The sequence below is a fragment of the Cervus elaphus genome, chromosome 7, assembly GCF_910594005.1.
Source record: "Cervus elaphus chromosome 7, mCerEla1.1, whole genome shotgun sequence".
Lineage (NCBI taxonomy): Eukaryota > Metazoa > Chordata > Mammalia > Artiodactyla > Cervidae > Cervus > Cervus elaphus.
The window spans coordinates 20,971,698-21,115,876 of NC_057821.1; the positions used below are offsets into that span (position 1 = coordinate 20,971,698).

The 144,179-nt window shown below is 43.1% G+C and overlaps 1 protein-coding gene across 4 annotated transcripts; it reads right to left on the reverse strand.

Annotated features, from left to right (window-relative positions):
- Positions 1 to 5,713: 5,713 nt before the first annotated feature.
- On the reverse strand, positions 5,714 to 113,873 carry ADGRF5 (adhesion G protein-coupled receptor F5). 4 transcript variants are annotated; one of them, XM_043907668.1, is made up of 23 exons: positions 77,818 to 78,232; positions 61,529 to 61,654; positions 54,242 to 54,296; positions 42,421 to 42,591; positions 39,972 to 40,148; positions 39,734 to 39,840; positions 37,165 to 37,223; positions 35,759 to 35,904; positions 32,569 to 32,790; positions 31,334 to 31,537; positions 27,080 to 27,250; positions 25,835 to 25,954; positions 25,474 to 25,683; positions 22,308 to 22,520; positions 20,087 to 20,239; positions 17,923 to 18,131; positions 16,937 to 17,116; positions 12,372 to 13,757; positions 10,925 to 10,966; positions 9,980 to 10,039; positions 9,075 to 9,159; positions 7,614 to 7,677; positions 5,714 to 6,991 (listed from the first exon to the last, which is right to left on the reverse strand). In XM_043907668.1, exons 2-22 carry the CDS (start codon positions 61,628 to 61,630, stop codon positions 7,616 to 7,618), a joined length of 4,134 nt encoding a protein of 1,377 aa, XP_043763603.1. In that variant the 5' UTR covers positions 61,631 to 61,654; positions 77,818 to 78,232; the 3' UTR covers positions 5,714 to 6,991; positions 7,614 to 7,615. The 4 variants fall into 4 exon arrangements, with proteins under 4 accessions (XP_043763603.1, XP_043763602.1, XP_043763600.1 ...); XM_043907667.1 differs by lacking the exons at positions 7,614 to 7,677; positions 77,818 to 78,232 and adding an exon at positions 113,414 to 113,873; XM_043907665.1 differs by lacking the exon at positions 7,614 to 7,677.
- Between the last annotated feature and the right edge of the window lie 30,306 nt (positions 113,874 to 144,179).

Consider the following 144,179-nt stretch of genomic DNA (forward strand, 5'->3'; position numbering starts at 1 on the left):
AGTCCATTCTGACGGAGATCAGTCCTGGGTGTGCACTGGAGGGACTGGTATTGAAGCTGAAACTCCAATACTTTGGGCACCTGATGTGAAGAGCTGACTCACTGGAAAAGACCCTGATGCTGGGAAAGATTGAGGGCAGGAGGAGAAGGGGACAACAGAGGATGAGATGGCTGGATGGCATCACTGACACAATGGACATGGGTTTGTGTGGACTCCGGGAGTTGGTGATGGACAGGGAGGCCTGGCGTGCTGCGGTTCATGGCGTTGCAGAGTCGGACACGACTGAGCGACTGAACTGAACTGAGCTGAACTGAAGTGTTGGGGGTGGCCCAAAATGTCGTCCGGGTTTCTCTATAAGCTGTTACGAATGAACATGAATGAACATGAACACCAATGAGCTTCATGGCCACCCTCAATATTTGGAGCCTTATGGATTTCTGGTCCTTCTACCTCCCATATGTGTAGCGTCTCTGCAAAGACTGGCCCAAATGATGTGGCAAGGCCTGTTTTAAATTTATTTTCCTACCCTGTATTCCTACAGAGAGAGGAAACAGAATAGCAGAAGCATTTGTCCCTGATTTATGCTCTAAGCCATGTTCCCTGGTGTAGCAGCTTCTAGCTACATGTGGGTCCTTAGCGCTGGAAATCTGCTGGGCACCTGTGGTGTAAAGAACACTTGGGTGAACACTTGGTGTTGAAACAAAAAGAAATATAAAATAGCTAAATAAGAAGTTTACATAAATTATACCCTGAAATGCCAAAATTTTGGATCTATTGGGTTAAATCAAAAGTATTACTGCAATTCACTTTTCCTCCTGATTTTTTGTAAAGTGGCTCCTAAAATATTTAAAATACACATGGAAATTCCCTGGTGGCCCAGTGGTTAAAACTCTATGCTTCCAAGGCAGGGGGCTCAGGTTTGATCCTTGGTTGGGGCACTAAAATCCCACATGCTGTGAGGTTCCGCCAATTAAAAAAAAAAAACACATGACTCACCTCACAGTTCAACCAGACCATTCTGCCCTCCCCGCGTTCCTCAGTAGTTCAAAATGCGTTCCTTTTCACATAATGGATTTGTAGGAAGCATGCTTTTCTTCCTACTTATATGAATAAAGTATACACTTCATCAAGTCGGGGTGGGGGAGGAAGTCTTCAAAATACAAAACTAAATGTCTTCCTTTCTGAATGGTGTGTATATTATTTTACAAAGAAAAACATCAGGACAGGGACTTCCCTATGGTCCAGTGATTATGGCTCCAAGCATCCACTGCAGGGGGCACAGGTTCCATCCCTTGTTGGGGAACTAAGATCTTACCTGCCATGTAGTGCAGCCAAAGGGAAAAAAAAAAAGAAGTAAAAATATTCACACACACACACACACAAAGTAAAAAAAGACATCAGGGCAAATGACCAGAAAATTCCAAAGTCCTGTGACCCATGTAGGCACGTGATGGCAGCTTACCCCTTGAGAGATCGATGAATCTTTTTTCAGAACATTTATTTATTTACTTGACTGTTCCGGGCCTTAGTTGCAGCATGCAACTAACTAAACTCTCAGTTGCAGCACATGGGATCTAGTTCCCTGACCAGAGATCAAACCTGGGACCCCTGCATTGGGAACTCAGTCCCTCCATGAGCCTAAGGTATGAAAATGTTTGCAGTCCCAAACATGACCTGCAGGTGGCAGTACTTCACTGGTGGTGGGGGAATTAAAGGAGACGTTCCTAGCATGGGGGGAGAGGACAGGCCAGCATCTGTGTGTTCAGATCTCTGCCCTGTTGGCCTAAATGTCAATGATATATTAGTGCCTGGGCTCACTCTACCTGCCACACCAGACACACGCAGTGTGGGAAAGGTTGTCAGCTGCAGAGCTGTGAGCCTCTTTTCATCTGGACAAATCAAGCTTTCCCACATGACACCCTTTCCCTGAATTGTCCACACACCTGGAAGCCATGCCTTTGGGAAAGGTGACTTTGGTTGTATTTGCATATTCAGCAGACAGAATTGCATGGACATATTTGCAGCACGCAAGCCGTATCACTGATGCTGTCCAGAGAGACCCTCCTCAGCGTGACTACTCCTAGGGATAAAGGAAGTCTGCAGGTCACCGTGTCTCCAGCTCAGACCTCATACAGATTCTACAGAGCAGTGTGGGGTCCTTAACTTCTTTTTTAAAAATAATCTGAAGATAGAACTTGTGTTATCTTCTCCCCTGGACAGTGAGCAGGACCTGTGTCTCTGATGAGATTACATTATAGGGCAAAGCTGAAGGGATCTTGCAGGTGTAAAGAAGGTCCCTAATCATCTGGCTTTCAGTTAATCTCAAGGAAGATTATCCTAGGTGGGCCTGACCTAATCAGGCGAGTCCTTTAAAAACATGTCTGGAGATCAGAGACTGGAGAAGTACCAGAGATTCAAAGGGGCCACAGAAGTTCCTCTGCTGACTTTGAAGAAGCCAACTACCCTGCTGGGAGAAGACCACAGGACAGGGGATGGTAAGACACCTCCAGGAGCTAAAGATGACCTCAGTCCTGTAACTAAAGAGTAGAATTCTGCCAAGCAACCGCTGAGCTTGGAGGAGGACCCTAGCTTTCAGATGAGACTGCAGCCCTAACCAACAACTTGAGTTCAGCCTGGTAAAAGTCTGAGCAGAAGGTGAAGTCAACCATGCCCAGAAACTGTGTGATAACTAACGGGTATGGTTTTCAGCCTCTAACTTTGTGGTAATATGTCACACAGCCATATAAAACTAATATGGGAAATACTGGACCTGTTGCAGAAATATCTGTTGCTAATAGAACCCACAGTGCTCTGTTTTCGGCTGTCCATGAAAATGCCAACCAAGCCACATCCAAATGTCAGAACAGACTTTTTTTTTTATTTGATTCCCCAACAGTCGGGTACTGAAAACTTTACCTCCAGGTCTCCTGCTTAAAGCCTCTTAAGTTTCTGGGCTCCATATGCTGAGTGGGAATGTGAATTGTGTGAGGAAAGATGTCAGCCCTCAGCTTGTGAGCTTCAGAGACCCCCCCACCCATGTCCCCATGCCTGGAGAAGAGAAGTGACCATTCGCTGGAGAAGGAGTTAAATTCTGGTGGACGTGGAGAAGTCTGAAACAGCGGGAATAGCCTATTGCAAAAGTGGAGACAATTTATATTAACAAAAGCTTCACACCATCTTTTTAGATATTTTAGTATTATAAGCAGGGAAAAGACATAGAGCTATATGTTGTTGAGTCACTAAGTCATGTCCTACTCTTTGCGACCCCATGGACTGCAGAATGCCAGGTTTCCCTGTCCTTCACTATCTCCCAAAGTTTGCTCAGATTCATATCCACTGAGTCAAGAACCTCATGAACAGAGCTGTATGCTGGAATGCTATTAAGACATGATTGAAAATCCCAAGTCATAATTTTAGAAACCTATACCATCTCACTTCAAAACTAATACCTCTGAAATGATTAGACATTGTTTTCAAGGATGTTCAAAAAATACAAAGCCCCTCCTTTATTTTGGACACTTGGGGAATCAGACTTCTGCTGGCCTGAGTCACTGACTTTCTCTAGGGGATGTAGAACCCCATTTGACAGCACCTTCCCCTGCCACAAATGAAATGTGTTCTGCCTACAGGGCACTTCTATGACCTCACTTGCTTCCTTTGTCTTCTAAAATGGTTGTGACATGTGACTCAGAATAATGTCTTCTGCCACCTCTGTGCTTGCTGGTTGCTATAACCTTTCTCATCCCCACAAAACTTTTTTAAAGACTTCTAACCTCTCTGAAGTTCCCTACACAAACCACAAAGGACTATGTCTTCCCACGGTGTTTCTTAATTTCTGGCCTTAGCAACCTAGATCCTGAAATCCCCAAGGACTTGTATTTACCTCTTTCTCCAAGTAAACAGTATGACTCGGAGGCGAGCGTGGCAGACGTATGACTCATCCAGGAGAGGATGTGTCGCACTGGACTCAGAACGTTATTCTGGGCTGAGACTACCTCTGCAGTTTGTATCCGCTGCTCACTGCTGGATGCTCTAACCTCTAACCTCACCCCCTCTGGAGCATCAGTACAGACTCCACTGCAGGAAACGGACTTATCAGAGGGTCCCTTAATGCAGGAAGGTTTGGCCCGGTGGAACCGGCTTTATACACTGAGAGACTTCAGGGACGTGGGAAAGTAGTGGACACTTTCCCGGTGAAGTAGGCGCCACATCCCACTTTGTGCCAACACCAGAGTTCCCGTTCTTCCTTCCCTCGGAAATCTGCTGCCCAGAGCCTTGAAATCATTGCTGACTGAAAACCGGTGACCCCAGGGCCAAGCATAGCTCCTGCTGTAATTAACAGATTCACAGACCACTCTTTTTTACAATGCTGAATTCTGTTGCTTATTTCAGGGTATTCTTGGAAAAGAGCAGTGACGGAACTGTGTCTCTTGCAGTTGAGCAGAAAACCAGCATGTACTGTACTTCTCCGGTGTTTGTACGGCTTTTCTGGAAATGTGGATCCAGCACTGTGACTGGAAAGGGGGGAGGTGCATGCACACCTTGAGCGTGTGTGTTTGTGCATGTGTGTGCACATGTGTGTGTGTGTGTGTGCGCACAGGCGTGCATGCCTTGGGGATGAGGGAACAGGCCTCCGTTAATGAATGTGGGCAGAGAACCAGATCCCCATCCTGGGGAGCCCCACTGGAGGTTTCTGTTATTACAGAGGTCCCCTTCACAAAGTTCTGGACAACAATTCCCAGAGGATCCCTAAGAAATGGGTGGAAGGTCAGTGTTTCTTATAGTTTTATGATTTCAAACAGGAGAACCACAGCCTTCTGAATGCAATGCTTTCCCTGGCTAATCACATCAATACTGTCTAACCCTGTCTCAGTTCTCATGGATAGAACCCCAGAAACCAAATCACTAAAGCCATTCTTTTCCTGATGTCTAAATCAAATTCAGCTGATCATCCAGCCTAACCTCTGACTCTTGTCTTCTCAGTACCAGCTTCTGCCCAAAGTTGATCATTCCCTGGAGAATTCTGAGCTTTATAATCATTTCCTTCAGGGACTTTAAATAATGAACTCTTCAATTGGGATAATGATGTGGCAATTTGCTGGCAAATGTGGGCGTAGATATGTATGTCACTTGTGAGTATGTAGAAAAAGGGGGAAAAAAAGAGTTCATTTCCTTGAAATGTGATTGGGACTTCTGTCTGTCCTATCTCCCCCTTCTCCTAAAGAAAAGAGAGACAGAGGTAGAATTTAAAATTAAAAATAAAAGGAAGTTATTTTAAACAGTAAAATTATTAAAAGAAAACTCTTTCAAACCTCAGTGAATAAATGATACTTGAATCTCAGCCTGTTTGTTCCTTTCTTCCTGATGGTTGGACCTGTTAGATCTGTCCTTATGAAGACCACACTGCTCATATTTTCAGAGAAGTCCCACATTTTTTATTCTATTTCATGATGGCCCTAGGATCAGACTTTGATTTGGAATATTTGGTTGCTGTAGCTACAGCACATGGTAAACTTTGCTATGGATATGATTTTAATAAATATTTATATTATATTTTTATGAAATGCACACACACAGGTGAAACATACACGCACATAGTTCACAATCTCCACCATCTGTTCATCAAGGTAAAGTGTCATTAGGAGCACAGACTAGCCAGCTGGAGAGCTTTTTCCAGAAGATTTCTAAGTAGTTAGAATAAATACCAATTAAACAGTAGAAAACTCTGAATGTATATTGGTCCGGGAACTTAGGAACGGAAAGAATTAACACAGAGAGAGCTATACAGCACATCCAGGGCCTCTAAATCCACAGTAACTACAAAAATAATAATATACAATGCTGTAAGATCATTAAAATCTTTTCTAGCATGCACAGAAAAGTACCTGGTTAAAGCTGTTAAATATAATTCATGACAGTTGGGAGGGTCTGTTTTCAGTGCAATATATCACATTTGGAAATGAATGGATAGACAAATATATATATTTTTGCTTACAAAAAGTGGAACAAACCAAAACCTAAGACTGTTCTGCTAAACTATTAATAATAAAAATGCAATCAGCAATTGGTCAGCTGGGATCTAATCATCTAATCATACTTCCTCTGTCCATTCATTCCTCTTAACTCCAACCGTAACACACAGTAACACATATGTGTGTGTTTAGCATCAGGAGAGTCATGTCTTCTGTGAAATTCTTGGAAATATCATCATTCACTTAAAAGCATCTTGATGATATAATTTCCTCCCTATTTTTTCATTGCCTTTTTTCTTTTCCTTTTTTGGTCTCTCTTAGCTAAGAAAACACCAGGGAAATATTGAACTTTATCCATGGCTAATTTTCAGTTTTCATTTTGGAGTCATTTTTTAATTTTCAGTGTTGCATTATCTGAGTGGTAAAAGTATTGGGTCATTAACATAGGAATCTTAACATGTGGTCCTTATGTTAGTCTTCTCTATATTTTTTCCTCGTCGTTTCCTCCATCCCTTTCTTCTTTCTTTCTTTCTCTCTTCCATCCTTCCTCCCTAGAATTCATTGAAGAGTTTCCTAAGTCCTGGCCTTTTACTTATTATTTTAATCAAAGCTTATCTCTGGGCCCAGGGTGTGAAAAGGAAAAATGTCCCTGAAATTCTATTTTACAATATAGACAGAGAAGTTGGCTTGAGTTTCACTTAAATACTATACACATTTGGTATCACACAAGAGACAGGGGTGGGGCAGCAACATAAATGCAACCATTTCCTTTGGTCTGTCTTTACAAAAGAAAGCCTCTTCCCTCATGAAAAAGTCTCTTCAGCATCTGCTCCCAGAGGCCTGCGGAAAAAACATGTTACCCGTGGCTTGGAAAGGATCTCTTTTTCAGAGCACATCCACTGTTTCCCAAGAGGTCCCATGGGCTGGATTTTCCTGTCATTAGTTGAGCAATGAATAAGCACTGGATGTGTTTTCCAGGGATGAGCTGGTTGTTTCAGGGGTGGAAACATTGTATGTTCCTGAAAAACAGAACAGCAGCTTAGCTGAAGGTCACGTCTTCATGATCACTGGGGTGTGAATCTCTGCTGATCGCCCAGGGGGCGCTCTACTCCAGGGGCCAGGCAAGCCACGCCTGGAAATGAACCCCTGCCTGCCCTCCTCCCCAGACCCAGAGGTCCTGGAGAACAAACCAAGCTGTTGTCAAGCATGCGTGGCAGCCGATAAGACAAGCACTAACTACTTCACATCACACCAGCAGCCAGATTGCTACAGAAGACAGGGAGATCTTGACACACCGGCAGCCCTCCGCATGCTGCCTCATGCAACAGCCTGGGGGCATCCATACGAAGGAACATCCCTGGGCCCCTTGGGTTGCTGTGACCTGGGGAAGCTCTCAGGAGGGGTCTGAGCCGGGGAAAGGGAGGAAAGTAAAGAAAGGAGGAAATTGCGGGGGAAGAAGAGGCAGGACCAGGAAAGCAGCAGGAGTCAGGGGATGACAACAGAAGTGCTGAGGGTGAGGGCAGCAGGGAGAACGGCCCTGGGGCAACTGCATAGACTGATGCCGGCGTGGGGCGGGGACACAGCAGGGGAGCAGTGTGGGCGGTGTGTTGGGCAGGGGAAGTGACACAGTGCCCACCCTACCATCAGATGGGCAGACTGCCACGGCTAACGTTTCCGTCATTGCCTGGGGGAGCCCTTGGGGCTGCTGACAACATAAACCAAAGTTACGGTGATTATGGAGCCCTCAAGTAGGCCACCTTGGATCAGCATGAATGACCCTGAAAGGCTGAGTGGCCGCGGCCCGGATTCTCAGGCCCTAGGACCTTGGGATCTGGGCCCCAGCTCTTGATCTGACTGGTTCAGAAACAGGGAACACACGTCACTGGCCTTACATAGTGTGTAACTCAGATTCTGTGGAATCATTTCATAGAGTTTTCACTGTTCTCACTTTAATGCAAATGCTAAACACCATCCAGGGCTTCCCAGGTGGCACGAATGGAAAAGAACCTGCCTGCCAATGCAGGAGACATAAGAGATGCCAGTTTGATCCCTGGGTCAGGAAGATCCCTTGGGGAGGAAATGGCAACCCACTCCAGTACTCTTGCCTGGAGAATCCCATGGACAGAGAAGCCTGGTGGGCTACAGTCCATGCTGTCCCAAAGAGTCGGACACAATTAAGCGACTTAACATGATCCAGGGGTAGTGCTGGCCAAGAGGAAAAGTTCTGATATACCCTGGATCTCGGATGATTTCACAACAGATCCAACCAAAAGGGAAGGTCCTGAAGTTTCATGAGTAATACATCAAGCTGAAGCCCCAAATGCCAAGTTCTGAGCTTTAATAACTAATAGGCATTCCCAGAATTCACTGGAGAACCATAGTCTGGAAGACTTTCGACACATTTCATATATTTCTTCATTTGTGAGATCTGTTTAGTTTGGAGGAGCTAGAAGGAATTCTAGTGCCTGTTTTCCCTGGCAGGAGGTGAGGGGTTGGGGGGAGAAGGGACAGGGGTTTCAGCTTTCCAGAACAGCCGAGACCCACTGCCCAAAGTCATTCACATCCTTCATCTTAGATCTAAAAGGAGAAAATGTTCATCGCACATGCCCCTAATAGAATAGCTAACTTGGGTGATCTCTCATACGTATGCAAGGTTTTAAAAATGCCCGTGTGTAAAACAAGAACACTTCAAAAATAGAAAAAGGAAAAAAAAAATAAAAAGAAATGAAACTTACAGCATGGGATGCTATGGTAGGATTCTCTAAATATATCCTTCGCTGCACCATAACCCAGAACTATGACCTACCTATTCTTATATAACATGAATAGAAGTTTGTGTTTGACCAGCAATTAACATTCAATTCCCATTTTTATGGTGGATATGGTTTTGATGGAGAGTTCTCTGCAGGCTGAAGGCAGTTGCCCTCTGTACCAACATCCTGGTAGTTTGGGAAAATATAAGCAAGTATTTAACCTCTGCCCCAAATAAGGCCATTGTGGGTCAATGTTATGAAGTGGACAGTTGGACACTAGGGGTGAGATTTCCCCCCAGGGCAAATGCGTTTAGGTCAACCCAGGAAAGATCTAGAGGACACTACGTACCTGTTTTACCAAACAAATTGTTGAATCTTCTTGATATCGGAGAGCTCATAGAAAATACAGGGGTAGATGAACCTATGGATGTTGACTAGAGAAGAAAAGAATTAAAAGTACACATGTTAGTCCAAGGTCCTGTTTGAATCTGTAGAATGGTTTGTTTGCTGCCCTCTTGTGGTCACTGCCTGCATCTTTCATCTCACCTAAGGAGAGGGCCTGGATGAACCTGAACTTCACTTTCAAATTAAGCAGGAAAGCCTTCTGGTGGCTCAGACCACTAAGAATCTGCCTGCAATGCAGGAGACCTGGCTTCAGTCCCTGGGTCAAGAAGATCCCCTGGATAAAGGAATGGCAACCCCCTCCAGTGTTCTTGCCTGAAGAATTCCATGGACAGAGGGGCCTGGTGGGCTTAAGTCCTTGGGTGGCAAAGAGTTGGACATGACTGAGTGAATAACACTTTCACTTTAAGCAGGAAAGCCACCTTTTGAAACACTGGAATCTTGTCATAGGTATTAGGCTTCCAAATACATATTTTACTGTTTGATAAGGTTTATTATCTTCTGACATGTGAAAACAATATTTTCCAAGAAGAACTACACAAAATTCATCATTATTCTTCAAACTGTGTTCTCAAGGCTCATAAATGGCCTTGAGTTTCCCCAGAAGATTGCTTCTCATTGAAATTTGGTCTTAACTTCCAGTTGATACTATCTGTGCTATTGGCCCCTATAATCCCTATTTTAAGATGTGGGGACAGCATCTTAATGCCAGTTCATTGCTGTGGTTTTGATTAAAAGGCAGAATCAGGTACAAAGCAAGCACGGTGGAATAATCTATAATTATTCCACTACACTACAATTGGTAGTGGAGAGAGAGGGGTTTTTCAAAGTCTCTACAAAGAAACTATTTACCTTTGAGTGTTGTGAAGACCATTTTGACCGTGAATACTTATTCAGCAAGGCTTCCTGCACCTGCAGAGTTTAAGAGAAGCCATTGTCAAATGCTGAAGACGGTATGGAGAGAAGGGAAGCCTTCTATACTGTTGGTGGGAATGTAAAGTGGTAATAGCCACTATGGGGACCAGTGTGGAGGTCCCTTAAAAAACTAAACTAAGAACAGAGCTACTATGTGACCTTGCAATCCCACTCCTGGGCATATACCCAGACAGCAACATGGTCCAAAAGGGTACATGCACCCCAGTGCTCATTGCAGCACTATTTACCATAGCCAAGACGTGGAAGCAACCTAAATGTCCATTGATAGATAGAGGAATGGATAAAGAAGATGTGGTACATATATACAATGGAGTATTACTCAGCTGTTAGAAATAATGAAATAATGCCATTTCCAGCAACATGAATGGAACTAGAGATTGTCATACTGAGTGAAGTAAGTCAGAGAAGGAGAAATATTGTGTGACATTTCTTGTATGTGGAATCTAAAGAGAAATGATAAAGTGAAATTATTCACAAAATAGAAACAGACTCACAGATTTAAAAAATGAACTTATGGTTGTCAGGAGGGGAGAGTGGGGGGAAGGGATGGTTAGGAAGTTTGGGATCAACATGGATACACTGCTGTGTTTAAAATGGATAACTGAAAGGTCCTACTCTACAGCACAGGAAACTCTGCTCAATGTTATGTAGCAGCCTGGATGGGAGGGGAGTTTGGGGGAGAATGGATACATGCATATGTATGGCTGAGTCCCTTCATTGTTCCCCTGAAACTATCACAAAACTGTTAATCAGCTCTATTCCAATATAAAATGAAAAGGTTAAAAAAAAAGAGGCCATTGTCAGCCTAACATGTTATGGCTCTTTACACTTTTCTAGGAGCATGACTATCATCGTTCTTACCTTCTGATCCCAGAGGCATCCAAAGAGTAAAATGAATAATCCCTGAAAAAAAATCAGAAAGAAGTGCATTTTAATCATATTATTTACTAATCATATTCTTGTCTAGCAAAATAGGAAGTATTATTCACGTAGCATAGGATTTGTAAGCTACTTTTTTCTACAGCTGCATTTATGGTTAAGTAGATGACAATGATGTAGCAGGTCCACACCAAGGGACCTTCAATGTTACAGTGTTATAAGGATATTTTCAATTTCCCTATTTCCACCCAATTGCAAGCTGGAGGTCCTGTTGGTTATGTTATTAAACATGCCTCTTATGTCTACAGCAGCCCTCACAGTTGTAATGGGGACGTAGGGCATGAGGTAGAAAAATCAGTCCCTCCTAGTCAAGACATCATTAGACATGAACCTTAGAGTTTGGAGTAGCAGGATTTGCGTGGTCTTGGCATGAGCATCTAGGATGATGTCTCAGCGTCACCCCAAGATGCCCTGCCTTCTCACCAATGCGTGGGAGCCTAGGGTTACCATTCATCTATTGGCTGAATCACAATCAAGCATCCCCCCCTTGTGCTCCAAAGGCTTGTTGTCTGTACCTCTGCTAAAGCCCTCCTAACAATGTGACTTGTATTAGAATTAGTTTTGCACTGCTGGAGAGCAAAGGGAACATCTTTTTCGTTTTCGTATAATGAAAGTGAAGTCGTTCAGTCGTATCCAACTCTTTGCGACCCCAAGGGCTGTAGCCTACCAGGATCCTCTGCCCATGGGATTGTTCCGGCAAGAATATTGGAGTGAGTTGCCATTTCCTTTTCGGGGGATCTTCCCGACCCAGGGATTGCACTGCAGGCAGACTCTTTACCATCTGAGCCACCAAGGAAGCCCATTCATATAATGAATGGAGCAGAATTCTTTCAGCCTTCAGCAAATGTTACCTGAGAACCTTCTATGTGGTACCGAGCATTTACTTCATTTGTCAAATGGTTACCCAGCTCCTAGCCTGTTCCAAGGTCTTTGCTGGAACTAGGGATATACTGATAAGAAAGACAGGTGCTTCCACCTCACCAAGGCAGAGCTCATTTAATGCTTGTGAAAATCAACTGGAGAAGCTGTTTGGTTTAATGGTGGTATTTGCATTTAGGATATAATAGACAGCATCAAGATAACATTGGATAAATAGCAAAATCCAGTGTAGGGGAGGAACTTTCCTCCTATTTGCATCAAGGCATTTAGCAGGGAGGCACATATGCAACTAAATTATAAAGCAGGTGATAAGAGGTATGAGGTTCCATGGGAGCAGAGGAATGTGCCTTTTCTCTTTCATTGAGTTCTTGTCATTACTGTTCTTTAGGGCCAGGGCCTCCCCTGAACTCAAACCCTTCCCCATTCCTACCTTTATTTGTGTTTCTATCATTACAGATCTTCGCTGAGAGCGTTGCCCTGCAGAACATACCTGGAAGGCATTGAGGAGGGTAAACACAATGTGGAACACAGCATTGCTCCCCTGGAACACGGTGGCCAGACCGAAACCCCAGGTGAGCCCCAAGAGCGGCGTGAGGACCCCAATGCTCTTGGTGATCTGGAACAGGCTGCTCTTCTCCTGCTTGCTCGGCTTGTCCCCGATGGAAGGCCTCAGGATCTTGGTGACGACCACGACCGTGATGGTCATGTTCACCACCACGATGACCAGGGCCGGGATGACGAAGGCCAGCAGGGCCTTGGTGTCCTCCCAGTTGAGCCAACACGCGTTCTTCCTAGTGTAGACCTCCCGGGGCTGGGTGGCCCCCACCGTGATAACTGAGATGAGCAGCGGGCAGCCATACCCCAGGGAAAAGGCGATCGTCTTCTGAATGGACTTGCTTGTGTCATGCAGGATGAAAACCAGGCGGTAGAAGAGCATGAGGCCCAGGGTCAGCATCCAGAAGAAGACGCTGAGGTAGAAGAAGTGGACAAAGAAGGTGGCGGCCACACAGGCCGTCTCGTTGAGTGGGAAGCGATGGTCGTGGATGGCAGCGGCCACGATGAACCAGACGTCGGCGACCAGGAGGGAAGCGGTAATGTTGACGATGCAGATGTGGCGCATGGAGGAGGTCCGGTTCTTGGTCACCGACTTCCACACCACGGCCTCCACGACGAGGCAGGCTGCTAAGCTCAAGATGGAAAAGCACAGCCCAATGTAGGAAATGATATCCAGCAGGATTTTCAGGAGAGAATCGGGGTCTGGGGAGTCGGGCGACATGAGGATGGAGAAGGAGGTGAGGTGCTCACAGCTGCAGGACACGCTGTCCTCGGTGACTGCTTTCACGTAGCACCCGCTGCTGTCCCACCCCCCGGTGTGGTTGGCGAGGTCGAAGTTCCAGAATACACACTGCGGCATCCCGCCCGAAGGGTGGTTGTTTTTGAAAGTCATCAGAATCCTGAATGGCGTGGCTATGCTGCGGCTGACGGTGGTGGTCATCACCAAGCTGTTGGCAAAATTCTCTCCCGGAACATCCTGGTCGAGGATGGTTTTGAGAGTTGGGAAAGCCACGGTGACGACAAATGAATCTGGCTGCAGGTGTTCCAGCTGGCATCCATTGATGGTCACGTTGCCCCAGAGGTCAGAGTCTAAGAAAACAAAGCTCTGCCTGTAGGATTGGGGGTGGCCGGGTTTTATGACCATGCTCTTCATCTGCACATTAGGTTGGGAGATGCTGCTGTCTTCTGCCCGTAAAACTCGGGAAAATCTTTCCACTGAATCCAATAGCTGTGAGCTATAATTGGTTTTTTGTTCCTGTGACATCTTCCAGGTATTCAAGGCAGACTTGCCAAGGATGATGTTGACCGTGGAGAGGACGTGCTGTAATTGACAAGGCATGGGATCAAACCAACTGAATGTTTTCAATCATAAAGGAGAGAGAGAAAAGAACATCTCCTTGGAAACTGGTCAAGCGGGTACATGCATGCGTGCATGCTCATTTGCTAAGTCATGTCAGACTCTTTTGCAACCTCATGGACTGCAGGCCACCAGGCTCCTCTGTCCATGGGATTTCCCAGACAAGAGTACTGGAGTGGGTTGCCATTTCCTCCTCCAGAGGGTCTTTCCGACCCAGGGATGGAATCCAAGTCTTCGGTGTCTCCTGCATTGGCAGGTGGGTTCTTTACCACTGAGCCACCTGGGAAGCTCTAAGTGGGTACAGAGAAGAAGAAAAGAGAAGGGGGATGTGCAGCATCACAGGTTGTAGGGGACAATGATCCACCTTCTTAGGGGGAGAAAGCAGAGGATGGACACTGCCCCCCCTCCAACTTCAAGACTTTGTGAAATGTTTAGAAGTCATGACAGTGAGAACCACTCCTACAACTCACTAAGGTCAACTCAGCAGGCTGGCAGAGATACTTATTAATTGTTTTATGTTTTATTTTATTTTAAATCTCAAGCCTGTAAAGGCTTTTGGGTGGGCGGTATTTCACCAGCAAGGGTGAGGGAGTCTCGGAAGACCCTCTTAAATGCTGAGCACCAAATAAGAGTGTTGTTAAAGGCACCTTTCTTCTTTGCTCAACAGTTTGATTCCCTTTCCCATAAACTTGGAATTATCATTTGTGGCTTATCTCCATGGAGAGAAGTGGCTTCTCTCTGCCCTTCTTCGCCTTGTTCTGTTCTCTCAAATGATGAGCCCTGGAGTTAGTTGAACAGTGGCCTCCAAAATGACTTGTCCTAATTCCCAAACTCTGTGAATGTGACCTGATTTGGAGAAAGGGTCTTTGTAGATGTTATTAAGGATCTTGAGAGAAAAATCACCCTGGATTACCTGGTCAGGCCCTAAATCCAGTGACAAGTATCCTTAAAAGAGACAGATGAGGGGGAGATAAATGGAGAAAATGAGTCATATGAGGACAAAGTTGGAGGTTGGAATGAGGCAGCACAAGTCAGAGAATGCCTGGATCTACTAGAAGGTGGAAAGTGAACGTGTTAGTCATTCAGTCTTGCCTGACTCTGTACAGCCCCATGGACTGTAGCCTGCCAGGCTCCTCTGTCCATGGGATTCTCCAGACAAGAATACCAGAGTGGGTAGTCATTCCCTTCTCCAGGGATCTTCCTGACCCAGGGATTGGACCTGGGTCTCCTGCATTGGCAGGCTGATTTTTTTTTCCATCTGAGCTACCAGGGAAGCCCCCTAGAAGCTAGAAGAGGTGATCAAAGATCCTTCCCTAGAGCCTTCAGAGGAAACGTGGTCCCCAGACACCTTGATTTCAGACTTCTAGCCTCAAGGAGTGTGAGAGAGGAAATTTCCTCATTGTAAGCCACCCAGTTTATGGCAATTTGTTAGAACAGCCCTTGGAGAGCTGTATAAGCTCCTTGGACTCTTGTAACCCAAACTGCTTGCCGGTTGCCTCTGGTTGGGTTTGTCGAGTGAGAAACACCAGCAGGAGGTGAGATGATGAGAGAAGAAAGAAGCCGAGATCTATTTTTCCTGCATCCTCATTTCTACTCTCAGCATATCTTTGGTATGGTTATGTCCTTCCAATGCTATAGCTCCTGCTCAGTGATCCCTCCTCCAAGGTTATGGGTGCACTATTTCCTCTCCTTTTCCTGTTAATCCTCAAGGGAGTAAAGGTTTCTAAATGCTTCTGGTTTCTGGTGGCCTCACACTTTTAAAAAAATTCCTAGTTTTACCTCTGTAAGTATCCCTTTGCTAAAGTATCTTCATTTGAACTCTGGTGAGTGAATTCTCTTTCCTCTTAGAACACTGATTGCTGGAGAAAAAGGAACCTTCTTACACTGTTGGTGGGAATGTAGACTGATATAGCCAGAATGGAAAATAGTATGGAGGTTCCTTCAAACACTAAAAATAGAACTATCATATGATCCAGCATTTCCACTCCTGGACATATACCCAGACAAAACCATCATTCAAAAAGATACATACACCTCAATGTTAATTGCAACACTATTTACAATAGCCAAGACATGGAAGCAATCTAAATGTCCATCAACAGAGGAATGGATAAAGAACATGTGGTGCATATATACAATGGAATATTACTCAGCCATGAAAAGGAATGGAGTTGTGTCATTTGAAGAGATGTGGATGGATCTAGAGACTGTCACACAGAGTGAAAAAAGTCAGAAAGAGAAACAAATATTGTACATTGATGCATATATGTGGAATCCAGAAAAATGGTGTAGATAATCTTATTTTCAAAGCAGAAATAGAGACACAGATGTAGGGAACAAACATATGGCTACCAAGGGGTCAACAGGGAGTGGGATGGATTAGGAGATTGAGACTAACGTACATACCCTATTGCATAGAAAATAGATGGCTCATTAGAACCTACGCACAGCCCAGGGAGCTCTACCAGCGCTCTGCGGTAACAGAAGGGGGAAAAGTGAAAGCGAAAGTCGCTCAGTCCTATCCGACTCTTTGTGACCCCATGGACTTCTCCAGGCCAGAATACTGGAGTGGGCAGCCTTTCCCTTCTCCAGGGGATCTTCCCAACCCAGGGATCGAACCAGGTCTCACAATGCAGGTGGATTCTTTCCCAGCTGAGCCATAAGGGAAGCCCCAACTGAAGTGGGAAGGAAATCCAAAAAAGAGGGGATATATATATATATACACATATATATATACATATGGCTGATTCACTCTACTGTACAGCAGAAATGAACACAACGTTGTAAAGCAACTATACTCCAATAAAAAAAAAAATAAAGAACAGTTGATTGCTTCAACTGTTATGTTTAGTGAGAAATTGTTGAGAATCTCACCTCGTACATATTCTGTAAACCTTCCATTCCTAGTTTTCTTAGAAAGCAGATAAGAATTATTCTCTTTTAATGAAGAAACTAATGAGATTCTTTAAAGAAATCATCTTAAGATCCCAAGATATACACGTACATGCTAAAAGCCAGGGCTGGCAAGGCACTGCTTAGGAAAAGAGAGAAGAATTTGCAGTGGAGAGATTATGTTTCTTGACCGCAAGGGCTGAGGGATGAAGAGATGAGACCCCAGACTCCTGTAAGATGAACAAACTCACCGTCATCATTTCTGAATTCACTTGGGTTGGAACTGTTGAGAACAGGTCCAGGATGTTAATAATAGCTCCCAGGGTCCCAGAAAATGAGCCGGCTTCAAGTTTCACCTGCTTTGTGCTAATGGAAAGATTCCCTAGGTAGGACGGGAGCTTCTCATCCTGGGTGGGGCTCTTAACCAAAGCCTAGGAACAAAAAAGCCAACACAATCAGACAAGACACACACACAAAAAAATTGCAACTCATTTATTGTAACTCATGGAATTTTAGGACTCTTGAATTCTCAATGATGTAGGTATGAGAGGTGAAAGTATTTATTTTGATGAAATAAAACATATTTCCTTACCACATGGCACTCACTTCTACTCTAGGTAAGAGAGGTCAGCTAGCCACTTCTAGGACTATAGATGACTTGTAAGGATAAAGGAAATCTCAGACCTGTAAAAGCATAAAGCCCAATTTTTTTTTCCTATTGATGAACCTTACTTAAAAAAAATTAATTTATTTTTTTCGGCTGTGCTGGGTCTTCGTTGCAATGTGGGATCTTAGTTCCCCCGACCAGGGTTCAAATCTGTGTCCTCTGAATTGGAAGGAGGATTCTTAACCACTGAACCACCAGGGAAGTCCATGAATCTTATTTTTTATTTTGGTTTCTTTGTGAAAAGATTAGAACTTTTAGCTTGATATAAAAATTCTTCAAAGGAGAGCAGTTAGAGGGGATGCTTCACCAACATGACTTTCATCATTGAGCTAACGGAAACCAAGGTGAAGGTCCACAGCTGGTCCTAGGGCAGAACACACTGTGTTGCCTCTCTATTTCAAGCAAAACATCAAGCATTTCTAGGGTTGCATCTTCTTTGGAGATGTAGATAAGTGTAGCTTTGAGAGCAACACAAAGCAGCTCACAGTCCACTTTCCTAGGTGCTGAGAAATAGGTTCGGCTGAACACAGCTCCCCACCAAGAGCTCAGAGTCAAGGGTTTAAGGATCACCTTGGCCAGCTGGAGCAGAGCGTTTATTGGGGCAGAGATGCAGTCATTTCTCTTGATCTGCCACCGGGAGCCCACGCATCTGTAAGTTATGATCCCTCCAACAGGATTCTCATGGCTTCTGGTAATGTTCGAGAACCGGCAAAGCTTCTGGATGACTTTCCCAGGCTCCCCAACGCCTAGGATAGGATCCTGGCAAGTGATGCTCTCCCCTGCATTGGAAACGTGGACATAAAAGGTACAGTTGAAAAGAGGAGAAAAGATAGCTGAAACAGGAACAGGCTTAGGCGGCATTTTGATATTTGAACTCATCTTCTTCTTTACTTTCAGTGGCCTTTTCCAAGTTTCTACACAGATCTGATTCTAATTTGCACTGGCTTTTCCTCTAGACCTCATTCCCACCTCTAATCTCTAGGAATTTTCTCTGCTGCCTGTAAAATCTAAGCCATGAAAATAACAAGAGCTTAATGTGTACTCATCCAGAGAAAAGATATGCAGGTGACCGTAGGTGTTAGGGATGCATGGGATCTTCATGAATGGGATTCTCAACTCTGATGCCTAAGAATCACCAGAGGAGCCTCAGAAATACCAATGTCTGGAAATACCAAGTAGATCAGAACCTCTCAGGCTAAAATTCAGGCTTTAACAATTTTTAAAGCATCCTTGTGATTCCTGGGTGCAGCCAAGGATAAGAGGCACCATCTTAATCTAAAGCTATAATTAGCAGTAGGAATTCTAGGCACCCATGACCTGAATATTCTAGACAATATTTATAAGCATTTATTCCTTCTGGTTTCCCTTAAGATGACTTCCCTTTTCCTCTACCTAAGACCAGACTTCATTGGAAAATGGCATTTTTTGCAGAATCTCCATCTCCAGAGAACTTGGACTCTCTGATGAGCAGAACCACCTCCCCCACTATCTTTTAGCATTTATTGAGTTCTCAGCCACTGTAGAAAAATCTTAAAATACCTAAGTAATTTTCTATTAGGAAAAGGCTGAGGAATCAGACTTTGCAAGAAGAACAAAGAGTGGAACAAAGGTAAGTGAATAAAACATGATGGCACCTGGGCTAAGATGGGAGGACAGAGGAGAAGTGACCTTGGCTGCCCTCTGGAAAAGGTGTGCTTGGGGGGGGGTCAAGGGACGGTGACTCAGAGATACAGGGAGCTCTTAATTGCTTCCTACTTTGGTGTCTGGGTCTCAGATACCAAGACCTGTAAGAAGGACCAAAAATCCCTCAATAAACTCAAACAGGCTTGGTAACAGAGCCATAGATCCTTCAGACATCATGGGGTCTTATATAGAGATGATTTCTGGGGCAAGGGGATTGCTTATGATGTAGGCCCAGGAGTATCTTTTTACCTTGAAAAATAGTATATGAGGTGGGATTGGCTCAGCGATGACAAAGGATGGGAAAGACAGTTTCTGATTCTTTTTATATATATTTGAATTTTTCATTATTTTTAAGACACTTTGACATGGGACATTTTTAAAAGTCTTCAATTTGTTACAGCATTGATTCTGTCTTATATTTTGGATTTTTGACCCCAAGGCATGTGGGATCTTAGCTCCCCAGCCAGGGATGGAACCCACACCCCCTGCATTGGAAGGTGAAGTCTTAACCATTGGACTGCCAGGGAAGTCCCTCCGATTCTTTTTATGTAGCTCTGGGAAACAGTGCTTGTGGGGGCATATAGTAGACTAGATATTTGAACTTTGCTGAAAGTCTATAATTTTGCTGAAAGTTCAAAGTGGCCTCAGCCCCACACGAACACTGTCCACTCTTAACTGGTGAGGACAGGGCTTCAACTCCCAGAATCAATGGGTATATGGCTTTATCTGCCAAGATGTCTTAATCAATTTCTTCCCACCTAATTGCTACCAAAGTTAATCAGGCAGCCTCTTCTAGCCACCCACAACCATCTCTAGTTCAGAACTTACCATATTATATGTGATGACATTTTAAAATCACATGTATCTCTCTCCTAGATGTGAGGCCAAGAAACATAGCTTATTTCTTTTTAATCCCCCATGCTTAGCTCAAGGCTTGCCACATGAAAGTGATTAACACACATTTATTGATGGATGAATGAGGAAGTGAATCAATAAATGAATCTCTGCTCATGACCTTAACATTATTTTAAAATGTTAAAAGTGCTCTCACCAGGAACCAGGTGAAGCTTCATAGACGGGCTCTGGACTGAATTATTAGCGGCGTTGGTAAAGTGACAAAACACATCCACATTTTCTGGACAGGAAACTGAGTCTGCCATGAAATGGTGTTTGTAGCACACTTGCTTTTCATTAACTTCTTTTACTAAAATAAAATCAAAGAATGAAGTCACAACATAAGTATTCAAAGCACGGATTTTGTTAAAATCATCCAATGTGGATAAACTTGTTCAAATTCTTTCCAAGATTATGTGCCACATCCATCTTTTATGTGGTTCTCAAAATGCCACTAGCCTAGAAGTAACCAAACCCTCACTGGCGTGCATACTGGCCAAAACCTTCCCTCCACCATTCATGGCTCCAAGTCTATGCCCACCCAGTTTCGGACAATCAGAATGCTTTCTCAGCATCCTTCTATCTACTGAAATACCATCATGCTCTGCGCCTTTATCCTATCATTGGTTCAGAGGTCACCAAAGGAGAAGAGGGTGTCAGAGGACGAGATGGTTGGCTGGACAGCATCACCGATGCAATGAATATGATCTTGGGCAGATTCTAGGAGATGGTGAGGGACAGGGAGGCCTGGCATGCTGCAGCACATGGGGTCACAAAGAATCGGACATGACTGGGCGGCTGAACCACAACTCCTACCAGACCCTGAGGTTTTAGCGAGTAGGTGCCTGGTTACATTTATCTTTGCATCTCCTAGTGCCGAGCTCAATATTTGGCACACAGAAAATACTGAAGGCATGCATGTTTGCCACAGAATGGTGAAATGCTAAAATATTTCAGTTCCCAGATTGATTTCATATCCCCCTGCCATTCAGCCTTCTCTGCATTGTCTAGTCTTTATGGGATTCCCCACTTTTCTGAACTTCCATTGTCCTTTCGATCTGTTAATGCTCATTTTTGGGTATTTAATATTCTACATATTGCCTTTTATGACATATGCTCTTCTAGATATTAATCTACATGCCCCACTTCTTTGATCTACTTTTCATTGCCTCCTACGGTGTTCTGTATTAAGCAGGAGGTCCCCAAGAACCATTTTTGAAAGTATGAATGACCTCCTAAATCCCTGATGGTGATGGTGATGGTGTCAGTGAGTTAAGATTTGGGGTTGTGAAGTCATATTTGGTTGACTTTTATTTGAATGAATCCTGAGGAATTTGGGTGGAAGGTACATTCTACCAGACAGGACTTGAATTTTTTTTTTTTTTTTGGTCAGGTACCATTGAGTGCAACCAATGGACCCTCTTCAGTTAATTATTCCTCAGCTTGGAGTTCCCAAACCTGGGCAGGAGAGTCATAATTCTCAGGGGAAATTTTTGCCCTTTATCAGCAATGAGGACAAGCTCTTAACTCTGGCAGATGAATTTTGTTTTTTTCGTAGATTCTTCTTCTTTTACTAAGCACGTCATCATCTGAGGGCCCTGACGTTGTGCTGGTGGGTGGGGTGCCTTAGTTACTGCCTTGGGATCAAGGCCTTCTCTCTCCTTTACTTCAGAGCTTTCAAATTCAGATTCAAGATTCTGGGTTTCTGATCTTGGCAAATGCCTTCAGGGCATCCCAGCATTAGCAAAAACATTTCCTCTAATTCTTCTTGATTGTTTCTGTTACTCTTTTGGCTGCTCATTTGTGCATTTACAGGATTCTTGTGGTACTTTGATTACATGCTAACTCCTGGCGTAGAGGGAAGGATGATCAGAATATCTAGTCTACTATATGGAACATGTAGAAGGCTCATGACAGTAACTTAATATGGTCTTCAACAGTCATCACTAAAAACAATGGGTTCCACTCTCACCGACTCTCAAGATTTTGTCACAAACCACTTGCTCAGATGGTAAAGAATCTGCCTAAAATGCAGGAGACCCAGGTTCGATCCCTGCGTCAGGAAGATCTCCTGGAGAAGGGAATGGGTACCCACTCCTGTATTCTTGCCTGGAGAATTATATGGACAGAGGAGCCTGGTGGGCTACTGTCCACGGGGTCTCAAAGAGTCAGACACGACTGATCTATTACGACTTTCACTTTTCAATGAGCCACTGGCCACATGGCAAAATAGAAGGCAGTAAAGCCTCATGGAATTCCTCTGTTATATTCTGTCTGATGGAATCCTTATGTCTCTTTATCCTTATTTTAAGAGTAAATTTGTAGACTCCATGTATATGGAATCGTATGTCCTAACAATTCAGCAGTGGGCATCTTACCAGCAGGAAAGGACGAGGAACCCACTTGAAAAATGACCTTGTAGTCTGCATCTTCCTCAATGCAGCATCTGATGTGATGGGAGCTTCGGCATGGTACTGCAGCTTCCACAGGATCAACCATGATGTTGGACTCTAGAGGCAGCGGGTACACGGTGACATCTTTGGCCACGACCCTGTACAAATTCTTGTATCGAAATACGCAGTGATAGGTTCCTGAGTGGAAGGAAGCCACGATGAGATGGAACAAATGTCATCACTCCAGAAAGGCATTAGCTGAACCTCAAAAACATCATGCTGAGTGACAGAAGCCAGGCACAAAAGGCCACATATCATGTGATCCCAGTTCTATGAAATGTCTACAGTAGACAAATATACAGGAACAGAAAATAGAGTAGTGGTTGCCTAGGGCTGGGGGTTTGGGGAAAATGAGGTGGCTTGTAAAGCATATGGAATTCCTCTTGGCGGGGGTGAGGGGGAGGGATGAAAATGTTCTCAAATGACTACGGTAAAGTTTGCACAACTCCAGTATACTAAAAGCCACTGAACTGTATCCTTTGAAAGAATCACTTCTGCGTGATCAATAGTGACCACGTGCGTGATCAATCCAGAATCAATAGTGCGTGAATTTTATCTAATAAAGGCGTTGCAAAATAAAAAAAAAAACAAAAACAGGAAGGCATTGGCTGAGAAAGTTAAGAAGAGGATTGGGTTTCCTTGTCAAGCTGGGACAAGCGCACAGCGACCCCTCCCAGGCCCTAGAAGAGAAAACGCTCCTTCGAGTCCCCTCCTGGGCTCTCTATGCATTTGAACCCATCCTCATGGAAATATTCACTTACTTTTGAATACAATGTGGTGGCTTATCCAGAGTCAAATAGCCTGTTGGAGTGGGATCGAGTTTCAAATCAGGTTCCCAAGATCTCCTCCAAGGGCTCTTTCTTTAACCAGGAGGGAAAAAATGAGAATTCTGGTCTGTGCTGGGATGGAGAGTTCTTGAAGAAAGTTGTCAGTGAGATGGAGCCGGAGCCCTGGGGTCTTGTGACACCCATCTGTAAGCGAGTAGATGCCTCCAGTTCTGGCACATCATGGCGCCGCTAAGAAGTGCAGAGGGAAGGAGGAAGGGGGGAGAGGTGGACTGTGAACTCTTGGGAGAGCTTGACCTGTGAACTCTGGGATTAGATGTCTGACGCGTATCTAGGAAAGTCTGAAGATGAGAGTGGGCCGACTCAGCTTTGCATGAGTGAAAAGAGAAGGCTGCAGAGAAGTGGCCTGCACACCCAGTGCTTGGTGAAGCAGAGTGGACTGTGGACAGGGCTTGGGTTGACCTTCATGAAAGCCAGCTTCTCCACTGGACTTCACACCAGAGCCCATCAGGGGATGAGCCACCGCTGGGTCAGCTGCTGCGGGGACAGCTGGGAGTTTATAACAGCATCTACAGTTAAGTAGGACCTTTCAATGTTGCTGACATTCCTTCTCTTTGCCCTAACTTTGTGGGAGTCAGAGCAGCTGCTGGGCAGAGGAAAAACAAGTAGAAAAAGACCAGAGAGAAAATGCCTTCCGATTCCCATTGGGAGGGAGGGAAACTTTACATGGAATAGAAAAGTGTAGTCAATTTTGATGAGAACAGATGATATTTAGAACCTGAGTGGGACTGTTTAATAGTTCAATATAACTAGGATAGCTCTGGCTCCTCCTAAGTTATTGTCTGATAGTCAGGGCTATTGGGCAGAGCAAGTATGAGCTCAGCTTAAGAGAAAAATATTCCCATTCCTGATGGTATCCACCAAGTCCAGCCAGAAAAGAAGCAGTTATTTCTACAGTGCTGCCTAGGCTTTCCTCATAGGAAAAAATCAAGATGACCTGGAACTCGTAGGATCTGGACTGATCAAGCCTATAATTCATGAAAAGCTTTAGAACAAAGTAGTTAATAATTGGCCTCTGGGGGTGGTTCAGTATTTAATTCTCCACTTTTAGTTCAATCCCTGGTCAGGGAACTAAGATCCCACAAGCGCGGCCAAAAAAAATCCAAAACTGTTGGCCTCGAGCCAGACAGTCACCTTTTCACTTTGGCTCTGCCATTCACCAGATGCGAAACCTCAGGCGTTTTCTTACCCTCACTGGGCCCCAGTGTCCTCATCTGTGAAATGGAGATGATAATGACACTCCCCTCTAGGCTTATGGTTTTAAATTAATTCATGTACTTAAGTACTTAGCACAGTGTCTACCACACAGCAGAAGCTCAAGAAGTGTCAGTTATATTGAAGGGATCCTATCAAATTGCTTTTTCTTTCAAAAATTTGCATTTTCTCTCAAACAGTACCTAGGGATAAGTAGAAAACAAAAATGTTTTTCTGTCCTCTTTTGGAACCAGGCAGATAAAACCTTTAGGAAGAATTTTTATACCTCAGTTGGGTGAAACAAGAGTCTGGTAAAAATACTTTAAAAAACAATCCTCTTAGGAGTTTGGAATTACATGCATACCACTAATGCATAAAATAGATGAATAACAAGAACCTACTGTATAGCACAGGGAACTATACTCAATATCTTAATAATGGGAAAGAATCTAAAAAAGAACATATATATGTATATATATATATATATAACTGAATCACTTCATATAAAAAACTGAATCACATACATATATAAAAACTGAATTGCTTTATATATAAAACTGAATCACATATATAGGTGATTATATGTGATTACATGGGAATTATATTTATCACATATACATGATATCTTCACATATGTGTGTGTGTGTGTGTATATATATATATAAACATATAAAACTGAATCAGTTTGCCATACGCTTGAAACTAAACACAACATTGTAAATTAACTATCGTTAAATTAAAACAAAAAATCTTCTTAATGGCAAAGCACAGGCTCTAGAATCAAAGAGACCAGTTTTAATTCTTGCTCTAAAACTTAAGTTGTAGAAACTTAGGCACGTTTATTATCCTCCCTGAACCTCACTTTCCGCATCTGTAAAATGGGAATAGTGACGTCTTCCCCCAAAGGGCTGTTGTATTGAGAGATGACATGTGACATGTAGAGTGGCTAACATAGGCATGGCTTGAGCCAGGCCCTCCGTGGATGGTAATGATTCCAGTGTATTTCTAGGGATCCCAGAACCAGGGTCCAGGGCATCTGGACTTTCACTCACCATTCCACTCCCTGGTTGAGGTCTTGACTCTCAGCACCGACTCTGCTCTGTCAGGGTACCTCCTCGTGGTATAAAACCTTTTGTATATTTTAGTTCCAGCAGAAGTGTTCCAGTACATCTCATCATAGTTACTCATATCGCTGATGCACTTTATAAAAAAGCTTTGTCCCTCAGAAACAGAAATTAGGTCCGGGGTTATGTTTAGCTTGGCTAAAAGAATGCAAACAAAACAGACAAAAGAAAACCAACAACAAGTATAATGTTTAGTCTTTCTGGTGATGTCCACATAGAGTGAAATTTCACATGGAGACAGAAAGCATGAGCGGTCCTGACTCTACTGGGGTCAACGCGGCACTGGTACCTTGCTGCTCCGGGGCTTTACTTGTTTCTAGGCTGTTCTTGGTGGTGCTCTGAACTGTACTCATTTCCATCAGAAGCCTTTGGGATTCTTGCACGTCCCCTTTGTGGCTGGAATTATCTCCTAATGATCAGCAGGGCAGAAGGTTGCAAACTTAGAGTGTTGCCTTAACCCAAACTCCCCTCCAACCTCTTCCAGGCACCTCAAGGGAGACTCAACGGCTCAGTTCCTATGACCGTATCATTTTCTACTCTTTCAAAATAACTTTTAAAAATACCATCGTGTATTTTAATTTCTCTTTTTTGTATCTCTTATCCATAAAAATGTGAGCTCCTTAAGAGCAGGACCCTCTCACGGGTGTCTTTGTTCACATCCCCAGCATCAGCAATGGGTCCAGTACCCAGTCGGTGCTTACCAAGCAGATGAGTGTTTTCTGGAATGACTTGTGAAGCAGAGGGATCATAGCATTTATACTGCCCAAATAATTATATCTGGGCTGAGAAGTAGAGGCACCCAAATTGTTCAGAAGTGGGGACTGATTTGTTTTTGTATGATGGGTGCAAAAACATGTTTGCCTGCCCAATTTTTGCAGAGAATGCAGCAGAAAGTTTTAAGTGTCTGATATGGGGTGAAGTTAGAATGCTTTAAGATATAAGCAGTAGAAATGATACTTTTAAGAGTCCTAGAATTAATTGAAACATTAAAAAAAAAACAAAAACACTTGTTAACAACTGTAAGATAACCATGAAATACCAGACTCCTAAAGCTTTCTGCTGCATTTTCTCTGAAAAAGATGAAAGAGGAGAGAAAAGGGGGCATGAAGGATGGTGGGGAGTGAGCCAAGCTATTGAAATTCAAGGGAGGGAGAATGGGATTATGGGAGAAAAAGTAGGAGATTAGGGGCATTATCCTTGTGAAGCGAAAGTCACTCAGTCGACTCTTAGTCCATGGGATTCCTTCCTTATTCAGTGACTAACCTGAGTGTGAAACCTACTTCAGCTTTTTGCCTTCTCAGTACAACATAGGCGGTTCCTTCCCTACAACCACCTCTTCCTACTCTTACCCTTCCTTGTAAGGAGTTCATGTGAATTTAAACAGCGGAGATGAAAATCCCATTGTGTGATTTACCCCAACCACGCTCTCATTACCAGGGAAGGTCCAGCCTCACTGCTCGTGGATGTTCCCAGTCCATTGGCAGCCCCTGATTTGAGGGGGCAAGCCCCAAAATACCAGTGAAAGAGTCCTTACCCACAGAGATGAAGGTCACTTCTATGTCCCTTCTGCCTCTGGCTCCGTGGGCACTGATGAACTCACACGTGTAGACCACTGTCGTTCCAGACGACCTGCTTGGACACTGAGTCCCATTGGCCATGAGGGTGTATCTGCTGCAGCCACTGTCTGTGTCTATTTCAGCGTTTCCTGCAACAACATAAGAGGTTCCCTTACTGTCACAGTTATCTGACTCTCTGATTTGGTAGCAAAGAAGCCAAATCAGGGGCTTTCCTGGTGGCTCAGTGGTAAAGAGTCTGCCTGCCAATACAGGAGACATGGGTTTGATCCCTGATCTTGGAAGATCCCACATGAAGCTTTCGCACCGCAACTAGAGAGTAATCCCCACTTGCCGCAACTAGGGAAAAGCCCGAGCAGCAATGAAGACCACACACAGCCAAAAATAAATAAATAAAGTTATTTAAAAAAAAAAAACCAAGAAGCCAAAGCAGCTAAAATGACTCCTTATTTACATCCAGTTTTCTCTTTGAATGGAGAGGCAGGATGGTATAATGGTTAGTCCTGCCACTTCAAGATCCAGGTGGCCTGGCTGCAGTTTCCAAACTGTATTATTATTTTTTTTTGTATTTTTTTTTAACATGGACCATTTTTTTCATTTTTTAAAAAGTCTTTATTGAACCAGTTACAACATTGCTTCTGTTCTTTATGCTTTGGTTTTTTGGGTGCGAGGCACATGGGATTTTGGCTCTCTAATCAGAGCTCGAACCCACACTCCCTGCGTTGGAAGACAAAGTCTAAACCACTGGGCCACCAGGGAAGTCCCCAACCTACCAGCAGGGTGTTGTTGGCAAAGTCACTAAGCCACACTCTACCTCAGTTTCTCCAGATGTAAAATGGGGATATGTAACAGCTATGACCGAGGACTGTAGTCAGGTAAAAGGAGTTAATGTGTAAACACTTAGGACAATGCCTGGCTGGGGCCAGCCCCTAACCAAGACCATGATGGCTGCTGGAGTGTGAAAAACTGAAAAAGAGAAGTCATGTCCTTGGATTTGATTTCAATTGGAAGGGGAAAAGATGCTAGATTATTTTGGCTATTTTTATTATTAAAAGGAGGAAGAAACAGGACTCGGGCCTCTGATACTCGTCTCACTTGAGACCTGTTTTCGTAACTGATTCCTTCCTATTAGTCATATGTGTTAGTGGAAGCTTTACCTTCATGTTTTCTTTGGTTACCAGCAGTTCACCCTTCAGAAAGCTGCTCCTGTCTTCCTTTCCGTTCCCAAGACGCTTTCCCTCCCAGGCCATCTCACTTCCTGCCTGTGTCTCTATGATGCCCTCTTGGCCACCTTTTTCTACTTTTTTTCCTTCATGCCCTCCCTTCCATCCTTGCCTTCTGCCATGTACTCTGAAGACATTCCTCAAACACTGACAATCTTCCAAAAGTTAAAGAAAAGAAAAAGACCCTTCTGATGAACTCTAACATAAATGCATCTTCTTCAGCCTTAGCTGGAGGATCAATGATATAAAAATATTCTGATTAAAAAGGAACCAGCTTTTCTCCCCAGTCCCCAAAATGGTGATTCAGAACACCAAACTGATTTCCCACCTTGGGTATATTATTAATACCTCCTGGTTCATAGGTACAAATGTCCTTTCATCTCCAAGGCTCATACATCCACTTATTTTTGGAAAACCTACTTCCTCCACTTCCTCCAGGACCTCTCACTCCATCCCTCTCCCTTGACTGCAGAACAACGGAAGGTACTGAATGCAGACTGTAAGTTGGCGCTCTGTTTTCCAGGATAGAGGTGGTAGGCAGTTACAGGTTTGTTCTCAACATTAAATAACATCCAATGGAGAATTCCCAGGACATTGAGGATAAGGGAAGACATGGTTTTCAAAGCTATCATCATTATCAGGAAGCAGTTATTGTGGCAGATTCAATATATTCAAGTCTGCTTTAAATGTTGACATTTATTATCTCTTTTCTCTTCTCTCAAAAGTCTCACAAAATGGGTACCATTGTCTCTATTTAAAAGACGAAAATCTGGGAGCTCCTTAGCAATCTATTGGTTAGGATTTAGCACTTTCACTGTCCCTGCTGAGTTCAATCTCTAAGAATCCACAAGCACTGAAATACCCAAATACCCCAGAAAGCCCAACCTGTTTGAAAAAGACCACCCTCATCTTCTTAAAGTTAGAAATTCTGACACTATGGATTACTTCCTTTCCATCTTTTATCCCTTGCTAGAAGTGCTTTGAAAATCCAGTGCAACCATTTCTGAGATGAGGCGATGCGTTCAATTCCAACACATTGGGGTGAATTATTTAGCTAGATTGCTTTCTCCTGATCTAGAAAAATGGCTGCTAAGAGAACTTGTGGAATTTGGAGAAAGATGGCCCCAACGAAGGGAGGGCAAGGGAGAAGGAAAGAGGACAGGTGTTGAGAGAGCAGAGGTTAAATTCATCAGAGAACCCGCTGTGTGGGTCCCCAGGCGGCCAGCCGGTGGCAGGAAATCCATTGTTCTGTTGTTGGTTGAGCCTGCCCGGGGCATTAGGAATGTCTGTAGCAGGGATGGCCACAGAGAGGTCCCTGAGCATCTGTAGGTAGACTTCCTGGTTCCTTTGCCAGAGGGCCAGGCTTTTCACCCCTCACAGTTGAAAGCGTCTAAGTCAGAGCCACGGGAACTCTGCAAGGTCTTTCTCCCATCTGGCAGTTCCTTCAGGATGTCTACACCTCCCCTTCCTTAAGAATCAGGGAAGTGGCTAAATGGACCACATGTCAACTTGTTCAACAGTTACCAGATGCCTTTCCCATTCTGCAGAGTACTTTAAGGTGGAAACAAATGTGCTTTGCAAACTAGATGTGCTCAGAAAACATTACATATCAATTGATCCTTATTTTATTTATGATTTAATATTGTCTGACAGGAAACAGTTTATAAAAGTTCCACCACACTGATGAATTTCATGGCTAAAGCTACAGTTGCTTTAATGATTTTTTTTTTTTACTTGAAAGATGAGCACATAATACTGTCATTTCTTTAGAAAAGAATTGCCTACGTGAGGTTTCTAGGCAGAGAACAGTCTTCTGTTTCACAGTACAATTTCTGCCGGATCAGCTCATGCCAAGTCTGACTCACCAGGCATGTGTGATATAGTTTGGCCAAGACAAAGACTATGAAGCAAGGTGAATGATTTTCTTTCTCTATTGTGACATCCTCGAATAAGTCATTGAATTTGAACCTCAATTTCCTTATTTGAAAATGGAAGGCAAAAAAAAAATGCCTGCTTTAAACTTGTGGTCAAATTTAAATGTGATTAAAGTGATAACAATATATGCATACCTATAACTGGTTCATATTGTACAGAAGAAATCAACACAACATTGTAAAGCAACTGTCCTCCAATTAAAATAAATAAGACATTTTTTCAAGTGATAACATGTTTTTAAAAAATTGGTTAATCATAAATTATTACACAAAAAAGAGCACTATTGCTATTTTAATTTCTTCTACTTATTGTTATTCATTAGTATAACTTAAAAGGTGGGGAATTTCAAGCGTGATCTCAGATAACCAACAGGATCAGAAATTGACATTGGTTGAGAGACAAACAGGTTGATAGAGAAAGATGTAGAACCAAAGACAGAGTCAGATAATGAGTTGGAAGGACAGACACCAGGAGGAGAGACTCAGGAATTCGACTTCAAAGCAAAACCCATGACCTCATCTTTGTCTCTTTGCTGAAGAGGGAAAGGAAAGGGAAGTGAGGACAAGATTTTCTGTAGGGAAGATGCCATAAACCTATGTCATCCCATCACTCCTTCTTGAATCTTCTCTGCCAGAATCTTGTTTACAACCCAAGTGTGACACTTATGGACTTCCCCAATGGCTCAGCAGGTAAAGAATCCACTCACTATCCAAGGAGCCACAGGAGACTCGGGTTCAATCCCTGGACTGGGAAGATCACTAGAGGAGAAGATGGCAACCTACTCCAGTATTCCTGCTGGGCTACAGTGCATGGGGTCACAAGGAGTTGGCCATGACTGAGCACAGAACACACATAACACTTATGTGTACGTATTTGGGGAATTTTGTTCTAGCATGGCTTAGCTGGAGCTGGCATCAAACCTAGTACTTTTTTTCCACAGTCTGAGGTCTAGAAAAAACCAGCTACCCACACTTGCTCTTTTACCCACCGCATCTCCATTTTTACTTGGCCCAAAGGCAAAAAACCTATTTGTCAAAGGGTTTTTAACAGGCTCACCTGGAATGCTTATACTCCCTTCCTGCTTCCATTCAATTTGACTCCAATTCACGTTCACCTCACTGCAGCAGCTCAGAGACACAGGGCTGTTGTCACACATCACCTCCGTGGCTTCGCTTGCCAGTATCTGGATGGGTATAACTTCCACTTTTCTTCTGGATGCATATTCAAAAATATCTAATGTCAGTTTGCAAGTGTATTCACCTGTAGCGAATACACAAAAAGACATGGATGATTACTATTACATATGTCTAGTCCCCTAGAAGAACGATGGCCTCATCTCATGTGTCGTGGTGGTACTTCATGAAAAACCACTTTCAAAAGCATGTGAGACTTGGTGTAAGCAACCCCAAAGGAATATTCAGGAGGTATAGAAGGTTTAGGGAGATATTTCTGATGCCACAAGGTGAGGAGCAGAGAGAAGTTCTAAGGAAAAAGCAGAAATCTGAGTCCTTGCTGGTAAGAAAAAAAAGTGTGGGGATGCTTCAGAGGTACAAAGGGAAGATGGGACAACCTTGGAGAATTAGAAAATCATGGATCATTTTGGCATCCTATTTAACTCTGTGGCAAAGTCAGAGTCAACAAACACTTGATAGAATCCATGTGTCTGCAGTCCAGTTTCTCATTCAGAGAAAATGGGATGCCTCTGTTGACATCTGGATTGCAGTGATGCTATTAAATTTTGAAATGTCAGGTGTAAGAGTTATGCTTCTGTGGTTGCTGGGGAGGAACAGGTGGGAGGGATTACAACAGAGAAGAAGAAAACTTGGGGAGAGTAGTGATGAATATGTTCACTATCTTGATTATGGTGATAGTTGCACAGGTGTACACACATGCCAAAACTTATTAAACTATATGTGCACAATTATACAAGTAAGTCATAATTTAAATGATAAATGTAAGCATATTAAGTTTACATATGTACAGTTTATTCTATGTCAATTCTACCTCAACAAAGCTCTTCTCACATTTTAAAAAAATGTTAAAAAAAAAAAAGGAAAGAAACCTGCTTTTTGTCTTAGGTTCCAGCTCATAAGCTTTGGTAAATGTGGAAAATTATATTTGTCTCCCCAGGCTAAATTTGCTTGGCTCATTCACCATGGGATTAATTTTCAGCTGTGAAAATTTGAGCTTCTTTTTGAAGAGGAAAAGGCTGTCTACACACACTCCCACGGTTTGATTCTTTCTTAGCCCTTCATGCCTTTCCTCGCCCCAGCTGCTGGATGGCAACCCACCCGTGTAATTCTGAGTGATGTTGTGGATAATAAGGCGGGACACAGAGGTCATGTTGTTGAGCACAGAGGTGTAGATGGAGACTTCAGTGCTGTTCTGCATGTCGAGCTCCGCTTCCCCCTGCGTCCAGGACACGTTGGTGGAAAAAACTTCATTCTCACACATCAGGGTTACTGTATCTCCTTCAAAGATGATTTCTGGTGTGATGGAGAATTTCGTTTCATCTGGAAACCCAAACGAAAGCCATTAGGATCCCAAAGCAAATGAATGGAATTAATGCTACTCCCCAGTGCTACCACCACTGGACAGCTGGGACCTGAGGGCCCCGGAGTGACTGAGCCAGCTATTAGGGACACGGTTTCTAGCTTGGGATCTTTGCACACTTGAGAGCTGTCAATGATGCTAATGGGGATCCCGAATCTATTTTTCAGTGTTTCAAATAGTCTGTCACAGATATAAAGAACAGACAACTTGGCAACTTGTGGTTGCCAAGCGGAAGGAAAATAGGGGAGGGATGGATTGGGAGGTTGGGATTAGCAGATACAAACTATTATGTATAGGTTGGATAAACAGCAAGGTTTTATCATATAGCACAGGCAACTATGTTCAAAATCCTTTGATAAACCACAGAAAAGAAGAATATGAAAAAGGACATACAAATATAAATATAGATAACTGAACCACTTTGTTGTATGGCAGAAATTAACACAACATTGTAAATCAACTATACTTCAATAAAATTTATAAAATAAAAATGCAAAACAAAATTTCTAATAGTCTGGTAGAAAATTGCACATTTGCTTATGAAAAAGTCACACCAACTAACCTAAACATCAAGTTTCTTTGCCCCTGATTTGAGAAATATCAACGGTTTGTTACTGATAATTGATACCTCACGCTGACTGAAAGCTCTGTCTTGTGCCTTTGATAAATTAAAAGTGGGAAAACCAATTAATTTTTTACAATAACACGTGCTTGGGAAATAAGACATTTTTTAAAGACCTAACACCTATGGGCCTATAAAAGTGGCAGCTTATAGACACACAGATCTGAATTTGAATGCCGGTTCTGAGCCAGGCATAGCTGTGTGGTGCTGGGGAGCTTGCTGAGTATCTCTGAACCTTGGCTTCCTTGTCTGGAAGAGAGGATGAGTGAGAGCTAACTTGGGAGGTGACTTGGAGGGATAGTAGCTATTCTTACTGGTTTCACGGTAAACTTCTCAAGAGACGTGGCATTAAGTCATCTCACAGACAGAAATAAAAACACAGTACTCGCTATTTTTGGGCTTTTATGGCTCTCCTTTGCTTATATAACATACAGGTTTTCTCTCTAAGCTGAGCTATGTTATTCATGAATTCCATGCATTGAGAAAATCTAAGGAGCTGAGAAAGAAGGGTCTGGGAGGCATCTTTTGGATGGTTCTTTATGCTCAGGCCACACCCTGCTCTTACTGTAAAGTCAAACTGAAAGTCAGTCAGTCGTGTCCGGCTCTTTGCGACCCCATGGACTATACAGTCCATGGAATTCTCCAGGCCAGAATACTGGAGTGGGTAGCCTTTCCCTTCTCCAGGGGATCTTCCCAACCCAGAGATCGAACCCAGGTCTCCTGCATTGCAGGCAGATTCTTAACCAGCTGAGCCACAAGGGAAGGCAGTTCGTATTGTAAACATGGGCCTAAAATACCATAGAATTAACTTGGGGTGCTATGATGTTCAAAATATCCAGGTATCTAAATATCTCTTGCTTTGTTTTTCAGGCTCCTGAATAAAATAAGATTTCAGAAAATCACATTTAACTATTCAGAAGCAAAGCCACCTGTGAATATTTCATGTAGTGACCTGAGGCACGCAAAATGATGTTACTTACCATGTGGCCTTGAGCAAGTCATTTACCCTAAGGGTGATTTGCTCTCAATTTCTCCCTATGGGTGATTTGCTCTCACAATTTGCCCCACCCTCTCCTTCCCAAATGATAGGATGTCTAAAAGTATTAGCAAAGAGATAAAGTATGGACCCGTTTAAGGATGGTCTGACTCCTGAGAAGAGGTGCTTTTCCTTCCAGCTGCGCCTGCAACAGCCCCTTCAGAGCCCTCCCCATGTGGACTGTGTTGTTCCAAAGAGGAATCCCCTAAAGTCGTGAACCATGGGCCTGATTTACGCAGCATCGCTTGCTCATCATATCTCTGCTGAGTTGGCTCCCCTTGCTTTCCCCCAGGCCACAATAGATGCACCCACCTAATTACACAACAGAGCCCAACTCTATACCCCATTTGGAAAATGAGGGAGAGCATCTAAAATGCCAGGACTCTTACCACTGCTATATGTGATCCAAAGCAGAGGTTCTCAAATCTCCCCTGCATCAGAATCACCTGGAGGGCTTGCCAAAATACAGATTGGCCCAGCTTGGTCTGGGGTAACCCCCAGAATTTGCTTTTCTAACAAGTTTCCAGATGGTGCGGATGCTGCTGGAGGGACCACAGTTTGAGAACTACGGCTCTAAAGTAACAATGCACCCCTGGTCAATATCAGAGCATCTCAGGAATACCCCCTCTCCACCATTACAATGTTAGTTCTGCTTCTGGGGAGGTTTGGGGTCTGTCAACCCCCAATTTTCATTGGAAGGACTGATGCTAAAGCTGAAGCGCCAATACTTTGGCCACCTGATGCGAAAAGTCAACTCATTGGAAAAGATCTTGATGCTGGGAAAGATTGAGGGCAGAAGGAGAAGCGGGAGACAGAGGATGTGATGGTTGGATGGTATCGCTGACTCAATGGACATGAGTTTGAGCAAGCTCCGGGAGACAGTGAAGGATGGGAAAGCCTGGTGTGCTATAGTCCATGGGGTCACAAAGAGTCAGACACGACTGAGTGATAGCAGCAACTATCATCACAACGTTAGTGCTCCTTTTTGAATGTTTTGAGTCTGTCAATTAAAAAAAAAAAAATCAGTAAACCCAGATGGCTCTGTGGCCCCTCTCCTTGTAAAATCTCTCCCTCCTGGGACCCTCCCCACCACCACCAAAGTGGCCGATGGTGGGGAGAAGGCACAAATCCTGTATGCCAGGAACTGGAGAGTTTCTCTCCACAGAGGAAGTCGTCATGCGACTTCTCAGGTTTATGCATCATGATAAGTACGGTTACCATATCTAAGTAGAGGGTGCATATAGGAAGAACGCAGCAATAATCTACTTACTGCTGTAAGTAACCTGAAAGGAACTGCTCTCCATCTTGTAGGTCTGATTGAGGTTCTGTGTGACTTTCTCGTTCGCTTTATACATTAACGCAGGTGATGCTGTTGTTGTTGTTGTGATTTCATACGTCACAACCACACTTCCAGGCCTGGATGGAGACCATTCAGTTCAGTGAAAGCAGTAAGCGACCTGGAAGAGTCTAGATCCTTATGGTTTGTTTGCATAAGAAAGCAAAATGGCAGGAAGAGCCTAGGGACCTTTTACTTTGAGGGTTCACTTGAAATCCACTTATTTCTAAGCTCTAGTTGAAAGCCTGAGGCAGGGTTCAAACACTCAAATGTCTGCAGACAGGTAACATAAATGGCCAGGATAGCCAGATGGGGTGGAGTGAACTGAATCCCACAAGTGGTCAAAGGGTATTAACTATAAGGTAGAGACTGTTGTCACACAGCCAGGCTGACCCAGGGTTACCAGCTATGCTGAATATCCAGTGAAGTCAAAATCCTCAATGTTTCTGGAAACATTCTTAATTTTGTAATTGGCAAGTGGCTTTTTGAAACACTGGGCAAACATACTCAGGGCTATCAGGGCACCTAACTCCACGGTGAGGCATTACACGGCGTTGTACAACACTATAGCCATAGCTAACTGGCTAGTTTTCTAAAGTAAAGGCATATTTGGAACTTTCCTGGTGTCCAGTGGCTAAGACTCCTTGCTCCCAATGCAGGGGGACTGGGTTTGATCCCTGGTGAGGGAACTAGGTCCCACATGCTACAAGTAAAGATTTCATGTGCCACAACGAAGACCTGGCATAGCCAAATAAATAAATGTTAAAAAAAATGATAAAATAAGGGCACCACTGCATGACATTATTTCACTTTTGTATTTCTGACCCTCTAGATACCACATCTTTGTTTGCAAAATTCATGCATGCATAGAATGAACACAGATCTTTTTCTCACCTTCCCTCTAGATAGGTACATCTCTAAGGAGTCAACTACTGTTCTCAGTATTTCCTTCCCCTTCAAGCCCTGGCAATCTGGCATTGTCTTCACCTCTATCAAACTGTTCCTGTTGGGCATCCCAGATGGGGCTCCTCTAACAGGCTTTTGCTTTTTCACTAACTTTTTGGTATCAGCCACTGGATGCGTGCATGTGTGCTAAGTCGCTTCAGTCGTGTCCGACTCTTTGCGACCCTGTGGATGGTAGCCTGCCAGGCTCCTTTGTCCATGGGATGCTCCAGGTGAGAATACTGGAGTGGGTTGCCAAGCTCTCCTCCAGAGGATTTTTGCACTGAGGGATCAAACCCATGTCCTCTGCTGCTCCTGCCTTGCAGGCGGATTCTTTACCACTGAGCCACCAGGGAAGCCCGCCATTGGATAAAATTACCCAATTATAGCATTCTTACCTGAACCCTGTCACCGTCACCAATTTGAAGCCTGGTAAAATACTGTAACCCTTCCAGAACTGGAAAATAAAGCAAGACAAGTACCATTAATCAAGGTCCACTGACAGATATGTCAAATGATTTGAAACAGAGTAAAAAGTGTGTATTTCTTATCATGTGTGCATGCTCAGTCACATCTGATGTGTCCAGGCAAGCATACTGGAGTGGGTTGCCATGCCCTCCTTCAGGAGATCTTCCTAACCCAGGGATTGAACATGTGTCTCCTGTGTCTAATTCATTGAAGGTGGATTTTTTACCCACTGAGCCATCAGGGAAGCCTGTATTTCTTATCACCTTGGGTAAAATGCTCTCTGTATATTTTGTTAAGTAGCCGAATAAGTGCTAGCTTTTCAGATCTTTGGAGAAGTAATTCCTATTTACCTGGGTCATTCTGGGTTCTCCAGGAAGCAAACATCAGAGTAAATGTGCAAAAAATTGACTTAGGGAGGCTTCCCTGGTGGCTCAGTACTAATACACCTGCACTGCAGGAGACATGGATTCAAGCCCTGGTCTGGGAAGATCCCACCTGCCTCAGGGAAACCAAGCCCGAGCCCCACAGCTACCGAGCTCACATGCTGCAACTACTGAAGCCATTTGCCCTAGAGTCTGTGCTCTGCAACAAGAGAAGCCACTGCAATTAGAAGCCCACGCATCACAGGGAAGAGCAGCCCCACCCACTGAAACTAGAGAAAGCTCATGCAGCAATGAAGATCCGGCACAGCCATAAACAAATTAAATTAAAATAAATGACTTAGGGAAATGCCTAGAGGAAAACAATGAGGAGGCATCAGGGAAGGTGGACAGAGCCATCAGATCTGAGTGAAACTGAACAGGAGGGGAGGTTAGATGAAATCATCTAGACTGAGCCTAGAAGTACAGTATAGCCTCCAAAGGAGTCCAGCGTGTGTCAGATAGACCTGCCCTGCTCACTCACTAGTAGTGGGCAGCAGTTGGGATCCACAGTCAATTCACACTTCCTGCAGTTGGAAATCTACGAGGTGTCTTCTTGTGACCAATACACTGCCTGATTCCTCACTAAACATATCACAGCTTTGGTTGAGCCAATGTGGTTTTTACTGATGTTTTTAACTCCACTTTGTTTCCCTGAATTCTAACTCCACAGGAGATTCAATTTGAGTCAAGTTACATTTACAGGGCAGATTGCACCTGCAAAGTGCTGTGTTAGGGAGTTGGTGGGCAGGATCAAACAATTAATATGCTAGTGTCTTTTTTCCTCAAAAGCATACAATGTCGTGTGATATGTGTAGTGTGACTTGTGTGCATGAGGAGGATTCTCACGCTGTGCAGAACTATTACATGCCTGATATGCAAATCAGATATCCAAGAACTCTCCTGTATCAGCGTTGCATGATGGCACCGATAAAAAATATTAACCCCTACTTGACTGGGGTAAGCGGGAGGTTGCTCCTGGTTTGAGGCAGGCGGTTGGCTGCCTGGAGAGTTAAGCGGAGTCATTACATCAGTCTACCTATAGCAATTTGTACCACACCAGTTGAGAAGCTCTATTCCAAATGAATTGATCCAACCAATGTCTTTAGGTTTAGATGAATTAATCCAATGTAAAGCACTTAGAATAATGCCTGGCACACATGTTACATTGAGGGAATACCCTTTATCTTTACATGAGCAGATTTTCATATACATATATAGTTTTTCATATTCTTTTCTATTATGGTTGATCACAGGATACTGAATATAGTTCCCTATGCTACCCAGTGGGACCTTGTTTGTTATCCATTCTATGTAGAATCGTTTACATCTGCTGACCCCAAACTCCCAATCCTTTCCTCCACTTCCCCTTGATAGCCAGTCTGTGCTCTGGATCTGTGAGTCTGTTTCTGGTATGTGGAATCTGAAGTGTGACACAGATGAACCTATCTACATGAGTAAATTTAAATCTGCCTTAAATGTGAATGCTTAAGGACCTCTAGTATCGAGTGGTATAGAATTCTCTACGTCAGACTTAACGGGTCTGCACAAAAGATATTAGGGGTTTCATCAGTGTGGTGTGTAAAGATGAATAGAAATGCACCATCTGATACTTCTAGACCAAGGTTTTGGAACTTTGAACAGGTTTTAGTGAGTTAATGCCACCAAATTTTATCTGAATCAATTCTATTCTGGGAAGAATTTCCACCTATATGTCAAGATGATGTCAAAGATGGTAGATCAAGATGATGTCAAGGTCAAGATGGTGTAAAAATGGTCAAGATGATGCCAAAAGTCAAGATGAAGCCAAAGAGGTCAAGATGATGTCAAAGGTTAAGATAATGTCATGGGTCAAGATAATGTCATGGGTCAAGATGATATCAGGTCAAGATGTCAAAACATCCTCTGAACACAGTATGATTTGAGCAGTTCTTAAATCATCATCCCAGAGGTATAGAAATAATTTCAATATGAGCTTCATGAATTCTGACAGATTCAAGCAAACAACCCACTGTAAATGCAATAGATTTAGCTCAGCTCAGAGTTTGTTGGTGAAGAGACTCCTGGGACCACAACCCACCGCTGTTTCCAGGTCAGTCTTGTAGGACTTATAGAGGGCAGAGGAAGAGTTCCTGAGGTCTTCTTGAAAGCCCACATTGAGTCTGACTGACATTCTCAGGATAATATCTGTGGAGAACACAGGGTCATATTTTTAAAATCCCATGTTAGCATGAGTACACACAGGACAGAGAAACATTTTCTTGAGTTGATATCAAATTGGCACTCAACAAACAAGCTTTCAATGAGCAGTTACTTACCTCCCCGGAGCTGGCAAAAAGGTCCCTTGGGAGGCAGTCCCTTAAGGCAACTGCAGTGATGCCCTGCAGAGGAACCATCATGTCCCTGACAAGTGAGATTGTGGAGGCAACTTTCCTGAGGCCACTCATAGCCTGTCTCACAGGAGCACCAGATTTCATTTCCAGTAGGTCTGCAGACTGTCATCAACCAGAACAGTGAGGAGAGAAAAGATGCAATTTATAGATTATAAGTACTTAGGCTTGTAGGAAATCCTAATTCCACTCCATATTGCCCTTCTGGGAAGTTCAGTGACTCTGCATGAGGTTCTCGTAATTCCCATACATATCACCTTTTGTGAGGCATAGCCATCTAAAAGAGGGCAATGTCAACTATCCCAGCCACTGCCTACAATGATAAGATGGTAAACAGATTCTCAGACTTTGAGTATATGGCAGCCAACCTCTAAGATGGCCCCAGCCATCCCTGCTTCTGGGTACCCACACCCTTTTATAGATTCCTGCTGGCTCAATGGTAAAGAATCCGCCTGCCAATGCAGGAGACACAGCTTCAACCCCTGAGTTGGGAAGATCCCCTGGAGAAGGAAATGGTTACCCACTCTAGTATTCTTGACTGAGAAATCCTATGGACAGAGGAGCCTGGGGAGCTGTAGTCCATGGGGTTGCAAAAGAGTTGGACACAACTTAGTGGCCAAATGGCAACAATAACTCATATTATACTAGGATTGTTCTGGGTAACCAATAGAATACAGCAGAAGTGGTGCTATATCACTTCTGAGGTTGGGTTGTAAAAGACAGTGTGGCGTCCCTCTTGGTTACATGTGCTCTCTCTCTAACTCCCTCTGATCATCTGGACTGGGGGAAGTCAGCTGCATTGATGAGGACATGTCACAGAGAGACCCACATGATTAGGAATTGAGGTCTCCAGCCAATAGCTATGGAGGAGCTGAGGATCCGCCAGCAACCACACACATGAGCATGGAAGCAGGTTTTCCAGCCCCAGGTGGGCCTTCAGATGACTGCAACTTGGGCTAATGGCTTGACTACAGCCTCACAAGAGACCCCGAGCCAGAGCCATCCAGCTAAGCTCTTCTTGGATTTCTGGCCTTCAGAAACTGTGTAGCATGATAAATGTTTGTTGCTTTTATTTATTTGTTTGCTTTGGCTTTGCCATGTGGCTTATGGGATCTTAGGTTCCCAATGAGGGATCAAATCCAGGCTCTTGGCAGTGAAACTGCAGAGTCCTAACCACTGGACTGCCAGGGAATCCTGAGTTTGTTGTTTTAAGATGCTAAGTTCTGGGGAAGCAATAGATAACAAATATAGAGTATACTTCTAAACTTGTGCCTTTTATATTCAAGCCAGATGTGAACAGCCCAAGCAGACTCTAATCCCATTGAAAACTGACATTGAAAAATGCCCTGAAGACTTTGAAGTTATATCTAAAACTGGACTAATGCCATATTCCTGGGAATTCTGCAGGCGGGCATCTAGGCAAAGGTCCACAAGATGACTTCCCAAAGCAAAGCTGTCAAAGAACTGTTGCTGAAATAGGAGGGACAGCCAAGTCCCCTGGAATCCTTGGACACTGCTGCCGTCCTGTGTGCCAGCAGTAGGACAGAGTGAAGTGGAAACAGGGAAGTCGAGGCTGCTAGTGAGTATGGCGGATACTGGTAATTCGAAGGAAACCAACAAGACCCTCTTGGTCAAAAACCTCTCTCTTACTGACCTGAAATCCCACTGCTAAAGCCCTCTTGGTTGTTTTATTTTGTTGGTGCTGTTTTCATTTGCCTGTTTTTGAGATAGATGTGGGGGTGGGATTTGAATAACTTTGGACTCCCACGTGAAAAATGAATATGCCTTAAGAGGATGGCAAAAGTGACCATCCCCAGACCACCTACCACATTCCATGTATTGTTTAGTGTTTGACACATATTGTCTGGCCTTAAAAATACTCAGTTTTGGGTACTAGGATTTAAAATGCCTTTCAGATAACTGATAAGAACCTACTGAATAGCACAAGGAACTCTATTCAATACTCTGTCATGATCTATATGGGAGAAGAATCTAAAAATGAATAAATATATGTGAATATATCACTGATTCACTTTGCTATATGGTGGAAACTAACACAATATTGCAAATCAACCATACTTCAATAAAAAATTAATTAAAAAATACCTTTCTTGAAAGGATCATAACGTAAGCTGTTGGAAGAGTGGAAAGGGGAGACATAGAAGAGGGGGGTGGAAGAAATTTGGGGTGCTAAGATATGAATATCGTGGTCAGTAAGTCTCCTCACCCACCCATCCCATCCCCTCCTATCTGAGGTTCACTCTTCCCAGGCTGCTCCCCTCCACACCCCGCATTCCCCTCTAACAGTAAGCAGCCCGGAGTAGTTTCTTCTGATTAGCTCAGTCCTCCTCTTTCAAGCAATAGGCCTTTTACTCACCTGTTGACACCTCGATGCTCAAAATGTTAGTAGCTAGGTCAGTGTCATTCCCTTGAATTGGAAAACTGAGGTTGTTCAAGTAAGCTTTAATAGGCTCCAGGAAGGAGGCATTTTCAAAACTGATCTCAACATCGACGGTGAACTCTTGAGCTGCAGGGCTGCTTATGGCAACTGGAATGAAGGCACACAAAGGCTGTGAGCACTTACCATGTGGGGAGGAGAGAGAACGTGATGGACATTTTAGAACTTAAAGCCAGTGAAACTTAGGAGTTTAAGATGAGTACATACACCTTACTATATATAAAGTAGATAACCAACAAGGACCCTACCATATAGCACGGGGAACTTTACCCAGTACTCTGTAATAACATATGGGGGAAAGAATCTGAGAGAGAATGGATATATGTGTATGTATAACTGAATCACTCTGTTGTACGCCTGAAATTAACACAACACTGAAGATCAACTATAGTCCAGTATAAAATAAAACATTTTTAAAAAGTCAATGATGTATATTTTTGAGATTAATCCTTTGTAATGATAACCCTATATGCAAAACAGAAAAAGAGACACAGATGTACAGTCCAGACTTTGGTACTCTGGGAGAAGGCGAGGGTGGGATGTTCTGAGAGAATAGCATTGAAACAAGTATACTATCAAGGGTGAAACAGATCACCAGCCCAGGTTGGATGCATGAGACAAGTGCTCAGGGCTGGGGCACTGGGAAGACCCAGAGGGATCGGATGGGGAGGGAGGAGGGAGGGGGGATTGCGATGGGGAACACATGTAAATCCATGGCTGATTCATGTCAGTGTATGGCAAAAACCACTACAATATTGTAAAGTAATTAGCCTCCAACTAATAAAAATAAATGAAAAAAAATTCTTTGAATTAAAAAAGAAAGCCAATGATGGAGACATATGGATGTCTGACACATCACCCTTTAAGAATTTCTAATAAACATTTTTATTTTATGTTTGTTTACTGAGAAAGAGAAGTTTGTTTACTGATCACCACCAAGTCCTCCCTTCATGGGCTTGCTCTCTATGACTTTGCTATTTAGAGGAGAAAGGAAATGCTATCTGGTATCAGCACCATGGCCTCCAGACATCTGAGAGCTTCACAGACCAAGATGAGGACTTGTCCTCCTCTCCATTCTCATTCTCCCCCTTGATGTCCAAGGCTGTGTGAGAACAGATTCTAATGAGACAAGAATAGAAGCAGGGAGACCCAGCAGGGGGACTTGGCAACTGTCTAGACAATCAAAGCCAGGGTCCTGACTCACCAGAATGAGTCAGTACATTCCTGACTCCGTTCAATGGTCATGCACGTGTTTTGAGAGCTCAAGGGTACACGGTTTGAAGACCTCTGGAAAAAGCCATCTAGTTAATCCCCTTTGTTCTTAGTATGTACACACGGTGTGGACTCTTGGTTCTCACTCTGTATCTCCCATGTCCAGAACATGATAGACACTCAAAAAGCAAAATTGGCAAATTGGAAAGTAAAATAAAAGAGACCTATAGCAATTCATTGTGTTTCCAAATTGTCTCCAAATTGGTCGCCTGTACGGCATTCTGCATGCGTCTGCTTCCCACACCAGGCAAGCCAGACAATAGATCTATTGGAAGGTTCCTGCATAGTTTCCGCTATTACATCACATCTGGACCCAAGGTTGTTAGCTTCTTAAGGGCAGAAACTGCTTCTTTCACTTCTCATGGCCTTACCCACTCCAGCTGGCATGGAGCCCAGCATGAAATAAATTCGTGTCCAGTAGATTCTTGTTAAACCTGTGATTTCTGAGTTGAGTCTCAGATTCACCTTTATGTCACAGACAGAATCTTTGGTTCACTCTTGGCTGAAATACATAATTGAAGCCATGGGCTTGGTTAGCAGCTAATGCAGAACCTTTGGAGAATAGGAGAATCTTTTTATACAGATGCCTTGAGAAGACAAGTTGTGGCTTATTTTATTTTGCTGGTCAAGTAAGGAAAAGATTAATGAATATTTGTAAAATTTTTCCTTTTAAAATAAAAGTAAAATCTGCAAAAATGTAAAATCTGGATATATCACATATATGACAATATATATATACTTAAAATGATAATATATGATATATAAAATTATATGATATATAAAATACATAAATATATATGATGTTATATATAAATCTAAAAGTTTAACATTAAAATTCTATATCTGTTTTCTAAAAGGGTAAAGAATTTATCTCATAATATTTCAAGATTTGTTTTAAATATTCCAAGGATTATTTATGTGCAAACCTAAAATGAAATACATTTACTATGGAAAACTCCAACTGATAAACATTTATTGCAGAAAATGGTAGTATTTGCCCACTTAGAGGTGTAAACTCTGTTTTTTTCTAGGAGTTTGGTTTTACTTATCAGCCTTGTTGAGAATTATTTCATTTTGGCATTCATCAACTTGCTGTAATTAACTCAAATCTTTAAAAATGTTTTTAAAATTTTTAAATGTTTTAAAAATGTAATTAACTCAAACCTTTAAAAATGTCTGTGCACATTTTCTTAAAACTACGAATGCCTCTTAAGCTATGTTCCCTCCATATAAACATGTATTTATAAGTAGAACACAGTGACTTTTACAACCTAGGATGGAATCTCAGTCTGTCATGATTCTATGGCATATCTTGAAATTTCCTGTTTTCTTTCTGGTTTGCAAATGATTCTGTGATGAAAAGCAAGCTTCCTGGAGGGACCACTAGTCTTCTGAGCTATCCTAACCTGTATGTTGTCTGCTAGGAACATTTGCAATGGTGGCTGCTTGATATTTACAAGGTCTGTTTGAGAGCATATTCTTTTTCCTGAAAGGTAATTCAGCAATGTTTATACCTTCCAGAGGATTCAGAAGCTCCAGGATCCTCTTTGGTGTGGTCAGTCTACTTCCCTCCCATGAATGAATGTAAACAGGATTTCCTGGACACTAGCTGCTTTTGTGATAAGTGAGGTCAGTAACAATCCCACATCACCCACTTCATCATCTGCATCTTTGCCTCCCAGGGTCTGATCCCAGCATGATTTCAGTGCCTGCCTGAAGGCGATCAGTATCATCCATCCCTGAGCCCACCTTTCTCTACATGCTTGGAGAAAAAGCATGTGCCTGAAGAGCACATGGTAATTCCTGAATGTCATCATTCCCCACGGAAACCAAGGTAGTTCTTCTGCTGAGACCCTACAAGAAGCTGAGCCAAAAGCCTAAAATACTACTAAGAGGGGACTTTCCTGATGGTCAAGTGGTTAAGAATCCGCCTTGCAATGCAGGGGATGTGGGTTCGATTCCTGATCTGGGAACTAAGATCCCACATGCCACAGAGTAACCAAGCCTGTGCCCCAGCTAGAGAGTCTGTGTGCCACCAGGAAAGATCCTACATGACTCAAGAAGATCCCATGTGCCACAACTAAGCTTCGACACAGCCAAATAAATAAATATTTAAATACATAAATATAAAAATAAATGAATAATAAAATAGTTCTCTGAAAGTATATTCCAATGAGGACTGGTCCTGTGACTTTAGTGAGTTCTAGTCTATGGCATTTGTGCCAGTTTTCTTTTTTGCCTTGCTGAGCAGCATGTAGGATCTTAGTCCCCTGAGCGGGGATTGAACCCCTGCCCCCTGCAGTGGGAGCATGATGTTTTAACCACTGGACTGTCAGGGAAGGCCCTGTGCAAGTAATCACTAAAGCACCAGCCTCTGAGACCCTCTTCTCCTCATCCGTATTTTATGTTCTTGACAACTTCTAAGGGAGTACGTCAAGGCTGTGTATTGTCACCCTGCTTATTTAACTTATATGCAGAGTACATCATGAGAAACGCTGGGCTGGAAGAAGCACAAGCTGGAATCAAGATTGCCGGGAGAAATATCAAGAACCTCAGATATGCAGATGACACCACCCTTATGGCAGAAAGTGAAGAGGAACTAAAAAGCCTCTTGATGAAAGTGAAAGAGGAGAGTGAAAAAGTTGGCTTAAAGCTCAACATTCAGAAAACTAAGATCATGGCATCTGGTCCCATCACTTCATGGCAAATAGATGGGGAAACAGTGGAAACAGTGGCTGACTTTATTTTTTTGGGGCTCCAAAATCACTGCAGATGGTGATTGCAGCCATGAAATTAAAAGACCCTTACTCTTTGGAAGGAAAGTTATGGCCAACCTAGATAGCATATTAAAAAGCAGAAACATTACTTTGCCAACAAAGGTCTGTCTAGTCAAGGCTATGGTTTTTCCAGTGGTCATGTATGAATGTGAGAGTTGGACTGTGAAGAAAGCTGAGTGCCAAAGAATTGATGCTTTTGAACTGTGGTGTTGGAGAAGACAATCTTGAGAGTCCCTTGGACTGCAAGGAAATCCAGCCAGTCCATCCTAAAGGAGATCAGTCCTGGGTGCTCATTGGAAGAACTGATGCTTAAGTTGAAACTCCAATACTTTGGCCACCTCATGCAAAGAGTTGACTCATTGGAAAAGACCCTGATGCTGGGAGGGATTGGGGGCAGGAGGAAAAGGGGATGACAGAGGATGAGATGGCTGGATGGCATCACTGACTCGATGGACATAAGTTTGAGTAAACTCTGGGAGTTGGTGATGGACAGGGAGGCCTGGCATGCTGCGATTCGTGGGGTTGCAAAGAGTCAGACATGACTGAGTGACTGAACTGAACTGAAGGGAGTTTCAGAATAATCCTCAGCCTGAGCAGCGATTCTCCAGAGACTGATAAGGATGGGGAACATTTAATAAAGAAATATCTTCTTGAAAATGGTCAGTCCTTCAAAATAGGCTCAGGAACTCAGGCATAGTAACTCAGAAAGCTGTCTGCAGGCAGGTCCTTGAGAATCATCTATTCCAGTGTTCCCCACCCCCGGCTGATGATCACCAGAGGTAGGGAATTCTACCCACAAATACTTTGGGGCCTCAACCCAGGTGAGTGAAGGTAGAATCTTTATCAGTTAGGTCCATACATCTGTAGCATGGGCTGAAGAAGATGCCCTTGCTGATTTGGGTCTTTTCTTCCCATCTAGAGTATCATGGTGCTATGGGCAAAGAGAACACGGAAATACCACTGGGCCTTTAGTCCCTGTAACGCCCTGGGGAGAGTACCTGAATTTAAGGGATGAAGCCCAGATGCTCAGGATCAATCAGCCTGGCCTGCAGAGGGTGGGGTCAGGGGCATGCTTTGGGGTCGAAAGACCACTCCCTGTCCTCTTTGCCTCCTCTAAACCTAAGGACTTCCGAGTTTGGGACAGCGAAGCTGGTGGTCCTGCCAAGGCTACAAGGGACCCAGGAGGAACACGACCATGCCTCCACGCTGTAAGTATATACTTTAGATGCCCTCTGTGCTCCTCGCCTGCCTCTGGGCCACCTGATTCCAGACAGTTCAGTGTGTTTTGTCTCGAGCTCCTTCACCCTGGTATTGTTTGTCTGAATTCTCACAGACTCACTGATGCCCCAGTGGAAGGCAGATCCTCAGTGTCACAGATGCAGGCCTCTCATCGGCCCTGGGAGGCACAAACCAGCCTTTTCCCCTCTCCTTTCCCATAAATCACTGCCCGCCACACAGCACTTATCTTAAGGAGACATTTCTGGAAAGTTGGCCACAAACTGTGACATACAGTTCTGGGTCTTAATTACAGCTGTTTAAACCAACGGTGCGATTTTTGCCTGACCACTTCAGTGGGAATTATGGCTCCTTCAGAAGGCAGAGACTAAGTCAATGCATAAATCAATCTCCCACCTGCAAGAGAACGAGCCTGCTGACTTCGTCCAAGAAAAACGAAGTCACTCTGGTTTTCTCTTGACCAACAGGGACCATGCCTCTTTATTACAGAAGATTTGGCTCTCTGGTTTCTCCCCCTTAGGCCTGTAGCAGGCAAATATTAAAAGCTACCTGTTCTGCTTGTTTCCTGACATGTTCTAGTAGGTAGCAGTCTGGCAGCATCGTCTGGCTCTACTATACCATTGTCAGTGGAGAATCAAAGATTCTGGTTCTCCCTTTAGCTTTTAGAAAGGTTTGCTCAGGCAGCGGAAAACTGCCAGAACCCCAGGGGCAGATGCGGATGGGATGGGGTGGGGAGGGTGGGCAGCACTTAAAACACTGGACTGTGAGATCTAAAGAAAAGAGTCAATTCTAGTAGCTTGTTATACACCCAAATAATCAAAGTCAGCACCGTATAAAGGGGTGATAGTGCCCCTTACTCAATAAAGCTGCTCTGAGAATCACAACTACATAATCTTCCTCTAAATATGCTAGTGAGATCTCAGTTTCCTCCTGCAATATATGCACAAGAAAAAGCCCCAGACCACGTCAGTCTCCTGGAGTTCCCTCTGCCTGGAGCTCCCGCCTCCCTCCCTTCTTCTGTCCTGTATCTGCTCCTTCTTCCAGGCCTCAACCTGGTCACTCTTTGAGCCCACGGGTGCTCACTGACCCGCGGACTCACAGAATCAAGGCATTGTGAAGTTGTTTGAGTATTTTAAAGATCACCCTGGGTAACCACTCTTCAGATGCTGTGATACCCTCTATAAACACTCCAGTCAAGTACTTGTTAGATTGACTTGAATACTTCACATGACATCAAACTCACCATGTAAGTGGTCCAGCCCATCATTAGTCAGTTCTGTTAGTAACTTACATTTAGCTCAGACCTATTTCCCTGTAGCTGCTACTACTTCCTTGGCGGTAGCTCTGCCTTTTGCAGACTCCCATTGTGTGATGACTCTGCTTTCCACATTATAAACTTTGAATTTAACTTTGGTCAGTGTATACCCTATCCTCACAACCAGATTAAAAGTTGACAACAGGCAGTCAGTGAGTTTTACGTTCTGGGTGCCCAATAGGCACTCAATAAATACATACTAAATACACGTTGGAGACAATTTTTTGCTAAAAAACAAAACAAGCCATGACATGGAATCTCACAGACAAGAGTCAGAGACACACGTTGAAAACTATGACTTGTAACTATGAACTTGGACTTGGAGCCACATGGAGCTGAGGTGAATGTCCTGTTACCTGGGAGGCTACTGAACTCTGTGAGCCAAGTTTTGGCTGTTTGTAAATTAGAAGCACTATTATCTCTGCACCACTGTTGCTAAGGAGCTGAGGTATGAAGACCCCTAACAAACTGCCTGCATATAGTAGCCACTTTGAAACAACGTGTAGAAATAATAATAATGATCATAATAGGGATTATCATTTATGCAGATGTATGCTGGCAGGTCAACAAAACCTCTCATTCTATTTTCATCAGGTCTCACTTTTGAGATAGGGAAGCAAACAATCAGGCAGAGAATACCAGCCTTCTCTCCTTACTCTGCCACCTTCACTGTCGGCTCATAGCCTGAAATGCCACAAGTTATCATAAGGAAGATGAATGCCAAGGAAAACCTCCAAATCTCTTCCCCCGCCTGGAGAAGGCACAGCATCTCCTGAACCCAGATCAAAAAGAGCCAGCACACCCGGACTGCAGGTCTGCAGAAAGTTCAGGATTCCCGAGCTGGCAGCTGGCCACCCAACCTGGGGGGAACCTCGCTCTCCCTGAACAGGCATGAAGACAGCAGCGCCTCCAGCTTGGGGTCAGGACATCCCGGGGCTCCCCTCCTCCCAGTGTCTTCTCCCACCAGCTGTTTCTTCTGAAGCCAAAGAAGAACCAGTGTGGTCTTTTCAGCCCAGGACCCGAGACACGTTCCCAGTTAACCTCAAAAATCTGGCTTGGGGAACTTGGACAGCTGATGTTGAGGACACATTTGTGTTATTTCCAATCAACAAGAAACTTTTTTTTTTTTTAGAAAATACTCTTAAATCAGTCCATCCAGGCACTTTAGTTATTTGTTTTTGACTGCATATGCGATCTTAGTTCCCCAACCAGGGATGGAACCCACGCTCCCTGCAGTGGAAGCGTGAAGCCCCTAACCACTAGTTCCCCAGGGAAGTTCCAAGAAACTTCTGATTTCAATCCCCTGTAAAGATTGCCATAAAGACTAAGTTTCCAGCTGACTGGCATATTTCCAAAATATGGAAATATTTATTCCAGCTCTGGCTTCTACTTATGGCCTCCACCTCCCCAGTTACCCAGGTCTGTGTATTCCCTGTTACCCCTCTGTCAAGCCTGTCCCCAGGTCCTTTAATTCATTTCTCAAAATGTCTTTCACAAGTGTTCCCTTTGTCCCTTTCCTAGGTCATTCCAGAGACCTGGCCCATGATGGTCAGCACCGCTGAGCATCCTCTCTGGTCTCCCAGAGCTGACTTCATCTAATTCCTTCAGACATAACCATCTGGCAAATTTTCACTTCCGATGGCTTCCACCAGTTCTCTCTCTGCGAGCCTCTCAGCTGGTATGGAATCCACGTCCTGCTGGAATTGAGGCAGAATTCTGAATACTCTGACCAGTGCTTTTTTCCCCTTGCTCCCCAATAACCACTCTGCTCTAACAGGAAGTATTACACTATTCTTGTCTCTGACCTCTGGGTTTTTGTGCAGGCTTATCTTCCTTAACAGAGTTTTGAAAGAATTTTCCTAAAATGCTAATATCATGGCATCCATCCTTCTGCCTTCAGGAGTTATATGAAACCTTCTCTGCACCAAATATAGTTTGGGCTCTTTCAGACACATTTTTATTAAAAATCAATTAAATTTGTTTTAATTAAAGAAACATTAAAACAAACAAGTACGCCCTAGATAACACTGTTAATATTGAACAATACGTACTAAATGTTATTTAATTCTCTCAACAGCCTGTATAGTAATAATATATTTGGAGATTTCTATGTGGGCTTCTAAGGTGGTACAGTGGTAAAGAATCTGCCTGACAATGCAAGAGACACAAGAGATGTAGTTTTGTTCCCTGGGTCAGGAAGATCCCCTGGAATAGGAAAAGTAACCTGCTCCAGTATTCCTGCCTGAGAAATTCCATGGACAGAGGAGCCTGGTGGGCTACAGTCCATGGGATTGCAAAGAGTTGGACACGACTGAGCAACAAAGCACGCACATATTGTACGTATGTGTCTATATGTGGATTTGGGTATGTGTGATAGATTTTTGATAGGTGATAGCGGAAGTCCATAGCTCAGAAGAAATGTGAGTCTTGATTCTACCTTGAAAGGTGATTTCTATCTCAAATCTTAAAGCTCTAAATATTTGGTCCAGTGCCTCAAAATAAAATTCTTTTTGAGAATTCTTTCTCTTGGAACCTGTGTTTGCCTCTTTTTGGTATTAAGGCTCCAGAACACAGATATTCCTGTGTGGTCTCTGTTGGATTTAACACTCCCGTCGCTTTCCTAGTTTTCCTGGGGTGTGATGCTCTTAACTGCAGCTTACATCCTGGGTATCTGTGACCTAGTGCCTGGGACTTTCCATGATCAGTTCTTGCTTCAGTGATTTGTAAAAGTACCAAAGCCAAACCATCTGTTGCAGATGATGAGCTGAGTCATTAACACTTCCAAAATGACTCCAGAGATCCAAGAGCACACAGGACCACGTATTTGAAAAAACAGAAAACATGTTTTTATGGTGATTTATCATTGCCATGATGGTTTTTAATGAAAGCGTGTCTGGAAAAACTGTGGAATGTCAAATTCCTAGACGTGGAAGTGGTTTCCTCTCTGACAGCTGACCTCTCAGGCTGTCACCAAGGGTCACAAATAGTCAGGAAGTGCAGGAAGATGTTACTTTTCCAGCTGTGGGGTCACCAACCATCCCTGAGGAAGCTGGCAGGGAATGGAGCTGGGACTTAACACAAGTGGTTTGATTTTAGGAAGAGAAGTCTTTCAAAATATTTGACTGGGGACCTCGTTGGCCCTGTTGCTGTCATGGGGACGGGGGAGTTCAAGGGGTTGTCGGGGATGGAGTAGAGGTGATGATACTTGTTTTAAGCGCAGGAAGCACAGTCTGCGCTGTAGACCAGTGGTCCCTACCCTTTTTGGCATGAGGGATCGGTTTCTTGGAAGACAATTTTTCCATGGACTGGGGTGGTGGGGGATTGGTTTTGGAATGATTCAAGCACATTACATTTATTGTGCACTTGATTTCCCTGATGGCTCAGATGGTAAAGAATCTGTCTGCAAAGGGAGACCTGGGTTCACTCCCTTGGTTGGGAAGATCCTCTGGAGAAAGGAATGGCACCCCACTCCAATCTTCTTGCCTGGAGAATCCCATGGACAGAGGAACCTGGATGTTTACAGTCCATGGGGTTGCAAAGAGTTGGACACAACTGAACAACTAACACTTTCACTTTTTTCTTTATTTCTATTATTGTTACATCAGCTCCACCTCAGATCATCAGGCATTAGATCCTGGAGGTTGGGGACCCCTGCTGTGGATCACTTCAGGGAATGCAAGGAGGAGGGTGAGTGAGAATGCCATAGGGATGTAAAACCAGACTAAAACAGAAAAGAAAGGGAAGGAAGGGAAGGGAAGGAAAGAAGAACAATGGTATAAACTTTGGTGAGCATTTTGATAGTTTATTAACAATGTGGTCGAATTCTCATTTCAGGCACTGGGTAGCAGTCGGATCTGGTTATGGCCCAGTGAAGGGTCTACCAGATACCTCTATCCTGCGCTCTGGGCAAGCTTGCTCTCTCTGGCAGTCTAATGTCTCTTTCATACCACAAGACTGAACATACCAAGTCACAACATGCCTGGAAAACCATTTCGTCCCAGTGCTACAGGTTAAGAAGTTTCTAGATGGTTGGTCTAGCCACAAAGCCAGCAGACTCCTGGCGAAAAGGGACACATTCTCTGAATTCACACAAGTGGCTATGACAGAGTCACACAAGTGGCTATGACAGAGACACACCTTCTCTTTATTTGTTCACTGGTCTGTTGAGACACTGGGCTGCTGGCCAGGCTACAGAGAGGAAGAGGGTTCAAGGGAGCTCATGCCTCCCGGGAGTGGCAAACAGGAAGTGAAAGAATTGCGATGCGTTGGGATAAATGTTGGGCCATGAGGATGTGTCATGGATAATGGGGACCCAGGAAAACAGCCCCTCCCTGTCTGGGGAAATTGATGGAAGACCTTCCAAGACACGAATCCATTTGAATTGATCTCCCAGACAAGCAAAGGGAGCGTGGTGGGTGGGAGGCTGACTCTGTGACTCTCTGTAACTCTGGCAGATACAGAGATATGTGAGAGGATGATCAGATTTATGCAGGGAAATGACAACATCCGGTTGATGCTATCACAAGATTGTTGTGATGGAGGGAGGATCTGGTCCTTGGAAAATGCAGCCTTCAGACATACCCACCTGCCCCAGGTCTCACATGGGGGAGGGGACTCTGAGGCTCATCATGCAGGTGTTCACAGCTCTCACCTGCCCCCAGCCCTCCAAAAGGCAGAGCCCTGTGTTTCCCAGACCCCTTCTTTGGAATTTAGTGGGAAAATTGGAATAGGAAGCAGAGGAGGACTTGGGTCTAGTGGTTAAATTGATCCATGAGACTAAGTGAGGAATGAAAGGAGACAAGATTAAAAGAAAAAGGGAAAAGAAAGAGGCAAGGCTGCTGGGTTGAGAGGAGAGAAGCAGGCTTTTTGGTGTTGGTGCAGGGCTGCTGGGGGAAGGGCCATGGGGTAATCTTCGGGATCGAGGAGTGGTGATGAAGGAGGACACTTGGATGGAGGGTGTTGATAAGATCCCTTTAATGTCATTTGACAGAGACTGGAGTGCCTTCACAGTTACTTCTAGAAATTGAACCCTGAGGCGCTTGGAGACTGAATCATGTAGATCCCAGTGTTTCAAAAAGTTACAACACATGCTGTTTGATGGGACTTACTAGAAAAGATGGTCAAGGAAATGTTTACATACCGGCTCGTTTTTGTCTTACTGGATCCTCCTCCATTAGTTCATGTTCATGGAGAAGCTGAAAGAACATTTTAGAAAATAGTGAGTGTTAGCGATGTCTTTTCATGATGGTTTTCTGCTCACAGGCCCGGGAATGTTCAAGCTGAGCATAGGGCTGCCGACTCTGGGTCAACACCTTGTGCCCTGTGGGTGGCGGGCTATCAGCTATGGGAGGGTAGGGAAGATGCAATGGATTGGCCTCTGAGATATGACCTTGGCATTGACTTTTTATAGACCAGTCACTAGATCCAGAAGTGGAAGAAATCAGCCTATCTGATTCTCTCAGAGTTCCTGCAGCTTGAGGCCTGTCAAGAAACATAAATTATGCTGTTCTCCATTGCACTGGGGCTTAAATCCTGAGTCATTCGGGCGGCACTTTAGACGAGTCTCACGACCTCTCCTTTGCACTCACTCAGCCTGTCCCCACCCCAGTATTTCTGCAGCCTTGGGACTGTTTAGGTTACGCATGTTTAGAAATTATTTTCTCCTTGTCTGGCCCTTTTCCTCCTAGATGGTTTTATGGTTGCTTTTTGGGGCAAGGGCTTTGAGACCGAGCTCTAGAGCCAGACTGCTAGGGTACAGAGCTGTGCTCTTTACTCACCTGCGACCTTGAGGAAGTTACTTAGTCTCTTTGAACCTCAGCTTTCTTTTCTGTAAAATGGAATAATAGTGCCAACCTCATAGAATTCTTATGAGAATTAAGCCAACTGCAAGGTGGAATATACTAAGCTCTTAATAAATATTAGTTATATCATATAGTATGATGGTTAAGAGTTAAGTACTCAGCAGACATTGATTCAAATCCTAGCTCTGCCATAAAATGGCTGTGTGACCTTGGGCAAGTTACTTAACCTTTCTGTGCCTCAGTACTCACCTGTAGCATACAGATACAAATAGCTGACCTCATGAGGTTGTTGTGAGGAGCAAATGATTAATCAATGTAGAACACCAGAATAGCTTTAGTGACGTAGTAAGTGCTATTCTGGGACACGGCATCACACTGTTCTGGGGGTACTGCTCACACAGAACACCCCCTGCCCCCGACTGCATAAACCACTTGCTTCATCTCCACAAAGCTCATCTACTGTCACAGTGTGGCTTCTTTAAGAACTGACATTGATTGCCTTTGCTGCTGGGCTCACTGCCAGCTCTGTAGCTTACAACCTCACCTTGACCTGATATGGCGTTCCTAGCTCATCCCTGCCTCCCAAGTGAGTTTTCCTATGATGAGTTTCCCAACCCAAACTTCCTTTAAGTCTCAGTAGAGGAACCAGATAAGGCCCGCCCTCCAGGGTGTTACCTTGAACCCCACCCCCGCCCCCACACCAGGGAGCACCACCTGAGACAGAGTTTGTTTTGCCCTCCGTGGTCTCTACCATTTTTCCCTAGGTATCTCCCATCGTAATGATATCCAGAGGAATAATTCCTAAGACATCTCCAACACCCAGTGCCAGGCACTGTTAAGTGCTTGGTCTGTGCTTATTTATTTAATCCTCATGACAATCTAAGGTGTAGATACTGTTATCATCTGCATTTCACAGATGAGAAAACACAGGCGCAGAGGGGTCAAATAACTCGCCTAAGGTCACACAGCCTTGAAATGGCAGAATCGGGACTCAAACCCAGCTGTCCTTCCTCCTAAGTCTGCACTTATCCACACAGGCACAGCATCATCTTACCAGGCGATATCCTGGGACAGCGTGGGGAAACTGGGTTCCTCTCGGTGACCCGGTCTCTCCTAACCAGTACTTTGTCTCTTTTTCTATTGCCTCTTCCACCACTGCCTTCTTTTCAGCGACTAGTATTAATGTCCATTGGAAATGTGAAGGGATCTGAGAGTTCACAATTGTTCTTGAAGAAGTGAACAGAGAAATGATGACTGATGATTGGAATGTGCAAGCCCAGGGGCTGCTTCCTTTGCCATGAGGTTATCTCAGCTCCACTGAGATGTGCAGGAACCAAGAAATAACAAAGTCAATGTATAGGGCTGGTTCCTGCCCGACTTCCCCGGGAGCCTGCTCTGGCACTGAGCCTGGGCAGAAGGAAAGGCTCTTTGGCTGTCTTCCTGCCTCCATCCTCCCTGAGATTCGGGGGAGTTAGGGGGAGCCACCAGGAAGCTTTCTCTGTTCACTCTTTGTGGGCTTGCCGCTGGGGGACTCAGCCCAGGAGAAGGTGACTACGGAGGTCACCTTTGGGAAGCAGGCCAAGATTTCATTTCCTCCATTTTCCAGGGGTCACTAGAGAATTAATGACTTGCCAATGGCAACTGTGGGTTAAAATCAAGGTACATTTCAGTCCTCTCTTTTAGAGCATTTCTAATCTTCATGAGCATGAGACTCCTCTCCCTTCCCTCCCCCAATCAGATTTCAGTCAGTTCAGTTCAGTTCAGTCGTTCAGTCGTATCCGACTCTTTGCGACCCCATGAATTGCAGCACGCCAGGCCTCCCTGCCCATCACCAACTCCCGGAGATTACTCAAACTCATGCCTATCGAGTCGGTGATGCCATCCAGCCATCTCATCCTCTGTCGTTCCCTCCTCCTCCTGTCCCCATTCCCTCCCAGCATCAGGGTCTTTAACAATGAGTCAACTCGTCGCGTGAGGTGGCCAAAGTATTGGAGTTTCAGCTTCAGCATCAGTCCTTCCAATGAACACCCAGGACTGATCTCATTTAGGATGGACTGGTTGGATCTCCTTGCAGTCCAAGGGACTCTCAAGAATCTTCTCCAATACCACAGTTCAAAAGCATCAGTTTTTCGGCGCTTAGCTTTCTTCACAGTCCAACTCTCACATCCATACATGACCAGATTTAGCATGTCTCAAATAAGGTAAAGAAAACTGCTTTTTTAACCAGCACATCCATGGACAGGAGGCCAGTTTTTGAGAACCTCTGCTCTCTAACTACTTCTTGAATCTTCATGGTGATTATCTGAAACTTTCACGGAACACCTATATTAAGCGCTGCTTCCACGTAACTGTCGTCTACTGGCTCCACTGTTTAGTGAAGATTCACAGCTTTGCATGAGAATAACTGACTTTTTATTTTAAACCCTGTAATCATTGGGTTGCTAGCTTTTTGGAAGGAAAGCTATGACAAACCTAGACAGTGTATTAAAAAGCAAAGATATCACTTTGCTGACAAAAGTCCGTATAGTCAAATCTATGGTCTTTCCAGTAGTCATGTATAGATGTGAGAGTTGAACCATAAAGGAGGCTGAGTGCTAAAGAATTGATGCTTTTGAATTGTGGTACTGGAGAAGACTCTTGAGAGTCCCTTGGACAGCAATGAGATCAAACCAGTCAATCCTAAAGAAAATCAATCCTGAATACTCATTGGAAGGACTGATGCTGAAGCTAAAGCTCTAATACTTTGGCCACTTGCTGGCCAAAGAGCTGACTCACTGGAAAAGACCCTGATGCTGGGACATATTGAAGGCAAAAGGAGAAGAGGGCAGCAGTGGATGAGATGGTTGGACAGCATCATCGATTCAAAGGACAAACTCCAGGAGACAGTGGGGGACAGGGAGGCCTGACAGGCTGCAGTCCATGGGATTGTAAAAAGTCAGACATGACTTAGCGACTGAGCAATAATCATTGGGAAAAGACAGAGGGAAAACATACTTAAAGCACTGAAGCCTTTGAGCTGTTCACTGGTGATGCTGGTAGGGGCAAAGACCCTTGGCCACCCAGATTTGACTAAGCATCAAGAGTTAGACTGCCAGGTCATGGGGCCTGGATTTCAAGAAGGCAGGTGTTGGAGTCACTCCAAGAACTGATCCCTCTGCCTTTTCTTCTCTCTAACTGGAAAAGTCATTCATTCATTCCAAGCCTTGGTTTCTCACATTTTGAAAAACAAGGAACATGATAAACGCGATGCATCTCTGGCAGTGCTGACAGCCCACGTGCCCATCTGGCCTGGGCTCACCGGGGGACAGTCTTGCCTTCCTGAGTCTCATGTCACCCTAGTTTGGGGGACGATGAGGCTGCACGCAGATCCTGCCAGGGTCTCCCAATGCTGAGTACGATTTCAGAAAAAAACCAGAGCCTCTGCCTGTGCACGGAAAGGTACCCAGATGGGTATTGGAGGACAATGATCAGCTCTGTCCAGGAGGGATTTCCTGTTTGCCAAGCTTCAGTCAGAAGATACAAGGTCACCGATTCCAGGAAATGCCCCACTTGTTGAACTTTACAAGTAATGGGAGGGTGGGGAGCAGCTTGAAGGGGGAGCAGACAGACAGTCAGGAATGAGAGATGGCATTTTTAGAAGTGGGAAAAACAAAACAGGGAGCCAGATGACAAAAAATAAATAGTTACAGATCTCACTCAGTTTTGCATCTTTGCCTCAATTGTCTCAGCAAGGATCCCGTTAAAATATCTTCTTCCTGGGCGTGTGAACCCAGGTTTATTTGTACCAGAATAGTAAAAATAACCACCAAATCTTATGTATTTGCTGTGTGCCAGTCATGATGCTAAGCCATGTATATCTGAGAACATGTAATCCTGAAGAAGCTGAAGAATGAGACACTATTTATTTCTCATATTATGTGAGAAAATAGGTTCAGGGAGACGAAAAAATGAGATGAAATTTCCGAAGTTAGTGAGCGTTAGAGCCGAGCTTTGGACTCAGGGTTTATCCCAGCGTTGAGAATCTGCAGCCTTGCTGCTTCCAGTGTGATCACTGGGACCGGAACAAGAGTAACTAGTCAGAAGGCAACACCCAGAGCCCCACCCTCAGACTTCCTGAGCTGAAATCTGCACTTTAAGTTTCCCAGCTGGATCCATGCACACGTTGAAGTGTGAGAAGCTATATCATCAATCACACTTCAGGAGGCTGTCATGCAGTATTTGCACCCCCATGTTCAGAACAGCATTGTTCACAGCAGCTAGGAGGTGAGAGGAACCCGAATGTGCATTAATGGATAAACAGATTAACAACACGTAGGATATACATACAATGGATCCTTGTTCAGACTTAAGAAAGGAAGGAAATTCTGATGCATACTATTAATACAACAGATACATTTTTAGGACTTTACGCTAAATGAATAAGCCAGTCACAAAAAGACAAATACTGCCTGATTCCACTTGTATGAGGTACTCAAGAGTCATCAAAATTGTGGAGTTGGAAAGTAGAACAGTGAGTTCTAGGAGCTGGGGTCCTGTGGGGGGCTGAGGGAGTTTTGTTTAATGGATACAGACTTTCAGTTTTGCAAGATGGTTTTGCAGATTGATTGTGCGACAATGTGAATATATTTAATGCTACTGAAATGCACACTTAAAAATGGTGACAATGGTCAATTTTTTGTAACAGATCATCACTGTATGTTACTATTACATTAGTAGAAGTGGGAGCTGAGTGGCAGCCTAGGGCCATATAAGCTGATAAGGCAGTTTCAAGGGCATCTCTCCAATGGAGAGATGCCAGTTCAGCCTCTGAACTGGATGAAAATATTATATCTTGAAGGTCGATCTAAAGGGGGAAAGTGGGGCCCTTTAGGATGGTGGTGGGAATATCCAGGAAGATATCCTGGTCCACCAGGCTGATGGAGGAGCTTTGTTATGGATGATCAAGAGGGTAGAGCTGACACAGTGGAAGGGCATTGCTGTAGCCAGGAATGCTGGGAATCTCTGGAGCAGAGGTAAGGCTGACCCCATTGCTAAGATCAGGTCAGTCTCTGACTTTCTCCCCATATGCTTGGGGTAAGTAGACCTCTGTGCTGACCATGCACATCCCCGGGAAAAGTAATGTTTCCATCCTCTGTTTACAAGAGAAAGCTGCTGCATAGAATTGCAAGGGTTGTATCCTGCATATTGCAATTTGGAAGGAGACACACAAAGTATACTTCCCAAATCATGAGAGAAATAAATAAAAAGACAAGACCTAAGTCAAACAAAGAAAGATACAAAAACTAAAAAAAGGAAGGAAATGCATAAACCCATAAAAAAATCCTGAAATTAAGAGCAAGAATTTTAAATGACACCAAATGTGAATAAATTATACTCCCCAATCACAGTCAGATTAAAAGAAAGAAAGAAAATGAAGTTGCTCAGTCATGTCCAACTCTTTGCGACCTCATGGGCTGTAGCCTACCAGGTTCCTCCATCCATGGGATTTTCCAAGCAAGAGTACTGGAGTGGGTTGCCATTTCCATCTCCACAGATTAAAAGAAAAGAATCTCAAACATGCATTGTTTATAAAAGAACCAGTAAAGCAAAGGAATATATTAAAAGCTACACAAAAAATAAAGAGTAGAGATCAAGCAAACACAAACACAAAAACAGAACCAACAACTGGAATAGAGGACAGAGAATTAAAATTGAAAATATCCAAACAGGAAAAGAAGAGACATTTTCTGATGCTAAAATCTATCAATGAAAAACTCTAACAGTCATGACAGAATGAACTAAGTTGCCCTGAAATATCTTTTTAAAAAGTCAGTAGAAAAAAAAATACAAGAAGAGAAATGATAATAGCAAACAGATAAGGCCTTTTTACATGTGTCAGGCACTAGTCTAAAGCATTTTGTTAATATTAACTAATTTAATTCTCACAGCAATCAGTAAATCAATACTATTATTTTCATTATTTATAGATGAAAATGCTGAGACACAGAGAGAATCACATCTGTCCCATGAGATTTCATTACCAGTAATAAGCCCGGCTCTGGTACATGGAGTAGCCTAGGGAAAGAAGATCCCAATGATTCCCACAAGGAACAAGGGGGTGAGCTAAACTCCCATTAAGTTCCCAAGGACAAAACAACCTGGCTAATTTGTTTTACAAAAGCTTGGGTGATAACCCATGGCCCTTTCAACTATATCAACCTGTGATTATAACATGACACAAATTAACACCTTTTGAAATGTGTTTTAGTCTGATGCTCCTGGTTAAAAAAAAAAACAAAACATATTCCTTTGAGGACACATATCCTGTTCAGTCCTCAAAATCTGCTTTATTGGTGGTGGTTTCAGTTTCATAGGGTGAAGCTCCAACCCTAGAAGTGGAAAATTCATTAAGGAGGGAAGCCAGGGGAATGTTCCCCTGACACCACCACTGATTCCAGAGTATGACGTGTGGTACCCGGGGTGTATTGTCGAATGAATACCATTTATGGTCCACCACTCCCTCCCACCATCTGTGACATGTTCTCAAAGGCCCTGAACATTTGTGTAAAGCAGTTTCCGTCGATGATTTTCCCAGGAAATCAGAAAAAAATGTGACAGGGAAATATAGCAGACATGGATTTACTCACCGAATGATAAACAATAGACTCTAAACTCAAACTCAGTGTAGCTTGGGAAGAATAAATTGCGATAATCACGAAGCACAAAGTGGTTCTCCTTGGGGACTTCATGTCTTCAAGTTTGAGTTGCCTTGCCTGAAATGGAAATAAGATGGTTTAGAGACAGAGTGGTGTGTTTATCAAACTTAGAAAAGGACTAGGAAATGCTGTCTCAAAAGTCACCCTGCAAATGGGCATTTTCAGTGGAGGGGAGAAAGGAAAGAGCTTAAAGGCATCAACTGTAGAAAACTAGAGTGTCCACTCCAGACCCTGGGGTGATGAAAGGATAATGTCAGGAAAGATGGTGGCTGGGGAAGACCAGGAATGGTACCTGCAAACGGGACAAAAGTAGCAGATCTTTAGGTAACTTTCCTAGAGACAGAGAGAAGGAGAGAGAAGAGGAAAGAGAAAGGAGAAAGAGGAAAGACTACTCAGTATGAAATACTTTTAACCTTATGGTTCAGTACACATGAACAAAAGGATTCAGAGAACAGTAGTTTCCTTAGCTACATGCAACATACTAAGATGTTTTCAATTCTGTTTCTATTCTCTTACCCTATGTCTTCTTTTAAGCCTGGCAACAATCTATTAAACTGACTTTTGTGTGTGTGTTTCATCGCTAAGTCCTGTCTGACTCTTCTGCAACTCCATGGTCTAAAGCCCGCCATGCTTCTCTGTCCATGGGATTTCCCAGGCAAGAATACTGGAATGGGTTGCCATTCCCTTCTCCAGGGGATATTCTTGACCCTGGGATCGAACTCACATCTCCTGTATTGCAGGTGGATTCTTTACTACTGAGTCACCAGGAAGGCCCCTAAATTGACTTAAAGACCCATGTTAATGGGCTACGGCCTATTAGTATGAAAAATTCTGGAACTGGCCACAAAAATACAAGGTATATTTTAGAGACTTTTAGGGTATATAACATAGAATATTAATAGATAATATATCATACATTGACTCTTGATTGTTATCTCTTTACAACGCTGGTAATAAAAACAAAGGTTTTTCAGATGACCAGATTAATCACGGTTGCATTTGAAAAGTAGAGAATCACATGAAATAATCCCAGATCCTATGGGTCTAGGGACCAGGACAAACTACTTTTCTTTCCTTAGTGACTTTTTAAAACCCATATTTTTGTGAAAAGAATACTTGACAAAGGGACAGGAGATAGGAACCAAACTAATTGCATCTGGGGCTTCCCTGGTGGCTCAGGGGTAAAGAATCCAGCTGCCAAGTGCAGGAGACACGGGTTTGATCCCTGGTCCAGGAAGATCGCACATGGCACAGAGCAACTAAGCCTGTGGACAACTATTGAGCTGGTGCTCTAGAGCCTGGAAGTCACAACTACTGAGCCCACGAACCGCAACTACCGAAGCCCATGCTCTGCAACAAGAGAAGCCACACAATGAGAAGTCAGTACGCTGCGACTAAAGAGTAGCCCCACTCACCACAACTAGAGAAAAGCCCATACAGCAGTGAAGCCCAGCAGAGCCATAAATAAATAAACAAAATTACAGAAAAAAAAAACCTAATCTAGTTGTATCCTTGAATAAGTCACTTGTCTTCTCTGAATCCAGTTTATCCGTCTATGAAATGGGGATACTTAGACCTCCTCTAATTCCCTCACAGACTTTTCTGAGGCTCAAATGTGATTAAAAGCCATGCAGAGCTTCAGGGATGCCAGCTGCAGTGGAACCACCCTGACAGTGGAATCCAGAGGGCAGGCATTGGTCCATCAGGAAGGGCAGGCACTGGTCCAGGCATTGCCAGGAGCATCAGAGGACTTGGCCAGGATGGCACGCAGAGAGACAGCCAAGACTCCCACGCCAGCAAGGCTCGTGTTTCAAGCACCAGTTGTTGGCTGCCTCCTTTTCCTCTTCCCCAGTGGGAAAGAAGGAAGCGTAAGGCCCTGGAAAACTGACCCAATTTGCAGATCTGGCAATGAAATACATTTTTTAAATTCTGCAACTCAATGGCTTTTGGAAAATGCTTCGCAATTTAGGTTACAGGAATAGATATTTAAGGCCAGATGCATCTACCATAGGGAAAACAGAGCAACTCATTCTTTGTTGAAAAGCAGTAGGCTTTGGTGGGTGTGGAGCAGGCTGATTTAGCCTGGGAGTAACAACTGTCTGGGGGATGAATCAGGTATTTCAGAGGCAATGTAATCTTTTTAGGCATCCACTTTCTGCCTGTACTAACTGGCTCCATTTTGAAGCAGTTAATCAGAAGAGAAAAGTTAGTAGCTGAATAGTTAATGAGTCTCCCTTAATACTTGAGAGCCAGGAAGGGACTCAGGTATTAAAGGGATTTGAGTTGACTGCACATCTTTTCATCACTTTGTAATACTGGCCTTTGTCAGCTAGCAAGGATTACCTTGGTCATGATAATGACCAAATGGTCACACTCCCCCACCAATGGTCATGTCTGGTCCTTTTGTATAATAACCACTGGCCAATGCTTTCTGTTGTCCCCAACTTCCCCCACCTTCCTTGGACATAGTTCTTGATTAAATTGACATCTTTTTCTCTGTTGACCTATTTTGTAGCCACAGAATCACAATTCAACAGAAATACAGTTATAGAAAGAACCACACTGTGGGGAAGGGGGTATTCTCTGGATGCAGAAAAAAAGATAACAGCCACATAGAGTCATCAGTTACATAATAAGGGTAAAGGTAAGGTCCTCCACTTAAAGGAAGAAGGCCATTGTTTTGAGAGAGAGGTAATATTAAAAATATTTGACAACCAGTAAGGCATGAGCCTGACTCATATGAACAAGCATACCAGCTGAAACTCAGTCCCGCTTTCAGGGTTCCTGCTATGTTTGGGAGGAGTTCTGAGGATGAACTTTTCTCACCTACATCAATAATGTCTCAGTAACCCTGCAGCTGTTTTTATCAGTGAGGAAGCTAGTGGAGGCTGTTTAACTTGGCTAACGGGGGAAAAAATTCCCAATCCATACAACAAAAAGCCCAGAGTAGAATTCCACTATCAAGGTGACATATCTTGAGTAGGATTCCCTCTTTTTTTGTAAATCCCCAAGACGTTCCTATTTATTCCAAATTCCTAGAATAAATGTGCTCAGTCACTTAGTCACATCCGACTCTTCAAGACACCATGGACTAAAGCCCACCAGGCTCTGCTGTCCATGGGATTTTCCAGGCAAGCATACTGGAGTGGGTTAGTATTTCCTTCTCCAGCGTAAATGGCAGACAACAACTAAAAAACTCAGGGACAAGCAGAGACAGAAAAAGAGAATTATCTTATGTCATTCCCAATTTCTTTATCCTTTGAAATTATAAGTGCTGGACACTGTCTACTAAAACTCACCAACCTATATGAGCCTGCTGTGTCTTAGAAAAAGCTGAGAGATATGACCTCATGCTCAGCAGTAACCTTGTGATGGATGAGCAACTTCCTGGTTCCTCAGACTCTATTTTCCTGTCTGTGAAGTTAGAAGATAGGGGGAGGGAAAACAAGCACCCTGACATCATATGCCGGGAAGAAGTGGCGGTGATTCTCAGCATTACTGCTCTTGAAGGACAAAGGTCTAGATTACTTGAAACAGTCTAAACCACATTCTCTCTCAGAGGGATTATGCACCAGGAACATTCATTGTGAAACTGACCTAAAACACATCAGGGAACTGTTCTCCCAAATCTTCTAAACAACCAGGGCTTCAAATGAACTGGTCTCAATCCCTTCATCAGCCCTGAGCAGCCCAATTTTGATTGAAGGGGAGAAGTCAAGGGGGTTGTACACCTTGCAAGTTAAGAGGACTGTTCATGAAATGGCCACATCTGTGAGGTCTGATGACCCAATGTCATCATTAAGTTGTGATTCCAAGCTTGGTATATAGAGGGTAATAGTGAGGCTTGCTCTGGAAATGATTTCCTAAGCTCTACACAGCTCTGCCCTCCTGTGCTCTCAGGTATCCTCAGCCCCTCTTCCCTGGGGACCCCAGCCTTAATCCTCTCCTTGGCTCCTCCTGGGGAGAAAGAAGGCAGGAGGTAAAAGAAAGCCCACATTTGATGACCCTCTGCCCAGGTGCCTACTCCTTCCTCCACTTCAGGTCTCTGCTCCTGGCTCGGGTCCAAGCACAACTCCTCCCCTTAACATCACCCTGGGTAGCACCACCCTGGAAGGAAGCTCCCCGGAGTATTTGAGCATCATCTGCTTAAATGGCTCTTATCCCTGGCTGCGCATCAGAATAAGCACCTGGGGAATTTCTTTGTTTCCTCTCTTCATTTGTTTGTTGTTTTAACATCATGCTAGATCAACTGAATTAGCATTTCTGGTGGGGGCAGGAGTGAGGGGGTGGCTGTATCCGCCCCAGCTGTTTCTGATGCAGAGGGAGGTTTGAGGTCTGCAGGTCCATGCTTTCAGCATCCCATTGCCCTAGCCACACTCCTGGCACTTTCTACCACAAGCCTATAGTCCTCTCTCCACTAAAGAAGCTACATCGAAATAGAATCTTAGTGGGGATGCAATGATGGATGAACGAATGGATTCATATAGACTCAGAAGTGATCTACCCAACAGTTTTTGATGCAATTCAGCAGCCAAGGCTGTTATCTGAGGTTGTGTCATATATCTCCCATAGTATCAAATGTGGTGCACAGTTACAACACAACAGAGAACATTCCATAGGCCTAAAATCGTGCTAAGCATGCACGAAGTGAAATAAGTCATGGTTCTTGTCTCAAAAAAGCTCTCAATTTTATCAGGAAGGCATGAAACAGAGACTGAAAGAAAAATGTGAGCTTAAAAGATGCTATTTACTAAATGTCTGCTAGGTACCAAACATTGCCCTAAGTGTAATTATTAATATGTTCATTTGCTTAATTTGCCTCACAATAAGGCCTAGGAGGTAGGTATTTCTTCCTAACTCATGAATGAGAAAATGAAGGCTTTCAGAGAGGTTACCATACTTATTCAGGTTGCCCAGCTAGTAAATAACAGTAAGAATTGCCCCCATTTTGGCCTGTCTCCGGGGCTTCACTGGTGGCTCAGTCAGTAAAGAAACTGCCTGCAATGCAGGAGACCTGGCTTCAATCCCTGGATCAGGAAGATCCCCTGGAAATGGGAATGGCAACCCACTCTAGTATTCTTGCTTGGAGAATTCCATGGACAGATGAGCCTGGTGGGGAAAGTGAGCTGCAGTGTGAAGTAATAAGATGACTAGAAGAAGTTGGCCTGGGGGAGTTGGGTGGATTTTGGAGTGACCAGGGTCACTGACCAGACCCTGAAGGATTGGCAATGCTTAAACATGTGATAGGGGAAAGAAAAGAGAATTTCAGGCAAAGGAGAAGACCATAGTGGAGAGCCTTGTCCCTGTTTAAAGGGAACAAAGCATCCCAAAGGGTGATGTTTAGCTGTCCCCTGGGCCCTTCGTGGACGTTGCCAAGGGTAGCTTGTCCAACCACTGTGATGGAGGCTCGGTCACCATCCCCGAGAGCACATTGTTCTTCTGAACAGTCACCATCAACAAGGGAAGGCAGAGCTATTTTCTGCTCTGCCTTGGAAAAAAAATGAATGTAATAGCTTTAGGGCCCCAGTGATTCCCTCTTTCCTGTAATAGACTACAGTGGAAAGAACACCAGCTTTGATGCAAAACTGGCCTTGTTCTGATTCCAGCTTCACCACTTATTAATTGTGGGTGAGACACTTAACCCCGTAGAGGCTCCGTTTCCTGGTGTGAGTAATGGGGATCACAGTACTGGCCTTGCAGCATTGCTGTGGAGATTAGAGACTTTTGCCCATGAAGGTCGAAAAAGCCTGGTTATGGTTGAATTTGTTAAGGTCTGAGTTGTGCCCTCCAAAATTAATATGTTGAATTCCAGCCCCCAGCAGCTCAGAATGTGACCTCATTTGGAAACCGGGTCTTTAATGAGGTCATTAAGTTAAAATGAGGTCATATGGCTGGGGCCCTGATCCAATATGACCAGTGACCTTATAAGAACAGATACTATACTTGATCTTAATATAAGATCAAGATCAAAGGTGGAGAAGTGATGAACAGTGATCTTATAAGAAGAGGAGATTAAGACACAGACCCACACAGAGGGAGAACCACGTGAAGACACCAGAGGAAGGCAGCATCTCCAAGCCAAGGAGAGAGGCCTCTGAAAAAACCAACTCTGCTGACACCTTGATTTCTGACCTCCGAGCTCCAGAATTGTGAGAAAATAAATTTCTGTTGTCTGCAGGTCTTTATTATGGCACCCTGAGAAAACTAATACAGAATTCAATAAAAATGATACCTCTTTTTATTTTTTATCACCCAAAAAGTGTGAGTCTGGCCCTCTGGTCTGCTACCCAATATTTATTATTTATTCTGTGAGTGTTTTTATGAAAATAAAAAAAATGGATTATTGGTGTTTCTGGATACAGCATAAAACATACACAGTTAAAACTGAAAGACAAATTAGAATTAATCTTTATGCAGAGGTAGAGAAGAGACTTGTGGACACAGTGGGGGAAGGAAGGGGTGGGATGAATTGAGAGAGCAGCATTGACTAGATAGCTAGTGGGACGTGTGTATAACACAGGGAGCTCAGGCTGGTGCTCTGTGATGACCTAGAGGAGTGGGGTGGGGTGTTAGTAGAGGGGGGCTCAAGAAGGAGGGGATATATGTATACATACAGCTGATTCACATTGTTGTATGGCAGAAACCAGCACAACATTGTAAAGTAATTATCCTCCAGTTAAAAATAAATTTAAAGAAAATGATTTGCTAAGAAAAAAAGAAAAAGAATTTGCCTTTAGTTCAAACACTAGCGCCTGCCCTCTACACACACACACACACACACGTCTAATTTTTTTAGATGACAAAACGAAGACCTGGCAAGGGCTGTGTGTCTCATAGGCAGCTGGGAGCTGAGTTAGGATGGAAGAGATTAATTAAGGATTTTTAAAATTCTGGATAATAATATTGTCCTATAGTGGACAATATAGGACAACTATATTGTCCTATAGTCAGACAAGTCACTTGTCGTATAATGGTGGAGAACAATTATCAGCAAAGATGATGATGGTAATGGTGATGATGGTGGTTACAGATCGCTGATATTAGATCTGTTTCAGGCATAGAGCTATTTCAGTATTCATAGTGCTATTACATCTGTTTCAGGCCTAATGCTATAAGTGGCATAGAAGCTCTCTTCAAGAATTATGTCATTTAACCCTCTCAATTAATCCTATAGTATCACTAAACTATCCTTAATTATTCCATATTCAAATATGGAAATGGAAGGTTAGAAGGTGAGTAACTCACCAAGGTCAAACAGCTGATACGTAGTAGTGACAAAATTATAAACTTGGCCATCTATTCCTTTGGGGAAAAGGTACCATTTGGGTTAGAGATCTTCTTGGGGGGGTTATCAACAAGAATAAATGAAAAGCTTTCTCTGTGTGAACCCTAGTCCAGGCAACTGAGTTCCAACCTCACCTTGCTAGTGATTTGTTCATGATCTGGGGCAAATCACCTCACTTCTCCGCATCTCAATTTTCTTTTTGGCAAAGCCAGGGAGTTGATGGCCCTTGGTGATTTCAAAATTGAGGTGAAAGATGTGGACTCTGATGGTCCCATTGCTGTTCAAAGAGTCTAAAATTTCTCACAGTTATTTCAAATCCATTGTAGCCTCACTTAGGTTTCTAAGCCTAATCATAGCTATCTCTTGCATTTGTCTACTCCACCTCTGGTTGACTATGCTAGCTAGGTCTTCACTGCCCCACACAGGCATCACCGTGATGGCTTCCCTTCTTTCCTCTCTACCCTACCATCTTCATAAATACAAGATTGACCTTCTGCAAGCACTCTTCACACCTGTTACCTCTGTTCAGCTCTCCACTGCTTCCAGAACAAAGGCAATGGTCTTTGCTGATGCTGGAGGCCCTCCACGACCTGGTTCTTATTTTTCAGATCTGGCATATGTAATAGGCATCTATCACATTTTCACGACTGAAGCTGGTAACTTTTTCATCATTTAAAATAGTGCAAGACAAATCTTGAGCTAGGAGTAGTTTTACTTTTTAAAATTAAGACTATAGTCTGGGACTTCCCTGGCAGTCCAGTGGTTAAGACTCTGAGCTCCCAAAGCAGGGGACAGGGGTTTGATAATTGGCTGGGAAACTAAGATTTCACATGCCACATAGCATGTCCTAAAGATAAATAAATAAATAAAAATAAAACAACAGCAACAAAAAGACTATGAAAAAATAGAGGGGGGCAGAAAATGCAAGCAGATACTTAAATAAACATTAAAAGAAAAACACTATGGTCAAACCTTCACAGTTGATGTTTTATTCACCGACTCACCAGCCCCACAGGCAATAGTGAATAGAGAAGCAGGGACCTTTCCTTCAGATATGAACCTGAATTGAAAGTTTCTTTTTTAGCCTTTCTGAAACTTGGCTTACTCGTTTGCAAAATGGATTGTTGATAATTAAATAATAAGTAAAATAAATAAATAAAATAATGCAAGAGATTTTTCATTGTTCATGCAGAGGTAAAAATATGAAAATTAATCTTTGAGACATAAGAGTAATTATTTGGTCAAACCACTTTTTACTGTTTGGCAAAACCAAAAGTAATCCTGTGATTTACTTGGTTTCTTAATCTCCATTTTTTTCCTGCCCCTTTGCCTCAACGTGATCACTGCATATTCAGTTCTAACCACCCTTCAGTGCTCAGGAAAATGACTACATCCTGGTTGGAGATTCTCTGCTTTGTTCAGCTATAAATGGGAGGTCAGGTACATAAAACACAAGAAATCTCATTAAAAAGTAGAAGAGAAAGAGCGGTAATTCTTCCCATATCTCTACTTCCTGGTTTCAGATCATGAACAGAAGGTGATGCTATATACGTGGCTTTCTTTTTAATAAAAGAAGAATTGAATTGTATGCTAAGACACTAACAAGGCAAGCTGTGCATCTTGACCTGCGTCTGACTAACTGAGCAGGTTATTGTATTTATTGAAAGAAGCCAAAGATATATCTTCCTATGTTTTGTTCCCTATATATATACACACATATATACATGCCTGAGTCATGTACTTCTGATCAAAATAGAGACTAGATGAGAGACTAAAAATAAATATGCATATATATTATTCTACTATTAGAGAATAATTCAAAGAAGAATTCCTCTTAATGCAGATGATGGATGGTAGGAGCAAATTTCAGGACTTTCATTGAACATTTGACTGAGATTATTATTTTTTATGGACTTCCCAGGTGGTGCTAGTGACAGAAAAAAAAAACTTGCCTGACAATGCAGGATACACAAGACACTTGGGTTTAATCCCTGGGTTGGAAAGATACCCTGGAGGAGGGCATGGCAATCCATTTCAGTATTCTTGCCTATAGAATCCCAGGGACATAGGAGCCTGGTAGGCTACAGTCAATGGGGTCGCAGAGTCAGACATGACTGAAGCACACACACATTAGAGAATTAGCACGCACACATGGGCTTCCCAGGTGGCTCAGCTGGTAAAGAATCCACTTGCAGATGTAGGAGATGCAGGAGACACGAGTTTGATCCCTGGGTCAGGAAGATCCCCTGGAGAAGAAAATGGCAACCCACTCCAATGTTCTTGCCTGGAAAATCCCACAGACAGAGGAGTGTGGTGGGTTATAGTCCATGGGGTCGCGAAGAGTCGGACACGATTAGTGACTGAGCAAAGAGAATATTGTTCTTTGCTCAGGACGACAATAAAGACAGGATGGCATCAAAACCTCCCTCCTGGAGTGCAGAAGTGCAGATTAAAAACCCTCAAGGACTCTCTAACAGCCAGCCTTCACAAATCTGTGTTTTCAACAGCAAGAGGTGATGACTTGCCTTTGCTGACCTTATCTAATGAGATGAATCTCCCTTGCATATGCAGAACTATAAACCAAATATTTATTTAACACAAACACGAAACACAATACCAATAAAAGAACTGCCTTGAAAAAATTTTTTTTCCTGTTTCGTTTTCCTTTGCCTTAAAATAAGGTTCAGGAGAAGCATTGTGTCAGGGTAACTCAGTCCTATCAGATTACAGAGGAACATTTGTTTGTACACAATGGGGTCAAGTTTTCCAAAACACACTGCACATGTGTGCAGCATTGATAACCTTTCATCCTTCTTGTTGTAAATCACTGGAGGATTTTACAACAGGAGATTGCCATCTCCAAGAAACCTTTGAACAGGAGATTGCCATCTCCATGAAACCAGTAAGCTCCTAACTCTGTTCTTGTCTCAGCCATCTTGGTACTTCCATTTACCACGTGGAGGGGTTTTCCTAAGCCCTGGCAAGACAATGCCTGAGGTGTTTTTCAGCTGCCATGGAGGGTGGCCCTGGGGTTGGCTGTGAGACTCCGAGGGCTTGGGCGTGGGTCCAAGCCTTACAGTTCTGTGGTCTTACTCTTTATGAGGTAAGATCTGAAATAATACTGAGTCTTCCAATAGCAACAATAGTGGGCCAATCAGGGCAGTCTCTGGTCACTGCAAGAACAGAGGCCCTGGGCCCAAGGGCCCAAGACAAGCGACCGAGTGATGGAGGCAGAGACTGGAGGCGACACTCCAGACCCTCCAGCAGCCCCAGGGGAGCACTTATTTCTTTACCATGTGGTTTAAACTATTCCAACATTTTAGTAATTGACCAGACCCTCTTAGATCTTTGTATTCTCTCCCTTCCCACCTCCCAGTTCCTCCATCTCCCTGACATCAGGCATGGGGTCCTTGGCCAATGACTTCACTTCTCTTAAACTTCTATTTTCCTCCCTAGGCGTTTTGTTAGAATTTAAGAATAGTGGATGACAGGGAACTATATTCAATAACTTGTAATAACTTATAATGAAAAAGAATATGAAAAAGAATATATATATGTATAACTGAATCATTTTGCTCTACAACAAAAACTAACACAGCATTGTAAGCCAACTATACTTCAATAAAAATAATTATTTGCCTCTTTTGAAGAAAAGATGTGTGTGTGCTACTTAAAATGAAAAAAAATTACAGATTAAAATTTATGGATTAAATATTACATATTAATTAAATATTACAGATTAAAATCCCCTCCCCCCAATATAGCACGCTGGGAAGTCATGGCCATTCCAAGATTTTCTTCATCTGGATAGTCTGACTTTTGTCCTCATCTCATCATGAAAAGCATTTTCTAAAGTGTGATATTCTTCACTAATCCTCATCCTTCCTAGTTTCTTGTTGGTTTCTGACAACACTTAGCTGCTCTTCCTTTGTGCCTTTTTCTCCTTCACTTCACTTTGGAGGGTTCTCTTCACTGCAGCCTTTTCTCCTTTCCCTCCTCCTATGTTTCCGTCCTCCTCATCCTACACCATCTGAGTGTGGGCTTTCAAACCTCCCCTGGGTCCTTGGTTGATCTCTCTTGACACTCTTAGGAAGCTTGTCCATGTCTACAGCTTTAATTATCCATTTATATGAGAATTCCCCAAACTTTATTTCCATCTTAGTCACTTTTCTAAGTATTAGGAACATCTTCCCAAATGCACTATTTCCACCTGGGTCTAAATTCAGCTCATCCAGAACTAATGCGTCTCTTCTCTCCTAACCCATCTCTTTCCAGATTTACAAACTGCTGGCTTCTTTCTCCAGGTTCCCAAGCTCACAACTCCACGGGTATTCTGGGTCACAAGCCTTGAGGGCAGGAATGGGAGGAGCAATTCAGCCATTCGCTCAGTCTTGTGAATATCTCCAACGCCTGTGTTTTCTCCCTCGGCCGCCATATTGGTGTGGATGTTATCACCTCCTCAGAATCATTAGCACCAGAATGACTGCAGCAATCTCCTGAGCCTTCTTCTTTCCCTCCCTGTCCAATATCCAATACCACTTGCCGATTCACTTGCCTAGGACACTATTTGTTATATATTGCTACTATACCATCGTCAGATACTCTAAACATTCTCAAATGCTCAGAGGAAATCTGGGCTAATTCACCTGGCAAGCATGGTTACCACAACTGAATGTACACCCAGCTCTGATACAGTTTTCTTCTGTAACACTTGGAGACAGAACTGGCTGGCTGACCTACTCACAAGCATTTATTGTACCTTCTTTCGCAAAATGTGTCATAAATATTAACAGTAAGTATTGGTTGAAGAGATTGCTACCTCTTAACTTCTTCTCACACTATTCTTGGCAACCTGAAATGCCTCATTTCTCCCTTCTGAGATTTACTCACTATTTCAGGTCTTTTGTACTCCCTTAGTAGCAACAGTAATTGCTATCATTTATCAAACTTTAGCTATATGTTGGGCTTCCCTCATAGCTCAGTCGGTAAAGAATCTGCCTGCAATGCAGGAGACCTGGTTCAATTCCTGGGTCGGGTAGATCCCCTGGAGAAGGAAATGGCAATCCACTCCAGTATTCTTGCCTGGAAAATCCCATGGACAGAGGAGCCTGGTGGGCTACAGCCCATGGGGTCGCAAGAGTCAGACACGACTTAGTGACTAAACCCCCACCACCAGCTATACGCCGGGCATTAGACTAAGCGGTGTACCTGCATGTGCCAGGCTCATTTTAATCCCAAAGCTCTGCATTGTTAGAACTATCAGTATCTCCATTTTACCGACGAAGAAACTGAAACTTGGGTAAATTAAATCACAAACCCCAAGTCACACAGTAATAGCCAACTCTGTTGCTAAATCTGAAGTCTTACCCTTTCTTTGGAATACACTGCACTTCCCTTCCTGGCTACTTCTCTGGCCCTGGCAAGTGTATTTTTCTGTAGCTCTATTGTGGTTTCTGTAGCACAGCATAGTTATTAGACATATGGACTGGTCAGACTGCCTACTTGCCAGCTTTCTGTGCCTCGGGCAACTTAGTTAAAATTGTGTGTCCTTTTGTCTATAAATTAGGTATTATAATAGAACCTGAGGCATGGGATTATTGAAATAACTACATGACTTAACCACCTCTGTAAAGTACTGAACACAGTGCCTAGCACAAAATAAGTACTCAGTAAACATTACCTGTTATTATTAAAATCCCCAGGGCCAGTGCTTTGCCTCCTGTTATGAGTACAAACCGATTAAAGGAAAAGATTCTCTGTCTTTGTAATTCCACAGCTCTTTGCACATCTCTCAGTATAGATGCTTCTACTAAGCTGTGACTTTAAAGGTTTCACTTTTGTGATTATCTTCTAGGAAACAGGCAAGATTCCAGTTATTTTAACCATCATCCCCAGAATCAGGCAATGTGAGTTGAAATGCTGAGTCGTGTGAATTCTTAGCGTCCCCATAGTGAACACAGATACTTAACTCAACAAGCCTTCCTAAAGCACCTACTCTGGGTTGAAGCCCCCTGACGTGGGGGAAACTGAGCCTGAGAGGGCCCCACCTAGAGACAGAGATTACAACGATGAGCGATACTAATTTGGACTCTATGAGGAATGTTGGCAGGGAAGTTTTCTAGGGGCACATATTCTGATTTTAAAAAAAGCTCTGAAAAACAACAACAAAAACCCAACTCTGACTTATTTTCTATCCATCTGTATAGATCAATCCAGAAAGTGGCAGATCAGGCAAAAGATAACTAGTATTTCTTTTTCTGGGAATTGAGACACATGTTAAAGTGACATTGAATAAAAGGATGACCCCCTCCCACCCATAGTCATTTGGCAGCAGAAGAACACATCCTGTTTACCTAGAACATTTCATCAGATTCTGTAAACTCTGCAAGTAACAGGGAGCCAGTGACTCTGCATGGAAGCCAGTGGGGTTGTTTCAGTTGAAACTCAAAAGGTAGGGCCATGTCTGGGGAGCTGAAGTTGTCTCCTCATTCTCACCTGCAGATGTGGGCGGTGGGGGGGGGGGGGCGGCGTTCCACTCATAAACAGCCTCAGCCAGGATCCTAAAACAGGATGCTCACCCCTGCTGGCACTTCTGGCCCCAACTTCTGGGCAACCTAAAGCAGTATTACTTCTGCTTCACTATTTAGACTTTGTCTCTTATGGTTTGGACTCAGTGGTTCTCAACCCTCGCTGCATAAAAGAATCACTTTGGAGATTCACAAACAAAACCAACCGAGCAAAACAGCATGAGATTTCCCTAGAGATTCTCACTCAGTTGTTCCAGGGAAGTGTCTGGGCACCGTTTTCTTTTGCTAAGTTGCTGAAGGTGATGCCAATAAACGGCAGGTGTTAGAATGTGCTCAAATCTGGACCAGGCAATAGCTGAATCTACCTACAGACTTCCAGCACAACTGGGAACCCGTGTTGCTCCAAAACTGATAGAATCTAGCCAATCACATTCATTCTCCACTCTACACTATTTTCACCCTCATGTCGTCAACCTCTTGGTTGGAAAGGCAGAGATCAGGGCTTCTTCTCATTCCAATGCCCCTCAAAGATTCATTGAGGGATGCTGAGCAAACAACAAAACCTCTGAGCCTCTCAGTTTTGTATTTCATAAAATGGGAACAAGCTACCTGCTTTACCTGTGATGAGTGAGTTGAAGGAGAAGGAGGTCTCTGTCAGGGGCTAGCACTATGCAGTAGGGTGAAATGATTCATCAAAATACCCAGAGAAAGAACCTACATGAGCAAATTTAACAAGATGGTCAAGAAAGCACCAGAGAATGTCCAAAATCAGGGCCAACTGGCCCTCTAGTTTGGAGGAGAGAAACCTTGGGAAGGGCAAGAAAATGCCTAATAGCAGTTGAAAAGTATTTTGTGATTATTCTTAGACCTGACATTGCTCATGTAACTTCATTGCGAATTCTCTTTCCGTGACCCATACTCATTTGTTCATAGTATTTTATTTCTTATTCACTTGTCTCGTAATAATGAACAGAAGGAAAAAATTAAAGGCCACCTTTTTGCAGAAAGCTAAAAGAAATAGAAAGTGAACCCACATGTTAAATACATCTATTATTCATTAAGAAAGGAAATCTCTCCCACTGTCCCCCCCATTTCCCTAGAGCCAACTACTTAATCTTGCTGGCTAGCTATCATTTATGTATCTATAAATCCATCCATCTATTCAGTTAATCTTCTTTTATTTTCCAGAACAGAATACCTTTGATGGACTTCAAGAGAGAAGTCCAAACTACTAGTTGAAAAATCTAGAATTTCATCCCTGGGAGGTTGGTACAAGTACTATGCATTGTCCAAGCCAAAACCAACGCATAAATAACAATGGTAAAAATGAAAAAAACTGTTTCAAGCTTTGCTAAATATTAAAATAACTGCTCACATTCCCCATGTATTATTTTTTCTTTACAGTGAGGGGAAGGTATTGTTAAAGACCAATACATGGATCTAAAAAAAAAAAAAGAAGACCAATACATGGATCTGACAATGAGAATTTCTTGTACTCCTAAGTGCCCTGACTTGCCTTAAGAGCTGGGAAAACAAAAAAATCAGTCACTTAACTGGTAAGATACGTGGCAAACAATTGATTGGATAACATGGGGGAGGGAAGGAAACTAATGCATATGGGGCGTGCGGGGTTTGAAAAACTGTGAGACTTATTCTGTTACAGTAAGAATATAACCATGCATTACATTCATCATTCAAAAATGAAAGTCCAGAAACATTAGCTCTTTACGAAGGGAAAAGCTGAGCTGCGGTGAAGTGGTATGACCCGGCTTTCTACAAAGTACGAGAAAACACAGTTGAAGCAAATCACACACCGTAGGGCAACTCCTCCTTTCTAGAACACTTGAGGCAAGCCTGCCTGCTCTTGATGCTAGTGCTTTATCTGCCCTCCTTCCCAGAGCTGACTTGCAAACCCCGCTTGATTCAGTAGTTGGGGGAGGAAGGCGGTAGCCTACATTTTACGTTTCCAGACTGCCTAGGACCAGAGGATATCTGCACACCTCCTGCTACACGCAGGGTAGTCTCCCTGGCTGCCTGGCATGGAAATTCACAGCAAGCAATTCACGAACGCTTTGGTCTCTATGATATTTTCTGGCTCAGGGATGGGAAAACTCATTAAAAAGAAAGAAAACGGAAAGCTCTTCTTATTACAGAGGAAATCCTAAAAGTACCCCCAGCTCACTGCCTGACACTCCATCTTCCTAAACACAGTCTCATCAACTTGACCAACAGCCGCACGCCCAATGCCCCTGGCCAGCCATGCTTTGTGCTCGCAACATACAAGTTACAGCCACAGAAAATAGAATTGTAACTGAAAAGTGCCTTAAAAGGAGCCTCAGAGTGACCTAGGTGCTCCTGAGGTCTTGCTACCAAGAGAGACAAACCCCAGGAGGAGAGATGCCTGTTACCTGCCCAGAACTGTCGTCCCCAGGCTGGCTCCGGCTCTGATCAGACGTCTAGCAAACTTCCAGCTCTCTGCTACGAGGCCACTCGCCCCGCAGCCTCATGCTCGATGAAGGGAGAGCCAAGCTGGGCTCATGAGGAGGGCTCAGACAGGACTGGGAGCTCCGAGCCAAGCTCAGCCTCCTCTCTGACCGGTGCCTCCCTGCCGTGAGCCTCCCAGCCTCACACAGCCATCCCTGACAGCTCGCCGCTGTTTGAAAACAAGAAGTGATTTCCTGGTCCTCTTCCCCAGATGGTGTGTGCTATTTCCCTCACACCCAAGGGAAGTCCTTCAGATCCTTCTTATCTGGAAACCTATTCACTGAGTAGCTAGACTTGTTTGGCCAAAGCCCCTAATCCTTGCTTTCCTTTCTTCAGAGAAAAAACTTCAAAAAACGAAACCAGAGAGTCCGCAGATGGGGTTGAGCTTATGGCCAGTGTAGGATGCCTGGTTTAAACCTTTGAAAGATGCCCACTAAATGAGATTGTGTTTTCAGAGTGGAAAGAAAATTAAAATGATCAGTGAGCATCATTTCTAGCAGTACCAAGAAATCAGAGATTTTAAAAGTCCTGAAAGTGGGAAGACCTAGTGAAATCATTTGGTCCTAGCCCTGGGTTTTAGGGAGGGCTGCCCTTCAAATACACCACATTCAGAGGTATGTAGTTCTTCCAGATTTTCCAGGGAAACTCTGTGAATATTTGTGCATCAAATTACAAATTCTGTAACATTTAACCTATTGTCTCAGTTAACACTAATGTCTAAAGATAAGGAGATACATGGAAAAAGGCAGGCTGCAGTTGATTTGTTGGGTTTAAAGATGAATTAGATGAAGCAATTATACTGTAGTAAAAAATAAAGATGAATTAGAGTTAGAGTTCTTGAGATGAAAGTGACCTAGCTGTCCTCATTTTGCAAGCAAGGAAACTGAGATCCAGGGAGAAACAGTGACTTGCCCAAGGTCAGAACACAGATGGGAAGTGACAAACGGTCACCTCATTGTTCTTAAATGTCTCTGTGTGTGGAATACTCTTCAACTTCCTACTCTGAAGCCCTGCCCACAGAAAGCCTGGTGAATGGGCCCTGGCCTAGGGCCCAGGAATCTGCATTGTAAGTGCCCCCGTAAAAATGGCATCCCCAGACTGCATTGAGAGATACCCTCCTAATGTCAGGACAGTGTATCAGTACAAGGACCCCAGAGTCAGACTGCAAGGATTCAAACCATAGGGTCACTGATTCCTATTTCTGTGGTCTTGGAGATGTTATGAGACCTCACTGAGACTCAGTTTTATTATGGGTAAAAGTGGAATAATAATACTGCTGAGGCTGCAAAGGCTCTGATAAAAGCCTGGCAAGGAGGAGGAACTCCAGAACTGGAGACCTGGACTCTAGTCCTCCAAGCTCACAGATCTTCCCTGTCCCACATCATCTCCTTTCCTCCTAGCCGGCCTTCCCTTCCAGTCAGAGCTCTCATCCTGTAGGCACGTCAGCAACTAATTGTCATATCCAGTCTGGGGACAAGGGTGAAGTGTTTGGCAAAATGAGGATGAACCTTCAAAATACTGGATTGGCAAACATTTTGTTGGAGTTTTTCTGCAACCTCTTATGGAGGAACCCAGATGAATTTTTTTGCCAAGTCCACATTATTATTCTACTTCTTGGTACTGATTCTCAATTGTATTCTCCTGCCCATTCCACACCAGCATGGGAGATGGTGGTGGTTGCCCCCAATCGCTGACCCTTCACCTCCTCTCTGCTGCCAGCCTGGGCCTGGCTATGTGCTCAGGGGTGCACTGTGATAGGTTTAAAGTGCAGTGACGTCATTCTCCTTGCTGGACCCTGGGATATGCTTAGACATGTGGCCAGATGTGGATGTATATCACTCTGGATTTACTATCACTGGCACAATGTCTGTGCATGCTCATGTCCAACTCTTTTGTGACCCCATGGACTGTGGCCCACCTCTACCTACGGAATTTCACAGGCAAGAATATTAGAGTAGGTTTCCATTTTCTCCTCCAGGGGATCTTCCCAACCCAGGGATCATTGACAGGAGGATTCTTTACCCCTGAATCACCTGGCACAATAAAGGGCCTTATTATTTAATCCAGTACTAATTGCCTTACCTATAGTAAAGTGGTGAATCACTATGAAAACTAAATCTTTTCTTTCTATAGAAAACACTCATGACACAGTAAGTCAAATATACTTCAACTAAAAAATAATTCTATAAAAAAATTAGTAAAATACTACCCTTGGCCAATAAATAAATAAAATAGTAAGACACATACACACAGAGTCAAAGAGCTTAAATCATATTTTAGAATACAGTTGATCCTTGAACAATGTGCGTGGGTCTACTCTCATGCTGATTTTTTTCACTAAATGCATACAACTGTATGACATGATCCACAGTTGCTTGGTTGACTCCTTATATGTGGAACCAGGATACAGAGTGATAATTGTAAAGTTATGTGCAGATTTTCAGCTGTCCAGGGATGGGTACCCTTAAACCCTATGTTGTTCAAGGGTCTACTGTATTCCAAATTTCTTCTGCTAAACATTTGCGGTATTGACTTTTTCTATATAAAATGGACAAAGATATTCCAGATTCATTTTTACAGTAAAAACCTATAATATTAAATATAAGTAGTAGAAAACACTTGGGTCTTGAAAACGCAGAGTAACCTGGGGTTAATCACGTGGACACCAGATCTGCCCACTCATAGCTCCTCAGAAACTTACTTGGTTATTTCATCTTTCCGTGCCTTGGTTTTCTCATCTGCAAAATCAGAGTAATAATAAGAATGACTTCAGGGTTGTAGGGAAGATTGAATGAGTTCCACACCTGTAAAAATGCTTATGAAAGTGCCTGGCACTTAATAAGCATGTGTTAAGTGTTGGCTATTGTTATTATAGCATCACCAATTCCATGGACATGAATTTGAGGAAACTCTGGAAGATAGTGAAGGACAGAGGAGCCTACAGTCCATGGGGTCACAAATAGTCAAACATGACTTAGTGACTGAACAACAAAAATATTATTTCTGCAGGAAAGAGATTTTTGTTGTAATAACATGGAGGGAATTGGCACTGCCTCTGTCTTTGCTTTCTGCTGGCTTTGCCTCTGGTTCCACACAGACTGGCACTTTGAAGATACCTCCAAAATATATCTTCTTGTCTCTGTCATGAGATGTGGTTCCTTTGGGGGTAACGTGAGTGGATTAGTCTAAGTGTAGATGAATGACACCAGCTGTGTTGGAAGGAATGAAGAAAACATAGGAGGAAAACCAGTTGTATAGCATAGGGAGCTCAGCTCAGTGCTCTGTAATGACCTAGATGGATGGAATTGGGGTGGTGGTGAAAGAAAGGTTCGAGAAAAAGGGGATGTATGTATACATATAGCTGATCCAGTTAGTTGTTCAGCAGAAACTAACACAACATTGTAAAGCAATTATACTCCCCAAGAAAGGGGGGTTGTCACTAAAAGAATGTTGCAGGCTGAGAGCTTTGGTAAGTAATTGCAAAGGAGGATTGAATGTCTGGTAGCAGAGTTTACCCAGTCCGGGAGAGGAAAGCTCGAAGACCATGAGAAAAGAGGGTCATTCATAGAGACGTGGAGGGACCTAGAGTCTGTCATACAGCGTGAAGTAAATCAGAGAGAAGCACTTTATATTAACACATGTATGTGGAATCTAAAAAAAAAATGATAGAGACAAGCTTATTTGCAGGGCAGGAATAGAGACACAGAGTAACGGACATGTGGACACAGGGTGGGAAGGGGAGAGTGTGATGAACTGGGAGATTAGGAGTGACATATATACACCACTGCATAGTCGCTTCAGTCGTGTCGGACTCGGTGCAACCGTATGAACTTCAGCCTGCCAGGCTGCTCTGTCCATGGGGATTCTCCAGGCACCAATACTGGAGTGGGTTGCCATGCACTCCTCCAGGGATCAAACCCAGGTCTCTTGCACTGCAGGCAGATTCTTTACCATCTGAACCACCAGGGAAGCCCAAGGATACTGGAGTGGGTAGCCTGTCCATTCTCTAGGGGATCTTCCCGAGCCAGGAATCGAACTGGGGTCTCCTGCATTGCAGGAGGATTCTTTACCAGCGGAGCTACCAGGGAAGCCCCATGTATACACTAGCAAGTGTAAAATAGATGGCTAGTGGGAAGCTGCTAGACAACACAGGGAGCTCAGCTCAGTGCTCTGGGATGACCTAGAGGGGTGATGGGGAGGTGCGGGAAGGAGGGAGGGAGGGAAGATGGAGGGGATATATGGATATAAATAACTGATTCTTTTTGTTGTGCAGCAGATACTAACACAACATGTAAAGCAATGGTCCTTCAATAAAGTGAGAGGAACAATGTGACGGACCTTGACTTGGATACCTCTTGCCTTAAAAAACACCCTGCTGTCAGAGTCAGATCCTGGGTTCACACTTGAAAAATGCTGTCTCCTTCCTGTTTGCCTCGGGTTGTGGGGCGCCGTCGACTCTGACGTCGGCCTGGGCGTTGTCAAGGTGGCTGTCCGCGTGCCTCCCTGAGGAGCAATTCCTCTCTCACCCACTGTGCTGTGTGTTGCTAGGAACATGCTGTGCTCGTGGCACTCTCTTCACGATGAAAACAAAGACCAATAAAAAAATGGAACCACCAGATGGTCTCGGCTGCAACCCAGAGGCCAGAGCTGATGGGAAGACTTTGCCCTGTCTCAGCGACAGCTGCTGTTCACTGGGAAAGAGCCCTTGTCTGAGTTCTAAGATGTTGGAGTTGGTGGCAAGTCGAAACCAGACTTCCGCCTGACTGCGATGGTGTAGCCTGAGTAACTAATTCATCTAGTCGTGTTCTCGACATTTGTATTAGTATGAGGCATCACTTAGGACTGCAGGGGTTAGCCCCGCTGGAGACAGAGCTATTTGCTCAGGCAGAAATGTAAGTACCAGGTAAACGTGTCTTTCCTGGAACATTCCAAGCTGTGTCACGATTTTGCCCTTCCCCCTTCTTCATCTGGCTAACTTTTAATCTTCAGTTAAGTAGCAGATGTTATTTCTTCCAAAGACCTTCCCACTCCTCCCAGGCTGAGTCAGGTATTTTTTTCTCTCTGACCCCCAACTAGCAGGTATGTGTCTTTCTGCAGGTCCACACTACACTCAAATGATCATTTTAATGCATTGACTGTAAAAGCCTTGAGGGCTGGGCCTTGTTTTATGTATTGTATGCCCAGATCCTCGCTCAGTGTTGGCATGTCCTAGGTGATCCAGAAAAGCAATCAAAAGGACTACCCTATGACCCAGCAATCCCACTTCAGGATATATATCCAAAGAAAACCATAATTTGAAAAGATACATGCTCCCCACTGCTCATAGCAGCACTATTTACAATAACCAAGACAGGGAAGCAGCCTAAATGTCCATCAACAGATGAATGGATACAGAAGATATAGTACATATATACAGCAGAATACTACTCAGCAATAAAAAACAATGAAATAATGCCATCTGCAGTGACATGGATGGACCTATAGATTATCATAGTAAGTGAAGTAAGCCAGAGAAAAACAAATACATGATATCACTCATGTGTGGAATCTAATTTTAAGAATGGTATAAATTAACTTATTTACAAAACTGAAACAAACTCTCATATTTCAAAACCAAAAATTTGGTTGCCAAAGGGGAAATGTTGGGGGGAGGGATAAATTAGGAGTCATTAATATACATACAATACTATATATAAAATAGATAACCAGCAAGCTCTTACAGTATAGCACAGGGACTTCTACTCAATATTCTATAATAACCTATTTGAGAAAAGAGTCTGAAAAAGAATGACTGTGTATGCATGTGCATGCTCAGTTACTCAGTTGTGTCTGACTCTATGTGACCCTTTGGACTGTAGCCCACCAGGCTCCGCAGTCCATGGGATTCTCCAGGCAAGAATACTGGAGTGGGTTGCCATGTCCTTCCTCTAGGGGATCTTTCTGATCCAGGAATTGAACCCACATCTCCTGTGTCTCCTGCATCAAAGGTGAATTCTTTACCTGCTGAGCCATCAGGGAAGCCCCGAATATGTGTATATCTATAACCAAATAGCTTTGCCATACACCTGAAACTAACGCAACCTTGTAAATCAACTATACTCCAATAAAATTTTTTAAAAAGGCAAACAAAAGGAAACCTCTTCACCTCGTTCTGTTGCTGGCTTTTCCTCTTAATGCTGGTGTGTCCCATGGTTCAGTCTTTGGAACTCCTCTCTGTGGACCCTTATTCCCCAGGTGATCTCCACCAGTTTCATGGTTTAAATTTTTGTGCTGATGACTTCCAAATATCTACCTTGATCACAGACCTCGCTCCTGCACTCCTGACCCATATATCCAACTGCCTACTTGCTATCTTCACTTGGATCTTCAATAAGATCCCCAACTGAGCAGGTCTAAAACAAAACTCTTGATTTTCCCTACCAAACCACCTTTTCCAACAGTCTCTCTCATTTCAGTAAAAGGCATCTCCATCCTTCCAGGTAACCCAGACCGAAACTGTGACTCATCCTGGAGTCCTCCCTTGCACACTTTGTATTTAATTTGCCATCAAATCCTGTGAGTTCTACCTTCAAAACACATTCAAGTTTGGGCATTTCTTACCTCTTTCACTGCTATCACTCTCATCAAGCCATCATTATCCCTTTTTAAAATAAATTTTTATTGGCACATAGTTGCTTTATAATGTTGTGTTAGTTTCTACACAGCAAAAAGAACCAGCCATACATATAACCCTGCCCTTTTGGACTTCCTGCCCATTCAGGTCACCACAATGCATTAAGTAGAGTTCCCTGGGCTGTGTGGCGTGTTCTCATTAGTTGTCTATTTCATATACAGTATCAATAGTGTATATGTGTCAATCCCAACTCCCAGTTCACCACTCCCTTCCCCTCTGGGCATCACTATGTTTGTTTTCTACATCTGTGTCTCTATTTCTGCTTCAGTTCAGTTCAGTTGAGTCGCTCAGTCGTGTCTGACTCTTTGCGACCCCATGAATTGCAGCACGCCAGGCCTCCCTGTCCATCACCAACTCCCAGAGTTTACTCAAACTCGTGTCCATCGAGTCGGTGATGCCATCCAGCCATCTCATCCTCTGTCGTCCCCTTCTCCTCCTGCCCCCAGTCCCTCCCAGCAGCAGGGTCTTTTCCAATGAGCCAACTCTTCACATGAGGTGGCCAAAGTATTGGAGTTTCAGCTTCAGCATCAGTCCTTCCAGTGAACACCCAGGACTGATCTCCTTTAGGATGGACTGGCTGGATCTCCTTGCAGTCCAAGGGACTCTCAAGAATCTTCTCCAACACCACAGTTCAAAAGCATCAATTTTTCCGCACTCAGCTTTCTTCACAGTCCAACTCTCACATCCATACATGACTACTGGAAAAACCATAGCTTTGACTAGATGGATCTTTGTTGGCAAAGTAATGTCTCTGCTTTTTAATATGCTATCTAGGTTGGTCATAACTTTCCTTTCAAGGAGTAAGCGTTTTTTAATTTCATGGCTGCAGTCCCCATCTGCAGTGATTTTGGAGCCCAAAAAAATAAAGTCAGCCACTGTTTCCACTGTTTCCCCATCCATTTCCCATGAAGTGATGGGACCAGATGCCATGTTCTGCTTAGCCATCATCATTATTTCTTGACTGGATGCTTATCATTGCCTCTGATTGGCCTCTGTAAGGCTGCAGTTAGAACAGTCTTCGTAGAACATAAACTATGTAATGTCCACCCGTGTTCAGTTGTCTGCTGCTCTCATCTCACACTGTCAAGGGCAAAGTCATTTCAGTAGCCTGTAAGGTCTACACCACTGGCACCCCCTGCTCCTCCCAACTATAGTCTCACTTAATTCCTCTTCTTCTTTCCATGTTGCTCCAGCTCTGCTGACCTCCCTGTGAGTCACCATGTTCCATCCCAGAGTCTTGGCACTGGCTGTTCCCTCTGCCTGGATGCTCTTAGCTCAGATATCCTCCTGTCTCACTCTCTCACCTCATTCTTACCTTGCTCCAAACACTGTTTCCTTAGTGAGGGCTTCCCTGACCACATGTCACATTTCAGCCCTCCCAACCCCCTCCCCTGATGAATTTTTTCCATATCATATATCACTTCTAATACACTGTGCATGTGTGCCAAGTCACATCAGTCATGTCCCACTCTTCTCGACACCATGGACTATATCCCACCAGGCTCCTCTGTCCACGGGGATCCTCCAGGTAAGAATACTAGAGTGGGTTTCTGTGCCCTCCTCCAAGGAATCTTCCCAACCCAGGGACTGAACACATGTCTCTCATGTTTTCTGCACTGGCAGGTGGGTTCTTTACCACTAGCGCCACCTGGGAAGCCCTCTAATACACTATAATGTACTTATTTATTAATATTTTACTGGTTGTCTCCACCTTCCAATCCTCCACTACTGTGCGAGCTTCCTGAGGGCAGAGATGCATATTTGGTTCATTAAAGAAGTGTATTTGAAAGTTTAACATGCAAACAAAGTTAAGAAAGCCACAATATTAGTATATACCCAGCAGAAGGGTATACAAAAGTCCACGAAGCCTCCACTTGCAAAATAAACTTCCACATTTTGACAGAGTAGCCTTTTTTTCCCCTTTTAATTCATAACCAGATGTTGGCAACCCTTTTGACCCAATGTGGCCCAGGGTCCGCTCTCTTTTGGTATTTGCTATAGTGAGGCCAGGAAAATTCCCTTCTGGCACTGACTTGTCCTTATACAAGGAAGGAACCAACAAATAATTGGGCAGTTTTATAGTATACAAATGGGCTAATTCTTATCTTTTGTGTGTATATCTTGGCAGAGTCTCTGCTAATTGGACTTGGTCATATTTGTGCTCAGCTGTGGCCTTTTAGGTTTTATTTGCACTTGCTGTTACTGGACCCATTCCACCAATGGACAGATTTATTACGCATTCTTGGTGTGCATATCTTTCAGAGACTTATTTTGCTGTAGTAGCTTTCCTGTAGAAGCTTTGCTGTAAAGTTTTGCTGTAAAGTTTTCCATCTTTTGGCCCAATTGGATACAGTTGACAGCCATATTCTACCCACCTTACGTCTCCAGTGATGGCACCAGCTTTGGCCAGAAATCCAAAGCACCCTCGAAGCGAAGCCCTGTTTTGGATCACTGCAAAGACTACCTTTCCTGCCTTTTCTTTAAAGAGGGAGAGACAGGATAGAGGGGGAATGGAGGCAGATTCAGGACACAGCTCCATAGAGGTGCCCTCAACAGCCTTCTCTTGAACTTTGTTGACCTGTCTCAACCTTTTCTTATGGAGGGTTTACCAGCGATGGCCTGAAACCATGTGTAGCCCTCAGATTCCACCTTTAGCTCTCAGAGGTGACATACCACGTGGCAAAAAGTGCTCACTGATGCCCATGAAATGACATATGTCACCCACATGCCGCAGTCATGGTGGGTATGATGTCAGAGTTACGGACTGACCACACTTGTCACTGACTCCTCCTCGCCCTGCCATGTGAGGATCATGGAGACAAGCTGAGTGTCTGGGGACATGGGTATGCCCTTTGGTCTTGGTCTGGGAAGGAAGCTGTTTTGAAGGAAGTTGCATTTGGTCTCAAGTGTGCAAGTTCCTTTGCTCACAAACACTGGATGGTCACTCCTCTTGTGACGTCTGCTGTTCTGTTGTGGGTCGTGGGTGCAGAAACCTGTGTCAGCAGGTTTCACATACCTCAGGCAGCAGTGAGGGAACCTGCTAACATCTAGCAGACCATAGTTTGGGGCCGCAAGTCTCCGTTCCCCTAAGGTGCCTCCCATGCAGACCAGGGCTCTTTACTGTTTTCAGGGCCTTGGCGCTTCCTCTGACACCAAAACAGAGGTTACCCCAGTTTTGCCTTTGATTGGAGAAATAACTACCTCCAAATGTATCAAGTCAATGAGTGAACAGCCATGATGCCAAGGCCACCAGACAAATATGAACTGAAGAGTCATCCATGATAGGAGAGAAATCAGAATCAAAGGATTTTAGAGCCAAGGTGGCCTAGTGATCATTCTTCCCAGGGACCATGCTAGAGGGAATTGAGAGGCTTCACCAAGTTCATAGAACCCATTAGTATCAGAGACAGATTTAGAATCAAGGTCTTCCATCTTCCCAGGCAGGACTCTTAACATTGTGCCCTGGAGCCTGCCCTGATCCTCTCCAGATACTCAGATACCTTTTCTTCTCACCTAAATCGGGACAATTCTCCAGGTACAGGTAAGGGATTGATTCCTATGTCTAATGCCTAAAATAGAGTGATGATTTCTAAGTAGACAGAGACAGTGTTAAGCTTGTGTTAATCTTTTAGTCTTTTCTTTATGATGCTTGGTCCACAATTTAACTAGTACCAGAAATAAAGCTCTAAATAAATTATCCCAATTTTTCCAGTGCCTATATTCTTTCAAGAAAGAATGTTAAATGGTTCTTTCTATCATATTGGATATAGCTGAATCAGAAGTGTAGTGAAGAGCACCATGGTGGTCTAAAAAAATGTGGTGCCAGGTGACATTAGCAGTATAGACTATTACCTCTGTGGGAGGATTTGAGAGGCAACAGAAAAAACCTGTCTTCCTGCCCTTAATTCCTAAACTTATATTTTAAGAGACAAATTGCTTTAAGCAAAAGAACAACCTGTGCTCTGACTCAAATGCCTTTGAATGGTGGACATGTTGTCCATTTCCAATAAGCTGCATATAAGCTTGAATTAGTTTAAGTCATCAATGAGGCTTTAATATGGAAATGACCTGGTGGCTCAGATGGTAAAGAATCCACCTGCAATGCAGGAGACCTGGGTTTGATCCCTGGGTTGGGAAGATTCCCTGGAGAAGGGAAAGGCTACCCGCTCCAGTATTCTGGCCTGGAGAATTCCATGGACTGTATGTATAGTCCATGGGGTCACCAAGAGTTGGACTCAACTGAGCAACTTTCACTCACAGAGATAGCAAGAGGGCAATGGGATAAGGGAGGAGGGATAAACTAGAAGACTGGGATTGACATGTGTATACTACTATATATTAAATAGATAACTAACAGGCACCTACTGCACAGTACAGGGAACTTTACTCAATACTCTGTAATAACCTACATGGAAAAAGAGTCTTAAAAAGAGTGGGCATACATACAACTGATTCCCTTTGCTGTATATCTGAAACAAGCCCAACACTGTAAATCAACTATACCTTAATGAAATTTTTTTTTTTAAAGAGAGTAGTGGGGTTAGAGAGAAGTGGAGGACCGTGGAAAGAGGGGGATATTTCAGAGAGCAGTTCTTAACTGTGCCTGAGGACTGACAAACAGCTTATTCATTAAAATCATCCCTTTGTCTGGTGTAAGAGGATGATTCAGACCTGCTCTTCCCAAAGACCCACCTCTTTCTTCTCTTGGCTCTGAGGCCCATTTCCTCTTTCATCCTCAGCACCGATCAGTCCCAGAAGCACAGAAACATGCTCTAGAATCTCTCTTAAAATGTCTTGCGTTGACATCTCTTTCCTCACTGACTGCAATATTTTTCTGCTCCTTTCACAGCAACTCTTGACCAAAGAGTTGAATACATCAACGTTTCTCTCCACTTCCCCACGTCCCTTCTCTGACCTCTACGTCAGTCAAAGCCATCTTCCTCCCCTAGTGCTGAGCTGGTGGCTCTCATGACAGTCACCATCATTTCCACGTCGCCGCAGTCAGTGGTGCCTTTGCTGTTTTTATCATCCTTGACCCAGCATGTGACAGAGTTGGCTGTTCCCTCCTCCCATTTTTTTCAGGCTTCTGTGGCATCCAGACTTCGGATCTTCCTCCTCCCTCTTCTCCCTCCTCTCCATCCCCTTGGAGGCCTTTCTTCCTCTATTTACCCTCTAAATTTAGCCTGATCCCTGGTCCCAGCGTTCTTTTCCACCTATGTTCTCTTACAGGGTAGCCTCACCTGGCTCTACACTTGAAAAAACATTCATGGGTGAGGGCAAAATAAAAATATTTCTAGATGGTCCAGTGATTAGGACTTGCCCTTCCAATGCAGGGGGTGCGGGTTCGATCCCTGCTCAGGGAGCTTAGGTCCCACATGTCTCATGGCAAAAAAAACAAAATATAAAACAGAAGTAGTATTGTAAGAAGTTCACTAAATACCTTTTAAATGGTCCATGTCAAAAAAAAAAATCTTAAGAAAAAGATATCTCTAGACATAGACTAAAAGAGCTTGGATCTCCCTGGCCTTGGCTGAAAGGACTATTACAGTAAGATTCAAAATCAGAATTTGTGCCCCGGACCCTTTTGGCTATCTGGTGAAGTCTATGATTCCTTCTCAAAATAATGCTTTTAAATGCATAAAACAAATACATAGTATTACAAGGCAAAATAATAGTACTGAAATATAGTTATCAAAATATTAAAATGACGTGATTCAGTAATGTATTTGCTTCTTTCTTAATCTATTCTATTAAAAGTTTTAATGAGACAGGTTTAGTAACTATCACACACTTTATGAAGAGACAGGAATAAACTAGATTTTTGAGGGTCTGCAACATAGTAATGATATCTCTTGATGACAAAGTCATATGTACTGTTAATACAGCTGTGGCTTGTCACTTAGGTTCCTAATTAAAGGAAATCCTAAATAGTAATTAGATGTTAATAAAAAATAAAGATTTTTTTTCTCTTTCAAGTTTGTGGACACCACCCCTGAATTTTATTCAAGTGGTGTCCATGAAACTTAATGTATTTAAGAAAGAAAATTGAATTCTTGCGAACAGATCCTTTAAAATCTACTTTTTAACTATTAGTTTTAAAAAAAGTTATTAGTTAAAAATGACGAATCTGAAGGTGGGCTTAAAAAAGAAAATTTGTACCAAAATAATAAGTAACTTTGACAAGGAAGATAGTATGTATTCAATGAATACTTTTCTGATCACTAAATGAATCAAGGGGAGATTTTATTTTATGGGTTCATCCCTTTCCAAGTACTAGGATTATACACTGTCAGGAGAATCCGTTATTTTCAAGGGCATAGACACGGAGGGGTTTTGACTGCTAACACACTGTACCCACCAAGATCCCACACTCATTTATAAAGCTACAGGAGTCCCCCTGTGTGGACCAGCTGGGGGGCGGGGTTGAGCAGGAGATACTCCACCATCTTAACCAAAGAGAGAAAATAACTTTTACGGTAGAGTTAGAAATCCTCAGCACATAGGAGACACTCAATAAATTTCCCAAGACCCACAATACAAAGATAACATTACTAGGTCAGCATCACCTTCTGGTCAACCAGTGAAGGCCATCCCTGTGCTAAGATGGCCGCCCCCCAGGGACACCTCTTGCCTTCCATCTGTGTCCCTGCTCCGAGGCTGCTTCACATCTAACAGTCGGGTCTCTCCGCCTCCCCTCCCCTCAGTTCTTCGGAGCCATGATGTATTCTTTTTAAAATGCTCTTTCAAGAATACATATTATGTCAGGCACAATGACAGCATTTATTTCTGAAAGAAATCGGAAAAGGTTGGGCTGATGCCTGTGTCTGTGAACAACAATGGCTCTCAAATCCAGCCCCGAGAAGGGGCCTAAAATAAGCTCCAGGAGGAGAAGCATAAAATGGGGGGAAGAGTGATGAAGATGGAAAATGAAGCACAAATGGTAATCCATCAACATTTCTGAAGCTCAGCTCCTTGGGGAGCAGGAAGAATGTGCTTTTAAAAGCCCAGAGATGTGGAGTGCAGATGTCTTATAACTGAGCCTTGGGGAAACAAGCTAGTCCATCATTAGCGCGATTAGTCCGTCATCAGACAGCGAACACCACTGGTTATTTTACCGGAAGTGAATCGCTTTTGAAGAAAATGGAAGGGCACATACCAGATATTACGCATATTACTCAATAAACTAGCTCCTGTTCAAAGCAACTTACTTGTTTTAATATTGGGAAAAGCATTAGGTTTTTGAGCGCCCTACCCAGAGGTTGAGGGAATTCTCTGTCTCCTGAAATCGAAGTCATGCATAAGCCATCTCTTTGGAAATTCCTCTGTTCCATTTCATGCCATGATGGCAAACTCTGAGAGTCTGTCCGACCTAACAGTGTGCTTGATGATCAGGTTGGCAGACCCAAAGTTTAGTTGTCCTGGATTCTAGCCTGTACTTCTTGAGTGTTTCTGGCACAGATAGAGTTAAGAGATGAAGGGAAAGGTGTTCATGGTGGCTGCTATGGCCCTTGGGAATTATCCAGCACCAGCAAGAGGTTGCTGCGCTGCATGGAGGTTGCCCAGCCCCCTCCAACTCCATGACCCAGGCCAGAACAATGAGTCCAAGTTTCCAAGTTCAAGACCTTTCCTAACTACATCACCCTCTATAATTCAAAACCAGCCTCTTGGGACCACTGAACTATTTTTAGAGTTGATGCATAGTACACAAAACACAGCTACCTTTTAACAATTATATGATTATTCCAGGACCCATCCCTTCCGTTTGCCTTGTCTGACCTGGAACATAACCGGGGGGAAAACCACATATATTTTTAGTGTTTTCTTGAATTCCTCAAATGTTTTTCCCTTTTCCATCTTATTTATGGTCAGAAGGATCTGGTCTTTGTGCTTTATCCTTTGGGATGTTCACATACATACCTTCTCCTGGGGCTCTTTATTTGAACCTGCTAGACCCTCACTAAGGGCTTCCCTGGTAGCTCAGCTGGTAAAGAATCTGCCTGCAATGCAGGAGATCCCAGTTTGATTCCTGAGTCAGGAAGATCCCCTGGAGATGGGATAGGCTATCCACTCCAGTATTCTTGCCTGGAGAACCCCCATGGAGAGAAGCCTGGCAGGCTACCCATGGATGGGATTGCAAAGAGTTGGACAGGACTGAGTGACTAAACTCACAGACCCTTACTAAGTAAGGGCACTCTTATCAGTGACCTCCGGCCCTTGGGTTGGTGACCTCATCAGTAATTCTCCCATACTGTCCCTTCCTGAGTGCCAGAATCTCCTTATACATCAAATGCCTGTCCAGGGATATTTATGTATACAAAGAGCAATATTTAAGTATCCTTTTATGATTGGCATCATAGAATTTCCCAAGAATTGTGTAATGACAAAGAGAGAGAATACATGTGTATATTCCCTAAACCCCCCTAAACCAATGAATACACACATACATACAGGTACAGACATGCACATATACACGTTTATCACACACACTCCTCTGCACTGTAAATTCAGATTGAAGAAGGCAGCAATGAGCACTCACAATTTCTAGACCATGGAAGTCTCTAGTATATTTGACATCTGGACCAGATCTTTTATTAACTTTCCCCTCTTTTATATGGGAACACTATTTTCAGTAATAATCCTTATTTTCTTGATTAATTCTGTAGATTTAGAACAACTGAAAAAGAAAAAAATTTTCACGGAAACATTAATTTTCAGTAAAACATTTTGGTGAGAGCTAACATCTGTATTTGTCAAACAAAATGAGTACACTGTGCTAGTAGTACTCTCCTTTGCTGTTTTAAATTTTAAACACAAATAAAAATTTGTAAAGTCCCATAGAATGACAGAATTGAAGCAACTGTTGTACAGTTTATTTGTGTATACAATTATCATGCTAATTTGGCTTATTTTTAGTCTGCTTTTCAAATGTAGGGGCAGATCAGTGTGCAAGGCAGCATACTGTTCAAATGCAGGGGGATAGAGACACTTGTGGGGGGGCTTCCCTGGTGGTTCAGATGATAAAGAATCTGCCTGCAATGCAGGAGATGCAAAGATCCTCTGGAGAAGGAAATTGCAACCCACTCCAGTATTCTTGCCTGGGAAATCCCATGGACAGGGGAGCCTAGTGGTCTACCATCCACGGGGTCGCAAGGAGTTGGACGTGACTGAGTGAATAATACACACACAGACACAGTTGGAGTGACCTCAGACAGTTCCAAACCATCAGGAACTTATTCTTGCAACCAGCATGTGTAGCGAAGTCCCTGTGTGCCAGGAGCCAGTATATGACAGAGTTTTCTGAATTAACTTCTACGCAGAACACAATTTTCATCAAAAGATAAGTAATACAAATATGGTAACTAGGAGCTTAGATTCTATTACTGAAACTTGCCTGTGATCACAGTAATTATATAGAACTTAGACCAACAAAAGAATTTTTTAGGAAGAGCATTTTGTCACTGGCATTGCTTGGAATTGCCACTTCACAGTGATCATTTTAGTTTGTTTCATTATTGATCTTAAATTCTCCCCAGACATGTACCACCTTATTGCCTGCACCTGGGGGAACCTCTCCCCACCATCCACCTTTGTGCCCTGGATTCCAGAGTGTCTTGTAAACTTGTCTCACAACTACAGGAGACTTTGGGGTTAGATGGTCACCTATCCTGCCTCTTCTGTTTTAGCTTGGAGTGGTGCTATTAGAAATACAGACCCAAAGGGCTGGAGAAAGGACTTGGCACCAGCAAACAGAAGTGGAGGAGACTCTCCAGCAAAGGAAGACCACTTGAGTCCCCAGACTCTGAGGCAATGCCCATCTTCTCCAAGGGAAGCTCATCTTCCAGGAGTCCCCTACATGCTTCTCATCTCGGCTCCATCTGGAGCCTGACCCCGAGGAAAGAAGAATGGCACAGTCTCTTTCTCAGTACTCTTCTAAGCATCCCCAGGCCACCTGGAGAAAAAAAGTGTGCGTGTGGCACCGACCCGGAAGTCAGAAGGGAAACCAGCTTCACTCCACTTAACCCTGAAGGAAGGAAGCAGGAAGCTCTGCGTGGGGATGGGCGGAGCCTCCTCTGGGACGGGCTGTCCTGTTCTCCCTGACCCTCTCCGTGATCAAGGATCCAGCACAGAAAACAGAGCCCCTGCCGCAGGTCCCATGCCTCTCTCAAGAGCAGAGACAGGAAACAATCCTTACAGCTACTGCTAAGTGTTTACACCATGCCAGACGGTGGGTCCGCACCCAGCCAAGCCTCATGTTTCTGGGAGGGACGAGTAATTTTCATCCCCATTTTACTGCCAGTCTGGAACACCTGGTCTCAGAGCCTCTGACTCCATGAGAATGGAAGAACTGGAGCAGCCCATGTCCAAAAGCCTTTCTGTCCTGTCTGGGGGTAGTTAGCTGGGGGTGAGCCCCTCCTGTGCCCCTCGCATCTGTAGACCTTGGAGCGTGAACCTTGAGACCCCTGCGATTGTGCTGCTGGATGTATAGCATTGGGACCCATGAGGGTACTGTGAATCACGTCTGTCTGCTCACAGAGCAAGATTTAGAAGTGGGCAAAGTGGACTTCTGGATAACTTACTAGTATCAGATGTGTATAATCAGATGCCAGGCCTCTTCTTCCAAGCCATGCATCATTCATTTCTTCACCAGATGTTGTTAAAAACCTGCACACCAGACACTATTGCAGACCCTGGAGATAAGTGGTTACAAATACAACTGTCCCCAAGGAGCTTCATTCCAGCTGAAAGAGCATGCCTGGCTTTGTGCCCCGAGAGATCCACCCCACACCCTGTAGCACCTTGTCATCTGGACGAGCAGGAGATCCCAGCAGGAGATGGTAGGATGGGAGGAAAGTGGAGCTGGGGATCTACTGCCCTCCCTCCTCGCTGGGCTACAGTTTGACAGTGGCTGTATTGCTTCATCCTCAGCCACAGATTCTGGGGAACCCCCTCTTCTACATCCACAGGTCTTGCCAGGCTTCTCTGACACCCCACCCCAACCTCTGACCCTTTCCTGACCTACAGGAGGTGATCAAGGGCTTCCTGGTGCTGCAAGTCCCCTGTTGACTAAAAGCCTACACCTTTCCAATGAACCTTTGAGAGTGTGGTTTCTTTCCTGGTGTGGCCTTGACTGATACAGTAATATTGACAATAAATAAATAAATAAGTTATCCATCAGATGGACAAACATGCTATGTAGAAATATAAAAGTAATAAAGAATGTGTGTGTATATGTGTCCATGTGTGTTGATGAGGTGGCATCACACTACTCTTTCTAACATGTTTCCCCAAATCCCCTTTCCGACCCTCGTGCCATCCCTCCCCAGCCTCATTGGCTCAAATCTCATGTTACTGTATTTTCCACTGGATCCTCAATTTTTCTTATCTGTATTAACCAAAGCAGGTCAGCTTATCACACCTCTGCCTTTCAAATGTGTATCCCAACTTCCCAAGCCAAATGCTTACCTCTAGTTACCATCCTAGTTGCAAGGTGATCCTCCATTATCAACAACCAGACATGTCATGAAGTTTATGAGTCAACATGATTTATAATTTAATTTTGTGTGTTTGGGAAGCCCAGGCACTTTGTTCCCTGCAGAACTAATTCCAATGCTTGTTCTTGAAACTTCTTGCCTGAAAAACAATACTCAGTGCGTCTTCAAAGCATCTTCCTCTCTTGCCCTGCTTTCTGCAGGCCTTAGATCCTACTACCTGTTGACTGGTGCTTATATATATCTGTAATTTCTGTTCTATCAGGCATCTAGATGGCCAGTGATAATGAGCCACTTTGGAGGCTGCCATCAAAAAGAGAAGTGGTAGGATGGGGCCATGGGAGGTGCGTTGCTCTCTGATGGAGTTCAGGACACTCTCCCCTCAAATATGGCATCTTGGGGTTTAGAGTTTGAGAGTTTGAGGAAATGGCAGAAGCAGGAAAGTCTCTCTGATCTTCCCCTGCCCTTCCACTCTGAAGAAGATCATAAGACCTTCATGGGAGAGGTGCCCTGTCTCTGCCCCAGGGATGCTGAGGAGAATCTGAGCAAAGAGGACTTGCTAAGCTTTCGCTACACTTCCTCACTCTCTGTCCCTCCTTAGCCTTCCCCCACTCACCACTCTTCACCAGCCCTACCACAGAAGAAGCACTCAGGTTTAGGTCTTCATTTCTTCATAAAGGAGTCATTGTCATGGGAAATGTATTAAATAAATGTGTTACTTTCCTCCTGTTCACCTGCCTTTGTCAGTCCAAGTTTCAGACGGAGCCAGTGACTCTAAGAGGTTGAGGAAAGCTTTCTCCTCTCCTTCACCTCAAAGCCAGGGGTGAGACCTTGGGGCCCACTGCTCTTCACACCATATGAGGGAACATCCTGGTGGGTACCGATCAGCACCTGGACTGGATAATCCTTATGGGGAGAATGCTTAATAAGCCCGCAAGTTTCAATAATGGGGACTCTCAGGCCTTCCCACCAGAATCTCAGGGTAGAGTCCAGAATCATCAACAAACTCTCTAGGCGACTCTTGTGCAAATTACACTCTGAGAAGTACCGTCCTAGAGAGCACCTGCCATATTCCACCACAAAGGACTTCACAGGGGCCCTTATCTACCCCCCTGCAATTCACCTTATTTTTCCTTTACCCCATTTTTTTCAGACATCATCAAAGCAAGAGACTCACTGCTCCCTCCTTTAACTAGTGATTCTTTCCTATGGGTAGGAATCACATGTAAACAGGGTCAGCCGAATGGCCAAGCTCGAGGCATCTGGATTGAACAGAAGCAGGGCTGAATTAAAGAGAAGATACTTACTCTTGTAAGAAAAGTTATGACCAATCTAGACATATCATAAAGCAGAGACATTACTTTGCCAACAAAGGTCTGTCTAGCCAAAGCTCTGTTTTTTCCAGTAGTCATGTATGGATGTGAGAGTTGGACTATAAAGAAAGCTGAGCATAGAAGAATTGATGCTTTTGAACTGTGGTGTTGGAGAAAACTCTTGAGAGTCCCTTAGACAGCAAGGAGATCCAACCAGTCCATCCTAAAGGAAATCAGTACTGAATATACATTGGAAGGACTGATGCTGAAGCTGAAACTCCAATACTTTGGCCACCTGATACAAAGAATTAACTCACTGGAAAAGATCCTGATGTTGGGAAAGATTGAAGGCAGGAGAAGAAGGGGATGACAGAGGATGAGATGGTTGAATGGCATCACCAAATCAGTGGACATGAGTTTGAGTAAACTCCGGGAGTTGGTGATGGACAGGGAGGCCTGGCGTGCTGCAGTCCATGGGGTTGCAAAGAGTCGGACATGACTGAGTCACTGAACTGAACTGAACTGATTGAACCGAGGGCTGAGCTGGGGCTTGAACCCAGGTGGGTTCAAATGTGTTGGGGGGGGAACTTCAGGAAATGTGAAGGCACCTCACTGCCTGTGAGCTCGCAGAGGCACAAAGTAACTAGGCAACCAAACTGGTGTACCTGGGGGTTTCCACTAAAATCCCTGTGTGCAAATTAAACAAATGAGGGGAAAGAGCGAGTCAATAAAAGTTCATTGTTTCTCGGACTCAATGAAAGTAGTTTTCTGTTTATTTCCTTTTCATACAATCATAGTTCACTTCAGTTATTTTTAGTAACTTCCCTTTGAACTCATTGTTTTAAAACTCATAAGTAACTTGCATCAGAGGGTGAATATATTGTGAGGATAAGAAATGGGTGCTGTGCTTAGTAGCTCCATTGTGTCCGACTCTTTGTGACCCCATGGACTGTAGCCCGCTATGCTCCTCTATCCATGGGGATTATCCATGCAAGAATACTGGAGTGGGTTGCCATGCCCTCCTCCAGAGGATCTTCCTAACCTAGGGCTCAAACCCAGGTCTCACGCATTGCAGATGGATTTTTTACCATCTGAGCCACCAGGGAAGCCCAAAAATACTAGAGTGGGTAGCCTATCCCTTCTCCAGGGGATCTTCTGGACCCAGGAATCAAACCAGGGTCTCCTGCATTGCAGGCAGATTCTTTACCAGCTGAGCTATAAGAGAACCCCGCAAGGAATGGAGGAACTCCATTAATTCATTTTCCTGGTAAACAAAGGTCAAAAATTGGAAAATTGCAGTATTGGAAAATCTTAAAGCATACAGTTAGTCCATTTGTTCTTTATGAAATAGGGATAGTTAATGGAACTGAATCCTCTTTGGACGAATGAAGATTTCCAGATGCTTCCAGATATTCAGAAGGGTGTTTGCATTTCAATACTCCAGAGAGAGGAATTTAACACACCAGATTGGTAATAAAACCCTCACCGTAACTTGCTTTTTTATGATTTGTAATTATTTCTGCTCCTGTGAGCCTCATTTTGATTCATTACTCACTGTACTAAAGATTTTTAATTTGGCCACTTACTATTTTGCACGTGAATATTTTTCTTCAAATCTTTGGTGCGAGAAATTTAGTTTGTGACCATGACATTTAAAAAAGATAGTTTGGGTAGGGTTTGTTTTGTAAAAGTAAAGTGTTAGTCGCTCAGTCATGTCTGGCTCTTTGTGACTCCATAGACCGTAGCCTGCCAGGCTCCTCTGTCCATGGAATTCTCCAGACAAGAATACTGGAGTAGATTGCCATTCCCTTCTCCAGGGGATCTTCCTGACCCAGGGATCAAACCTGAGTCTCCTGCATTAGCCGGCAGATTCTTTACCGTCTGAGTCACCAGGGAAGCCCTCACCTTTATTGTTCTCTTTGCCTTTGGGTTTCCCAGGCTCTTCCTGCCTTAGCTGGTTGGCCACACACAAAGACACCAATCTCACATTTCCACGTTCACAGCCCTTTCCAAGGAGACTCAGATTCAAGTTGCTCTAAAAATGGAGAGAAACTTGCTCAAAAGTTGCACATCTAAAGCCTCCGAGGGGGCATGCCCTCCACCTGAGTGTTTGCTCTGCCCAGCAAGTGACTTCCTACTTTGCAAACAAACTTCCTGCTTTGCAAACAAATGTTTCAAATTTTGGATTTTTAAAATTCCTAAGAACTCTCCAAGTCACCATATTTTTACCACTTACAGAGTATAAAGGAGTGCTTCTTAGGTGGCTCAGTAGTAAAGAATCTGCCTGCAATGCAGGAGACACAGGTTTGATCCCTGGAGAGGGAAGATCCCCTGAAGAAGGAAATGGCAACCTGCTCCAGTATTCTTGCCTGGAGAATTCAATGGCCAGAGGAGCCTGGTGGCCTACGGTCCATGGAATTTCAAAGAGTCAGGCACAACTGGGCAGGGCACAGCAGCATAGGGCAAAATCACCCAGAACATCAGGAATACTTGGCTTTGATTTTCTTACACTATGGGAATATTTAAAAGTTAAAGAAGCAGTATAGCAAAGAAGACAAGAGATTTCAATCATTCCTCCTCCCAGGAATTATCAAATCAGCAGCTTAAGAATCACCTAAGTACTGTTGCCTAAATTCCTGGCTTCACACCCCGAGATTCTCCTCTGTAAAGTGCTGAAGATTGGCAGCTTTAACACTCCCTAGGTACTTGCTTGAAATGCAAACTCTTTTTTGTGCAGAGTCCTAACCACTGGACTGCCAGGGAATTCCCTAAAAACGCAACATTTTGAACCCACTCCAGACCTGCAGAATCGAAAACTCTGGGGGTAGACCCAGACATCAGTGTTTAAACAAATGTTCAGGGGGTGATTCTGAGGCACAAGAAAGCTTAACAATCACTGAGATACAAAATCATTATTTTACCACAGTGCTTCTCAGTTTGTGAAAGTCCTGGTGTCTGGTCTCCAGGTCCAGGCCAACAGAATCAGACGATGTGCCTAAATTTAGAGAAACACTGGCAGATAGATAGCTGCTGAGTTAGTGGACAGAAAGTCTCCCCTCACTCTAAAGTGACATACAATTTGCTGTTGCTGTTTAGTTGTTTCAGTCGTGTTTGACTCTTTTGTGACCCCACAGACAGTAGCCCGTCAAGCACCTCTGTCCATGAGATCTCCCAGGCAAGAATACTGGAGTGCGTTGTCATTTCCTTCTCCGGGGATCTTCCCAACCCAGAATTGACACTCATCTCCTGCATTGGCAGGCAGATTCTTTACCTCTGAGCCACCTGGGAAGCCTGACATACAATTGTCTTCAGCTAAAACCCTGAATCATTAGGGCTTCTGCCCACCCTCCCACTTCACTTCTCTCCATCACTTTCTTCTCTTCTTACTCTCCCTTCTCTGACCCTCCTCGGTGCCCTGCCAGCACTGTGTTCTCCAGCCTCTGCCTAGAACTGCCTTCTTCCCCTATTTTCACTGGTCTAATGCCCATTGTCTTTCAAGGCCCAAGTCAAGGTCATTCCAGGCAAGAAGCTGCTTTAACTCCTTTTAGTTGTATGTACACCTCTGCCTCTCACTTGCCTCCATCAGGGCATTTCCTGAACTGCATTAAAAAGATTTGTGAGCTCTTCTTCTATCCTTTGATTCTCCTAGTCCCCACCCTCATGAAAAGGAAGGGCCTTGTTTGTCTACTGCTGTGTGCTGCGCGCATAACTCACTGTAGGCTGATGCTCAATTCCTGTTTGTTAATAATGACTCCCCAGGTGGCACATTATTAGAATCGCTATAAAATGTTGAGAACATGGGCTGTGGCACCTGACGACCTTGGTTTACATCCTTGTTCTACCACTTACTGGCTAAGTAAGTTTGGACAAATTACTTAATCTCTTTTCCTCAGTGGTTGGTGTTGATGAAACTTTTGTTGTTATTTTTTTACTGAAATATAGTTGATTTATAACGTTATGTTAATTTCTGTTGTATAGCAAAGAGGTTCAGTTATACATATATTTACATATATATATATATATATATACATTCTTTTTTAAAATATGCTTTTTCATTATAGTTTATCATAGGATATTGAATATAGTCTTCTGTGCTATGCAGTGGGAGCTTGTTTATTTGTTGTTATTTTTAATTGCTCTCTCTTGCTGAGAATCCACTCTGTCACAGGGTCTAGGCTGAGTGCCTTTTTAAAAACTGTGTGCATGACGTTTAATTTTCACAATAAGCTAGGAGCTGGTTAGCTACTCCCACTCGAGAAAGGGAGGCTTGGAAAGGTTAATCAACTTGCCAAGTCTCATTTAAAAACGACATAGATTGGCAGTCAAAGACATTGAAGAATCTGGAGCAGATCCAAATCCTAAACCCAGCTCTTGCTTCTATAATATATCATGCTGAGACAAGCTGCCAAGACATAAACACACAAATTGTTAAAAATGACAGTGTGAAGGATGCTACAAAATGGTACAGGATTCTCTTCCAAACCTGGAGCCCACGAAAGGGCTACAAATTCAGCAGGAAGGATGTTGCATCAAAGATGAGTCCAGATGGCAAAATCATTAAACTCCCCATTGGGGTGCACAGAATGTAGGGGTGCCCAGTGTAGCATGCATGCATGTGTGCTCTCAGATGTGTCCGACTCTTTGCGACCTTGTGGACTGTAGCCCACCAGACTTCTCTGTCCATGGGATTCTCCAGGCAAGAATACTGGAGTGGGTTGCCATGCCCTCCTCCAGGGGATCTTCCTGACTCAAGGATGGAAAGCATCTCTTGCATCTCCTGAATTGGCGGGCAGATTCTTAACCACTGCACCACTTGCCCAGTGTAGACACTTTTCTAAACACAGGTTGCCAGGTGTTTCCTATATATTGTTATTGATGCATAATAAAATGTCCATCAGACTTCGGAGGAACCATCTAAAGTGCTGGTTAAAAAATGTGGATTCCCAGTTCAGCTCTACTTCCTGCCTCCAGCCCCAGATTCCTACTTGACGTCATAGATCTAGGTAGAGCCTGGCAATCTACATATTGACCAACACTCCAGCCATCTCTCAACCATACTTGGACAAACCATGCTATCTATGGCCCATATTTTACATGCCATTTCCTGCTGTTTTGTACTAATATTTTACATGCATTATTACAAAAACCTAATGTAGAGATTTAAAGGAATGACATTTTTCAACATAAATAGCATTTCCTATGTTTTCTCTTCATAGCCCCAGGGAGGAGATAGAATATTGTCACCACCCAGAATTGGGTGAGCTTCTGGCTCCACCTTCTGAGACTCACCTCTGCTGTTTGAGCTCCTGGGAGACAAGACCTTGAGTGGATTTGGTACTGACTCAGTGATAAGGCTGATTCTTCTGGGCTGCCCCTGGTTCCCCTTCAAACAACTCAGCAAATCCATCTCTGTGACTTCAAAAGACTTGCGGGTGCAGCTGGGGAAATTTTACGTAATGCCAGCTGCATAGTGAAGTGGCAAAACCTTGGCAAAATATTAGCCCTGCTCCACCATGGCAACCCCACTTCAGGTGCATGAAAATCCAGTGTCATTCATGACACATTCAGACATTCTCCCTGCGGGAAAACTTAAATTCGACATGAAATCCAAGTTGTCATTCCTTTCTGCTTTTAAACAGAGACTGAACACTCAAATAGGAAGTGCTCAGGATTCTAATTTCCATCTTGAAGAAAAGTGAAATATTGTTAGCAGTCTAAATGTGAGTGGTTTCACTTTAAAAATTATATTCAAATATAATTTTTGCATTTTTAAAATTTAAATACATTTCTAAATAAAAATCTACTAATACCATTTATCCCCAAACAGTAAAGCCATTTACTGTTTACTGTTACTTAAGCTCAGGTAAAAGTTCACTAAAGTGTCTGTTAAGTGACTCTTTGACATTCCCAACTCTCTGTAATTTAGTGAAAAACCCAATGTGCCAGGAACTGTGCTGGGGGTGAGGAATACAAAGATGAATGAGGAAGTATCTCTATGTTCTAGGAAAGAAGTATATGGGAACAATTACTGAGAATACAAATACGAAAGGCATCATAAGGGAGGGTTGCGAAGATGCCTGGAAGACAAGTCAGCTCATGGATGGAGAGACACGTAAAAAGGGAGTAATCTGGTGGCATTTCAGACAGACTTTGGATGACCAATGGGGGCCTCCCAGGTGGTGCTAGTGGTACAGAATCTGCCTGCCAAGGCAGGAAACACAAGAGACGCAGGTTCGATTCCTGGGTTGGGAAGACCACCTCGAGTAGGAAATGGAAACCTACTCCAGTATTCTTGCCCAGAGTATTCCGTGGACTGAGAAGCCTGGCAGGCTACAGTCCATGGGGTCACAAAGAGTCGAACATGACTGAGTGAGCACTTGGATGATCAATAGTTTACTTAACAGAGAAGGGAGAAAAGAGAACTCTGGACAGAGAGATGAATTTCAGCAGGGAGGTGGTGGAGGTGGAGAAGGGAAGGTGGTCCAGATCGTGGCCATTGGGAAGTAGCAGGAACAGTAAGTGAAAGGAACCTGCAAAGAAAACTGAGTAGTTAGAAAGCTAGGAGACTATGGACCCCAGAAGGCAGGATGAGAGCACAGAGGGTGGTGGGCCACAAGGTCACGTGCTGTAGACAAGGGAGTGAGATGGGCTTGGGGTCGTGGAGGTCACAGAGAGTCTTGGCAAGACATTTGCTAAGGGGTCCTGGGGGTCGGGGAGATGAGGAGACAGAACAGAGTCATTTCCTGGGTGAGTAGTTGATGATGACCCAAGACGTGAACATCAACAATCCTTTCTTGCATTTCACGGTGAGGAGGAAAGGAAGAGGAAGGGTAGCTGCGTGGTCAGCAAAGGTTGTTTTGCCATGAGATGGTCCTACGCAGATTTAAATGACAGTGGGGAGAGCCAATCAGAGGAGAGTGTAGTGAAGTAGTGATGCCATTGGGAGGATGAGTGTGTGTGTGCGTTCAGTCCTGTCTGACTCTTTGTGACCCCGGACTATAGCTCACCAGCCTCCTCTGTCTATGGGATTCTTCAGGCAAGAATCCTGGAGTGGGTTGCCATTTCCTTCTCCAGGGGATCTTCCCGATCCAGGGATCAAACCCTCATCTCCTGCGTTTCCTGACTTAGCAGGCAGGTTCTTTACCAGTATGCCATCTGAGAAGCCTATTGAGAAATAAGACGGGGTTAAAGCTGAGCTCTGGATGCAACGAAGGGCTGTCTCTTCCTTGGAGACAGGAAAAGAATGAGAAGAGATGGGTGTGGAAGGAGGAGCTTTTGTGGAGCTGGGGTTGAGAGGCAATTTCCTCTAAGATGGCAGAGTTGTCTCCTGAGAGTGGTTGTATGTCCCCATTTGTGTGTGTGTGTGTCTGTGTGTGTGTGTGTGTGTGTCTGTATGTGTGTACTTGGCCATGTTGGTGCTTGGAGAGCTGAGGACACTGGAGTCACCAGAAAAATGTGCTGGGTATCATAATCGCATCTCTGGCAGCACAAGGGCTCAGGGTCCTCTTCTGATCTTTCTGGATTTGGATCACCCAGTTCCCTGACGGCTTTGTACTCTCACTAAAAGGCATGAGTATATGTGTCGGCATACAGGTATAAATACACCAGAGGGGCTTGAACTTCCTCACAGGCAGAACTTCTGCTTTCCCTTGGTTCCTAGTGGAGTTCACGCAGGTGGCCTATGCTCCATATATGCTCCATAAAGAACTTGGTTCACGTAAAATCTTTCCACTCATTTCACCGACTCCAAAGGGGAATAACAACTATCACCCTAGGAGGACCCTGCCCTGGGAACAGGGAATGGGGACAGGGAACTAAAATTGGGTGAGCATTTTTATCATGAAAGTATGTTTTGGTAAATAAAGTAGAAATTTTGCCTGGTCTGAACAATGACTGGGTGTATGTAGTGATACTGAAAGAGAACTTTAAAAAAGAAGCAAGTTTTATAATGGTTGGAGGGGGGAGATGGTAACTAGGAAGTTTGGGATGGACAAGTACACAGTGCTATATTAAAAATGGATAACCAACAAGGACCCACTGTACAGCACAGGGAACACTGCTCCGTGTTATGTGGCAGCCTGAATGGGAGGGAGGTTTGGGGAGAATGGATACATGTGTATGATGGCTGAGTCCCTTTGCTCTCCACCTGAAACCATCACAACACTGTTAATCGGCTATACTCCAATATAAAAGAAAAAGTTTTAAAAAAAGAAGTAAGTTTTATGCTTTATTACCTATCTCCTCTCCACTAACACACACACACACAAATATACACATACATATGCATACACATATACAAACACATACACACATATACACGCACATATACATATACAAGTACATATACATATACATATATACACACATACACACACACATATACACACATACACACTCATATATACAAGCCTATCTGCATATGCAGCTGTGTGTGCCCCCACACAACCCAAGTCTGCAATCCTTCTGCTTCTTCAAAGGCTGACAGAGGGACTATTCTGCGATGGGGCAGGCGGACAGAAGAAAGGGTTAAGTAAGGCTCTCGAGCAATGCTCCACTTGTCCTTTGAGGAGTAACAAAGAGAGGAAGCACAGCCTCGGTGGAAGGAAATTCCCAGGCCCTACTTCGGACATTCGCGACCTGCCCTGTGAACCCCTGAGGAGTGTCTGATAATAAACACTTGCAAACAAAACAATCCATAAAGACGTTTTTTACTAACATTTGCACATTTTTCACCAAAGGACTAGAACACCTTTTCCTGCATCTGTGGGCCCAGAGGTGGCCTGGTCATCCACCTGCTGACAAAGCCCAGCCCTCTCATCCAGGCTCAGGGCTGGCATTTCTCTGTGCAGGTCCCCTGGGGTGTCCGATCATGATGGACCCCATCCTGACAGGCAGCTGCTGGGATGCAGACAGTGGACCCCAGAGGGCAGGTATGAACCCCTGCTTGCAAATCTGAGACCCACTCTTCCTCTTCCGTGGTAATCCCAGATGCAGCCCTGAGCGTGGCAGCCTTGACCTTCCCCGGGGTGAGGAGAGATTGACAAAGGCCTGAAAACTCTCCTAGCATAGTGTGTCCATTTAGTAACAAATGCGATTCTTCCTCTGTAAGGGCAAAAAAGCCAAACCAAAACAAAAGAAAAGCAAAAACACAAACCCTCCAAACAACAAAAACCCCTAGAGACTTGATGGCAAATATTCTTACAAGAGGGCTACCCAGATGGCATGATGGTAAAGAATCTGCTTGCTAATGCCCGAGACGTGGATTCCATCCCTGGGTGGGGAAGATCCCCTGGAGGAGGAAATGGGAACCAGCCTCAGTATTCTTTGCCTGGAGAATTCCATGCACAGAGGAGCCTGGTGGGCTACAGTTCATGGGGTGGCAAAAGGGTTGGACATGACTTAGCAACTAAACAACAACAATTGTATGTAACGTTAGAGAGAGGAAAGAGTTTCCACCGACTAACCCAGCACTAACTAACGTTCTTACAATAGTTTCTTGGAGAGAGCTTAAAGCATATTAGGACCAAAATGCAAAACTTTAAGTGGAAGTCTAGTTTGGGTCAGTTTATTTGTAATACTGCATGTTAGTTCTCCTCAAACTAATAAGATGTAAGGTTTGTTGCATCCATTTTGGAGATAAATCAAGAATCAGAAACTAATCTAGAATAATAGGAAAGATCTAGGTGGCTCAGGTGTCAGATTCCTTTTCGTGTGTGTGTGTGTGTTGGGTTGTGTGTATAGGCACCTATGCTTTAAAAAAATATATATATATGTATATATATATATATATATATATATATATATATAATATGCTTTAAAACCACTTTAATTGCAATCTAACCCAGAGTTAGCCCCATTTCTGGGCTAGACCAGAGTCCACTTCAAGACAAGGATGAGGATTGAGGAGATCCACAGCCACAAATAGAAAGCTGAGCCTTTGTTTCTGAAATGCCATCAGTGGTCTCTGAGATATTTTTAGATGAAATAATCATACACATCTCCTCATTTGAATGTGCCCAGAGCTGCCGGGGCGCCCTGTACCGTGACCCCGGCCTGGAGGACCACATAGACTTAAGGAATGAGAGGTTCCAGATTTCACGGTGGGCGGGTCACCCGGAGCCCTGCACTCAGGCCCTTCGCTGCCCTTTGTACTATAACAATGCGCGGAAGCGCAGGCTTGTTAGAGGAAATTCCCAGGGCCTTAGTTTGGACATTAGACAGTTGCTTTGCTACGCTGGGCTGTTGATGTGCATCTAAAAATAAACATGCTGCTCTGCATGGATTTCTCTGATTTTTGTCCTGCATAGTTGATTATATTTCAAAAAGATCTTTTTTTAAAATTGTTTTCAAGAAACCTAGGTAAACCTGGAGAAAAAAATGTACTGTAGTTTTGTTTTGATTTGACAAAACACATCATCCGTTGATGTTCGCTTCTGTTGAAAGAACGACAGTTTCTTTTCCCTGAGATTTCAAAACAAAGACTGCGAGAACAAAAAGCATGCGAAGATGCTGCCCAAGTGACTGCAGAAAGACGTGAGGGATAAAAAATGACAAGACCAGAAAGTTCTTCTGAGTCCTGGAAGGGTGAAGTTTGAGCAAAACATCCCAAGAGCAGTGGATGCTGTGTACAGGTCCCTCTCCGCCTAAGCTAAATTCTCCTTTTTATAAAAGCCCCCTGGTCCTGAGCTGGCAGAGAGGATGTTATCACGTGGCTTACTTAGCAGAAAAGGAAAGGTGGGTGGAAAACAATGGTTGGTGAACTCCGAGCAGGCAGCCAGCCGCAGCCAGCTCTCCTCTCACCTCCAAAGGGAAATACTTCACTCACAATCCCTGCAATTTAGAAGATGGCACTACTTTATTTTGCATTTCTTAAAATTAGATTTCTGGCATAGAGAGTGGACTCGTGGACACACAGTAGGGGGAAAGAGAGGGTGGGATGAATTGAGAGAGGAGTAACGTTACCATGTGTAAAATAGATAGCTCGTGGGAAGTTGCTGTGTAGCGCATGGAGCTCAGCCGGGCGGTGTGATGACTTGGGGTTGGGGGGGAGGCTCAAATGGGACGGGATACATTAATATTCATACTTTCAGCTGATTCGCCTTGTTGTATGGCAGAAACCAACACAATGTTGTAAAGCAATTATCCTCCAATTAAAAATGAAAAAAATTTTTAAAAATTAGATTTCTGGATGATAAAGAATACATAGTCATATTGTGCTTTTGTTTTATAGATAGAGCAGAAATCAAGGACAAAGATTTGAGTCTTGCTATTACTTGCCTGACCCCAGTGCAGCTGAAAATATCCCAAAATGTGGTAATCTGTAACACAAGGAGTAACCCACAAACTAGTTGAAGAGGAACCCAAGAAGAGTGGTTTGGAGTGAACTTTTCCCATCTCATTGTTCTCGTTTCTTTTTTTCTTTTTTCCTGGAAGTCCAACCTTTTGATTGTTCCTGCAAAGACCCTATTTAAAAAGCATCACAGGTGGGTAGGGCTAGCTAGTCAAAAGGCAGCCTCAGGCACTCTGTAGCCTGATAATTTTTTTATATATATATACCTTTATTTGGTGGCTTGGACTTGAGCCCTGACATCACAAGGCTCTCAGTAGATTTGAGTGGGAAAGACCTTGAGGTCATCACCCACACTCCACCCAGTGCGGGCATCCCTTTGGGAACATCCCGGCCATGCTTCCAGGGTCCTGGAATACTGCCCAGAACAGGGTGTTCACCCTGCCACGAGGCAGCTCACCCAGCTTAGACAATTCTGATGGTGGGTAAATCATTCTGTACATTGAGCTAAGATTTTTTGCCTTATAATTTCCACTCATGTTGACCTCTTTTCCCACACACAAACATCTTTAAATATTTGAAGGCAGCCTTCATGGGCTACAGGGCTTCCCTGGTGACTCAGATAGTAAAGAATCTGCCTGCAGTGCAGGAGACCTGGGTTCGATCCCTGGTCTAGAAGATCCCTTGGAGAAGGGAATGGCAACCCACTCCAGTGTTCTTCCCTGGAGAATTCCATGGACAGAGGAGCCTGGAGGGCTACAGTCAGTGGGGTCGCAAAGAGACAGACACAACTAAGTAGCTAACACTTTAACTTTCGTGAACTACAAGAGTTACTTCTTACTTCAACTATCCCCTGGTTCCTTCAACTATTCTGCACATGACATTTTTATCATTTTCACCATCTTGGTTAGCTTCTTCTTTTCAGATCTGATGTATTTTTTGAGGCAACATATTCGGTACTTTATAAATAACCAATCTTCTTTACAACCTTGCTTGGTAAATATTATCTGCATTTTCAGAAACAAATCTAAGACTAGAGATATAACTACTTATTAAAGGAAGTGACAGATGGAGGATTCAGAAGTGGGTCTGCCTCTTTCTAAGCCCACTCTATGCTTCTGATGAAAAAAAAATGTTGATCAGGTACAGGCAAGCTTGATCTCAGACATCCTGAGACCCATGACAGATCATTAGAAACCTCTCACGCAGGCGAACCTCTTTTTTCTGTTGCTCCAAGGTGTGCTTACTGATAGAAATTAATGCTAACCTAAGAGGCTATAGGAAATGACTGGCAGAAAACACTTTGCCTGCTAGGAGGCAATTATTGGCAAGGTGGTTGTGCAGGAAATGTTGAGGCAAAGAGATGCTCAAGGAATCGAGAAGGAACTCAGGATGTCTGGAAGGCATTTCATTTGGAAGCTTCACACAATGATGGAGAAGGAAGAGAAGGCTCAGATAGGGGAAGGGTGGTCCCTTGCAAAAGACTAAGGAGTCTGCTGCAGCCTAAGCCTAGGTTGTGTCTGGAGAACAAATAGAAAGTATTTGTTTCCTCCCAGCTGTGTATGCGCTCCATGCAGGTACAAAGCTTGGGGACAAAGGATACCGTGGCTGGCTCCCAACTTCTGATTCGAGGTGAAATGAACACAAATTAGGAAAAAACCCAATGTAATCAGGCAGGGAGTCCTTGCAGCCGTGCCGCACACAGTCGGGGTCAGGGATGTCTTCTTTGTTCTGTGTCTTGTAGGTTCCTGGATTTTTCACGCACTACTTTGTGGAGCTACTTCCTTCCCTTCTCTTGGCTGCTTTCCAAAAGCAGAGATTGCCTGAGGATGCCACTGCCTCCCTCCTCAGCTGCCCTCCTTCAAACCAGCTCTCCACCCAACAGCGAATGCCAAGCGGACTCCTCAAAGCTGCAGGGCGCTGCTCCCTGGAAGCCACTGCCGCACTGTGTCCCATGGAGGGTGCCAAGGACAGTGTAATGGCTAAGCCCCTGGGCATATGAAATGACTCCCTTAAGATCTCCTCTTTGCCAGTCTGACCCAGAGAACAACCGAGCCCTGCCTTCCAAGTCCTCTGTGACATGACAGACCTGAGTGCACTGGGTCCCTGGATAGTATCTTCTCTGTTCGCTCATGAAGACAGGGGCCTCTTTTCCCTATCGATCTCTGTCTTGTTCACCAGTTGAGAAAATCCAGGTCCACAAGATGGATGTGGCCCCACCCAAGGTCACTTGGCAAGGGAGTTGCAGGTATTGGACTAAATCAGATGCTGAAACAGAGTCCAACTTTCTTTCTACTAAATCACTCTGCCTTCGAACTCCTGCTGTCTTTATTTGGATGTGCCAGCTTTGGTTAGAGACGAGGTTTTCAGTTTTCCTTCGGGCTTTTTAAGAAGCAGCAAGATCAAGGAGAATAAAAAACCACATCCTCTCTATGGGCAACTGCATGGAGGCAAGACTCACATCTCTGTCTTCAGCCATCAGATTCCTTGAGTATAACACTGGAACTGGTGTGGGAAAGGTGTTCGAAACATATTTGTTGAAAAATGAGTGAGTCTCTGTGTGGAGTGGTGGAGAATGGGGGACATTGATAGAGAAACACCTCCCGGGAGAAGGTGTGAATGTGAAATAAAAAAAAAAGATTCAAAAAGGTATGGCACATGACAGGTACTCAAAATATGTGGTGAAGAAAAGAATCCAGCAAGTTTCATAAAGGAGAGTGTGGGAAAATGTTATAGAGATTGGCAGTCTCCTTGGAAAACTACAAACTCAAGATCTCAGTCTGAAGATATGGGGTTCTTGGGACAATGTATCCATTCATGGGTCCATCCATTCATTCATTCATGAATTCAAAAACACTGAGTACAAGCTATGTACCTGGCATTGGTTCAAGGATTATGCATTCAGAAATCAATGACCAGTAACTCCTCAAGGATGAAAATAAACCTAGCAACCATCATTTAATGTACTAAGGGCTATGGCAGAAGCATTTTGCTAAGTGCCATAAATCGCAGACTTGAGACGCACTTAGTCCACCATCCAAGGTGGACTGGATGAGGCGGGTGGAGAAACAATCAGCCTGCAGTGGGTAGTTGGGTGGAAAAGATGAATGAAGTTCTTGGCGACAGAGAGAACAGCACACCTAGACACTGGCAGACAGCAGAGCTCTCACGTATTTGGAAGGTACTGGATACAGCTGGAAAGTCAGGAGTGAGAGGTGAGGCTGGCAGGATGATAGCAATCAGACTTTAAGTGGGGGCTTCACAAACTTTAGTGCATGTGAACTACACAGCGAACTGGTTAAAATGCAGATTCAGTCAATCCGGGAGGGGATGGAAAACTGAACTCTCTAACAAGCTGCAAGGGCAGCCGGTCCCTGGACAACCTTATAGGAAGCAAGGCTATAAGCAGTGGGGCGCAATGGAACTATTTCACTGAAAAGTGACATTCTCAGAATTGCATTTTCCCAAGAACCCTATAGCAGAGTATGGAGAACAGAATGGAGGGAGGCGGTGGCTGGGGTGAAACACAGAAGTGGCAAGAAATTTTCAGCATCTGAAAGAAATAAAGTTCAGGAAAGAAAAAAGCAGTAAAGGAAAGAACTGTCAACGTTCAAACAAACAGGTGTAAATTGACGGATATTTTATGGACTCACTATAAAACATTTCTCCTAGAGAAAGAGTTGCTTATGAGGACAAAAATGAAACAATAAAAACATAAGAGGCAAAAAAATAAATCATAGAAACATGCTGTGTGTAGTGTTATTTGAATAAGCCTTGACTGACTGGCCCCTGCCAACCCAGACCCCCGCTTTGGGTCTCAGTGGACGCACCATCTCAAGTTCCAGTAAGGACTGAAAAAGCAACCAGCTAAAGGGAGCAAGGCTTCCCAGGTGGCTCAGTGGTAAAGAATCAGCCTGCCGATGCAGGAGACAAGAGTTCGATCCCGGGGTTGGGAAGATCCTCTAGAGAGGGAAATGGCAACCCACTCCAGTATTCTTGCCTGGGAAATCCCATGGACAGAGGAGCCCGGCAGGCTACCCTCCATGGGGTGGCAAAGAGTTGGAGACGACTTAGTGACTAAACAACAACAAGGGAAACAGGATCCTGTAGACGGTAATCACAAGAGAGCAAATAAAATTAGCCTTCTCAGCCATCACTTGAGAGGCACTTGCATCTAGCTTCAGGAAGCTTCAGGAAGAACAATTGATTCACAGCAAGTTCTGGAAAATAACACGGCAGTCCACCAGATCCTGAACACAGTGCTTGTTCATTTCTCATAACTCAAAGGCACTCCAAATTAGAAACACCTATTTATATTTCTGTCAGAAAATCCCCTAGGACATCTTTAACTGAAAGGAACAAAACTCAGAAAGGACTTAAAAAAAAAAAAAAGAAAAATCTAAGGAGGGGCCTGTCTTACTGAAAAGGAAAGGCAGGTGGTAAACATTTTTACTTTATACTGAAGCCTCCAAATGCAACTTCTCATGAGATTTCCCTCCAAAGGGAAGAAGACTCAGCTTCGTGTTCTAGGTATTCTGCTGGGTGGCATTCTTTATCCAAAGATGCACAAATTCAAAATCCCCAAAGGTCTTCTCCCCTCTCACTCTTTTCCCCCCACATTCCTGTAAATGAATAAGCCTCAACCAGATACACAGGTTGAAAACACACAGCCTACAAGAAAAGCCATGTGAACACACAATTCAGAACAGCCTGGTTCACAGTCAACAGGACAAAAGAAAAATCCTCACAGGAACCCACCTTTCTCTTCTGTGCTTTGCAGGCTTCTGAAATTTAATCCTGTATTGGGAGGCCCCAAAGAACCACTTTGGGAAGGTGGAACTGAAGGGCCGTGGGAGGGTGGGGTTTTCCCAGGACCAGACTCCAGCTCCTCGGACTCACGGGGACCTCAGAGCAGAGGTGAACTGCCGTCTAGTGTCTGCTGCAGGAAGAAGCCGACGGACTCAGTGTGGCTGGAGGTGGGGGCGGAGGCTGGGGGAAGGGAAGTTATACAGGAGCCCGTGTTAAATCTCTTCACGATTTCCTGTATTGGGTGCTGGTTGCTTCTCTCCAGGCTCCCTGGAGGAAATAAGGCATTTAAACGTGTCCTTTGGCCACTGGCAAGAAGAGAATAAACATGCTAAGAATCGTGGCAATGAGAATTTGCAGGACTGGTGGGCCAGCTAGCTTAACCTTGCACCAAGTGCTTTCTTCCTGAAGTTTCTCCAAGTGTTTAACTCTGCAAAAGTCAAGAACATCCTCATCCTCTTGTAGGGAGCTGAAGAATTTTCTGGCTGTACTCCAGATGCCGTGGTGTGGGGCCATTGGTCAGAGGCGGGCGGAACAGGCCTGGGAAGGGTCGGCTTGCCAGTGAGGGACAGACCCTCTTAGCTCTGACCCTGGAAACACTGATGACAGTCTGTGTCTAATTCTGGAACACTTCCTCAAACTCTCTGGTCATGTTCCCCTAGGGTTTAAAGAATTCTCTGAGGGCTAATATCTACAGATTGCTAGAAACAGGACTCCTTTCTACATAGCTGGTGGAGTTCAAAGCAAAATGAAAATGTGAGGCCACTCCTTCAAAAATTAAGGATTTTGAAATGGGGAAACCTCCCTGGTGGTCCAGTGGTTAAGACTCTGCTTTCACTACAGGGAGTACAGGTTCAATCTGGTTGGGGAACTAAAATGTTATGTGGCAGATCCAAAATAATAAAAAATTGAGGAAATTAAAAAAAAGAAATTTGAGAAGGTAACAGCGACTTTAAACCAAGTGTGAGACCCGAGTAGGGAGTTGTTTGCGGCTTGTGTAGGTAGTATCTCCATGAAGCCCATCTACCTTAGAGTCACTGATCGCAAGTTCATGTACTCGATACACAATGAGGCCAAACAAACTGAAACACTGACTTCAGAGCAGAGAAAGGTTTATTGCAGAGCCATGCGAGGAAAGCGAGGGGTGTACACCCCCCAAATCCCACATTCCCCTAAGGGTTTCAGCAAAGCATTTCTAAAGGCTGGGTGAGGATTGAAGGAAGTGTGATGACTGGAGAATAGTCCTCTGGCTGGTGATGAGGTAGCAGGACGGGGTCACAGGAGTTAACTTTATCCTTAGGTGCCGGAAGGTTCCAGGGCTAGTGCTCATGATCAACAAGTAGTTAATTTCCTCTATTTGGTGGTGGTTTTTAACATATGAAAAACTCAGGATATATGCATGAAATACAATTATCTGGGTAGTCTGGAGAGGAACTAAAGCAGAGGCTGTAGGGGAGAGGTTCTCCTCAGAAAGATCCCATAGTGTCCAGCTGGAAGGTTGGAACCGTGGGCATGTTGGGTCTAATAAGCTCTGTCATCAGGAGTTTGGACTCTGGCTATTTCGTTCTGAGGAGTGACAGCCAGACTTTGAAGGGCAGGGCACTCAGAAGCTGGTGCAAAGCGGCAGAGGCTGGGTTGTGGGTATAAGCAGGCACAGACCACTGGGCTGTAATCTTGATAAAATCATGAAGGTGTCTGTTTCAGCATCTACCCTAGGCCTAGCACCCAGAAAGGCATGATTTGTGTAAGATGAGATTTAGCAGGAGCATTATTCATTACAGATCTCCACTTTTTGGAAAGGGGAAAACATATGACTCAGAGGAAAACATAAGATTGTTGTTATGGTTTTACTGTTTAAATTCAGGCAGACAGCGTGGAACGGTTTCACGGGTAATAGGGCAGGACTGTTGTTGAACAGTTATTGAAACGCCACATTTGTCACGTGCTGTCCATCCCCATTCCCACAGGGACTGTGTTAGGAGTAGAAAATGACCTCTATTCAGAAAATGAAGCTTTGGACATGCCAAGAGGAGGGGGAACTGAAGTTAGTAAGAAAGAGTGAAGGAAAACAGGAAGAGGTTGGAGGTGAGAAGGCATGAGGTGATGCCAAATGGGAGAGAGGAAAGGATAAAGGGAAAAAACAGGAGGATGGTGGAAGGAAGGGAGGGAAGACAGGTGGAGATGGAGAGGCAGGAAGAAGCAGGAGAGTCCAATGAAGGCTGGAAAACAATAGGGGTGGAGGGATGGGGGAGGGGTGACTCTCCAGGTCATTGTCTGGTCGAGAAGTGTTTAGAAACTCCTTGTTCCCTACATGACTCCCCAGTGCCTTTCCTATGCTTGCAAACAAGTCAAACCCATGTTTGCTAAAACCCAAAGGGCAGAAGAGAATCTGGGATGTGCCACAGAGTAGCTGTTAGGACACAGAAATTAGCTTCTGTCTTTTGCTTGGGTCTGAGAACTTTTTGAAAGTCGCAGAATTATTTTTCTTTTCACGATTGTGAATACTTCGTGACAATGTTCCTGCTAGAATTTCTGAGCCTGTATTCGTGTATTCTGGTTACTTCTCACGGTTTCTCTGAACCAAAAGGTCACTTCGTGTATAAGGGGCGTGTTTAACTGAGAAGCCTCAGCTGAGGCTGTTGGATTGGAGAACAAAGCTGCTGTAGCAGAGATGTATAACATAATACTTAAAGATAAGGTAAAGGTGTGTTATTCTGAATATCTAGATTTGTGCAGTTAGTTGTAATTTAGGATGTGTAGAGACCTATAAGGGGCTTCCCAGGTGGCTCAGCGGGTAAGAACCCCCCTGCCAATGCAGGAGACACATGAATCGCGGGTTTGATCCCTGGGTTGGGAAGATCCCCTGGAGGAGGAAATGGCAACCCATTCCAGTATTCTTGCCTGAAAAATCCCATGGACAGAGGAGTCTGGCATGCTGCAGTCCATGGGGTCACAAAATATTCAGACATGACTTAGTGACTAAACAACAACAACAGAGATCTATAATAAAGCAAAGATGTTCCTTAAACCAACAGTTTGAATTTTCTTCATGGGTTCTCAATTTTGTTCCTACTTAATGGGTGTTACTGTCACTGAAGGTGGAATAGTTGAGAAACATTGTGAAAGATGTGAAAGGGTAAAAGATGACTGAGTGTCCTGTCAACAGAACACTAAGTGTTGTTGCAGACCCTATGTGAGGTGTTGAATCTATAGGGGGTCTATACCTTTGATTATTTTAGCTGTTTTATAATTCTGAAAGATGCAGAAACTGATAGAAACACAGATGATTCTTGTCCATAGAGATACAAATGTTCTATAGGATATGAGTCAGTGTTGCTTCTATGAGCCAATTCAGTTTAGTGTTCCTGATTTGCCTGCACTAATAGGCCTACTCTTGAGATTTGTCTTTGAAAGAGCTTTAAGGCCTTACCATCCCTTCATTATTAGATGAGCTAAATAAAACCTTTGTCATGTGCTTTATATTTGTATGAGACTGATGATTTCACCTTTTTAAATTGATCTTTTAACAGATGTCAGGTGATAATCAGTGAAGTAAGTCATGTTAAGCATTTACAGGGGCAGAACTCTGTTTTCTTTGATATTTTGCTTCATTTTATATGTTCCCTGAGTGTGTAAAATAAAAGCAGAGAAAGAATGAAGCATGTTGATTTTGATAGTAAATGATGGAACTGCCTCAGCTGAACTATTAGGAGGGTACAGATTTCCAGGAAGGGCAGAGTTTTGGGAAGCTCAAAGTGAGACACTACAAAATGTAATTGGACGTGGGTTTTCTGGGCAAGGGAAAAGCACTGATGCCTGGATCTAATGAAACTAGTTACTTGGAGGCGAGATGACCTTGGTAAGCAAAGGGCATATATTTCAGGTATTTGACAATTTTTAACACACTATTTTCAGAGAGTGTAATCACATATACAACCATCCAGAAACATCTTGCTATCAGTCTACTTGTGTGGTTTGTTTTTTCTTTAATTTTGATACCTGTTGTGTTTTTAGTTTAGGTGACTTGCAATATATTTTTTTAATGTTAAAGACGTAACATGATTTATCTTTAAGGAATGTTCTAGGCAATCAATCTAGTCTGCTCCCTAAAGCTCTTGGTGCCAGATAAGCAGGTCTACATAAAGGCTTTTATGTTTCATTTTGTTTTTCACTTTTGAATTAATTTGTCATTGATTCCATTTTTTGAAGGAAAAGAATAATACACCTAAGGGCTCAATGTGGAAGTTTGGATGTTTTCCTGGGAAGAATGGTTCCTGATTTGGGAACAAACAATCATGGCAAGTAACAGGTGTGATCTGCTGGATACTCAGAAATCACTTCCTGGAAACACAGGGCTCCTTCTGCATGAGCTCAAAAAGTCTCCTGAATAGAAAGTCAGTCCTACCAGCTTTGGCTCCACCTACACTAGAGGTGGGATTAGTCGTGTTCCATTAGCCTTTTTTAAGTCATTGTCAACTATGAATATCACATTTGTCATTGAAGATGGAACGCCGAGAGGGGGCTATGAGGAGTTCTATGACTTTCATTGTGTCTCTGAGGGGTAAAGAGGAAGTGTGTGTTCCATAATACCAACACGGTCAAGGAGAGAACACATACAAGAAGGATCAGTAGGGTTGTTCTTGGAAAGTGAATGTTTGCCTTAAGTAAGACAGTCACATGCGCCCATGGAAAATAAAGGTGTTAGGAAAAATTAAGACAGAAAGAGAAAGAGATAAGGAGTGACAGAAGAAGGAAGGATGGAAGGAGGAGAAAGAGAGGGGAGAGAAAGAAAGAAAGAGGTGGGGAGGGAGGGAGGAAGGGAAGAAGGAAGACATAAATCCAGGAGTTTTGGAAAACTAGGAATTCTCATACACTTCTGAGCATTTTGAGGGGAATTCGAAACTCACAGCAGTAAGTGTTAAATCCCTTGTGAGAGCAATCTGGTATATCTAGGAGAGTTCAAAATTCCACTGACTACTGTGTATCTGAGAGAAATGCTTGCCTGTATGTATAAGGAGAAAATACAGGTGTTCCGTTTCATTACTATTATTAATAGTTAAAATCTGAAGAAATATATAAGTCCATCAATAGAGAAATGAATAAAAATATTTTAATCTTATTACAGGAATAGTAAACTAGATCTCTAAGTGTCAACATGGATGGATAATTTTTTTAACTGAAAAAAAAAGGCCAGGTGAAAAAAGCCAGTTTCAAAAATTATACATAATGATATATAATGAAAAAATGCACAACACAATCCAGAAAAGGAAAATATGGAACAGGACTAAGCAGACAATATAAAATTTTACATTTTATTCTATGTCTTTGGTGTAAAAAAGAAAAATGGCAAAATACTATTACTTTAAGTTTGTCTGGCATGTAATAGAGATGCTGGCTTTTCTCTAGTTTATCTTTTTAAAAAGAAAAGATCAAAGCCACTAAAATATTATTTAAAAAAATAGAGATATGTTGAGTCATAGATTAGACACATTCTTTTCATATCCTTCACCTGCAACTGTGGTAGAAAAAAAAAAAAAAAATACCAGGAAAAGAACTCTGGGAAAATGATCATTGTCTTCAGCCCTTGATGAAATGGCATTACTCTCTTTGGCTGGATCCCAGATTCACTCACTTCTTCCATGTGAAATGAAGCCTTGTATCCTCAGGGGCCCTTCAGATACACAGTGACCTGCGTGTTTACTGATAGCTCAGCATCATCCACTCCACCTATTCTTTGATACAGTTCACCAGAGAACCAGCAAAACCTCCATGAAAACGTCTAAGAACTTCCCAAAGACTAAAAATATATGTACCTTAGGAAGTTTAAGAAGAAATAATTTTATGTGAATGATGTAAGGAGAAACTTGTTTTTAAAAACTAAACTTAGGTTTTCTGCCTCTGAGCATAAATCCTGTTTTGCTTGGTTGGTTTGATTGACTGAGTTTTAGCAACAAACTAGTGTGGGCTGAAGAATTTTTCTTGTTATAGTGATAGAGGAAGAAACTGTGACTTTGTAAGGTGTGTCCTAAATAACTTTGACTTTCCTAGTGGATAATGGATGAGAGGTAGGTGAGTCTCAGACTCACATCCAGCCTTTCGAGTCCACATCTCAGATGTAAAAGTAAATAAATGAAGACCATATCTCTTTAAAGATGTGAGCGGGAAGCCACTCATTGTCCAGGAGAAGATACTGTGATGATGTTACAGCCCCTGGTGATGCAGGGCTTTCTGGGTCTCTGCGTCCTAGATTGTTACCCTGAGGCGTCTCTGTACTCCACCAACGCACACAGTGTGGCTCTGGGTTTAAAGCCTTCCCCCTCTTCTCAGGAGAAGATGGGCGTCCCTTCTGGTCCCCACACCTGCCCCACCCCGCACCTTCAGGCACAAGTCCTTCCCTTCCCTCTGCCCCTCCGTCTTCCTCGTACTTAGCCATCACCCCTTGCTCTTCCACTGTTCCTTCATCACTGGCATCTGGCTCATGCCTTGACTCTCTCCTCTGCAACATTCTCTAGGATTTCTGCATCCCTACACTCAAGACCCTGACCTCTCACCTCCTGGAGCTTCTCCCTGCCAATGGAGCTTCAGGTGGGTCATCCTTCAGTCTCACAAAAGTCCACATACACGCAGCAAGAAATCTAGCTCTTCCATAAGCCTTTCTCTGATAAATGATGCCAGAGGTAAGCTTTCCCATGACTAAAATTCTAGAATACATGTTGTTTTTACTCTTATGGTTTGTAACTCTTTTTGTTCTTGTATATTATCTATTTATGATTTCATAACCCAGATATTCAAATAACAATAAAAATAATGACACCCAAAACCCACTGAGCATTTACTATATGCCAAGTCCTTGACATATTAGCCTATTTGCTTCTTCCAGTCCACAATCTTCTGGGATGATTTCAGCCTTTCCTATACGATAACCAAAGGAATGGCAGGAGTTTCCGTCCAATGTATTGTGGGAAATCCTCCACCAGGCTTCCCACCCTCTGTTCCTCTGGGATCCTCAAAGAAGGAGGTGGGGGAAGGAGTTGAGTTCCTGTGAGCTGTCTTCACTGGAGGCTACACTGGAACCAGCCCCAAATGGCTTGTTGCCAGGATATAGCGCTGGGTTCCTGCTTTTGAACCCTAAAGGCTTCATTTCCCCAAAGCCTCATTAGCTTTGAGGCTACTGGGGAATAGATTTCTTTGCTGACAGTCTGCAAAAAGGAAGAGGGTAATTACTTCAAAATCCAGAAAACAGCTTGCACTGATCATTGGAATTACTGCCCTAAACTCCCTCTCTACCACCCCACAGGGAATTTTCCTGGATGGTGTTTTCCTAAAGTCTTTACCTCATATACCTGGACTCTTCTTCCTTTCCATAGCCTCTGACATCTGCCTCCTCCCATGCTCTCGCGGCTGTGTCAATTTCTAATTCTTCTCACCCGCATGATGCAAAGCTACTCATCTCTCTTCTTGTTTTGCACTCCCACATCCAAATGCCTAGCAAATTTCAGCTTTCACCTCCAAAATGAGCCAAATGAAGTACCTTCTGAAATAAGCTTCCCTGTCTATGCTACTCCTGTAGAAGGCTGCTCTACTTTTCTCTGTTTAAACAGTCACATTTTCTTTTTCTTTCTCACCAGTGTATACGGTAGCTTCCTGGCATATGCCTGGCTTATCATTTATTCTATATTGTAAGCATCTTGGCTGCATCTTTTAAACAGCTTTGTATCCTCCTGTATGTCACATACTTGTTTGAATAAATAAATGAATAAGAGAGAAAAAGCATGAGGACAGATGGCTTTTAGGATGGATAACGAGAAGGGACAGTGGTTTCCATCAATGACTAAGAAAACTTAGAAAGCCTCATTTTCACAGTTGCTAATAATCCAACACTGTGAGATAGAAAGTACACAAAAAAATTCACTAGGTCTTGAGAGTTCTGTACAATTTCCACAATACACTGCCTCTTACGAGGGCCAAGATTGCAAGGAAAAAGTGTATTCTTTAAAGACAGAATACTGAGCATCTCAGTACCCTCATATCCTTTGTGTTCTGGAGTGAGAAATGGAGGAAAACCTAAGTTGCCATCAAGGATTCCCTGCACTGAACCCTCACACCAGGGCGTGGGCAGCCCTGAATTGAAACCATTTCCTCTGGTTTATCATTGTTGAAATGGCCCCAAAGGTAATGATTCAGTGCATTCCCAGGGGATAACTTTCATCCCTCTGCCTCAATAAGCTGTCATTTCTTCTCACAGAAATAACAGTGTTCTCAGCTCTTAATTCTTTGCATCAACTGGAGTTTATAGAAACATGTTCCTGATTCCTCACTGAGAATCACAAAGAGTCTTCTTCATTTAACATGCTTTGTTCCTCATCATCCCCAGATACCTTAGGGACAAAAATCTGCCAACACCACCCAAGATGTGACAATTCCAGCTGAGGGTCCCTCCAAGTCAGGTTTTGTTTCCAAGACTAGAGAACCAAGAAGCTCACAGTCTGAGCAATTAAGTAATTTCACAACTATTTAAGTTTAGAAACACTTTAACCTCAGAATGTTAACCTCACTGAGTTTGAATACAACATTAACATCGTTTGGAAAAAAAATTATTTACTATTATTTCAAATGTTCCCCTCATATTTCCATATCTGATTGAAACAGGGTAGAAATGAAGATAAGGTAGTTTAGAAGTCACCAAAAATGTTCTACTCCAAAACATAGTCAATTATTTGGGAAGGCAGAATGTAAATTTAACAAAGACAAAATTTCTAAAATTAACAACAATAAAAATTGTTACCATTTACTGAATACTTGGGCTTCCCAGGTGGTTCTAGCAATAAAGAATCCACCTGCCAATGCAGGAGACTTTAGAGATGTTGGTTCAAACCCTGGATTGGGAAGATCTCCTGGAAGAGGACAAGGCAACCCACTCCAGTATTCTTGCCTGGAGAATCCCATGGACAGAGGGACGGGTGAGCTACAGTCCATATGGTCACAAAGAGTCAGATATAGCTTTTAAAGTGACTTAGCACACATGGACTGAGTACTGATAATGTACTAGATACTATACTAGTTGGAAAGATATTTCATTCAATTCTAATAATAATTCTGAAAGGTGGATATGAGGCCTTTCATCTTTGCTAGAAAATTAAAACTCAGAGAGATTGTATAACTTACTCATGGACACTTAGCTGTACTTTATAAATACAGAGTTACTTTTTGACTCTCATAGTAAATACTGCATAAATAAATTAAGAAAAGAAATAAATGAACCAGTGGCTTCCTGAAACCAACTGTGCAAACTATGTAATTGTCCATATGCCAAGAAAAATAAGCGCCAAAAATAAGTACAATCTTGGTAAGAAGATTATGCAGACACTTAAACATTTTGGATAAAAAAGATTTAAATATTGAACTCTGAAGTTTAAAAGAAACTGGTTTAAGTAGAGGAGGGAAATGAACATTTGGGGGAGATAATTCTAGTCATCATGATAATATTAAAAATATATACTAAGCAGTGGTTTTTAAATGAGTGATAAACCATCAAAGTATCAAAGATGGTTCAAAGTTATTATCCACTTCTGGGTGTTCTCTTGATGAGTCAGTAAAGTTTGGATGCTTCATAAGATAAAGGTCTATGCAGCTTTCCAATTATGTATTTATTTCATAAAAATCTATTTTTCTTGTCTTAACTGCAACAAAATCACAAGTTTTGTTGTTATTGAGATTTTATGTTAATAATAATTCAACTCAGACAATCTTTCTTGAGTCATTATCATTTCTAGATAGTTTTGTTTTTCTAATTTATTTATTTATTTTAATTGGAAGATAATGACTTTACAATATTGTTATGGATTTTGACATACATCAACATGAATCAGTCACAGGCATACGTGTGTCCCCCTATCCCGAAGCCCTCTCCCACCTCCCTTCCCATCTCATCCCTCTGGGTTGTCCCAGAGCACTGGCTTTGGGTGCCCTGCTTCATGCGTCAAACTTACACTTGTCATCTATTTCACATATGGTAATATACATGTTTCAATGCTATTCTCTCAAATCATCCCATCCTTGCCTTCTCCCACAGAGTCCAAAAGTCTGTTCTTTACATCTGTGTCTCTTTTGCTGTGTTGCATATAGGGTTGTCATTACCATCTCTCTAATTTCCATATATTTATGTATATGTGTTAATATACAGTATTTGTCTCTCTTTCTGACTTACTTCCTTCTGTATAATAGGCTGCAGTTTCATCCACCTCATTAGGACTGACTCAAATGCATTCTTTTTTATAGCTGAGTAATATTTCATTGTGTATATGCACCACAACTTCTTTATCCATTTATCTGCTGATGGACATCTAGGTTGCTTCCAAGTCCCAGCTATTGTAAACAGTGCTGCAATGAACATTGGGGTACATGTGTCTCTTTCAATTCTGGTTTCCTCAGGGTGTATGCCCAGGAGTGGGATTGCTGAGTCATATGGCAGTTCTATGCCCAGTTTTTTAAGGAATTTCCACACTGTTCTCCATAGTGGCTATACCAGTTTGCATTCCCATCTAGGTAGTTTTATATGTTGATTTAAATTTGGAAATTTTATGAGGAGGGGACAACTAGAATTCCCAATAAATGTCTTAAATATTTAGATTGAGAAATAACCAAGAATTTATATGTTTTGTTCAAATAATAAATCACATATGATAAATTAACATTATCGTAGAAAATTCTGTGAGATGTTTTATCATATAAATTGCTGTCACATGTTGTGATTTTAACCATTTCTTAAAGCAAAGTTTAGATATGTATGATGTTTTAAAATTTCCTATTTTTTTTCAAGTTTTTAAAGCAGCATTAGTAACAAGAAAATTGAAAACAGCACTATGTTGTTGCATTTGCCCAAATCTCTAATAGAGAATGCACCAATCCATAAAAAAACAAAAATCATCCTTATGAATTATGTTTGGGAAATATTTGTACATGAATCTTCTTTACACTCATGTACACATTTTCGTTTACTTGTTTTAGTACTTTATTGGAATGTCACTTTACTGTGCAGGTTATATGTAGTTTCTTTTGATTCATAAAATCGTATTTTCCTTAAAAAAATCCTTAACCCTTTTAAAATGAAATGGTTAAACTCTAATATTATATTTTTACAAGGTTTTGCTTAAGTGTTCATACCAAATAAGGTTCATTCCAACTATCAAAACAACATGGGAAACTCACGTTCAAAATGAATTTTAATTTTCTGCTGAAGACCATAGTTGGTGTATATTTGAACCTCTTTTGTTGTTTGACTTAAATCTGCTATACATTGACATCTTGTCTACATTAAATTTTACTGCTTTACTAGTGTTCAGTTAGCATTGCCATGACACATTTAATGATGGTTGCAAGCTTGAATTTCACAGTGGTTTCGTCAATGTTTCAGACAGAGACAATAACATATATAATCTTTACATTTGTCCATAGAATGCCATTACTATCCTCAAGTTGAAATCTTGTCTCTTGGTAACAAATTTAAACTATGTTGAGTTCACTTCTGGTTACTGTGTTTTTTCTTCATCTGAGCAAAATTCTTAGCAAACTTTAAATCAATGCCTAAAATTTAAAGTTTTGTTTTTGCAGGCTTTTCATATAAACCAAAACGCTTAGCTTTACAAAGAATGTAAAAGCCTACAAAACATTTGTAAATGTTCACTTCTTTATTTATTCATCTAGTAGTTTTTAATAATTTGTATAATAAATGTAGGCATACAAGTAGACTTTTATTACTAATATAATTCAATTGACTTGAGATATGCATACTTAAAACTTTTATGTATTAAGTATTCTTATCTTAGGACTCTTGATTTAAAATCCTTTTAAAAATTTTCCATTCTAGATACCGATCATTTGTTTCATTATTTTTTAATCTGTGATTTTATCTGTGTTTGGCCACTTTAGCATCAAATTTTGAAATCATTCCTGCTAAGCCTAGAAATTTTCCATTGTTTTCTGTAAATACTATTCTGTTATTGCCACAAAAACATCATTATGCTTGGATAAACATTGAACATAATATTATTCCTTTAATAATATCACCCAATGCCCAATGGTCTATTTTAGTGACTAAATACTGTGAATTGTTTTCCATTTATTTAGCCTTTTTTTCCCAGTTCTAATAAAAGCTATTTTTCTGTGTATATCATTTTGGTTCCTTTATTGAGAGTCTAGGAGTTTACAGTCACAAATAATTTCATTGGCCAAAGTTTATCTTGAAGGTGGATTATGAAACTTGCACCAATAGTGTCGAAATACCCTGAACTTAAAATAAAAATCAGTTGCATAGTTAGAAGGCATAGTTTCTATTTTTATTAAAATGCCCAGAACCTTCATACAAAGATGTCCATGAATTTAAAAAGAAAAACAATTTAAAGAATATCTCTAATCAGGTGCTTTTAGGACCCAGTCTACTATTTATACCTGTAAATAAATGTTTGGAAGACAAGGCCATTTTATTATACCATTCAAATTATTAAGAAGGACTAAGGCAAAAGTTATAAGCTTTTCAGTGGTAGTTTTATTCATTCACAAAGACAAAATGCTCTCCTTTAAAACTATTCTGCCTGCCATATTGGAGTTTCAGCTTATTTCAAATGTGTTAATGAAGCCACTTTCTCCACATTTAGCTTTCCAATAATAGCTTAGTCGTTCCTTCAGTCCCTTGGGCTGACACTCATTCCTCTCCTTTACCCCATGATTAATGTCATCTGTCATTCCCAGCGGTCTTATCTCAGCAATGTCTCTTCTATCGGTCCTCCATTTTTGGGCTCTACAAACACTTCCTTCTCCGAGAGTTGGTGATGGACAGGGAGGCCTGGCGTGCTGCGATTCATGGGGTGGCAAAGAGTCGGACGCAACTGAGCGACTGAACTGAACTGAACTGAACATGTCCTTAGTTTGGACCATCATTAGCATGTCCAGACTTTTAAACAGGCCTCTAAGTCGTATGCCCTTCTCCCAGGCTCTCTCATGCTCAAGTCAAGCCTCACTGTACACATTCATTCTCCCGGATTTTCCTTTGCAGATATCTTATGCATCCTTCAAAATCAATATCAGTATTTTTCCTCTTTCATGAAGCTTTAACTGGTCCTCCCAACCAAAGGATACCTCCCTCTCAGAATATCCTGGTCTCCTCTGGGAAGAACGTTCTTCTTGTTTTGCTGTTGGTTGATTCCTTGTCTCATTCCCCTTATAAACTATGAGCTTCTTGTAGTCAAAGTCTTGATCTCTCTGTTCTTATCTCCTCCATATTCCTAATATGATCCCCTATATACAGGCAACATCACTAAAAATTTGCTGAATACACTTAAACAGGGATTGATGGAAGCCTTCTCTTCTAAATGAGCCAATTTTAACATCTCTTCAGGTTGAATTTTTCATTAAATATTTTTTCTTTGTCTTGAACATTGAGAAATGTATGGCTCTAATAGAACTTCCTCTGAGGAGTTAAGGATAATTTTTCTTAACAGCTTCCCATTGTCTGAGTAATGATTCAGATTTCAGATGTGTAGACAAACTCATTTTAGTCTACTGAATTAGGGTCACTGAAAGGGTTAGAAAGCATCAGAAAGCAGAAATAAATGACGTGGAGTTGCCTTTCCTTTGGCATTAATAAAAAGGGGAGAAAGAAATAATGTATTACTGATTACTCTAACAGGATTCCTTGGTTCTTCAGATCTGTATAGATATTGGGAGAGCATGTATCTTTTCAAATTAGAGTTTTCTCTGGATATATGCCCAGGAGTGTAATTGCGGGATCATATGGCAACTCTATTTTTTCTTTTTAAAGGAGCTTTCACACTATTTCCATAGTGGCAGACCAATTTACATTCCCACCAACAGTGTACAAGGGTTCCATTTTCTCCACACCTTCTCCAGCATTTGTTATTTGTAGACATTTTTTAATTTTTCTGGTAGACTTTTTTAAAATTAATTTTTTTGGAGTTAATGTTGTATTAGTTTCTGCTATATAACAAAGTGAATCAGTTATACATATATCCACTCTTTTAGATTCTATTCTATTCTAAATTCTATGAGATTCTATTCTCACATTGGTCATTATAGAATATTAAGTTGAGCTCAATACAGTAGGTTCTTGTTTGTTATCTATTTTATGTATAGTACTGAGTTTATGTCAATTTCAATCTCCCTATTCATCCTGCCTCTCCCCTTCCCCTCTGATAACCAGAAACTTGGTTTGTAGACTTTTAAATAATGGCCACTTTGACCCATGTGAGTTGGTTCCTCACTGTAGTTTTGATACAAGGGTAACCAATCTAATTGCTGATTCAGAAAAAGATCTCAGTTTTTATGGGAATAAAAACACCTGTACGGAAAGGAATAAATAACTGCTTCTCAGAAGTGGGAGACTGTGGAACACATTTGTTTTCAAAACTTCTGATTTGAAAAATCTCAGCCGGAACCATAACATCAAACAAGAGAAACTCTCTCCAAGCATGTTTGTTCCTGTTTGTTTCAACCAGAATCTGCTAAGATATTTTGGCTACCTGGGCTGCTTGATTCCATCCTGAGGGACATTCTGTCCTCTGGAAGGAGAAAGGAAAGAACAAAACTTGAGCCTGGGAAAAGTGGAAGTAATCTCTTTCCCTGAAGCTAATTGTTTTGCGAGGCCATAAATATGACATGTTATTAATAGAGGGTAATTAATTCGTTCCTCATAAATATCATTTTTGTTTCATCAATGTGGCTATTTTCTCCAGTGCTCTTATTTGACCCAAAAGTACAGACAGCTCCTGATAAGATGTGGATCGCCTGACGAAACTGACAAGTCCCTCCCTCAAGAAAGCAAACATTTTGAGATTTACTAGGGCAATTCACATTGAAGACAAATGATACCTTTATTTCAACACTTTGCTCCTATCTTTCTGAAACTTTAAGGCAAATATTTACCCAAGCCATCAGGAAATATGGCTGCAATCAACACAAAATTAATTTTTCACGTACACGTCAGTCTCAGAAAGGTAAATTATAAAAGAATAGATTCACAGATCTACTGGGGACTTTGTAAAAATTTGGAAAGAAAAGTTATTTTTTCTTTACATAAACATTCCTAGTTTGAGGGGAGAGGGATTTCAAACAGCATGGTATATAATTTTAAATATAAAGTGAAAGATCTTAAATGCCTACCGTCAATTATTAGCTTGTGTGATTTATACATGACTTCATCACACAGTCCTGATATAATACAAAATATTTGCAGAAACAACAGTATAACACGCCTGAAAAGGGCAACAAAGCAAAGTGAGAACATTACAACCTTGAACGTTTCTTCAGTCCTTGACCACTTCAGGGACTTTCAGTGATCCCCAGACTTGGCCTTAAAAGCCTGGGGCTTAAACTATGCCAGGCTTTGTTCTTTTGTTTCCAGGGTTCTTCTCTGAATTAGTGGGTGCAGTGAGGAGAAAGATGAGGCAGAAATATTTAAGAGGCAGAAAGGATTTTCTAGGAGACTGGTTGATAGAGGGCACAGTGAGAAGTTGAAGGAGCCAAGACAATGCCCAGGGTGGCGAAAGACAGAGGAGATCAGTGATGGGGACATTTTCTGAGACAGGGAATATAAGAGGAGGATCGTGTTTGGTGTTGAAGATCAGAAAAAGTCATGACTTGCTTGGATTCACTACCGAAGTCTTCCTCCCTAGGTTAAGGCATTAGCATAGTTTCTGGAAATAAGAAGAATCTGGCAATCTCTCAGTTAGATTATAGAAGGCTCCCTATGCCTCACATTCCACCTGCATCTCTTCTTGTGCTCTTAGCCTAGCCAGATGGGTGTTCATAGAACATTTAACAAATAAACTGATTCAGCTATGTGCCATTGGCATAGTTGGTGTGAATAGGTACATTTTAATTGAGGCCTGAAGAAGTTAAGTACTTGGCCAAAGTCAGCCACAGAGTAAGTGATGGAGCCAGTATTTGAATCAAGCTGTCACTCCTCTGCAAATGGGAACCACAGGGCTATGTCACCTTCTTACACAATGCCCTTGCAGTCTGCACACAGCTGTCATATAGCTATCACTTCTCAAACCCTTTGAAATGTAGCAAAAAAGCAAGTGAGAGCTGAGCATGAAAATTGGAGAGGAGACAGCCTTCTGATGAGACTTGGTTAAGCAACTCAAATGCTTAAGAAGAGAATGAATTTCTCCCTGGATACTCACGAGCACAAAGTAGGCACACTTTAAACCTGACCTTGGTTCCAAATGTAATTCCTACTGTCTCTTTTTGGAACTCGGGGTTGCAACTTCCAAGAAGAATACAGTCTGTTGATGGCATTTTTATTCTCTTCCCATTAAGTAAGGAAATATAAGTCAGTCCAATGGAAAATTCAGTTGAATAAGCTTTTTCTCCTTCATAATGTTAGTGGGAAAAAAAAAAGGTCTAGAAATCCAAATGAAAGAATGTGATGAAACACATTTTCTCCTGGCCTCCTTGCCTCCATTCATTGGCCTCCTCTCATTGACCCACCTGGAAGGCTTTTCCCCTCCTTCCCCATCTTGTGCTACATTCAAAGCTCCACATCCTTCAAGCTTGATGTCCAGGTCTTTCAACACATTACTTCTACTTCTACAAACCTAGTATGAGGAAATGATCAAAGATCCACATCCATTGGCATTTTATATATTACTATTATATATTACAAAAAACCTAAACATCTTACTTTATTTTCTTAATTCAAAGAGCCATACCTTAACACATTTATCCTTTCTAATGCATATTACAAATGATGCATACTTCAGGTAATCTTGTTTGGTCTACAAAATGTTAAACTCATGTTTCATTTAAAAATCTCTGACAACTTAGTACAAAGGGAAATAGTAAAGTTTCAGTGAAGTTAGGGAGTTGTAGCTGTTGTTCAGTCACCAAGACATGTTTGACTCTTTGCAACTCCAAGAACTACAGCACATCAGGCTTCCCTGTCCTCCACTGTCTGCTGGAGGGAGTACAATTAGGAAGTATAGTCCACAAAACCACACTCACATCTGATGCCAACTGCAGAGTTGAGGTTAGTTGTCAAGGCCACCCTCTGACTTGATTATCCAGCAGAAGGGTTCACGGAACTCACTGTAAGCAGTTATACTCATAATTATGGTTTATTACAATGAATGACTACAGGCTAAAATCAGACAAGGACAGATGTGATAGGGTAGAGTCCCAAGAAAATTCTAGAGGCAGAGCTTCCATTTGGCCTCTCCCAGTAGAGACATGGACAGTGTGAAGTCCCCTCGAAATAGTGTGTGACATTATACCTAGAGTATTGCCACCCAAAGAAGGCCACCTGGTTCTTGGCTGTCCCAGGTGTTTACTGGGTTCAGTCTTGTAGCCTTGAATGACTCCCTGGGTCACCGTGTTGTGTATCCTGCTTAGTCTCCAGGTCCTCTACAGATGGAACAGGTGCTGTGTGGCCAAAAGACCCCATCATAAATTACACTGTTAGACTGTCCGGCTTGGCACAAGACCCCAAGGTAAACAAAGACTCTCTTATCAGGCAGGACATTCCAATGGCCAAAAGAATAATTCCCCGCAGCTAAGGTCAGAGACCAGACCTCTCTTTGGGTGAGATTAATTCTTTACTACAGAGCCCCCCAAGTGGGGGACTGGTTAAATTAAATCTAGTCCAACATGATGAAGGAGTGTGCAGCTCACTAAAAATGTTTTGAAACTTACTTAGGACACGTGGAAATTTGTAGAGCATTGTCCTTACATAGAAGAAAGTATAGTGCTAGTGGTAAAGAATAGGCCTGCCAATGCAGGAGACATAAGAAAGGCAGGTTCAAACCTTGGGTTTGGAAGATCCCTGGAGGAGGGCATGGCAACCCACTTCAGTATTCTTGCCCATGGACAGAATCCCATGGACAGAGGAGCCTGGTGGACGTCCATAGGGTCGCAAAGAGTCAGATATAACTGAAGTACTTAGTGCACACACGTACACACACAGTCCTTGTACATCTTTTAAACTCTGTGGGTATGTGTGTGTGTGTTTGTGAGAGAGAGAGAGAAAGATCTTTCAGCTAACCAGTGATATATTTACATTCTTATGCTTTAATGATTTTTTCCAATTGTCCACAAATTTAGTTTCTATGAAATGTATTTTTTATTCCCCAATATAAGTTCTGTGTTTTCTTATAGAATAATAGAAGTTTCCTTATTTTTCTGATCACCTTTAGCCCTAGACCAGGTCTTGGGGCCAGATTTACAAAGTCGAAGAATGGAAAGTCACTTCACAAAGTCAGTTGTAGAGAGAAGAGAATTTCTCAATAAGAAGTTTCTCTGCCTGTTAAATCTATTCTTCATTCCTTCTTTCGTTGAACAAAGCTCATAGAATATGTGCAAGGCTGGGGTTATAGAGATGCATGAGCCATGTGTTCTTACACTCAAAGCACTAGGAATCTGGTGACAGAAGGAGATATATAAACACTAAACTACCATGTATGACAAAGGTGTCCTCTGATCTCCTGAAAACTCAAAGTGCCCCTGCATGTTCCAGTCCAGAAACTTACAAAATAAATGGGAGTTTACTCTAGTTGGAGCCATAGAAATAGGGCAACCACAAGGAATTCATCTCTTTCCATAGACCCTGTACCTTTCAGGCCACAAAAAGATCCCAGAATGCAGTATTAAGATGGAGACACAGGCATCTGCCACCTTATGGACCCAGAATCACAATTATCTTTCTTTTCTTCTATTTACTTTGTAGCTTGACCACTTGCTTCCCATCCAACTCTCGTACTCAAAAGGCACATTGCATTGCTATTCAAGTCGTTAGAACAGCAGGATCGATACATAAGGAGGCACCTCCAGTGACACCAAGGTTCCCACACCTAATTTTCATTGATTTTGTTAGGTAGTTAGAATAGGAAAAAGGAGTCCAGAATGGCAGTGGCTAAAAGATAAGGAAGGGAAGAGCCCATGAAAATAGAACAAAGGAAGGTCCGAGGACCAGAGTGAGGACCTCGGGTAAAACAAACAGCGCTCCTGGCTATCCCAATTTACAGAGGGCAGGCCCAGGGGAGGAGAAAAAACATATAAAAAGAGGAGCCAAAATTGGGCCTCTGGCCTCTCTTCTCTCCACATCCTTCAGGTCAGCATGCCCTCACGCCTCGAGGATGTATTTTCTTTTACTTTCTGAATAAAATTGAGCTATAACAAGGAGCTGTAACACTGCTCCGTCTGTCGCTCCAAATTTTTCTTGCAATGAGACAAAACCGAGGAAATTACACACTCCCCCGACAATTTCATGGTCATTCACCTGGCACTATTTCTGGTTTTGTCATTTGTTGCAGAGGAAAACAGATAAAATGAAACAAAATAAAATATAAAACACAAATTTATTTTCCATCAAAATAAATGATTGATTGAAAAGCTAAGTTACAGCTTTTTAAAATAAATATGGGTATACATACATGTACACCAAGTGAAAAATATCATAGCCTCTGAAAAAAAGACTGTAAAAATACAGAAATAGACCTGGGATATCCTACTTGGGGAGATAAGATATCACTTCACACTTTCCCTCATACACAAAATCTGCCTCAATGATTTTTGGTCTGAGGACCTAAAAGAATTGTCTTTGGCCTTGTCTTTAATGACAGTCACAGCTGCTATGTGTCACATTTAAGTCAGTTGTTTTTGATGTTGCCTTAGGTATTGTCTCAATTATTTTCATAACATCATTGTTATTGCTAAGTTAAAAAACAATCTCCACCTTTCTGCTCTATTCAAAGCCCAAGGGTGTGGGGGAAATCTGTCTACCTACCAGCCGGGCAGTGCACACACAAGCGCTCGCACACACACACACAGGTCTACAGACCAAACAATCACCAAGAAGGAAATACATTTCGTTTTGCCTAGTACAGAAGGGCTTGGCAAACAATGGAGAGAACTGAGATGGGAAAATACCCAAATGCAGCTTGAAGTGCTGATTTGTGTGCTTAAAGAAAAAAAACAGGGAGATGTGAGTGGCTCTGGATCCTGGTGGGTTGTGGTGAATAGACAGTCACATTCAATGAATGAGCTTTACTTTCCTCATCTCCTCCAGCTGTATTTTCTTTCCCACATTCAGAGCTACTTTTTTCTTACTCCAGATTTACACATGAATAACACAGGAGACAAGATTGTTTTGGCCAGTGACTTCTTTGGTGGTCCTGTGATTGAGACTCCACCTGCCAAGGCAGGGGACACAGGATCAATTCCCGGTCCAGGAAGATTCCACGTGCTGCGGGGCAACTAAGCCCGTGAGCCACAGCTACTGAAGCCCGTGTGCCTATAGCCTGGGCTCCGCAGCAAGAGAAGCCACCGCAACAAGCAGTTTGCTCGCCCGAACTGAAGAAAGCCCGCGTGCAGAAACGAAGACCCGGCACAGCCATAAAGAAATAAATAAAATTTGAAAAACAAAGAAACAACTGTTTTGGCCAGAGTGAGGCCCATTATTCAAATTGCATGAAGAATGAGATGTCTGTGTACAATGACTTAAGGCTAGTTTATGAATTAGTTGGTTAGTACCAAGAAAATGCTCAGATGGTAAAGAATCTGCGTGCAACACAGGAGACTCGGGTTCCATCCCTGGGTCGGAACATCCCTGAGCAGGCTATCCCCATTCCCTGCAGAGGGAAATGGCAAATCACACCAGTATTCTTGCCTGGAGAATTCCACGGACAGAGGAGTCTGGCCGTCTACCTTCCACGAGGTCCCAAACAGTCGGGCACATCTGAGCAATCAATACACACACACACTGAAAAAATGCAGGTCAGTCTTCTGGTGGTTTCTTCTCTGTGTTTTTGATACCTGCATAATCAATTAAATCTTTTTTTAGCTTTTATCTGATCACCTGGTTTTCCTGTAGGAAATTTTAACATAGCATAGAAGTTCTCTAAAAAAAAAAAAAAGGCAAAGCTGCCCTTTCCTCTTTATCAGCCAAATGAAATACATACCACGCACACTCATGAATGCACACTCACACACATACATGCACACAACCAATTTCAGGAATTACAGCATGGGTTTATTTTTAATTTTACAATTGTTTAATCTTTTCTTAACATTTCTTGGCTCATTTAGGAAAATGTAAACCCTTAAGGGTGTATATTGTGTGTTCAACTTCCTTTCCATCCTCCTCAGCACAACATTGCTAGGGCATAATAGGAATTCAGAATATGTTAAATAAATTTATAAATGTATGGGTAACTCAGAACATAACTCAATTATTAAATGCTTTAAAACAATGTATTTTATTTAGCAGAGTTGATTTACAATGTTGTGAAAAGCTTTTAAATTAGCAAATAAAAAGATAAATTCGCTGGCAGTAAGATGGGAAAGAAAAGGTGTGTGTGTACGCAGAATTATCATTCCAGCCCCCTTCAGGGCCACCAGCACAATCTTCTGAATATTTGCTGTGAAGACAATGTCAGCAGCTTTGAGAAAGGTATGAATTTTTTGAGAAAATAACATTCATCCAGACCCTTTTTTTGTGGATATAAGCAGCCATGTAGAACAAGGCAATATTTTATTTTGAAAATTAGGCAAAACTCCAAGGCTGTAAAGTTTTGCAATCTATGCACTCTGTATTTCATGCCCGGTTCAGTCTCATCGAAATTTTCCAAATTTCTTCTGTGAATTCTTGAAATAAACATAAGCTGACAAGGGAGAATACATATATATATCAAGTGAATCCCTTTGGGGTGGAAGACTAAAGCTTGAAAGACATGTTCCAAAATCAATGGTAATGTCTTACAGGTGAGGTGCCAGAGGGGTGCAAGGGCCCAGGGTACTGGGGAGTCAAAAATAAAATATGGAAAGGAATTTTTATATTCTATCTTATGAACGTTTATATTTGTATTAAATAAAAGCTAAAGGCAATTGCCATTGTTGATGTTTAGCTGCTAACTAAAAGAGTTGTGTTTGACTCTTTTGTGACCCCATTGACTGTAGCCCTCCAGTTTCCTCTGTCTATGCGATTTTCCAGGCAAAAACACTGGAGTGGGCTGCCATTTCCTTCTCCAGGAGATTTTCCTGACCTAAGGATCAAACCTGCATCTCCTGCTTGGCAGGCAGATTCTTTCGCTGAGCTACGTGGGTGGTTCAGTGGTAGAATTCTCACCTGCCATGCGGGAGGCTGGAGTTCAATTCCAGACCCATGCGGCCACAGCCTCCCCTTTGGGCTTTCTGGGTCGTTCAGCCAGTAAAGAATCCACCTGCAATTCAGGAGACCCTGGTTCGATTCCTGGATGGGGAAGATCCCCTGGGAAAGGGATAGGCTACCCATTCCAGTGTTCTTGGGCTCCCCTGGTGTCTCAATCTGGGTTCATTCCCTGGGTTGGGAAGATCCCTTGGAGCGGGGTATGGGAACCCACTCCAGTATCCATGGAGAATCCCCATGGATAGAGGAGCCTGGCAGGTTACAGTCCGTGAGGTCACAAAGAGTCGGACGCGCCTGAGAAAGTGAGCATAACTGGGAAGCCCTAAAAGTAATCATAGCTAACATTTATGGAGTACATACTATGTTCCAGGAATTTTGCTTCTTGTGTTATTTCATTTAATCCCCATAACAACCCTGTAGGCAGATACTATCACTGCTTCAATTTTACCATAGAGCACGCCGAGGCCTTGAAGGAATGAAATTCACTTGTCAGAGGACACAGGGCTAAGTGCAAGGGCTATAGTGCTGGGACTTCCCTGGTGGTCCAGTGGTTAAGATTCTGTGCTTCCAATGCAGGGGGCCCGGCTTCAGTCCCTGGTCAGGGAACTAGATTCCATATGCCTCGACTAAGACCTCGTGCAACCAAATAAATTTTGTTTTGTTTTTTAAAAAAAGAAGCGTAGTGTAAACTCAGAGACCAGATTCCATACTTCTAGTCATCATACTCAACTTCCTCAAATAAATAAAAGATAAGATGTAAGTTTTGGAATCAAAGACTCAATCTTACTATCTCATAGTCATACCTCCTATATTTCTTATGCTTTGTACTGGGAACGTACACTTTGGTTCAGTTAGACACTTAACCAAATGTCTATGACTGTGTTACATAACTGCTCCCAGCACCTGCAACAACAGGATGAGGAAAATGTATACACATTGGAGGGGAGTGGAAGCAGAAAGGAAGAGAGGCCCGGAAAAGACATCTGAGCCCGGTGGCCAGTCTTCTTAAAGTGAGAAACAAAAGGGCAAGGAAGACGCACTGGCAAGGGATTGTAATTTAGGAACCTGAGCATCCTGTTCATTTGGAGATGCCCTAAGCAGAAGCTGTGGTAATGCTTTTTATATGCTTAAAGTCTATTTTTTTTTTATTATTAACAAGGGAAACATAATTCGATATTTCTTTTGGTTAGTGAGTCATCGGTAGTCTTCCTTGTAAAAGCCTTCTTTGGCCTGGGCTATTTTTCTTCCGACCTGTCAGGATCTTAAACTTTTCTATAGGATAGTGAGCAAGAAAGAGAAATATACATCCAGGGTCCCTTTCTCCTTCCTAACTGGCCATAGCCTTTCATCTCAGCTTTAAACAGGTATTTTCAAAGCTACCTCGATTGAATACTCCAATATGAATGCTCTACTTGATTAAATCTGGCACATTGACTTTCATACCCTTGAAAATTGGGTTTATTTTTCCAATGAAAAGGAAGAAGACAAAAGAAAATGTATTGACCTCCTTCCTATAGCATTCAGGAATTAAATAAGCTGCTTTAATTTACTTACAATAGGTGATTGTCATCTTTCCCATTTTAAACAATAATTAGAGAAAAGATATTGATACTGACTGCCTATCCAGTGTGGTGAGTACCAGGACTGAGATCTGAACCCTTGTCTCTGGTCCCTAAAGATTGTAGCTATCCTCTACGTGCACTGCTTTGGGGAAGTGACAATATCATATAGAATTCATGCTGCTTTATCAGAGTCAGCATTATAAATGTTAGTAATAACCAATATTTGTTGAGCGTTCACCAAACACCAGACAGTATGCTGAGAGTTTTCATGCTTCTCTCGTGAACGCCTAACAACTTTGCAAAGAGTTGTCATCCTTTGCTTGCAGATGAAGTAAGTGGCGTTTGGTAATGGAACCAAGTTAACACAGTCAGTGTTGGGGCCAGGCCTCAACCCCCTTTTCCTTTCTTAACAGTTATGGATTGTTGTGCGGAATATGGCCATCCAGCATTAATACCTTTTCACACCAGTACCAGTACTGTCTTGATTCCTGAGGCTCATGGACATGTCGACAAGAAAATGAAACGAACAAACAAAAAACTCCCATGGTAACCTCCTGAACAGGGCAAGGTTTATTCAGATCCTAATCTCCTGCCCTCAGCCTGGAACATTCCCTCTTGGAGTTCTCTAAGTGAGTGGTTCCCAAATTTGAGTGTGCATCAGAGTCCCCGAATTTCTTGTTCAGTCACTAAATTGTGTCCAACTCTTTGTGACCTCATGGACAGTAGCACACCAGACTTCCTTGTCCTTCTTCCAGAGTTTGCTCAAACTCATGTCCATTGGGTCAGTGATGCCATCCAACCGTCTCATCCTCTGTCACCTCCTTCTCCTCCTGCCCTCAATCTTTCCCAGAATCAGGTTCTTTTCCCCAGGAGGCCTTTTTAAAACAGAGATCTCTGGGGTCCACTCTAGAGTTTCTGATTTAGGAGGTCTGGGGTGGGGCCTACAAATTGTCATTTCTGACAACCTCCAGACATGCTGATGTTGCTGGTTGGAACTATAGTTTGGGCATCATTCCTCTCGTCTAAATGAAACTGGGCAGGTGCTCAGCATGTTTGCAGAATTTAATACATAAACTGTTGTTAACATAAATTCTGGAAGTGGTTTCATGAATGCCGCTTCTTATTTTTAAATAAAGCTTGATGAGGAAGGGCTGTATAACATTCCCATCATCAGGTGATGTAGAGGACAGGCAGGGCTGGCTGCCCCCACCCAGTCTACTTCGGGAAAACAAAGTCACGTTATCGCCAGCAGCAGGCAAAGCTTTCATGCCACAGAGAGTTGTCCTTGGCAGTGCCCAGCCGTGTGTTGTCACGGAATCCACAGCCACCTTGCCATGTGCTGTTGGGGGACATGGCTGAGATCTAAGAACCAGGAAACCTTATCCACAAAAGCAATGTGTCCCTTGGCAACACATCACACTGGGGCGCTCCTCTGCTCTGGTTTCAAGTATCAGGTCAGAATTCCAGAGGGGTGTTGCCTCCCATCTGGTTGGCATAAATGTAGCTGTTGGCAATGCTTTATCTATAATTCCTAGCCAGCAAGATAAAGTCATGCCAAACCCACATGGTATTCTTTGGTGATAAATTTCTTTTCTCCCAAGGTGTTACCTATGCAGAGGCACAGAATCAGAGAATGTCAGGACTGGATGGGATCTCTGAGCTTATCTCATGAATGCAGAACTGTGGCTTTACCCATGGGAAACTGGCCTGCAGGGAAATGATGGAGGCAAACTAGTGTGCATGCGTGCATGCTCAGTTGTGTCTGACTCTTCGCAACCCCATGGACTGTAGCCCGCCAGGCTCCTCTGTCTGTGGGATTCTCCAGGCAAGAACACTAGAGTGGGTTGCTATTTCCTACTCCAGGAGCTCTTCCCCACCCAGGGACTGAACTCGAGTCTCCTGTATCTCCTGCATTGGCAGGCAAGTTCTTTACCACTGCACCACCTGAGGTTGAGCCAAAGGACTCCATCCAAAAGAGAATTCTCTACATTAGCCCAGTGGAGCCCATTAAGGATATGTACCTGGGCACATTTTTTTAGGATCAAGCCAGGTGAAATGGAGACCAATTACAAAAGAATTTGTGGTCATCAGTGAGGCTCTTCCCCATCATTTGTCCTTTTCTCAAGTTCTAACCCTTTGCTGACCTTGCCTGGGTTATCAGAAGAATCTGGAGTCAAGTCTGGAAAAATTACTTCATGGTACAGCCTCAGAGTCCGGTATTTATCCCAAAGCAATAAATCTTTATTCTCAGAATATTAGGAATGGTTGCTGCATGCATGGAGTGAAGCTGGGAGGCTTTCTGAATATGGAAATGGAAACCCCCTCCAGTATTCCTGCCTAGAGTATCCCATGGACAGAGGAGCCTGGTGGGCCCCATGGAGTTGCAAAGTGTGGAGTGCTCTAGACTCCTCCTTAGGCATGCAACTTACCTAACTCTCTGAGTCCCAGCTTCCTTATCTGTAGAAGGGGGTAAATAATATGCAACTTACTGTGTCGTTTTTAAGATCACAGGGTGTGATCTATGCTGAGTCTAGCATAGAAACTGGAATCCCGAAGGCCTTGGTCCCTTCTATTCCCTCTCTTATCCTTTCTTTCAAAACCCATTGTGTGCTAGTGTAATCAGGAAGAATAAATGTGACTCCATATTGAATCTGCTTCTTTTACTTTAAATTTTGTATTCTATTGCTTTTTTCTTCTTTCCCCAGAGGAGGTGTAACATTCCTGGAGGTACTGCCATATCAGGTTGATACATGGAGTGGACAGAGAAAGCTATTTCTTTTGCTACAAGCTAATCACTAATGTGGACTGCAAGGAGATCCAACCAGTCCATCCTAAAGGAGATCAGTCCTGGGTATTCATTGGAAGGACGGATGCTGCTGAAACTCCAATACTTTGGCCACCTCATGCGAAGAGTTGACTCATTGGAAAAGAGCCTGATGCTGGGAAGGACTGGGGGGCAGGAGGAGAAGGGGATGACAGAGGATGAGATGGCTAGATGGCATCACCGACTCGATGGGCATGAGTTTGAGTAAACTCCGGGAGTTGGTGATGTACAGGGAGGCCTGGCGTGCTATGATTCATGGGTGTGCAAAGAGTTGGACACAACTGAACTGAACTGAACTGAATCACTAATAGGCTTTTGCCTAAGACTTAAAGTATATATAACGGCCCGTCTCGGGAACCCTGCCTACCCTGCCTGAGCATTAAGCTAAAATGCCTTTGTTTAGCTAACAAGAAACTTCCTGACCAGTGAAAGAAAGTGTTAATTGCTCAGTCCTGTTCAACTCTTTGAGACCCCACAGACTGTAGTCTGCCAGCTCCTCTGTCATGGGTTTTCCTAGGCAAGAATACTGGAGCAGGTTGCCATTTCCTTCTCCAGGGGATCTTCCAACCCAGGGACTGAACGTAGGTCTCCTGCACTGCAGGCAGATTCTTTACTACCCGAGCCACTAGGGAAGCCCTTAACCCACTTACAAATAGTTGCAGAAAAAAAGAAATGAACACATCTCCTGAAGTCTGATTGGAACCAGGAAATATTTACAACTTACCACCTTTTTTAGGGTTTCCCCAGTAGCTCAGACAGTAAGGCATCAGACTGCAATGGTTTCCTGGTTCCAGCTCAGAATGCAATGCAGGAGACCTGGGTTCAATTCCTGGGTTGGAAGACCCCCTGGAGAAGGAAACGGCAACCCACTCCAGTATTCTTGCCTGGAGAATCCCATGGACAGAGGAACCTGGTGGGCCATGGGGTCACAAAGAGTCTGACACAACTGAGCAACTAACACACACACACACAGACACACACACACACACACACACCTTTTTCACTTGACATCTTCATGTTCTTGTTTTGGCTCCTTAAAAGAAACTAGCATCCAAATTTGGGCAAGATGGTGTTTCGGAACACTAGTCCACCATCTTCATCTGCTGGCTTTCCAAATAAAGTCTCTGCTGCTCACCCCAACACGTCATCTCTCGATTTATTGGCCTGTCATGAGGCGAGCAGCAGGAGCTTGGACTGGGTGACCCAAAGCCAAGCCCTGGCAGCCCGTGCAGGGCTGAAGAGCGAATTGTAAGCAACCTTGATCTTTCCTGATAAATCTTGGAGGACTTAGTAAATCTTTGCTCTGAATGAAGTCACTATTTTATGTTTGTTTTGTTTTGTTTCCTCCGCTCCTATGACCTTGGGTGCAAAATGGAATCTGTGAGGAGTTGGGGTAATTTGTCCATGGAAGTTCACGTGTGACAAGACTGCAGAAAATTTGCCAAACTGTTTTCTCCCAAAGTACACAATGAATGTGAAAGTCTAGGAATATTCGCAATCAATTTGGCACCACGTATTTGAATTAAGTCTGCATTTTCCTAAGTTAGGGCTACACCAGTGGCTCAGTGGTAAAGAATCCGCCTGCTAATCAGGAGACACAGGAGACGTGGGTTTGATCCCTGGGTCGGGAAGATCCCCTGGAGTAGGAAATGGCAACCCCCTCCCGTATTCTTGCCTGGAAAATCCCATGGACAGAGGAGCCTGGTGGGCTACAGTCCATGGTGTTGGGAAGAGTTGACTGACTGAGCACAAGGACCTCTCCTTTTCCTAAGTTACCCAATGTATATCCTTTGAGACAACTCACATTTAAATAAAACACTGGTTTTCTAGCAAGTGAAAATCACCTGCCAACCATGGCTAATTTCTCCTTTGCTTAAAAGCACCCTCTAACTCTTTGCCAGCACCCTTGGGCATAAATCCAGAAAACAGAGATTTTGTTTCCCAGTCCCAAACAGAGCTATTATGCTCTTAGTTCCCTAATCTCTTTTACTAGACAAAACACAGCGGCAACACTGTAAATTGTCCCTAATTAAAGTAGTTGGATTAAAATGCCTTTCATCTCCCCAGATTCGAGGCTGGCTCTCAGGTGTATTTAAGCACTGAGCAATTTTTCCAGAGCTTATTTCTTGGTCAGAGCCCGCCCCCTGAAGTTTAATAAAGGTAAGTACAGCACAGCTCTGCTGCCTTCTTAACAAAAGGCAAATTGTCTTTCCCCATAAGAATCATTTAGAAAGAAATAGATTTGGGGCTATTGAGGCTTTTACTAAAATCTACATCTGGCTGGGATCTAGAAAGATGTGACAAAATAACCATCCCTCAGCCCCTTCATTTGTTTGGAAGCATCAGAAAAACGGGGGGAAAAATTCATCTTTCTGCAATAACTAGTTGCAGATCTGGAAAGAGCTAATCCAACATGAGGCATGACAACATCTAAACACAATTCCATTCTCTGTATTCAATGTGAAACTTTCCACTAGTGAAATTTCTTACTCTAAGTGCTCATTATATTCATGTATTAATAATCTTCATATTCAAACTGGAATAGGCAAGTCAGGCTCTTTATCTTTCTCAACTCTGAGCAGTTGTTAACCCAGTTGCTTCCTCGAAATCTTTCTTGAAATGCTTTTCTTTGCTTCTGGATCTCATTTTCTTGGTTTCCCTCCTACTTCACAGTCTACCCTTCTCCTTCCTCTTTACTGAATCCTCTCTGTCTCCCTACTTCTAAATGACAGGGTACCTTCAAAGCTCAATGCCTAGACCTCGTCACTTCTTTCCCCATACCTGCTAGTTGACCTCCTCTTGTCCCATGGCTTCAACCTTCATCTTTAGGCTGAGGACTCTAAGAGTGCATCTCTAGCCCAGACCCTCCCTTGAACCATAGGCTGGTATACCAAGTGACCTACTGGACCAATTGAAGCTCTCATAGGCATCTCCAAGACCTGAAGCAGCTGACCAAGGCTACATAAGCTTGTGGCCAAGCAAGTCAATCAAGGTGACTTCTAACTTCAGAAGTCCCCATGCTATCTCTAATCACACACACACACACACACACACACACACACACACACACACACACACTTGCATTTAACCAAAGTCACATGTTATGGTTTCAAGAGTCAAATAACTCTATAATTTCCTGATTCTCAGAGATCAACTCTTTTTTAAATTATTTCTTTTTGGCTGTGCTGGGTCTTTGTTGCTGTGCTGGGGCTTTCTCCAGCTGTGGCAAGTGGGGAATGCTCTCTCATTGTGGTACCCAGGCTTCTATTGTGGTGGCTTCTCTTGTTGCAGAGCACAGGCTCAAGAGTGTGTGGGCTTCAGCAGTTCAGTGGTTGGGGCACATGGGTCTAGTTGCCCCACAGCAAGTGGAATCTTCCCGGACCCAGGATTGAACCCATGCCCCCTGAATTGGCAGGCAGATTCTTAACCACTGGATCCCCAGGGACGTCCCTGAGATCAACTCTTCTAACTCATTTACTTGATTCTTTTGGTATTTATGTCTGTGTTTCTAAGTAACATGCTTGCATTGTTACTCCTTGGTTTCTCAGTTTGATTGATTTCCAGAAACAAAGAATTAAAATTTAGATCTCTTTCCCCATCCTCCCAAATATACCTCCTACTCTCCACCTTCCCAGGATACTGTTTTCATTTTGGTTATAGCAAAATCGTTTCACTTTATGGGCCCTCAGTGTGCTCCATTTATAGCTGAGGCAGGAAGCAAGTTTAATTGCTTTTCTCTTTTATGCGCAGTATTTTATCTCTTAGATGTAACTTTTTTTGGTTGCTTGGATTTCTGTGTTCTTATGAAAAATCCATCCCCAACCCATCTCACGATATGTAAGTCTCTTCTAAATAACCACTCAAGTGCATCAGGTATCCTACCATTGTCACCTTGTTGAGCAATTTCCCCTGAAGGTCCAGCCTGGACCTGTCCCCGCCCCAGCTGTTGTCTGGCTAGCAACTCTCTTTATCCCAATGCTGGAGGTTCCTTCTCTCTCTCTTCTACTGAATCTTGTATTCTAAGTCTTCCTCTTTCTGGGTTTATTGCCTCTTTCTGAATTTATCTGGTCTATTTTCATTTATCATGCTGGGCATTCATTCAGCCACTCCCGTAGAGAAACTCATGTCCCTAAGTGACAAAAACCTGTTTTCTCTTAG

Coding starts and splice junctions, on each gene's coding strand:
- ADGRF5 (XM_043907667.1), bottom strand. CDS start 61,630: ATGAAGTCCCCAAGGAGAACCACTTTGTGCTTCGTGATTATCGCAATT. Junction 40,149..42,420: donor GAGCATCGAGGTGTCAACAG/GTGAGTAAAAGG, acceptor GGTTGATGACAG/TCTGCAGACCTACTGGAAAT. Junction 13,758..16,936: donor TGAATTCAGAAATGATGACG/GTGAGTTTGTTC, acceptor TGTCAATTACAG/CACGTCCTCTCCACGGTCAA.